The sequence below is a fragment of the Castanea sativa genome, chromosome 12 (genome assembly GCF_040712315.1).
Source record: "Castanea sativa cultivar Marrone di Chiusa Pesio chromosome 12, ASM4071231v1".
Lineage (NCBI taxonomy): Eukaryota > Viridiplantae > Streptophyta > Magnoliopsida > Fagales > Fagaceae > Castanea > Castanea sativa.
This window is the reverse complement of record NC_134024.1, coordinates 7,820,741-7,964,919: the sequence shown is the minus strand read 5'-3', so window position 1 is coordinate 7,964,919 and position 144,179 is coordinate 7,820,741. Positions and strand designations below refer to the sequence as shown.

The window sequence follows — 144,179 nt, the reverse complement described above, 5'->3', positions numbered from 1 at the left end:
AATCCCAATGCAAACATGGGTGATTTGGGATGAGAGAAACAAAATCAAGAAGAAGACATACCCTAGTAAGAAACGAAGAGACCGAATCGGTGTTGAAAGAAATCAGAAAAATAAGATGTATGTGTTTATGAGAGGTAGAGAAAATTGGGCGAGGGACTGAGCCACTAAGGGGCGTGTGTTTGTGAGAAGGAGAGAAAATTAAGTGAGGGGCGACTAGGGTTATAATTTTTGAGGGCGGCTGGATATAAGTTTATATATAAGATGCTAGGGTTTAAAAAAAAAATTTAATCTCAAAATGGAGAAGCGAAGGCTCAAACCTGTGAACAAGTGGTTGGGCACGTGTGACATTCCACTAAGCTACTCACTCTAATTTGTTCTAAACACACACACACACACACACACACACACATATATATATATATATATATCGGTTGGTTTGGTTGGTTTCGGGGTGAAAAAATCTAGCACCAAAACCAAAATGTTTCAATTTCAAGTAATTCAAATCGAAACCGAACTGAAATATTGTACTCGGTTAAGCCAGTTTCATTCAATTTTTTCAGTTTATAGGTTTTTTGCACACCTCTAATTAATTATGTTGTTGACATTTATCAATCACAGCCATCTATATCTATATAATTGGTGAAATTGATTCTCAAAAATAAAAATAAAAATAATAACTAGTGAAGTTCGGGTAGGTATAAAAGCAATCCGAAGTCAGCAAACTAAGTCCTAGCTTTAATCACTAGGACTCAATGAACTATGTTGAAAAATAAATCCATGACATAAAAAGGCACCACCTTGGCTTAAATTTGTCAAGTTGTAATAAATAAATTAAGTTGTTGAAATGTCAAAAGGACCAAATTGTTGTAAAATTTTATGAGCGAAACTCTAATACATTTTCCTGTATATTTTACACGAAAGGTCAACACTAGTACTTCATTTATTTTCTCTCTATTTACAAAAAAGCACAATGCAGTTAGAACCTCATTTCACTCTCCCTCCCTGAGAAAAATCTCTCATGCACCAGGCGCATGAGGCCTGCCTTTCACAAACAAGTGGACTCCACACGTGTGAGTCCCACCTGTTTGTAAAAGGCTAGTCTCATGCGCTTGGCGCATGAGATACCAACTCCCTTCCCAGGGTGGTTGTTTCTAAAAAAAAATTATCATAAAAATTGAGAATGATGTCAAACATTGACCATTTTTTTCTATTTAAACTTATTATATTATAGAATGATATTCTCTTAAAATTTAAATATTTTTATAATGAAAAAATAATTAAGACTGTAGAATGGTCAAAGGGCCTGAGTAACATTCATAAATAAGTTTGGTGAATAAAAGATTTCCCAAACTTTTGGTTGCGTATTATGATTGGAATATAATGTTTGGGTTTGCAAAGGGCCGGCCAAGGCATAGGCCTAAGGCCCCACCACAAAGAGTTTCTATCCCCAAGCCCTAGGATTAGAGGCCTTAAGAGTATCTCCAACAGATTCTCTAAATTTTTGTACTGTTTGGAGAATGAACAATGACATTTAAGTTTTACCTACCCACTTTTTCAAAAAAATCCCAAATTTTACAAAAAAATAAATATTTTTAAATAGTTATGTTTTTTTTATGAGCGACGGTAAAAATACAACAAATTTACTACATGCTTATAAATTGGCATGTCATCAATCACAAAAATTAATTCAAATACAAACATTCATTAATTAAGTTGTTAACGTTTATCAATCACAATCATCGTTTCATCATATTGTGAATATTTTGTAATACCTTTAGCATTTTCACTTTTCATTTCTTACAAGGTTTCTAAAATACAAGACCAATAGAAACCTAACCCAAGTGAAACCTTAAAATGTTTTCACAAAAAAATGCTACAAATGTGTTACATCATCAATGCTGATCAATCTCTCGTAATAGTTTGAAAATTTAATTTTTGTAAACCAATCTTCTACAAAGTTATACACCAAATAATATCTATCTCTCTCTTAAAAAGCAAGATATAAAATTAAAATTTGATTACACTTTACTTAACTAGCATTGACATATATTCAAGATAAATTAATTTTTTTAATAGAATATATTTTAATTTCTTTTTGTTAAAATTTTTACTTCAACTATAATATTCAATTCTATATATGAAATTAACTTTAGTTTAGTTAGTATAGCATCAAATTTATGAATATATCAAATTAATCTTGATTTTTCATTCTCAAAAGTAAATTAATCTTGGTTGTTTTAGTATTAAATAATTTTATTTAATCAATATTTACACATAAAGTGTTACACATAAATTTTTAACAGGTTGTAACATTGATCAATATTCATCGCAAGTAGCTCCCCTTATTGAATCTAAAGGCCTGTTTGCTTGAAATGGTGAAAAAGTGAGAGGATAGAAAAGTGGAAGAGTAAAAAAGACTTAGTTTTCCCTTATATGCGTTTAGTTTGAGGGATGAAAAATAATTTTGTTTGGTTGAGGAGAAAAGTACTAGGATAGAAAATGTAGTTTTTACACTTATGCTCTTATTACATGATATGTAAGAAAAAAAAATTGAGAAATATACACACACAAGGGAGATGAAAAGAGGATAAATAATATAAAAATTAATACATCATACCAATAGGCTGAGTTTGGATAGGGAGTCTGCGTCTGGCGTTCGCGTTTGAGATTTTTTTTTTTTCCTTCCTGCGCACATGTTCCAACAGAGACAGCATGTACTGTTCACCACTGTGCGTGAACAGTAACCACACAGTGGTGCACTGTTCATGTACTTTTCAGATTTTTTAAAATTAAAAATGGGACCCACAATACTATTCACACATTTAAAAATTATTTTGCTACAATGTTTTCAATTTTCAATTTTCAGCTGTATCCAAACGGACCCATAAACTTATATTATTTTTCTTTATCCGTGTGTGTGTGTGTGTGTGTGTGTATTGTAAGGAGCAGGTCTTGGATCCTGAGCCCAAAAAGTAATAGGGTTAGGGCCTAGAGAGCCTAACACAATGAATTTGTAAAGAGTGGGCTTATAGACTGGGCTTCAATGGATTGAACAATGCTCACAGTGGATTAAAGATAGTAAGAAATTAAAGAAAATTAAGTTGTGTACAAAGAAAATCCCTTCTCGGCAAAGTCTGAGGAGAGTAGTTCTTGAATATATTTCTTTAGACTTGGTTACAATTTCAGTTCTTGGTTGCTACAGTATCTGTTTCCACCATTTTCAGATGATCCCCTTCCCTAAAGGATCTCTTACATTATATAGCCTCTTTCAGTTGATCTTGGTCTTCCACTTATTGATCGTGCAGGACACTATTTGAGTGCTTGTCTCATCAGACGCCCTTCCCATATCTTTTGTGAGTTACAGCAACAAAAATAGCATTGTTCAGGGGTCTTCTCCACATAAATGCTGCCAGAAGGTTTGGTGGGGTGCATTAAATGTGGTGGTAGCTATCATCCCTCCAGTCATGTAAAGGCTAACCTCCATCTCTGAAGTTCTTCCTTTACAATAAGGCCTCCTCTGGTGATGTACCATCAACGTGACTAGAGCTCGCCTCCCTGGCTTTGCCGTCCGAGGATATGGCCTTCTCAAAACTGCACCGACCTCCTCGGCATTAGGTATGACACGTGGCACTATTATCATATTAAATTTTTGTATCCCATATATATATATATATATATATATATATATATATATATATATATATTGCTTGGTGGAAACAAAAAAAAATAAATAAATAAAATAAAAAAAAGCCAAAACGTACAAAGCTATGCAAAGGCAGAGTGCAGAGAAGATTCAAACCCAAAGCAAAGGATAGTCAGATATGTGTGGTGAAGTAGCTGGAGGGTGGGAACAAAAAAAAAAAAAAAACATGTTCACCGACATATTGAGTAATTCTCTCTCAAAGCAAGCTAATTTTGTATTTATCTAGCATCCCATTCAAGATTAATTTTTGGTGAGGCCGAATAGAAAATGCCAAGACCTCACCAAAAATTGGCCATCTTTTCTCTCTACCAAACAACACCATATTTTATTTTCTCTCTTTTCTTTTCTCTTTTCTATTGTTCCTGTTCTACCTCCAACCAAACGTAGCTTAAGTCAAACAGACCTTTCATTAATAAATAATAATAATAAATTTATAAAAAAAAAAAAAAAAGCCTTGTGAAGTCCCACCGAAGCAGCCCATGGTTGACACCTGAATAAAAGTACCTTCCGCAAATTTCATGGCTAAATTCATGAATTTTCTCCCTGTAGCCTCTTAAGAAATAAGGTTAGAGAAAAAAATAAGTTGGTGTAGAAATCTAGGAGATTGAGAATCTTGCTAGACCACAGATATGGATATCTCCCATAGAATAGTTATACCAACTTTTCTGTTGCTTGTGCTATTCACCGTAGACCTTGGAGAAAGCCAAAATGGGTGTCCCGAATTACGGTGTGGAGAAGATGGCCCAGACATCCGATTTCCTTTCCGACTCAAAGACAGGCAGCCAGACCAGCACTGTGGTTATCCTGGTTTTGATCTCTACTGCTCTGATAAAAACCATACCGTGCTCGAGCTAACAACTTCAGTAAAAGCCTTTGTCAAACACATTGATTACGAATCTCAGTTAATTAATATAATTGACTCAGATAATTGCTTTCCACGGAAAATCCGGGAACTCAATTTAACTTCCTCGCCTTTCCAATTCCACGATGATTTTCTTGTTGACTATACCTTTTTCAATTGTACGCCACCAGAAACAGATAGAGTATATTATGATCCGATCCATTGTCTTAGTAGCCGTCGCCACCAAGTCTATGCTTTTAAATCGGATCTTGACATCGACAGCCTGCCTATAGTATCATGTACAAAGATGTATAGAGTTCCATCATTTCCATCATCAATAATATGGGAAACTCCTCCTCGTCTTGAATTGACATGGTCTGAACCGAAGTGCGGACACTGTGAAGCGAAAGGCGAGAAATGTATATTCAAGAGTAATACCAAAATATTCGAAACTGAGTGCTTCGACCCCAACAAAGACAAAGGTATTGTATTTTTTCTACCCAATTTCCACTTCCATAATCACACAAGTTCTTCACGTTTCAAGCCAACGTGTATTGATTTTATCACGCTAAATTCTCTGCAACGGTAATTTCCTGTAACCAGTCATGAAATGTTATTTTCCCAACCAAAAGAACATTATTTTAGAGCTATGCTTGTAAGTTGTGTCTGTATCCATCCTTGCAGAGTTATTTTTCCTTCCAACCAAAAGAACATTATTTTAGAAGTCTGGCTTGTCTCACATGGAAAATTATCTGCCTAGTGATGAATGATAAACCTCACCATAAATTTTAATTAGTAGAACTCACTATTATATGATAGGAGAGAGTATAAACTGTACTTTAATGATTTTTTTTTTTTTTTTTTTGAAACTGAACATTCATTTCATTCAAAGATAAAAACGCTACAACCAATACAGAGCCCAGGAAAAAGACAGACCTGCAAGGAAGAGTAAGACAGACCATAAACTAATTCCCTTAGCTGAAACTATCTATACCAAGAAGATTAGCTACAATCTCTGGTGTTGTACCAGTCCAGCTCTTCAATTCCCCGACTCTCTTGGCCTGTTGAGCAATTTCATGGGCTATCTTGTTGCCATTCCTATTTATGTGTCTAGCATCCGCCATCTGGAATTTGGACATTTCATGGATGATGCCTGAAATGATGTGGCCAGTCATTCCCTTACACTCTTTGTCTTTTACTGCTTGGACAGTTTGCAGAGAATCTCTTTCCAATATAACATTTTTCAAGCCCAGTTCAAGAGCTAGGATAACACATTTTTCCATGGCTAAAGCTTCTGTTTCCTCTACTGCAAACTTCCCAGATAGGGGCATGCTGACAGCTGCTACAATCTGACTCTCCCAATCCCAAATAACAACACCTACTCCAGAATGACCATCCTCAGCAGGGATTACTTGTGTCTCGAAAGAACTTGAATAGGATGGTAGTTGGACCAAACCTTGCACTGTCAACTTAAAAATTAACTAAAAAGATTAACGTAAGTGTGGTAATTGATTAATTGACTTGCTTAACACATTAGACTCTTAATTTAGGTTGATTTGACCTCTTTCGATTAATGAAAGTTCACTAGTTGCTTTTTTTCTTTTTCTCTTTTAAAGCTTAAACTGAACACAAAGTTTGAATGAAATATTACCTTGCTAATAAGAGTAATAGTTCAATGTTTTCAAAGCACAATGATACTTCTTTATCTCACATAATAACTAATCTTGGTAATTAAATTTATGATGCAAGCTACTATTTATGTGAAAGAAGACACTACAAAGAAGTAATTTCTTTTTTCTTTTATCATTTTTTTTAGGGAGTATCACATTGATGTACTTTGAGAGTACCTAGTCATTTTTTAGCTAATAGTAATAAAATTTTACACACAATCATCTTTTGTTTTCTTGTAAATGTAATTGAAAGGTACTCATGCCAAATTATTTTACAGGTAGATCAAGAAAAATAGTGACTAGTGGTGAGTTGTCTGTTGCCCATTTGTAAGTTATACGATAAATATTTTTAGTTTCTTTACTCACGAATGTTTGGTATGCAGTTTCCACCTTGGGGTCATTTCTTTTGGCACTTATGGTCTGTGCATTCTATCATGTGTATCGCTATGACAAAGTAGAAAAAGAAAATCAAGCAAGGATTGAAAAGTTTTTGGAAGATTACAGAGCTTTAAAGCCTACAAGGTGCTCATATGCCGATGTTAAAAGGATTACAAATCAATTTATAGAGAAGTTAGGTCAAGGAGCCTATGGAACAGTGTTCAAAGGAAAGATTTCCAATGAAATCCATGTTGCTGTGAAGATCCTAAACAGTTCCAAGGGAAATGGGGAAGAATTCATAAATGAAGTGGGAACAATGGGTAGAATCCACCATGTTAATGTAGTTCGCTTAGTTGGTTTTTGTGCTGATGGATTTAGACGAGCTCTAGTTTATGAGTTCTTACCAAATGATTCACTAGAGAAGCTCATTTCATCAGTAAATTCTAAACGTTTCCTTGGTTGGGACAAGTTGCAAGACATTGCTCTTGGCATAGCAAAAGGAATGGAATATCTTCACCAAGGGTGTGACCAACGAATTCTCCATTTTGATATTAAACCTCATAATATTTTGCTAGACCAAAATTTTAATCCAAAAATTTCTGATTTTGGTCTAGCCAAGTTGTGTGCAAAGGATCAAAGTGTAGTGTCCATGACCACAGCTAGGGGGACAATAGGTTACATTGCACCTAAAGTGTTCTCTAGGAACTTTGGGAACGTGTCATACAAATCAGATGTTTATAGTTTTGGAATATTGTTGCTTGAAATGGTCGGAGGGAGAAAAAATGTTGACGTGACTATGGAGAACACTAGCCAAATATGTTTCCCACAATGGATATACAATTTTTTAGAGCAAAAGGAAGATCTACGGGTCTATGTTGAGGATAATGGAGATGCTAAAATTGCAAAGAAACTAGCAATTGTGGGACTCTGGTGCATACAATGGCACCCAGTGGATCGTCCTTCTATGAAAGTTGTGATTCAAATGTTGGAGGGAGAAGGAGATATACTAACCATGCCTCCAAATCCCTTTGCCTCTACAGGCCCTACAATAGTCAATGCAAGTATGCTTGTAAGGCGTCTAAACCAAGAGTTAGAAGTCATCCCAGAATCAGAGTAAGTATTTAAACTAGGAGTCCTTAACGTTGATAAAAGTTGCAATCATGTTGTACTCAAGAATTAAAATTATTTATCTTGTGGTCAAAATTATTAAAATTATAAAAGTCCGGACTTCAAGTTTTTATATCAAATATGAGCAATGTGATGCTTATAAATAAAAAAAATTTTAAAAAAATATATTTATTAAATTTTTACATTTTTCACAATGTTTTTAATATAAAGCTTCATTTCATTATTTTAGAGAGCTTTTAAGGGTATTTTAGTCAAATTGGAGCCCTATATGAAATGGTATAAATTTAAGATTTGTTTAAAAAAAAAAATTTTGGGCAAATTTTTTTTTTTTTTAAACTTAATTTGTGCTTAACATTATATGTTTCCTAGTCGCAGTAGGACTTCCTTAGTACTTTCCAATATAAATTAGTGGTTATACCCTTAAAGGCATTCATACTATTAGAAATAAAAAATTTCAAACGGTGTTCATCATATCTTTACAATGGATACTAGTATTATGCCCATGCGATGCACGGCTTAATCAAGAATCATGTGTAAACTAAAGAAAATAAGAAAAAAAAATAATTTATTTTAAATTAAATAATAAAATATATTTAAGTGGAAATCTCAATTTAATAGTTGAGAATTATAAACAACCCAAATTACTAAACATTAAGAATTTACATAAGAACTAAATTTTTGTATTTGAAAGCGGGAGAGGAGGTACCAAATTTCAACCTATCAAAACAAAATGTGTAAATATAAACTTCAAGAAATGTTTTTTGAGAATATCTAAGAGTTAAGACCCTAAAAATAAGTTTGCATCAATGATTGAAAATAGCTTCATTAGCGTTGAGATGTGATGAAAATTAAAAAGTGTAATACTTTTTGCGAGGTCCTGCATATCCCTCTTAGGCTGTTTTTGTGAACAACAATCTATATTATAAGTAAATTATTCATTTGGAATATAGGTTATAACTTCAAGGTGTTTAAAAATTTAGTGAATCATACCATATTTTTACCAATATTCTTTTTTAACCATACACCTTCAATAAGTCTCATTTTAGCAATTATTTTCTTATTTATATTCCGGTGTATATTTCAATTGACCCAAACTTTCTAAGCCAACTACATTTTTATTCCTCTTGAGAATCCTTTGTTGTGATCATATCCCAATAAATTATAGTGATGAGGATCTAATTGATTAAGTTCCAACAATTCAAGCTTATATAGTAACTCAGCTTTTCAAAGTTTCCTTCAAACTCTGTAGCTTCAAAGAGTTCCAATATAGTTACTTGTAGTATAAAAAATATGATGCATTTATGAACAGAATGAAACAAAAAAGGGAAAAAAGAAAAGAAAAAAAGATAGAGTTAAATAACCTTGGAGAGGAAAATAGAACTTGGAGCTTTCATTGTAGGCATCCTTAAAGTATCCACACAATTTGGTCTGGTACAGTACACTTTGGTGCTCCATTTCAGCTTTCATTGCTAACTCATTTCCTATCGAATTAGGATGTTGATAAACCTAGCATGCATTTGGGAAGCAATGAAAAATTAAAATTATTTCACTATTCAGCTTATTTTTACCACTATTCATGGGCCCCACTGCACTTTTTGATACTTTTCATAAACCCTACTGTACTATTTCAACTAACTTTTACCTTTATCTATAGTACTTTCAGTAATAAGTTTTCAGTTTCAGCAAAATAAGCGATATTCAAACAGAACAAAACCATCCAACTAAAACTATACACTTAAGAATACAAAAAATATAACCTTCATCACAGATTCACAGAGAGAGCATAGTCCGAATGAGAAGTTTAAGGGACATGGAGCAAAAATATTTATAATTTAATTTTTTTTTCCCGATTGATTTTATTCCCTTTGATCTAATCGCAAGTTTTAGATATACTTGAAGGTAAGCAAAAATTGTAGCAAGTTTTTAAATAGACACAAAAATTGTTCTTATCAACTTTTCCTCTACTAATCTTTGGATAAATACAAAAATTTAATTTTTCTTGTCAACTTTCCTCTATTTATTTTTGGATAGACACAAAAGCTTAATGTTGATATTAACATTTTCTTCCTTCACTTTATGAATAATTGTGACATGGTGGGAAAGTTTAATTATTAAGAGTTTGAGACAAAGAGTTTAATTAAAACTGATTTTACTTTTTTGATGATAGGACATCTGGACATGTACTCAGTTCTCACTTCTTGAGAGATTTTTTTGGATAGACCCAAGAGAACAATTTTTTTTTAATATAAAAAAGAATGGTTGTACATTAAAAGAAAGAAAATTTATTCAAATTACACTCTTTTATTATATTAAAGATAATTTGCTTGAAAATAAACTTTATTAGCTTTTTTTTTTTTTACGTGTAGTAATTAAAAAATAAGGATTAGATGGACCTAAACCTATACTTTTAAGATAAGGATTAGATGAAATTAATTTGGATGTTAATCAAATTAAGATTTTTATTAACTTAGAAATTATAACAGAAGAAGAAGATAAGAGCAAAAAAAATTATATCTATTTTTTTATAGATCTAAAAAAAATTTCAATTTTTACATGTAGTAACATAATTTTTTTTTAAATTTCAAAAAAATATATATAATTTTAAAAAAATATATGGATTACATGGAAATTTTTTACGTAGGATTATATGAAGAGTTTGTATTGTAATCAAATTAATATTTTTTATCAACTTAGAAATTATAGGAGAAAATAACACACACACATATATATATATATAAATCTAAAAAACTTTCTGCAACTTGGTGAAACCACTTGGCACAACCGTGACGTCTAAGTCTAACTTTTATTATATAGTATATGATATCAGAGAACTTTTCCCTCATCCATGATATTTGCTTGTAACCAAATTAAATTCTTAATATATTTTATTTGATGTAAATTGAGTTAAATTATGTTATAAAGAGCTTGAAGAATTACTATCGGTAAACACCCGCTCAAGCCACGCCCATGTCACCTTCACATAGTACCACATCATTCTAATTTTTACACAATCTTTAAAGTGTTGGTTCTATTTTTAATATTTTATAGTCTATTTTTGCATATTTTGTGTCTAAATGGTTCAAATTAATATTTCTCAATCTATTCATGTTACATTAGATAGTAGCAGCTATCCAAGTACAATGTCCAATTGCAATATTTGGATTTCAGAGAAGATAAAAGGTACATGGGAAAGAAGAATTATTTATAGTTTACCAAGATTACTAAATATACAAAAACAACCTACACAATCTGGCATCTCATTCTCACTAATAACCAAAGAAAAAAAAATACCACCAACGGTAGAATATTTATTACCCGGTAGCAAGCACGTTTTGACCACTTTGTCATGTTCAATCTATTTCATACCAGCTCATTTTTCTTTTCTCAATTTGTTTTACCCGGTAGCTAGCCGAAATTATCATAATTTTATTAATGAAACTTTCTTATCTTTTTCCAAAGCCCTAAACTTGATATGAACCGAATTTGAAGATGAATTTTTTGATTATTTGAAAAGCTGTTTTTGTATGATAAAGTGCACTGTATTATTCCACTAAAAATGGGCTAGAAGTCTCACCAACATTACAATGGACAAGTGTGGTATCCATGCACCTTCATATAAGTCAACAAGAACAAAGTTTGGGTGTTGGAATATAAGGCCAATGGACTAAGCCCATTTTCCTACATTTTTTGTATTACAAATATTATACATGTACTTCACAACTTTTTTTTTTTTTAAGGAACTTGTACTGCTCACTTTGTTTACCTATATATATAAAGTAAATCATTGTAATCTATTCTTTAAAGTTTAATACATAGTTTTTCACTTTTTTAAACTTTAACCACTCTAAATTAGTTTGTAACTAATGGCTACAATTTCCATTAAAAAAAATAACATAACTACATACAAATTTGACTATGACGTTTACAAGTACACATATTAATAAATAAATAAATAAAACTTGGATTTAGATAAATTAGATAACAAATAAAAACCATATTTAAAGTTGACCAATTTTATTTTAAGACCAATTTAACGCTCTGTTTGTTTTGCTGGAAAACTTTCTGTAAAGATAGTTTTCCACATTTTCCAGTGTTTGGTAGTACAAAGAAAAACTGGTCAAATGAAAACTATCTTTAGTCAATGGAAAATCCTAATAAAAATAAAGCTTGTTTTGTATAGGTTGTTTTCCAAAAAAAAAATTTTGGAAAACAATCTCTCTCTCACAGTACACTCTCTCACTCTTTCTCTCTTCCCTTTTCTTTTTCTTTCCTCACACCCTCACAATCGCTAACTCTGGTTTCTCCTCTTCCATAGATCTCTCTCCCTCACTCTCTCTCTATATTTCTCTTCCCCTTTATAACAAAGTTCTTTGAGTAGATTTTTTTTCCCTCATTGCTCAATAATTATTTCATTCTTCTCTACCAACTTGCAAAAGAGAACATATTTGCAACGGTAACTATTTCATTTCTCTCTACCAAAATCTCAATTCTTTACTTTGAATTTCAAACTTGATTTTATTTTTTCTCTAAGAAATTTTTGGTTTAATGGATTCCAGGTAGAAGTTTTTTTTGCACATAAAAGTGCTAAAAAAAATAAAAATATAAAAAAGAAGAAAGAATGAATGAATGAAGTAAAAGACAAAATTTTTAACACAGTGCCTATATGGCTCTAAATTGCTTTTACATAGGATAATATTTTTCGTTGATAGATATATTATGCAAATACTATGCAGTGATGTTATATTATGTAGATGCATTATATGAATACATAATTTTGAGTAATATTAAAGATTTGTGGTTGACCATAGTAGACAATTAATATACCAGCAAAAATAGTAGAAAATTAAAAGTTATTGTTATTTATACTTATTAAAGACGTATTCCCTTATCAATTTTATGTATATAGACAAATGGTTGATATATATATATATATATATATATATATGTATGTATGTATGTATGTATGGATATTTCTGTTTATATATATGAGAAAGATGAGTGGTAGAGATCATAAAAATTTGACAACTAATTTTGATTGTATCTATTGTCAAAATTTTAGTATGAAAACCAAATTCATTCTTGGTTTTTTTTTTTATTATTTATATTGATTACATTAGTTGGTTTACATAATACACATGTTTTAAATTACACAAGAAATATAAAAAATAAAAATAAAAATTTGCATACCAAACACCGGAAAACATTCTCAAGCTCATTTTCAAGGTCGTTACCAAACACTAAAAAATGATATAGTTTTTCAGAAAATGCTCTTTGGAAAATGAACTATTTTCCAGAAAACGTTGATGCTGAAACAAACAGAGCGTAAATCAAAACTAAACAATTTATATGGTTTACCAAATAAACCACAAATTTGATGTTCAATATCTATTTGTGTTGGCCCTAACCAAGTACCATTTCTAGTCTTCTATTTTCTTTCCTATTCTATTCTTTTCTTTTCTTTTCTTTTTTGTCTCAAGAAAAAGCTTTATAGAAAATTAACAAAACAAAGTAATACAAAAAATAAAAAACCAAAAGCACCCTTAACCTTACAAGGAATAGCTTTGGATTCAGACGGACAAAGCTTCCCCCAAACATTTTCAGAGGAACATCTTTTAACTAATGAGGTTTGTAAAACCAATCCACCTATATTATTTGAACAAATTAATCATAGGACTCATCAAATAGATCATATACTAAAAATACACAAGAATGATTTTATCAGTTGCCTCATGGTAAGTTAGAGAAATATTTGTCCAAACTAGTTTGGAGAAACTTTTATCCATTTAAAAAGCCATTAGAGTTACAAGGAAGAGTCATTGCAATTACAGCTAGGGGCGTTCACCAAACCGCACCAAAACCGCCCGTAAAATGGCATAACTGCACTGCATCACAAGTATCAATGCATTGCATCACACCACACCACACCGCATGGTGCAATACAATTTGCGGTTTTATAATAAGAAACCACACAAACCGCACCACACCCTCTCTATATATTAATATATTTATTTTTTTAGTATTAAATATATTATTAATAGTTTAATAACCCTAGGTTTTTAATATATATATATATATAGTTTAATAATCCTAGCAAATGTTGATTAGGAAAGCCAACCCAAAATAAAAAAAAACTAGCTCAATAGTTTAAACATTGGCCCAAAACAAAGGGAATAATCAGTTTTGAGCTCAGCAAAAAAAACCCAAAATTTGAAAAATATACTGATTTCAAACCACATTTTATACACTGCACCACACATATAACCGGAAAAATGAGATGCGGTACAATTATGGTTTTAGCTAAACCCTTAACCACACTACATATGTGACTGCAAAAATAAGATGTGGTGTAGTCATGGATTTGGCTAAATCGCATTGCAAAGTGCAATGCTAAAAGTGGCCCAAAACCGTACCGTACCACAAACACTCCTAATTACAGCTATGCCAACGAACTGTACAATTATTGATTTCCTTCGAGGGGATCTGGCATGGCCATTGCATGTTGTTTCTAGTCTTCTTACTATGGAATTGAGTTTTATACAAATCAGTATTAGGAGTAGATACGATAAGGTGTTAAAAGAATTCCAACCCCCATGAGCCATAGTGCTAGTCATTCGAGAGGCAACCAAATTAAAAACTATGATTGCAGTATGGAAAGCATTGAGAGCACTTAAAATAATAAGTATTTCAAAGCTATTACTCCAAAATTCGGAGTATATATAATACTTCATCAACACTTTACTTGAATATTGAAATATGAACTTTTCCGGGCACATATTCATCATGGTCATGCATATGAACTTTGGTCTTGATCCACTTGTTTGTCACCAAATCAAATCCAGATAGATTTTCAAAGTGAAAGTCGTACTAATACAACTTCTTGTCTACAGCAACAGATTGTCCCTTTGGCCAAAGGATTAGTCCTTCATTGGTTTTAAACTTGTTTACTCTCCAACTTTTGGTATCCACATCAAATATTTGGAGATCACAAGGATAACCGTTAACATGTTCCCAGTATGCAATACTTGGTCTAGGACCCTCCATAGCTGCTGAGAATAAATCACGATTCTGAGAACTGGGATGGTTTGGGGGTTCAGGTAGTGACTCCCATGTATTTAAGGTAGGTTAATTTGTAAGCCATAGCCCAAGGTTTGTTTTCTTCGTGACCACCCAAGCAATAATGCCTGCCACACAGAAGGAAGGCTTGTGGTTCCAGTACACTATTAGGCATTTGAGGAAGGTCCTATTTAGATTCATTCGGTGGCAAACCACTAAGGTTAACACGAACCACTTCATTGTTGTGGGCATCAATATGGTATAAAGTTTTGGAACTCAAAAATCAAAATAGAACGGGACCTTTATGAAGCTGCATTGGCTGTGGGTTTGAGTTTTACAGTTCCCAGGAACATGAAAATTAATGTTAGTGTATAAAATTCTGTTGCCATCTTGAATTTTGTATGTTGATGTATAAAATCAACATTCATACTTTATCCTTCTCACCCCAAAACAAAAAAACCGACATTCATACTTTCTCATGAATTTGAGTTAATCCAACTTGAAAATTATTTTTTGGAACTTGAGTCTGAATCTTGCCAACACTAAAAACTAATTTATATTTAGGCATGACAATAAATAACAACCATCAAAAAATGCACTATAAATTCAATCGTATTTATAAAAATAATTACCTTTCCAAACTTTATGCACTATAGACTAAAAATCAGACGAACATCAGGCGGAATTTTTTGTTTAACAATTTTTTAAGCTACATTTCAATTAACTATTTTTTATTTTGCTCGAACAAAATTCTGTAGACTTGCACAGTGACAGCCTCCATTTGACTTCATCCTTGATTACACCAAATGGAATTGAAAACAATTGCATTGACACCAAATGGAATTGAAAACAATTGCATTGGAACTGGTCATTACAAATAAACTTTTGTAGAAATCATAACCAAAATTGTTATGGAATTAGCAACGCCTACAATATATGACACTCTTCCATGTAAATCAACCAACTGACATATCACCTTGTTGCATTTAAAATTGAGCTGATTCACTTGATTGAATTGATGAGCAAGTTGGATTTAAGTTGACTCCTACGTCCCCTAGTGATGATAGGAAAGGTTTAGAAGGCATTTGTAAGCATTCAACTTCTCCTACAAGCATTTCTACAACTTTGTTCATTGAACAACAATCACTAGGCTTCATTTGTATGCACCATAATGCGACTATCATCATCTTATTAACTGTTTTCTTCTCCTCCTCTCTGCCATTATTATATCATTTCCTTTGCTAACGTGTTCATAGACCCAAGTTGGGAAGTAAATTTGGCTTGAATGATCTACTAATGCATTAAAGTTCTTTCTTCTGCTTGTCATTTCCAACAATAACATGACAAAACTATAAACATCAGCTTTATAGGAGATGCCTCCAATGTTTTTATAGAATAGCTCTAGAGCGATATAACCTAGTGTTCCTCTTGCAGCAATCAAAGACACTATACTATCATTTGCAAAATAAAGCTTCGCAAGCCCACAATTAGAAACTTTTAGGGTGAAGTTCTCATCAAGAAGAATGTTATGGGGCTTGATATTGAAATGCAGAATTTGCATGCCACATCCTCGATGTAGATATTCAATCTCACAAGCCACTACAAGAGAAATCTCGTATATTTTCTCAATACTTAAGGGGATTCTTCCTTCTATTGAAAAAATGTATTTGTCAAGAGAACCATTAGGCATGAATTCATATATAAGGGCACACTTTGGTCTCTTGGCACAAAAGCTAATGAGTTGTACCACATTCATGTGGTGAATCCTTCCAATTGTTGCAACTTCACTAAAAAAATCTTGCCCATTAGCTTTGGACTTATCAAACATCTTAATAGCTACAAGACAGCCACTTTGAAACTTCCTTTTATATACAGAGCCATAGCCTCCTTCTCCCAACTTGTCCTTAAAACCTTTGGTCATCTTCCTAATTTCTAAGTAAGAATACCTAATTGGCTTTGCAGAAATTCTTCAACGGCGTCATCTGTTGATAAATGCCTCCTATGCCACTTATATATCAAAAGGGCAACCACCCATGGAGTCCCCAAGACCATTTTTGCCATAATGTATAACAACACTGTACAGGGACATCACCGAAAAACAATGAGGAAAAAAATTTCTTGTTACACTATTTTCAGCTATTTTAACTTTTAGTTGAAAATATGGCTGAACTACAAAACCAAGTGCCTTCCTTTTTTTGAGAACAACCAAGTGGCTTCCTAATCCAAGTAATTAAGCACAATATATGCTGTTTCCATTTAAATGTCACTAAAATTTAATTACATCTTGTTTTCATGGTAAAATATTTTAGAGCACAATCTTAAGGAATGATCTGCTTAAAAAAAGTTGAAGAATATCAAAGGAGATTAAGGTTCTTACTGATGTTTAGTAGTAAGTACAAATGATAATATCCTGCAACCAAAAAGAAAAGTTGAAATTACATTTTGCTAATTAAAGATAAATTACTAATTAGGGAAACAAGTGACCCGAAAAACTTGAAAACTAGGCATAATAAGAAACCTCTTAGTTGTTAACAGCGGCAATCAGGGGCCCAAGACCCAACAACATCGACCCACACCCACCCACATCAAGAAAGCCAGACCCACAACAAATTAATTAACTTGTGCCAACAAAACCTAGACCAGTCCAAATTTTGTGTAGATCTTAAGAAATTCGATTATCTTACTTTTCATTCATTCATCTACTAGTGTCATCTTCACATCAGGCCCAATTACTCAATGCAATTCTATGTCATTTTTAATTCTGTATTATCTTTACCCCTTCAAACAACTTTTTTGAGATAGAAAACTCACCTATGCGGGAATGATATACATATGGGCGCTCAAGATACCGCCTTTCTGCATTTCACAAAGAAGAGAATAATTATAACATCAGCATTTGGAGCTTTACAATTAATTTTGTCATTATACAAAAACTACAACAAATATATATTAGCATGTCTATAGTACATTGGAATGGATGGAGAATGCGACAAAAAGCTATCTTCTAATTAAAAATTTCAATAATTTATACTTTTCATTTACTCAAACCAGAACAATTGAGATCAGCCAATTGTCCAAGTACAGGGTTATTCCTTTACTTGTGTCATCATAGTAATATTTCATTTTGAGATAGAAACCTCACCTATTAAAAGGTAATATAGACTTATAATCCATCCTGCAGCTTTGACAAAGAAAAGAATAACATCAGTACTGTTTTGAACTTTAAAATTAATTTAGTCATTATGCTGAAATACCCTAGCATGTCTTTTACATTGGAATGGATGTGGTATGCATCCACAGGACCACAAGCTTTCTTCTTCAGAAATTAGATAATTTTTACTTTCATTTCCTCAAGCCTAATAAAAGATTGTGATCATCCAATTGCCCAAATAAATAAGTTATTCCTCACGTACAATTACTCATTCAATTCCATATCATAGTCAATTCTATATATATTATCCTTCAAAGTTCAAACTACTTTTTTGAGATAGAAACCTCACCCAAGAAGAAAATACATAGTTTTTCACCCAATCCTGCATTTATAACAAAGAAAAGAATAACATCAGCATTTGGAACCTTGAAATTAAATCTATTAAATTTCAATAAAATCACCAAGAAGTTTCTTCTTATAGCTAGAAGTTCGATATTGCAAGAGGAAGATAATGGTCAACATGTAAGGTATTTAATTAGAGAATGGAAAGTGTTATGCCCTTTCTCGCTATATTTACCCACCAATCTTACCACTGTAGCATTGGACAAGGTTCAAGTTATCAGAGTAGCAACCACGCCCTCTTCTGCATTGACTTTCACAAAAGAAATTGGACCCATGAAAGCTCAAAACCATATACCAATTTATTGTGGACTTCTGTACAGGAAATATCTGGATTATCACTTCCTGGCCACAATGTCATAACCATCTGCTATAATTTGCACGAGTCCTCCACATCCTTAGCTCTTATTGTACCAATTGTAACATATTTATACCTCTTGGAATGAGAAATTGAAGAGTTGGAAGAATACTCTCCATTGTCATTGCAAGTAGAAGTATCCAAATAAAATGGAGTATTCACTGGTTTTTCATAGCTCAAGAAAACCTCAATCCGTGCATTGTAGTTTTGCCAGTCATAGTCATACAACAGAGAACTCCATTGAGAACTGAAATTATATCGATATAAAGAATAACTCAGTGTGGAAAAGTAATTGTCCTTCTGTATACCTGAGTCCACCACCCAGATTGTGTAGTTATTGTAATTGATTTCCTGTACATAGTATTTTCCTTCAAATAAGTATAACACTGTTCGATTGTTCTCACAAGACAGTTCATACCTTAGGTCACCACAGGCTTCTGGATCGCTCGTCAATCCAAATGGATTGCTTATGTTCTGGATATTGCCACAGGAAGAGGGGCACACTGATGAATATTATTCTCAGTACTGCAAGTTTTATGGACAAATACAAGAACAATAATGGCCGTGAGTCCTGCAGTGAAAGATAATTCTCTCACCATTATGAGAGTGAAAATTTTCATCTGGTACAACTAGCACAGTGGTTTGTTGACAAAGATGACTTGCTTTTCAGGTCTTTCAGAGTATCATCAATAAAATAGTAGTAAAATAAAATCGAGGAAAGTGATTAAAGAAAAAAATATATAGAGTTTTCTCGTTTTCACATAGAGAAACCAAAAATATGTAGAGTTTTCTCATTTCACAGAGTTTTCAGGTCTTTAGATTCTATTCTGTCTTGTTTGTTTAGTAAGTTCTACTACATTCCTTTCATCAAAAAAAAAAAAAAGTTCAACTACATTTCTTGTTAGGCATGAGAGATAAATAGGATGTGGACTCCAATGCCATGTTTTGAGTATTATACCCCCAAGAAATGAAAGACACTTTTTTTTTAATCACTGAAAATCAAATGGTAAACATATTCAACCATGTTTCCACTATGACCTGCATCAGATAGCCATGAGAGTTGAAACAACAGATAGAGCTTTAACAAAAAATAAAAAATAAAAATATTCATCCCACTGTGTATTGAAAAGAAAAAAAGAGAAATGTTAATCACTGGCATCCAATAACTGTGGTCCTTGTAGAAGCAATAAACGAGCTTTGACCAAAAAAAAAAACCTTTTTTGAATTTAATATCCTAATGAGGGTCCCTCCATAATTGATGGTCATGAGGCTACCAGCAATTTTGTAACCAAATTCTTCTCCTTCTTTTTCTTTAACTTCCTGATAAAAGACTTAGAATGAGTTTTTCATTCAGCTCCATTATGCAAGATGAATAATTTTTTTCTTTATGTCAGATGTGAACTAAATTACAAAAACAAAATAAAATAAAATATATTTCTGCCCATAACATCTATGTCAACTTTTCTCTTTAATTGCATTCACGCTCATCTTGTATCGATTGAGTATAGATTATAATTGTATAGCAGTATCTGAAAACATATTTGGGGTACCCTAAAGTGCTCCCATTATTTATAAATATACAAGCCAAAATTGTGAAAATCTAAAAATATACTCACCCAATTGATGTGGATATATGAAAGCATTCTAAATTGGTTCCTAATTTATATTTTTTACTTTTCTAAGTAATATGGAGAATGGAAAATATAGATGAGGATCTTATAACTTTGTGTAAAACCTCAAGTCCACTACATAAGGAGTCCATAGTTAGTCCTCTACATTTTTTTTCTCTCACTCTTTCTTTTTTTATAGAAATTCAAATTATCTTCTCCATTATGGTGCAGGCTTTCAGCCTGGCTGAGCCTTTTGTAACTCCTATGGGCCCGATCTCACCTCCCCACCCTCTTTTATGCAGGTCCCCCTAGGTTCCTTCTCTTTCTTCAATACATTTTATCCCTACTTAGCCCCAAAAAAAAAATTTGTTGATGGACATAGAGTCAAGACAATCTATAGGTACTTTAGACTAGTGGTAATCTATGTGGGTTATTGAGTTATAGTAAAGTTTTTGTCATTGAATAAAAGATTCAGGATTCAAATCCTGCCTTACTTTAAAAACCAATTAGTATCTTAACCTTATGATAAAATGCAATCAAATTGCATCTAAAATAAAGGAACTAGTCGTAATCTATATTCTCATTATGGAGTGTGTCCCGACCTGCATTCACAATAAAAAATCAAATGCATGCATGTAAAGTAAAGGTGATATGTACAAATTTAGAAAATTTTCAATGGAAACCAAATCAAGAAAATTACATTATTGTTGACTTATCAATATTTTTTTCAGAATTCTTGAGAAGCATAAATATGTATACAAAATTAGCTTACAACCTTTGTGGTGGGTTCTTTTTTCCCCATCAATCATAATTTTAATAATTTGTAAAATTTATTGTCTATAATATTGCTATTTAGAAAAATATAGATTCTAGTACTAAAGCAAAATATTCACTCATATGACTCAACATTTGTGGCCAGAACATTCACTCATTTCTCCTATCACTAACCCAAAATTTTACTTCTATTGAAACTACCAGTAATCTCCACAAGAACACGTACCTTCTCTAAAATGATGGAAACGAATTGAATCTCTTAGAATTATCTCTCTCTTTTCTACTCTCGACAAGAACTTCATCATTGTATGACAATCTTGACAAACTCTCAAGTTCTTCATCACCCTCACTGGTGCTGATGCTGGCAGATTGATAATCCCATAAGTCACAGCTAACTTTTCACTGTGGTAGTTCATCACTGTGCTGGCATTGAGTTTTGGTTCAGAGATACTAGAAATAGGCCTCTCTTCTATATAACCTAATTTCTCTATCGTCTTCATCATCTCTTCTAAGCGTGCATATATCACTTGACTCATTGGGTGAGATTGATCACCCACCACAAAGCAATGAACCTCGTTCCCTACCTCGATCCAACTTAGACCAGGTTCCTTCTTAACTCCACGATCTTTCATCAATTCCCTAATTTTTGTCGCAGGTAAATTTATCCCGGCATCATTGTAGATGTTGTAAAGAAGCACATAAGATGCAGATCCCTGAGGTTCAAGCTCAATTACTCTCTCTGCAACACGTTTTTCTGTGACAGTGTCCTTCTAAACCCTGCAAGTGCTCAATAAGGCTCGCCACATCACCGGATCTTCCTCAAAGCCTGAGTTCAGAATGAAATTTTCAGCATCAGCTGACTTTCCTGCACAACCCAGGAGATCAACAATGCAGGCACAGTGCCTTACATTAACTGCCATGCAGTAATCTTTCTTCATGCTTTCAAAGAATCTGCCATGGACAAGGATAGTGAAATGACAGTTATACAAGTTAAAAACCAAATGTGCACACAACAATTTACAATTTTCTTCTCCAAAAAAAAAAAAAAAAAAACAGCTTATAAATTTCAAAGATTAATTAATTAAGTTCTGCTTTAGATCAAGTTCCAAGGAGAGGGGGGGGGGGGGGGGGGGGGGGGGGTTGGAAGCAATTAATTCACAATATCCCAAATAAACTTCATATTCTATCTAAAATATTATTGACGTTGAATAATAAATTGATAAAAAGGAGTACATCTGCATTTTCTTCTCCCTAGTATACAATTTACCCTTAGTGCACCAATCAAATTCAATTCACAACTTATTAAAATTACTTTCTTCATCAAGTCCTAGTTTCAGAAAACAACTCACTGCAAAATAAATAAATAAAATCTGAGGATGAAGGATACCATCCCCACCCCCCCTCTTCCCAAAAAAAAAAAATCAAAAGAAAAAAAATCACACATTTATGAAATGTAAAAAGGCTTTATTAACATACCGGAGTCCTTCTTTAACAAGACCTCCATGACTACAGGCCGTTAAAACTCCACATAATGTGGTTGGGTGCAATTCCATAACCCTTCATCAACTCAAAAAGACTCAATGCTTTTCTTGCACACCCATGTTGCGCATTGCTACTGATCATCACGGACCAGGACACCACATCTGGATTTTCCATCTCTTCAAAGGTCAGATGAGAAGAATCAATGTCTCCAGACTTTGCATACATGCAAATTTGTGAATTTTGAATCATAGTAAATTTGCCAATGCCAATTTTTATTGCATATCCCTGAATCTGCTGTCCACATCTTGGGGATGCCAAATTAGAACAAGCACCCAACATACTTGATATTATGAACTCATCAGGTTTCATTCCAAATGAGAGAAGTTCATAGAACAAAGCCAAGGCACTTCCAAAATGCCCATTTTGAACATAACCTGAGATGATGGATGTCCATGAGACAATATCTAGCTTAGGAGTTACAGCAAAACATTTAGCCCCATCCTCAACTGAACCAGACAAAAAGTACAAATCAGTAAGTGCACTTCCAATGAACTCATCCGACTGTAGGTTCCTCTTGCAAATTTGAGCATGAATTTGCTTTCCATAATCAAATGCTTCAACAGCATTACAAGCTTTAAGCATGCTAGAGAACGTAAACTTTGAGGGTTTCATTCCTTTCTTTTGCATCTTAGAGAAAAGATCAAAAGCTTCATTTGCATATTCATCACTAATGGTCTTACCATGGAGGAATCCAGAGATCGTGGCATTATAGATGAAGACGCTTTGGTCAGACATCAGTTTGAAAATTTGGATTGCATCAACCAAATCCCCAGTCTTTGCATACATATCAAGTAATGCAGTTGCAACCACATCATCCAAATCCAATCAAAGTTTGACTGAGAAGGCATGTAGTGCGTTCCCATGTTGATTTGAATCCTTATAATTTGTACCACATGCCTTCAGTACACTTCCCAGTGCATAAGTATTCAACTTCAATCCTGATCGGTGCATTTTTCCAACAAGTTTCACCATTTCCTCATTGGCGCCAATTCTAACATAACCAGCAATCAAGGAATTCCAAGAAACTCCAAGTCATTAGAACACTCAAACAAAAGTGCCGCCCTATTGACCTGACCACATTTTGAGTACATATCAATAAGTGAATTGGTTAAAAAAACTTTATCACCCAACCCACTAACAATAACCAAACCATGAATCAGCTTACCCAACAGAAGATCCCCAGTTTGACCACACAGATTTAAAGCACCAGCAAAGGTGAACTTATCAAGTTTCAAACCAACAACTCTTGCTTCATTAAACACCTCCATGGCCTTAACAAAAAGACCCATCTGGGAATAACCAGAAAGTAGAGAATTATGAAATAACATTGTGCTTTGGCATTCTATCAAACATCTGACGAGCGCTATTTATCTCACCACATTTGCAATACATAAGGAGAAGATTGTTTAGCAAAAACAGGCATGATCTGAAAGCAGTTTTAATCATGTGGCCATGAGCAGCCTTGCCATAAATAAGAGACCCAGATTTGGTAGAGAACTGGACCAGTTTTGTATAAGCTACAGAGTCCAATGAAAATTTTTGACGACAAGGTTGAGCATGTTGTGGCGGGTTATGTAATGGTATAGTTGGTGGTAATATGGTGGAGGGGATTCTAGGTTGAATGAGCCCAGGAAAGTCGGTGGTGTGGGGGAGAAAGTTTGGTTTTGTGGGTTTTGTTTTTTGGAGAAACATGTTTTTATCTCCCTTGTTCCCAAATGGAGTTGGAATCCTCGTCTATTTAACAAAGGAGGCCTTTCAAAAGCAGATGAGTAGCATCCTCTCTAAGTTTGCTTTGAATTGTACATGGGTTAATTTCTTATCCTTCTCATACTACAAAATAGTAAAACAAAAGAGATACATATCAGGGAGATAAAAATGGAGTACAAAACCAATAATAAAAGGTGCAGAGCTGTCATATTAACCAAGCAAGTAGATGACCATCTCCAATGAACTGGGAAAATTGCAATATAGTTTTGAGCATGTTTTGCGGAAGATTCAAACATCTTTTCATAATGTTGATCGTGCATGTTTGCATTGACATCAGCAATTATAAGTGTATAACATTGGAAAATGTGAAACTTACCAATTTTGATATATAGTTGAAAATTGTTCGAAAAAAAAAAAATAAAAAAGGTAGAATTCAAATACTAACACTTCAAATCAAACTCACAGATAGATGGTGTGTTTGCCTGATCGTGACAAATAATGCACACAGTCAAAGATGCTATCAGTCATATAGCTTTACAGGTGATCTGTGACTAAACAACCCAAAATTTGAGAGCTTTCACAATATTATTGTTATAACATATAATTAACTCCAGCTTTCCTCCTTTGAAATTTAGTAATTGCCCTCGATGAAAATAAATTCACAGTAGTCACTTAGCAAAATAAATAACTCTCAATACTGAATGATAGATTGAATGGTTTTTTTTTTACAAGTAAACAATTTTGTATCGGTAATTACGCACGTACCCTGGTGGTTCTTGAACTTACGATTTGACCTCCCACCTCAATTTTACAAGGGAAAAATATGTCATTTGAACTAGAGCTCATCAGCTTTAGATAATTGGTGTTTACAGGAAAGTAAAAAAGAGCGTGAAAAGTATGTTCTTTCATTAGAGGACCCAAAGTAATTTAACACATAAAAAGCTTATTTAATAGAACTAGAATTTACATAAAATTATCTACAATAGTAAAGGCACAAAAACTATCAGCAATGTACTCCAAGACTTTGACGAGTGAAACAGAAGCAAATGAATGATAAATAAGAAAGTCAATATTTAAACACAAAATAGCAACCACTCTAGGTAGTACAATAACTTGACCTATAAAAGCATCAATGTGCATTACTCTAAAATCTATCGCAGCTGTAGCATTTTGGTGATATAGCATCTCATAATAATTTATATATTAAAAAAATCATAATATGAAATATCCATCAAACTTTTAGGGAGAAAAAATCTATATATTACCTTTGATGCTCTTTCCCAACCCCCCCCCCCCCCCCCCCCAAATTCCAAAAGTAGGACGAATTGCAAGCTTGGTTGATTCATGTTACCTGTGACTTTGGGTCTTCCCAACTGATTTAAAAAACAGAAAAGGAAAAATAATAAATAAGTTGAAAAGCCAAAGAAACAGCATATAATCCTAGACGGCAATCAAAACTGCCTCAACAGCCAGTCAATAGCCCCAGGGGCGAAGCCATGTACATGGGTGGGGGGCCATGCCCCCCCACCCCCAAATTTTTAAATTTTCCTATATATATATATATATATATATATATATATATATATATATAACCCATTGCATAGGAAAGTTTTACAAAAGATAAATATTATATTATGGCAAATCACAATTTACTCACCTGTGGTTTGGTCAAAATTTAAGTTGTCTATCAATGATCTGAAATTTAACACTTTACCCATCTGAGAAGTTTTAAAGTAAAAGTGGCAGTAAATTACGTAGTCACGTGGCGCAATGAAGATTGATTAACAAAAAGTCAAACGTTTCACTTTTATATTACACTAGTCGCTAACCCAGCCATGCGATGCACAAGAAAGTTCTTAGAAAAGCTAAATTTTATTTTATCAAATTAAATGGTTTTTTTGTCAATTCAACAAGAAAATGAATGTCACTATTAATGGTGATTTCAGAAAGATCTTATTAAAAGCCAATACAATAATTTAATCTGTGTCCAAAAGACTAAATAATGTTTTCAGATGGTTGAGAGAAAATTAATTAAGATAAATGAACCTTTTCGCTATGGATTTTAAGGAATAAGCTACATAAATGGTTAACTACAGCACTAACATTCAAAGGAATACAAATAATTCATTAGAATGAAAAGGATCTGAGCTCAAACATCACCAGCAACCAAATAAATGAAATCTTCACTCAGTATTAACAGTAAAATTCTCATTAATCTAGTGCAATATAGAATAAATGTAGATTTTATAGAAATATAGTATAATTAATCACAATATTTGGTACTGATGATGCCGAAGAAAACACTAATAAGCTGCGAACACTCTCCAGATTGAAGCAACACCTGCAAAGAGAAAATAGAAGACCGAACAGAGAACACCGGTGTGGTGCCGGCCAAAAACCCTCCGACGATCAAGTTAGAGTCTTTTAAACAACCCTAGAGTGCCAGAGTTAAGATAACTATGCGTACCTTTGGGTCATGAGGGTTTTGGGGTATATATAATGGTATGGAGCCGAAATAAACGCCTTGGTGAAGAAGTACTTTCCTTTTAGAATAGTAGTTTGTGGATGTTTGCATATTGTATAGAGCCATTTTCCTTATAGGAATCTTCTTGACTAAGGTCGAACGTGTAGCACAAAAACTTTCCTTATATTCACATATGTAGAAGTCATGATAGGCTAAGAATGAAGGTTGGATTACTTCTTCAGCTTTTACCTGCTAAGGTCGTCAGCCCTCGTGTGCCTCCTACACTGTCGTCAGCCTATGTACGTCTCCAAAAAGGCCGTCAGCTAAGGACCTTCACTATCAAGGTCGTCAGCCTTGACTTCGTCAACTTGATACTTCGGCCTAACGCCGCCACGTAAGGGGTGTGGCCTCGAATGCCAGAAGAAGGCGTCCTAATGACAATGGCTGACGGGTTCTATATTCCTGTCAGCCTTCTTAATGTATTGGCAACTTGTAAAAAACGTCACTATCAACTGCCCCCCACTCCATTACCCCGTCATCTGTGGGTGACGGGTCATGGAGTTGTCGTTATTGGGGAAATGGTTCTTGCATGGTGATTCGCGCCATCTTCATTAAATGGTGGGACACATGGCGTAGACTGATTGGCTTCGTGTCTGGACGGGTGTGTCGCTTCGTCTTTCGCGCCTCCTCTCTCCTATATGTACTTCATTTTTTACCTTTTTTCCACTTTTTACATCCTGTTCATTTCGAGAGAAAGAATACGTCACTGCTGATCTTATCACACCGTCAATCATACAGCTGTCAGCTTCTTGAAACCGTCCTCCTACTCATAAGTTCTCCTCACTTTACCTTTTACTTTTTCTAGTAATGCCCTTTAGTGAAGTCGTCTGCCTAGGATCTTAGAATAAAAAACCCATCGTTTGTAGTTAGTCAGATGTCTAGGGGGACGCCGAGTGATCAATCATCGATCCGCGACGAAGCGGGTTACGACGAAGTTTTCCAATCAGGCCATGAGCCCGCAGAAGGCCTATCCTGGTCGTCAGAAAGAGAATCATCAACTCCTTCTGACGGGGAAGTAGGAAGTTCTAGAGGAAGTGAGGTGAGTGGCGACGGTGGCGAAGAAAGGGTAGACGATGGAGAGCAGAGGATTAATGAAAAGGGGAGTATCAGTGACGGGGGTGAGAGTGACGGCGACGAGGAAACCTTAGAGAGTACCTCGAGAACCTCTGGTGATGATCGTCCCTTCATCTTACCCTCAGAATGGTCCATCAACAAGTTTCTCCCGACGATGTCGGAGAATGTTTTCAAGAGTTTGCGGTCCTGCTACCAAATACCAGACGACATTCCCATCCATCTTCTTGAGGAAGGTGAGAGGTGTTACTTGGGACGAACCGCAGACGTCGGCATGTATGATGCCATGTTCGCGGCCGGGCTAAGGCTACCGCTGATGGCGTTGCATCGTCAGTTAGCTAATTTCCTTGGGATATCCGTTAGCCAGATTGCCCCCAACGCCTGGCGAACCTTTATTGGTGCCGAGATCTTGTGGGGTCGTCTGAGTGGTGGGAACCGTCAGCTAACCTTGGACGAGTTCTTTTGGTGTTATCGCCCTCAACACATTTCCTCGTCAAAAGGAGTGTATCACTTTGCAATGAGGGACAAGGAGTTGAAATTGGTGTCAGACATGCCCGATTCCAATAGGAAGTGGAAAGGCAGATACTTCTTTGTAGAAGGAACAAATTGGGTATGCCGTCAGGAGGAATGGGAGTCAATGCCCAACGGTTTTGATAACACATGGGCACATGTTAGAAATTCAGGTTAATCCTGTCAACCTTCTCACTTTGTCTACCTACTTGGTATTCTAACCCGTCACCTTTCATTGCAGCTAACAATCATCCACGCATTACCGCAGAACAAGAGGATTTTATTCGTCGAGTGACGGCCATTCCTTTGGATGAGAGAAAGTGTCAGGACTTAATCACATTAGATACTCTTCATTTATATTGTGGTGGTCCCGAACTGACGGAGGAAGCTTGCAAATTAAACGCTTATTCCCGTCGTCGTGAGTATCCTTTAACTTCTTGTCTTTATCTTGACACTGTCTCTTTCTAACCTTTATTTTTTGCAGAAATGGAGTCAGCTAAGCAAAGGGTTTGAGCTGCCGCTGCGGCTAAGAAAAAACAGCAAGAGAAGGCTAGGGGCGAGTCGACCCCACCGTCTGCCCCAAAGCCCGTCGGGAGGGCTGTGGCCAAGAAGAAACCCGACGGCAGGGATGACCGTCCAGGGAAGAAGGTTGCCCCAACTCCCGGGGACAAGTCTTCCCGAAGGCCGTCACCTCCCAGGTCCGTCCACGGGGCAGGTAAGGGGCCAATGACCTTGTCAGGCCCTATCTCCCAAGGATCTGTACGCCGCTTGCTGACCCATAAAGACTATGCTGTAGAGGTGACGGAGTCCATCTTGAAAGATGAAGAAATGGACCCTTGTGCTGAGCAGGCTACTGACGAGATAAGGGCATCAGGCCTTTTCGACCTTACCAGGGTAAGCCTCGCTCTCTACTTTGGTGCCCAACCAATCTTTACATCCTGACGTTGTTTTGTCCTTTTTCATGTAGGCTATGGTTCGCATGAAGGCTCTGTCAGACAGGTGCTCTACTAAGGAAGGGGTGATTACCCGTCTGCACGAGCGCGTCAAGTACTTGGCTGACGGTCAAGCGCAGTACAAGGATGCGAACCGTATTTTGGGCACGGAGCTGAAGGATTTTAAGGAGAAACTGACGGAGGAAACCCGCCGATGGGAGCTGGAAGAGGAAGCCAAGTTGACGGCGGAAAAGGAGCTGAGGTCCATCCTAGTCCAGGTGGAGACGGCTAGGAACGATGCTGTGACGGAGTTTAAGGATTCGTCATCCTTCATTTACGCTTGTGCTGCCTACTATGGTAACGGGTTCGAGGACTGCTTGAAACAAGTAAAATCCGTCTATCCTGACTTGGATTTATCAAGGATTTCTATGGATGAGTCCATCCCGTCAACCCCTGCAGGCGACGCCGTCAATGAGGAAGCTGACGACAATAGTCAGAGGGACAACAACGTCGTTCTAGCTCAGCCAGCCGCGGATCGGTCCGTCACTCTGACTCCAGCAAACCCTCACAATGACGATCCAAATGCCGTCAGCCCTTCTATCTCCTGCGCCCAGCCTTCTACTGCCGAAGACGACGGAAGACCCTAAGGCCCCCCTATTTCATGAGCTTAAAATATATATATATATATATATTTTTTTTTTAAGGAAAAGTGTAGACGAACTGTAGTACTTGACGCCCGTTTTTCTGGGCTTTTTTAAAGACATTGCTTGTGTTAATCTTAATATGTCATTTTATGCTTCAAGTATGTGTGTGTGTGTGTGTGTGTGTTTTTTTTTTTTTTTTTTTACATACTCTAAGTTAGAATCATATGCTCGTGCCTACTATGGTAACAGGTTCGAGGACTGCTTGAAACAAGTAAAATCCGTCTATCCTGACTTGGATTTATCAAGGATTTCTATGGATGAGTCCATCCCGTCAACCCCTGCAGGCGACGCCGTCAATGAGGAAGCTGACGACAATAGTCAGAGGGACAACAACGTCGTTCTAGCTCAGCCAGCCGCGGATCGGTCCGTCACTCTGACTCCAGCAAACCCTCACAATGACGATCCAAATGTCGTCAGCCCTTCTATCTCCTGCGCCCAGCCTTTTACTGCCGAAGACGACGGAAGACCCTAAGGCCCCCCTATTTCATGAGCTTAAAATTTTTTTTTTTTTTTTTTTTAAGGAAAAGTGTAGACGAACTGTAGTACTTAACGCCCGTTTTTCTGGGCTTTTGTAAAGACATCGCTTGTGTTAATCTTAATATGTCATTTTATGCTTCAAGTATGTGTGTTTTTTATTTTTTTATATATTCTCTAAGTTAGAATCATATGCTCGTGATGAGCTCGTCAGCTTATAGGTGACGGGGTTTTTCTCAATTTTTCAATTCAAAAATGTTGAACTGGTGACGGCGTTAGCTTCTTTTTAGTTGAAACTTTGAGTTGTTTTTATCATTCCGTCAGTTTCATGGGCGACGTCATTGGATCAAACTTAGTTGTATGCCTGTCAATTTCTTAATGGCGTCAGCTTTTTAGTTGATTTAGTTCGATGTATCTATTTTGCCATACACCCATCATTTTTATGAACAATACCGTCGGCTTAGTTAACTTATTTTAAGATGATTGCGGTATATCCGCCACTTTGAATATAACACCGTCACTTAGTTGCATCATAACAAGGTGACGGGTTTAACAAAGAGAACAAATCAGCACTTTGTTGCTCTTGTACCTCTTATGCACTGAGTAATGAGGCCCTCTACTTAGCAATGAGGTCGTCCACCTTGTTGGCTAAGGAATAGGGTCGTCCACCTTGTGGATTTTAGGTGTAAGGTCGTCCACTTTGTGGACTTTATTCATGGGGTCGTCCACTTTGTGGACTTTATTCATGGGGCCGTCCACTTTGTGGACTTAGCCATGGGGTCGTCCACTTTGTGGACTTTATTCATGGGGCCGTCCACTTTGTGGACTTAGCCATGGGATCGTCCACTTTGTGGGCTTGGAAGTAGGTCGTCCACTTTGTGGACTTGGCCATAAGACCTTCCACTTCGTGGATTTAGTAGTAGGTTGTCCACTTTGTGGACTTATCCATGGGGCCGTCCACTTTGTGGATTTAGCCATAAGGGCGTCCACTCTTGTGGACTTAGTAGTAGGTCGTCCACTTTATGGACTTGGCATTTCTTTGAAAAACATAACAAGTTCACTAGTCGTTTCTGAATAAACCTCCTCTTATTAGAACGAATGCATAAGTAAAACTTTGTCCGAAAAAGAAAAGATAAACTTTCAGCCCCTGAGGCTTAAATTATATTGTAGATAGGAATAAACTAGGACAAACAATTGAAGAACATAAACTGGCAATGAGGAGTAGTGTTCTGCTTTGCCATCTTTTACTGGTAGTACTTTTTGAGATGCTCGGCATTCCATGGGTGTCGTAGCTTCTGCCCGTCAAGCGTTTCCAGGTGATAGGTGCCCTTTCTTAGCCATGATGTAATCTTGTAGGGTCCTTCCCAGTTCAGGCCAAGCTTTCCTTGTGCAGGATCTCTGGCAGCGCCCATTACTTTCCTTAAAACGAGGTCTCCGACCTTGAAGTCTCGGTGCTTGACTCGGGAGTTGTAGTGTTTGGCTACGAGGTCCTGGTACCGTGCAAGTCTCTGTTCAGCCGCCGCCCTTACTTCGTCAACTAGATCCAATTGTAGACGTAGCTCTTGATCATTTCTTCCCTTGTCATAATTGTCCACCCTATAGCTCGTGAGTCCTATCTCGGCTGGAATGACCGCTTCATTTTCGTATGTTAGTTGGAAATGGGTTTCTCCTGTAGGGGTTCGTACTGTCGTTCTGTATGCCCATAATACGCTGGGTAGCACCTCAGGCCATATGCCCTTTGCCCCCTCGAGCCGAGTCTTGATGATTCGAAGCAAAGATTGGTTGGTGACTTCAACTTGTCCGTTTGCTTGAGGATGGGCTGGGGAGGAATAATGGTTCTTGATTCCTAACTTTGAACAGAAGGCTCGGAAGAAGTCGTTGTCAAATTGTTTACCGTTGTCCGAAATTAAAACTCTTGGATTTCCGTACCTGCAAACAATGTTTTTCCATACGAAACCCCTTATATTCTTTTCAGTGATTGTGGCTAAGGCTTCAGCTTCAACCCATTTGGTGAAGTAATCGATGCCAACGACGAGGAACTTCAGTTGCCTTGCTGCCATTAGGAATGGTCCCATGATGTCTAACCCCCACTAGGCGAACGGCCATGGGGCGGTTATGGGGGTCAATTCTTCCGCCGGCCGCCAAATGATGTTTCTGAACCTTTGACATTTGTCGCAAGCTCTCACGTAAACCTAGGCGTCACTTTGCATTGTCGGCCAGTAGTATCCGGCCCGAATTAACTTATGTACCAATGACCGTGATCCGGAGTGGTTGCCGCATATTCCTTTGTGTACTTCTCTCATAACATAGTCTGCCTCTTCGGGGCCTACACATCTTAAGTACGGTCGAGAGAAGCCCCTTTTGTAGAGGACGTCCTTTATCAAGACAAACCGCGCTGACCGGGCCTTCAGCTTCCTGGCAGCCTCCTTCTCATCAGGCAGCGTGCCATCTTTTAGGTAGGAGACCAAAGGGATGGTCCAATTGTTTACGGAACCAATTTCCTGTATGTTGACAATGTCTATTAATGGTGAGGGCTGAGTAAAAGAAAGTACCCCATCAATGGTGATCATAGACTCTGCAGATGCGGCTTTGGAAAGACGGTTGGCGTGTTCGTTTTCTCCTCTTGGAATTTGGACTATTTTGGCCTGCAGCCCATCTATCCTCTTTTTCGCTTGCTCCCAGTACTTCTTCATTTTCTCGCCCTTGCACTCATACTCGCCGTTTATCTGGCTTGTAACGACCTGGGAGTCGCAGTGAACAACTACGTTTACGGCCTCTACAACTTGGGCAAGGTCTAAACCTGCTATCAGGGCTTCATACTCGGCTTCATTATTAGTTGTAGGAAAATTGAGGCGAATCATACATTTGAGTTCATCGCCTTTCGGGGATTTAAGTACGACCCCAACCCCTCCGACCTTCTTGTTGGACGACCCGTCCTTGAAAACGATCCATTGGGGATTTCTTTTCTCTTTGCCTTCCATGCTGGTGAATTTCGCAATGAAGTCGGCAACCACTTGCCCCTTTATGGTGGTGCGGGGGCGCTATTGTATGTCAAATTCGCTTAATTCTATTGACCACAATGCCATTCGTCCGGTGGCTGCAAGGTTGCCCATTGCTCATCGCAAAGGTTTGTCAATTAGGACGACTATCGTATGGGCTTGGAAATATGGCTTGAGTTTGCGGGCCGCCGTGACCAAAGCGAAGGCAAGTTTTTCCATGGGGGGGTATCTCTCTTCTGCACTGTGCAGTGCCTTGCTCGCATAGTACACGAGCCGTTGAATCTTGTTGTCTTCTCTGATTAGGGCCGCACTGACAGCTGCGGGGGAAACGGCCAGATAGAGAAATAGTTCTTCTCCTAGTTGTGAGGGGCTTAGTAACGGTGGTGAAGAGAGATAGACCTTTAGATCTTCGAACGCTTGTTGACATCGGCCGTCCATTCAAAGGATTTTTTCAATGTTCGGAAGAAAGGTAGGCATCTGTCTGCCGCCTTCGACACGAATCTACTAAGCGCGGTGACCCTACCATTGAGGCTTTGTATTTCCTTCATATTTTTAGGAGGGGCCATCCCCATGATGGCCTAAATCTTGTCCGGGTTGGCCTCGATACCTCTTTGGGATACCATGTACCCTAAGAACTTTCCCGCCGTTACTCCAAAGGCACACTTGCTTGGATTGAACTTCATGTTGTAGGAGCAAAGAGTGTCAAATGTTTCCTTGAGATCCTCCAAATGAGCTTCTTCCCTTTGACTTTTGACGAGCATGTCATCGACATATACTTGGACGTTTCTTCCAATCTGCCGTGTAAACATCTTATTCATGAGCCTCTGATAGGTTGCACTAGCGTTTTTTAGGCCAAAGGGCATGACCTTGTAGCAAAAAAGGCCTTGGCTGGTCAAGAACGAGGTCTTCTCTTGATCGGCTTCGTCCATCCAGATTTGGTTATACCCAGAAAATGCATCTATGAAGCTCAGAAGCTGATGTTTGGCCGTAGAATCCACCAGGATGTCGACTCGCGGGAGGGGGTAGCTATCCTTGGGGCATGCTTTGTTCAAGTCCGTGAAGTCAACGCACATCCTCCATTTTCCGTTGTTCTTTTTGACCATCACGACATTTGCTAACCAATCAGGGTAGTACACTTCCCTGATAAATCCCGCCTCTTGTAGTTTGCGGACTTCTTCTGCTACTGCTTGATCACTTTCTTGGGCAAAGGTTCTTTTCTTCTGTCGAACGGGCGGGAAAGATGGCGACACGTTCAACCTATGCACCATGACTGATGGGTCGATTCCTGGCATGTCTTCGTGGCTCCATGCGAACACGTCCCTGTTTTCTTTCAAGAAGGTCGCAAGTTCTTGACGTACCGTCAGGCTGGCTAGGGTGCCGATTTTGGTCGCTCGCTTCGGGCGGGCTTCGTCGAGAAGCACGTCTTCGAGCCTCTCGGCAGGTTCTGTCGCCACCCGACGTTCCTCTATATTCATTGCCTGGATGTGATTGTCCATCTCCATCATGGCCACATAACATTCGCATGTGGATACTTGATTTCCTCTCAATTCTCCAATTCCATGATCAGTAGGGAACTTTATCATCAAATGGTATGTCGATGTCACGGATTTCCATGAGTTGAGGGTTGGTCGTCCTATGATGGCATTGGAAGCCGACGAACAATCGACTACTAGGAATGTTACGTTCCGAGTGACCTGTTGTAGGTAGTCTCCAATGGTTACTGCCAAAGTAACAATGCCAAGTGGAAGTACCCTTGCTCCTCCAAAGCCAACGAGCGGGGCGTTAGTCGGAATTAGTCGTTCTCTTCCAATTCCCATCTGTTAGAAAGCGGGATAGTAAAGGATGTCTGCCGAACTACCGTTGTCTATAAGGACTCGGTGTATGTTGTAGTCTCCTGCTTGTATGGTGACAACCAGAGCGTCGTCATGGGGATGATGAAGGCCCTAGGCGTCTCCTTCTGAAAATTCGATGGTGGGATTGTCAATCCGCGACCTTTCAAGTGCGGGACTTGTCATCTGGACATTCTGAACCGTTCTGAGGTATGTCTTTCGGGCTTTCTTGGATGACCCAACGGTTATGGTTCCTCCTACAATCATCCTTATATCTCCTACAGGTTGCCTGGGCGATCATTGTCTCGTCGAGGGGCTTGATTTTGCGGCGGGTCTGCCCTCTCCTTGTTGACGAACCTCTGCAGCCTTCCTCGCCTAATAAGAGCCTCTATTTGCTGTTTCAAGTCGTAGCAATCGGCGGTGTCATGGCCATGATCTTGATGAAAACGGCAGTATTTGTCCCTTGGTCTCCTGTTGGGATCTCCCTTCAGCTTGCCAGGAAAGGCCAAAGTTTCCTCATCTTTAATCTACATTAGTACCTGGTCGATGGGCGCGTTTAGGGGAGTGAAGTTCATGAATCTTCCTGTAGGCGGTTTGGGTCGTCGATCATCCCGCCGTTCTTTTGTTCTAGCCATTTTTCGTCCCCTGTCCAGTTGTGCATCTTCCTGCCTCTCCCTCTTTCTGGGCTTGTCCTCTCGAGCCAATAACTCGTCTTCCGCGTTTATATACTTCGTCGCCCTGTAAAACACGTCGAACATAGTCTTTGGGTCATTCTTGTACAAAGAAAACAGGAACTTACCCTTCTGTAGCCCGTTGGTGAACGCTGCCACAAGTATCTTGTCATCGGCCTCATCTATCGAGAGGGATTCCTTGTTGAATCGGTCTAAGTATGATCTTAAGGTCTCGTCCTCTCGCTGCTTGATGTTCAACAGACACGCAGTAGATTTCTTATGCCGGTAACTCCCGATAAAGTGTGATACAAACTGTGCGCCTAAATCCTTAAAAGTGCTGATGGAGTTAGGCGTCAGTCGGCTGTACCAGTCCCTCGCAGGTCCTTCCAACGTAGTGAGGAAATCCCTACACATGATTTCGTCCAACACTCCCTGAAGATGCATTAAGGTCCTGAAAGATTCCAAGTGATCCAAAGGGTCCTTGGATCCGTCATAGTTCTCGATGTGTGGCATGCAAAACTTTGGAAGAAGAGGGTATGAATTCACGAGTGCTGTGAAGGGCGAATCTGTTCTATGGACTAGGTCGTCCAAGTCGCTTGAGATTCGTCCCCTCAGGGCGCTCATCATCACGTCCATACGTTCCCTCATCTACTGCATCTCAGCTGCGATATGAGGTGGTAATGTGTCCGAGACAGACGGCGGGTTGGTCTCCTGCCGCTCTGGTCTAGTCGGGGCATTGCTACCCTCAGGCCCTACCGCATTCCTCCCCTCCGAGCTAGCACCTTCCTGTTCCTCCTCTGGTGCACTTTGGTGCGCGTTCCTTTGTCGTAGTTGCTCTTCTAAATCATGATTCTGTTTGGTGAGGCGCTCGACTGCCGCCGCGAGCGTTTGGACTTGCCTCTCTAGCGCCGTGGCATGCGGTTCTTCGCCTTGATTGTTGGTTGTTGCCATTGATCTGGTGAGTACCATGCAACTTTTTGTCTTAGGAATAGAGCAAAAGCTAAATAGTCTTCGCTATGCTTTCGTCATTTCCCACAGACGGCGCCAACTGATGATGCCGAAGAAAACACCAGTAAGCTGCGAACACTCTCCAGATCGAAGCAACACCTGCGAAGAGAAAATAGAAGACCGAACAGAAAGCACCGGTGTGATGCCGGCCAAAAACCCTCCGACGATCAAGTTAGAGTCTTTTAAACAACCCTAGAGTGCCAGAGTTGAGATAACTATGCGTACCTTTGGGTCATGAGGGTTTTGGGGTATATATAGTGGTATGGAGCCGAAATAAATGCCTTGGTGAAGAAGTACTTTCCTTTTAGAAGAGTAGTTTGTGGATCTTTGCATATCATATAGAGCCATTTTCCTTATAGGAATCTTCTTGACTAAGGTCGAACGTGTAGCGCAAGAATTTTCCTTATATTCACGTATGTAGAAGTCATGATAGGCTAAGAATGAAGGTTGGATTACTTCTTCAGCTTTTACCTGCTAAGGTCGTCAGCCCTCGTGTGCCTCCTACACTGTCGTCAGCCTATGTACGTCTCCAAAAAGGTCGTCAGCTAAGGACCTTCACTATCAAGGTCGTCAGCCTTGACTTCGTCAGCTTGATACTTCGGCCTAACGCCGCCACGTAAGGGGTGTGGCCTCGAACGCCAGAAGAAGGCGTCCTAATGACAACGGCTGACGGGTTCTATATTCCCAACAGCCTTCTTAATGTACTGGCAACTTGTAAAAAACGTCACTATCAGGTACTATCCCAATAATTAATCACAATATTAATTTAAAAAAAAAAATTAGCAAATAATTTAATCACAATATTTACACTAACAAAAAAAATATTCCCAATATGTTGTAATAACATTAATCACAATATTTAGTACTAAATATTCCCAATAATTAATCATAATATTTTTTTAAAACTAGAAAATAATCACAATATACTAACAAATAAATTAATCACAATATTTACACTAACAAAAATATATATATTCTTAATATGCTGAATTTTTTTAAGGAAAAAACCTAGCAAATAATCACAATATTAACTAACAAAAAATATTCCCAATATTGTAAAAACATAATACAATAAATATATAGCATAACTGAACTAAATATATATATATCATTCCCTGTGAGAGAGTGTTGTTGAGGTGAGTGTTTTGTGAGAGGGTGTGAGAGTTAAGGAAAGTTGTGAAGTTGTGACTGGGTGAATAGAGGGTATGAGAGTTGAAGAGAGGGTGTGAGAGTTGAAGATACTGAGTGAGACAGATAAGGGGGAAAAAATGTCTCAGCTGGGACCCACATGCCACACGTGGAGGGGTGGTGGCCATTCATAAAAATCGAGTTCATTAGACTTGATTTTCATTAAAGAGAAATTGAGTCTAATGGACTCAAGTTGTATATCCACATGGCCAAAAAAGAGTGAAACAGTGTGACTGGTGGGACCTCCTATAAATCGAGTCTAATGTACTCGGTTTCCATGTAGCAAACTCGAGTCCAAAAGACTTGATTTCAGTGACCAGAAACCGAGTCCATTAGACTTGATTTGCATGCCTACGTGGACAATTTGTCCACCTCAGCTACTAGCGCAATAGGAAAATCAAGTATTATGTACTCAATTTATAAGCCCAAAATCGAGGCTCACAAAATAGTTTAGTTTTTATAGTTATTTTCAAAAAAAAAAAAATCCGTTGTAGCATAAATCTCACCATTTCAATGTAATGGTTGTTGATCTTTTATTGATCAAAGTTTGGCAGATTATTCATAAAATAATAAAAAAGAGCCCTTAACATTTACCATTATTCCTGCATGTTATCCATATGCCATCTCCAATTCCAGCATAACATGGATTTGTTTACCTGGCATTAAATTAGAGTGCCACCTCATTGAACCAAAACCAAAATGAAAAAAATAGAAAAGAAAAACTAAATTTACGACCCCTGCCCCATAAAAAGTGGGATAGATGCATGACTCAAATCATCTTTATAGGTGCACGGCTAGACAAGGCAGTGGCACAATAGTAGGGGCAAAGTGATAGAGAATAGAGGAGATTAATGGGAAGTGAGGGTATGTATTTGAGGGTATATTCAGTATTTTGAACCCGTAATAAGTGAAATAAGAGAATGTGATATTAGTTTAAATTTGCGTTTTGAAAAAAGTTGCCCGATTCTATGAATTGATAACACGCTTTTTTAGCGTTTGGTAAAAACGCATTTCCTTACAAATCGCCTAGCCAAACAACTCATTGATTTGGCCTTTATATATATATATATACAGGCTTATTTGCTGATTTGTCACTTTTTTTTTTTTTTTTTAAGCATGATTTGTCATTGTTTTAAAGAAGTGTTTGTGTTTTTTTTTTTTTTTCCTGTAACTATTGTCCAAGAGACATAACTGAACACCAATGGTACTAAGATTTTTTTTTTTTTTTTTTGAAAATGGTACTAAGAATATTAAAAGCTTTTACATAAAAAAACCAAACAAAAAAGTTATAATAGATCGGTGTTTTTAAATGTAAACATAGCAGCCACATAGTACACTGAAAAGTAGTCAACAAAAATTAAACATTTCGCTTTTATATTATACTAGTCGCTAAACCGTGCGATGCACGGGAATAACTACTAGATGAGTTTTAAAGGGGGAAAAAAAGAAAAAAAGAAAAGAAAAAGAGCTTCTTCTTTTTTTTTTAGTTAGAGTAATAAGCAAAAATGCATGAAATTTTTTTTAAAATAATATTAAAAGAAATAGCAAAAAGTGTTATTAGTTAAGTAAAAGTTTTATTAGTTAAGTAAAAAAAAAACATTGTTTTATTTATTAGTTTTTTGTGGGAAAGAATAAGAAAAATGTTGCGTCTTCAGTTTAGTTTGTGTTCTATATATAGGTATATACAATATACAAGGGCAGTGCCACGTAGCCCCTTGGGTGGGGGGGGGGGGTGCTGTTGCCCCTGCAAAAAAAAAAAATCACTAGTGTATATAGAAAATTTAATTGGGCCCTCCCAATGATGAACATCCGCCCCCTCCCCCATATCTCTTCCAATCTCCCAAGTTTGCTTTAGTTTTAGTCCTCTTTTGTACTCTAATAAAACAAAACCTAGCCCACCTTACATTTAAATACCCAAAAGTCCAAACACTTCACAACAAAATTTCACTTTATGAACCTATTCTCAATCTCAAAAAACCTATGGAAACCCTTTCTCTCTTATTCTTTTTTATTTTTTCTCTTCTATGGTACACTACCACTGGTACCACTACCAGCCCCACTACAGTAAAACAGAACAAAACCCTCAACAGTTAGCCCTCCTCAATCCTCACGCTCCCAAAAAAAAAAAAAAACTGGCCCTATTTTTTCTTCTTGCTTTCTAAAATAAATCACTCAGCATATTTCATTGTTAAATTTCAAGATTTGGAACTTAGTGACTGGTGAGTTTTCTTCTCTTTCTTCAACACTACACCTTCATCTCTTTTTAGTGTCTTTCTTCTTCTTCTTTTTTCTCAACTATCTACACCTAAATATTCACATGCTCTTTAATTTTTCATAAATTTTTGGAGAAATATATGATAGAAGGCATGGAGAGGTTGTTTGTGATGAGTCTTGTACGAAAGATCTATAGTTGTAGGCATTGCCACATGGTCCACACCCAGCTTTGCACTTTATGAAGACAAAGTTTCTAAGATAAAATTGTTTTGATTTATTACCTATTTTTGATTAGTTAGATATCATGTGGCTATGGGTGTTGTTAAATTGTTTGGTTTATGTTGTGTACTTGTGTGTTTAATTTTTGTTTTTGTTTCACGGGTTATTATTAATTAAAGTCATATTAAAAAAAATAAAGCACAGGAAAATTTTAATAATAGGAATGATGATGGGTTGACTGTTTAAATTATAGTAGAAATTTTGTTTTTTCTTGAGTATGAATAACATCCATATAATTAAGTAAACTTTTCTAATTAAGATTTTATTTTTTAAGTTCTTTTTATGTTAATTTTTTAGTCATATTCTTAAAGCTAAAAGAATTATGAGCAAACGAAAAACAATTGATGCATTCTTTAAGAAAAAAGATGTTAGTAATTCAGAATTTAGGACTCTTGTGACTGTAGAAACAAATGTTGATACTTCAATGGTTGATGAACATCCCTCCAAATGTTCAAGAATTCAATCTGAAGAGATAAATCGTGATCTAGGATCACGTACACTAATATGTGAATTTCCTATCAACAAACAAGATGAAATCCGACGAGCTTATCTCAATGAAGGTCCATATCAACCTAAAAATATAGAATATCCATACAACAATGATAATCATCGTCATCGATTTCAAGGTTCATGGATTGAATCACATAGTGATTCATTGGAATACTCACCTTCAATGGATGCGATATATTGTCTATCTTGCTTCCTTTTTGGTAAGAAACCAATAGATCGTCCCAGATCAGATGCATTCATTTCAACAGGTTTTAAATATTGGAAAAAATGTGAATGATGGAATGAATTGTCCTTTAATTCGTCATGTAGGGAAAGATCCAAACTCCCCACATAAAATTGCTATGAAATGTTGCAAGGATCTGAAGAATTATTCATGACATATTGACAAGCTAAGTGAGAAACAAACGTTAAAAGAAATAGAAAATAATCGGTTGTGGCTCAAAACCTCAATAGAGTGTGCTCGATGGCTAGCATTCCAAGCTTGTGCTTTTAGAGGTCATGATAAAAGCCTTGATTCAAAAAATAGAGGTAATTTTATTGAATTGATAAAATTCATATCAACTTTCAATGACAAAATAGCCAGTATTGTCTTGGAAAATGCTCTACGAAATGCCAAATATACATCACTCACAATTCAAAAGGAGATTTTGCATATTCTTGCTAATAAAGTGCGAAATGCTATTCGTGAAGAAATTGGGGGGTGCAAAATTTTGCATTCTCGTTGATGAAGCCTGGGATGAGTCGAAGAGAGAGCAAATGGCTATTATTTTGAGGTTTAATGATAAAAATGGTTTCATATTGTGCATGTTAGAGATAATACTGCATTGACCCTAAAGAATGATATATATGCTGTCCTTTTTTGTTACAACCTCCACATTGAGAATATTCGAGGTCAAAAGTATGATGGAGCTAGTAATATGCATGGTGAATGGAATGGATTACAAGCTCTATTTCTTAAAGAATTTCCATATACTTATTGTGTACATTGCATGGCTCATAGGTTGCAATTGGCTTTAGTTACAGCATCTAGAGAAGTAAAATTTGTTCATCAATTCTTGATCATTTGACTAATATTATCAATATTGTCGTTGGTTTTTGTAAGCGTAATGATGAATTGCAATATGCTCAAGGGGAACAAATTGAGAATATGATTGATTTGAATGAAATTGAGACTGGAAGAGCAACAAACCATATTGGTACTTTGCAACGAGCTGGAGATACACGTTGGGGATCTCATTTTCAATCTATTTGTAGTTTGATAAAAATGTTTGATGCAACTTGCAAAGTTATCAATACTATCTTTGAGGAAGGGGCTAATTATAAACAAAGTGGTGATGCCGAGTGAGTTTATCAGGTATTAACATCATTTGAATTTGTTTTAATTTTGCATATGATGAAAGAGATTATGAGAATTATTAATATTCTTTGCCAAGCTTTGCAACAACATTCTTAGGATCTTTTAAATGCCATGCATTTAGTTTCAACTACAAAATCACTTATTCAAAAGTTGAGAGATGATGGATGGGAGCCTTTACTTGCTAGTGTTACATCATTTTGTGGACAACATGAAATTGATATTCCTGATTTAAATGCTCATTGACAACAATAGAACATCATTTAAGAATTGACATATTTACAGTTACAATAGACTTTCAATTGCAATAATTGAATAGTAGATTTTGTGAGCTAACAACAGATCTTCTCACTCTTAGTTCAGCATTAAATCCTAAGGATGCTTTTAGATCATTCAAAATTGGTGATATTTGCAATTTGGTTAAAAATTATTATCCTCAAGATTTCACTGAGCAGGAAATTTGTCTTTTGAAGCGTCAATTGCAACATTATGAGTTTGATGTGACAAAGCATCCAGATTTTTAGAACTTGGGTACAATATTTGAGCTATGTAGGAGATTAGAAATTTCAGGGAAGTTTAAATTCTATCATTTAATTGATCGACTGATTCATCTTGTGTTGACTCTTCCAGTTTCTATAGCAACTACAGACGAGCTTTTTCAGTTATAAAACTATTAAAAACAAGACTTCGCAATAGAATGGAGGATGAACTTTAGCAGAAAATATGATAGTTTATATAAAAAAGAAAATTGCTGGGAATTTCACCATGGAAATGATTATGGATGAATTTTATTCCATAAAAAATCTTCGTCAAGCATGATTTTGATGTGAAATTTTTTTTTTTTGTGTGGATATTTTTGTATATTTCTATAGTGAACTAGACAGTTTTTGTATGTTCATTAATGTTTAAGATATATCAAAATTGAAATTTTGTATAATAGACTTATGAATTATATTTTTTATATCAATACTTCAAATCGACCCCCCATGTAAAAATTTCTGGCTACACCCCTAACAAGATAGGTTGTAATACATATACCAAAATGTGCATATTGAAATATCATAACCCTTCAAAATTGGATATACCAAAAGATGTCTATTGAAATGTGATAACCCTTCATATTAGATATACCAAAAAGTATTGATTGAAAGTCATAATCATTCATATTGGATATATATAAAGGTGCCTATTAAATGAAAATGTTCTTATCAACCGAAAAGGTGCCTATTGAACAAAAATGTGTCTATCGATTAAAAAGGTGTCTATTGATCAAAAAAGAGCTTATTGAATGAAAATGTTCCTATTGAAAGGTTACACCCCTAACAAGATAGGTTGTAATATATATACCAAAATATGCATATTGGAAGGTCATAACCCTTCAAAATTGGATATACCAAAAGATGTTTATTGAAATGTGATAGCCCTTCATATTAGATATACCAAAAATTATTGATTGAAATATCATAATCCTTCATATTGGATATATATAAAGGTGCCTATTAAATGAAAATGTGCTTATTAACCAAAAAGGTGCTTATCGAACAAAAATGTGTCTATTGATTAAAAAGGTGTCTATTGTTCAAAAAAGTGCTTATTGAATGAAAATGTTCCTATTGACCAAAAAGTTGTATATTGAATGAAAAGATGTCTATTGAAGGGTTATAAACATTTGGGTATAAATAGTGGTTCATATTCATTTGGTAACTTCTTCTCAACTTCTTCTCTTTCATCTTTCTTTAAACGCTTTATTGATACTTTTCTTCTCAAATTTCTAATTCTCTTCCCTACGTCTTATTGATGTTTTTCTTCTCAATGACAGTTTTTTTTTTTAACATATACATCTTATATAAATATCTTATTCCTGCCAATTTTCAACTTCCTGTATCTTCTAATGATCTAATCTTAAAAGAACTTTTTATTTTTACTCTCATTTATTGTCCTCCGCGCATTCACTATTATTCTAATTTTAATTTTTTTTTCTTTGTTTTAGTTTATAACTTTCACGTATTTCTTCTTCTTTTGTCTTAGTATATTTCATTTTACTTCTATCTTCTAATTAAAATAGAAGTCTTACCCTCTTTCAATGCTGCACATTTCTCAAAAGTAAATTTTTATGCTGCACTTCTTTTACAGAGGAGTCTAGTTTCAACTTGCACATGAAAAAGATAGAAAAACATTAGGGATAATTACAGATTACTCACCTTTGGTTTAACCCGAATTTAACTTACTCGTCCGTGGTTTCATTTTTGACACTTTACCCACCCGTGCTTCATTTTGTTTATACTCCGTAACCCACCTCTAATTTTTCCGTTACTCTAACAAGTTTCATCAAAAAATCAAACAAGAAATCAAATCAAACACTCCTCTCCCACACACTCTCTCACGCTTGCTCACCCACCTGAGATCTTAGATGCTACAATGGCACCCACTTGATTTATTAATCCGAGAATCATCTGGGTTTTCATCATGCAAGGAAACCGAGGAAGAAGGAGACCTACAGATTCTGGGTTTTGAGCGTTACCAACCTATTCATGTTTGGGAACACTTTCGGTTTGTAATCCGTTTGTGTTTCTCTCTATTGGGTGGGCTTCAGATCAGCGTGGGGTCATGGTGCTATGGATGGACCTGTGTTCGTGGGGCCGTGTGTAGCAACTCGCCATGGGTCTTGGGATTGATGGATAGAAAAGCGGCGGAGATAGGAGCATAGTGTTGGACAAAGACGGAGGCAAGATCAACTATGACAAGCTCATCGATAAGTTTGGCCATCATTATTGATTATTGATTTTGAGGTGTTAATGTGGATATTTCTTTGTTGGGTTTGTTTTAAATTGAGATATAGAGAGGGGCTATTTTAATGCAATGGCTATTACCCAATGTTTTAGCTTGTTGTTTCGTGGAGATACTGTTTTAAGATAATTTGTGCTCTTTTTTCCTGTGCTATAGTATTGGTAAAAGATGAATTTTTAGCATTGTTCTGTTGAGAAAAAAGATAATGTGACTTGAATAAATTAGCGATTTTGAATCTTGGGTAATATGAGGCCAAGATGTTAAATATTGTAATGTAACAAGTCTGTTTGTAAATACTAAAATTAATATAATTCTGATATGTGTTTTCATTCTTATGGAAAGTATATAACTACAATTTCATGCAATGCTGGTGTTCAAATCAATATATTTGTATAAGAAAAATAAAAAGCTATGTGTAAAAAAAACTAATGGGGCAATACAGTTTCTTCTTTTTTGTTTATTTGATTTAGGGATTGGGCTTCTTTTGGTTGTTGGGGTTTGAAAAATGGGATTTGAGGCATGGTTACTAATGGATCCGTGGGTTTGGATGTGTGTGGGTGTGTTGATGTTTGTATTTTGACTTGGGTTTTGGGGTTGTATTTTGATAGATCTGTGGTTTGTACTTTGATGGTATTGCTTGATTTGATTTGTATTGGTTTTCTAGGTGTATGTTCTTCATGTTTGTGAATTATGAGAAACTAATACCATATTTTAATCTTGTTTTTCTTTTTTTTTGTTTTTTTCCCCTTGTTTTGGGAGGAGAGAGACATAAAATGGGTGTAAAAAAACTTATTTACCTCCCTTTTTTAACAGAGGTGGGTAAGAGAGACTAAACGGAAGTAACATCAGGTGGGTAAAGTGTCAAAAATGAAACTACGGATGGGTAAGTTAAATTCAGGCTAAACCACAGGTGGGTAATCTGTAATTATCCCAAAACAGAGAGAGAGAGAGAGAGAGAGAGAGAGAGAGAGAGAGAGAGAGAGAGAGAGAGAGAGAGAGAGAGAGAGAAAGGCAGGGAGAAAGTAAAGAAGAAGATGCAGTGCAGAGCATGCCAATGGATGCTGGTGAAAATGAAAAGGAAGAGGCAACGTGAAAGCAAAGAAAAAAAGAAGAAAAAAAAAGAAGAAGAGAGAGACCAAAAATCTAAAATCATCATAGACACCATTAGACCAGTCTAACCAAAATAACCAAATCTAAATTTGTCTATTTAAAATGCTTATATTAGTTTTGATTGTGGGGTGTTGACCTAAACAGGAATACTTTCTTGACAGTAGTAGTGCCCTCAGATTTCTCACTCTTTTTTTTCTCTCCTTAGGCCTTAATTATGTATTATTCTCTACGAACAATTTTTTGTTGTAATATATATATATATATATATATATATATATATATATATATATATATATATATATCTTATGCAGTTACTAAAACTGAACCAATAAAATGAAAAGGTACAACAGTTTTGGTGTTTTTAAAAGTAGACGTGGCATAAATTTATATAGCCAAATGGGGCAATGAGGAATGGTTGACAAAAAGTCAAATGTTTTGGCTATTAGTTATTATATAGATATTATATATATATATATATATATATAATTATTTTAATGTTTTCAAATTTCATTCTACAAAAATAAGAGTTCCCAAATATTTGAATTAGTCCAATAATGCTCTTAAAAAAAATAATTTGTCTAACAGTTATAGACACAACTTTTTTTTCACAATTTTATTTTTTGTTGTGAAATTGCTCTTATATTTGTTAAATATTTGATTAAATTTGACACCAAACGTGTTTGGATCTATCTTTTTCAACCTGTTATGTGGCAATTAATAAGTCATTGATTCATTAAAAAAATCTTGTCACTAAAACTACACATGAAATGTCTCTTTAGTTGCCACATAATGGGTTAGAACAAGATAGTTTCAAATATGTTTGGAGCATAACTTATTCCTCAAGTTGCAGAAAGAAGAATTCATAATCTGCAAGGCTTGACCGATCGAGAATCGTATTTTGTAGAATTTTAATCAAGCCCAAAGCCCGCGAAAACATTTAGGGTTTGTGTTCAACACAACTAGGTATAAAAGGAAAACCCTAAATACGTTTTAGAAGTTCTAAAGAGGACTTGTGAGTTGTCCCTGTGAGATTTGTAAGGTTTTGTAACCTTCTAACTCAACAAACATCTACTGGAAGGAAGATCCATATAAAAGGACCGGTGGAGATAAGTAGTTGCATACAAATCAACAACTGCTGATGATCTAAAATTTTGAGTGGGATCTCAGAGTCATAAATGTAGGTGTTCGTGTTTAACAAATTTAGATAGAAGAGTTCGTGGATTCGGAGTTGCATGTGATCACGTAAGTAAGTACTACAAGAGGTTGCATTTGATCTAGGGAAAATTTATTGTAAGCACTTTCATTCTATTTAGTGAATTTTTTGCCTTGATGATAGTTTAGGTTAAATCCTCCCAAGGTTTTTTACCTTGAAACTAGATTATTTTATTAATTTTCCTGAGTTATTATATTGCTTGCCTTTTTTACTTTTCCGCACTAAATGATATGATTGTCCTAGATCCTAATAATAAACCTAAGTATCAAATTGGTTAGTTAATTGGTTAAACAATCTGAGTATACAGGAGTCTAAACGAACTAACAAATAATGTGCTTCTACTTTATGATGTTTTTGAAAACACCTAGTGAATAATACTAACCCAAAACAATAATTCTAATGTTGGTTTATATTTAAAAAAAATCATATTTTATTTTCACAAAAATTTTATCATGGTTTTAAAAACCGGACCGAAGCAAAACCGGATTTGCTTCCAGTTTTCATCGATTTTAGGCATTTTTCCAAATCGGACCAGTGACCAGTTCAACTGATCGGACCGGCCAATTCGGTCCGATTTTTAAAACATAGAATTATATTGAGCAAATGATATTGCGGCCAAAATAGGCATTTGCCCCTTTTGCCAAAACTTTCCAACAAAATGCTTTATGTCTGAAACTATAAGGTCACAATTTACATCCAAACCCACAATGAGATGGGGATAGGCCCAAAGCCCAATACAATGAAATTTATAGAGAGTGAGCTTAAAATCTAGGTTTTAGTGATGTTAGATAACTAAGATGATGGGGTCGATCACAACCTTACACACAAAGAACTGTTTATATGAAAGAATTTTATCCTCGAACACAAGCCGAGGATGATTTGTATTAACTTTTTCAAAGATAGATTACAACTAAGGATGGTGATGTATACAGTATTTTCACTCTGTTTTTCGTTTCTTTCTTCTGAGCGTCTTCCTCTTCCTTTTATATCATTTCCCACCCATGGATAAGGTTACTGATTTAAATACTTGTTCCATCCACCTCCCCTGAAGTCTTTGGAGGCAGCTGTAAGGCTCAACCCTGTTGCTCAGGCATTACTTCCCCATTAATGCAGCCAGAGAAGTAGTTGCAGAGCATTCAATGCGAGGGCGGTATTAACAGCTTTATCTTAAATACTCCACCACCCCTCTTCTTATCTTCCACGTATACCATGCTTACCCTTACCTATAGGATCTTCTAGAATATTGTTTGTGGACGTTAACCAACCCTTCTCCTACCTCGACTTTGCATAGCCTCGGACATATTCTTCCTCGAACCACCTTCTTAGATATCCTTGATCGGATATCACTTCTTTACCTATTAGTATTGCTTCGTGAGTTGACATTCTTATATCCTCGGACCATTCAGTGTCCTCGAATTAGGCTTTTAGCCCAACAAATACTCTTGGGCCAACCCAATACATGTTCATGGGTCCATTGACCCTACAGAAACTATTTAGAGAAATGCCCCTGTTTTGAAACTCAATTTTCTAAAAATCAAGTTTCAATTCAAAACTCGATTTTTGGACAATAAAGTTATAGCGAAATGAGACTTATAAAAAAAAATAAATAAATAAAAAAAATTCTAGAACTCAAGTTCCACAATTTTTTTTTTAATTTGAAACTCAATTTTTAGAAAATCGAGTTTCAAAACAGGGGCATTTTCCTAAATAGTTTCAGACATGGGGCATTTGGCCATGATATTGCGCTATAAAATCATCATCACCATGGCACTCCCAAAGTATATATAGGTAATCTTTAGATACAGATGAAGTAGCTAGCGTCTGCGTTTTACTTCTTTCTTTCTTTTTCGTGCTGCACACGTTTCAGCTTTAAGGGACAAAGTGATTGTGCACGCACTATTCACTTACTGTTTATGTACTTTTTAGCTACTTTTTCATTAAAAATAAGTCTCACGGCACTATTCACATATTTAAAAATTATTTTACTATAGTATTTTCAGTTTTCATCTGTATCCAAACGAACTCATAATCAATTGTTTTGACTTTAGTTCTCACCCACGTTTCTCAGGAATTTCAGTTAAAGCCGCAATCCTTTACTACATTTGCATTTAGCATTGACTTTTCCTTGGTCAAATTTCTTACTTAGAAAGGTTTATTCATAATGGAAAAACGTTTGTAGCATTTCTAGGTTGCCACTTTTTTTGTTGAAAGAGAATTTCCTTCCATTTTCACCAACCCAATTGCTGTTTGGCAGCTCTTAGGATATTTCCTTATTGGATAATTGAGTGCTTTAATAATATTTTTTTAATTCTATAGGATAGTAAAGAAGGATCTATTTGGACCTAAACAATGTTTAATTTAACAATAAGGATCAAGATCATTCATATAAGTTATTTCCATCTTGAACTTCTTTTTATTACAAAAGAAATTATATCATGTTATCAATCCATTAATAATATCACTAACATAATGATTGAATAAGAGATTTGGAGTTCAATCCTCACCTACAAAAAAAAAAAATCAATTGGTGCTTTATTTTGATGATAAAGAGTAAAAAACATAAAAATAGACATCATAGGTTGAAACTTTATAAAAAAAAAATCAAAATAAAATCTCGCAAACCACATTGATCCAATTACCAAAAGGAGGCAAAGAATCCCAAAGGTCTTTCAAACCAAACTTCATATTTAGAGTCATTCAAAAATATTCCCAAATTATGATATATTATTGGTTGAACTCCACCCAGAAATTATGTTATGTTATAAATCCACCAATAATATCACTAAAATAATGGTTCAAATCAAAAGAAAATCTCGCAAACTAGGTTGAACCCATTTCCAATAGGAGGTAAGAATTCCAAAGGTATTTCCAACCAAACTTCATCTCTAGAACCATTCAAAAATATTCCCTAAGTAGGAGAAATTATTAGGTCGAACTTCATCCGGAAGACCTAATAATATCTCTTAAAAGAGCTTAGCTCTATGTTTTGAATCTTTAACCTACCCAATCTTGAAAAATGTCAATTTGGCCATTTTGCACAATTCCTTTATCACTACTCTCCTTTCCTTCTTTGGGGTAAGTGCTCACTACCTTCCTCTCCAGTCTTCCCTCTATGGCTATAAATACCAATGAACTCTTCATCTTGTCAATGCCAACATCTATTTTTTCACCATCTCCTTTATAGTATCACCCTATAATTTCACCCCTTGAGTTGCAACTAGCGCTCTAGTAGAAGATGGGTGGTTCCACTTTTTCATTGAGCCTCATCTTGATGCTAACTGCTTCCATGTTTGCTACTAATATGGCCAACAAAGATTGGCATTTTGGCTTTAACTATACCAATTGGTCTTTCAAAGGAGGCCCTCCCCAAAGCCAAAATGATACACCAGGACCTAGAAAGATTGTTGTAGGTGGCTCAAAGAACTGGCAATTAAACTTTAACTACACCGATTGGGCTCTCAAAAATGGCCCCTTTTACCTAAATGATACTCTAGGTGAGTTGCCATTCCTTGTTTATTACTTCTGTTTGTCAAAGTGTCGTCTAGGTTTTATCATCAACTTATGTTATTTTAGTAAGTGTCCTAAAGACATCAATTAAGAAATACTAATAAATAATCATATGTGAGTTGTGAGTCTTTCAACAAAAAAAATACTTTGTTGATAATGTGTTGATTTGCATGATCAATGCAAGTTCACTATGATTGTTTGTACTCTTTTTTATAGTAGGTGTGTAAAATTTATCTTTAAAAAGGGAGGGGGGGCTAAAACACAAAATACATTCCTGAAGTTTGAAGGATTTTGAATTTTACATCCTAAAATTTTAAAATTTAGATTTTTTTTTCCTCAAAAGTTATATTTCATTTGCATTAGCAGTTTTTCTATCCATATTTTCTATTAAATGCCACTTAAACTTGCCATGTGCGTTTAATTCTTTAAATTAAATGACGTTGCATCATTTTTATGATGCCATGTCATTTGCATTATGTCACATGGCATCGTTTTATCAAACGAACAAACACAAATGGCAAGCTTATGTGGCATTTAACGGAAATATGGACACATAGACATTGTTGATGTAAACGGAATTTAATTTTAGGGGGTAAAATTTTAAATTTTAAAACTTTAAGCTATAAAATTCAAAACCCTCCAAAATTCAGGGGTGTATTTTAAATTTTAACCAATATAATATAAACATTATTTAATGGAGAATGAAATATATTTTAACTTGTGTACTTAAATCACTCCTTAATAGAAGACACACACACACACATACATACATATATATATATATATATAAATAATTTTTTATATGATGACAATATGGTGGTTGCAGTGTTCAAGTATGATCCACCAACAAACGACAGCATAATTCCTCACAGTGTATACTTGCTACCAAACCTTGGGAGCTTCTCAACGTGCGATTTGAGAAGGGCAACAATGGTGGCCAATGTAACTCAAGGAGGGGGTGAGGGATTTGAATTTGTGCTGAAAAAGTGGCAACCCTACTATTTTGCATGTGGTGAGCGGGATGGCTATCATTGCAATGCTGGGCAGATGAAGTTCTTTGTCATGCCACTGTTTCATCAATGGCATTGATGAAGAAGGAGTTAAGGAAGTTGTATTGCTGCATTCTATACCTAGCTAGCTAGGGGTTTCTTCCCCATATTTACATTCCAAAGTTGTTGCGAGCAAGATTTGTTTTTCGATTATTACCTTAAGATCATATGCAATGAGTGCTAAATAAATCTATGAGATGAGAGAATAAGTGCTCTATATGCTGATAGTCTAGCATTTATGCAATGCTTTGATGTAATATTGACTTCATATAGAAAAGCTTTTGAATTTTTTTGCAATTGGAAGGACTGACCGTGTTTGGAGATTAAATTCAATAAGAATTCAGTGTAATTGCTCTATTTATGCTCTGCAATAAAACTGTGCCACATAATATTTTTTCAAATAAAAGAATAGAGACTAATACATATACGAACACAGTCTCTAAACATTTATTCAACCAATATAATTTTAATATTAAAAACAAGATCACTACTTTAACATTGTCTAAAGACTGAACTGAAGAAACACCAGAGCAAGAAATCTATCAAAGATGTCGATGGAAACTGGAAGAAAGAGCCGCTCAAAAAGCCGCCATCAACTGAGAACTCTCCATATATGCTGATTTGATTCACACCCAAAATTAGAGATGAAAATAATGCCACCGGTGGCCAGGCCGGCTGTGACAGACCTTGTTAGTTATGGTTGTTATTAAGTCGGTTATACCAGTTGGAGTAGTTATAGCAGGTAGAGTTGGTTTCAAGTCCGTTAAAAGCGGTTAAACGGATTCAATTGGTGTAATTCTCGCGAACTTCTCCTATGATTCAACTAGTGCATGTTAGAGTTACTCTTTGTCAGGACTGGCTCCATATCAAATGAATAAATATATTTAATATTCATCAAACATATAACTTGATGAATTAATATTATAGAGTTTTAAATATTTTGGTTCAAAGCATTAAATTTAACAAAGATAAATGATTTTTTTCTATATATATATATATATATATATATATATATATTATAAAAAATAAAAATAAAAAGAGATTTATTTTATTTTGAAAAAGACAATGATCTATTTTTAACTTTGATTTTGGTATTGAGAGAGAGATAAAGATTGTTTGGTGTGTGATCAGAGGTTAGGTGGTTGATATTGACAATTTAGCAAGCAAGTTTTTAAAAATTTAAGTTTCAAGTTGTTAAAGGGAATTAATTGTCATTGTTGATGTAGTACATTTACAATTTTATTTTTGCCAAACATCTTAAGGTTTTCAACTAGGTTGGTTTCTATTGGCATATATAATATTTTGGAGGCCTTCATATGTGGGAAAAAAGTAAACAACTTTTTTTTTAAAATCAAATTGCTATAATGATTTTTTAGAACTTTTTTCAATTCAGTCTTCAAATGATGCCTAGTTTTTTTTTTTTTTTATCTTTTCTTATATTTGCATTATATTTGTAGAATAGGTTTTAATGAGATGGTTATTGTGGGTATTAATCACTTTTTTTAATTATTGTTATTTGAAAGAAATTGATATGGTGTTATTATTATTATTATTATTATTTGGTTGGTGTAAATAGAATCCTTTACATCAAGGAGAATTGCCCCTCTACCTCCCCAAAATTCCCTTAACATAGGAGGGAAGATTAGTTCGCCTAAGTGATAAGTATAAATAATTAAATATTATTTTAAAAAATAAAAACAAACCAACAGATAACATACATTGATACAATTTTTTTAGAAAACTCACGGCACTTTCGTTTTTACAACAATTAAAAATCTATTATCTAGAATCTAATTTTTCTGAACTTGTTGATTTCTTAATGACAGATAGAATTTGCTCTGTAAAAGTTGCTTGGAGTCTGAGAATATTAGGCTTATTTGTGAGATTTTTGTTGATATATCGGTTGTTAGTATTTTTTTTACAATTTAATTGCATGTTGCTCTAACTATTGCTAATACTATAAAAGAGGTCATTGCTTGGTCAAAAGAATGTTCATCTTTTCTCTTTTACATTGTACAACATAATTTTGAATAAATAAAGTCTATATTATCATTTCTACTATAAAAAAACAATTATCTCATATAATGGCATTTTTTAAAGTTAAAATCAATTCATCTCTCTCACTACACTATAACTCAAAATAGTAGGTCCAATATTTTGAAACTTAAAATAACTACTACTACAACAACAACAACAACAACAACAACAAAAAACACTAAATCCTTGTTGCTATTATCCCTCCCTTAGTCTTTGTTTCCTCAATTTTTTGACTCTTTTACAGTTTTACACACTAAGTTTTTGCTATAAACTCAAATTTTAAATAGTAATTAGAAGAATAAAGAAAGAAATTTGGATTTTATATATTTTTACAAGCAACCAAGTTAGTGAAACGCTTTTAGATTGATATGTCTTTTCAATTTATTTTGAGTGAAAAATTTAAGTAATCAAATAGGAAATCAATAGATGAATGATTGTTTTATCACATATATCAAGAAATATAAGAAATCATGAAACAATTTCAAAATATGAAAAGTCGTCAAGGACAACTAAATAAATTAACCTAGGTATAAAAATAAATTATAGTTTACATTTTTATGGCAATTATATTATTATATAGTTGTTTATTTATTTATTTTAATGTCAATTAGTATTTCAAAATAATTTTGTTTCAAATCTTGTTTTTTTTTTTTTAAATTTTGTCCTCTCTAACCTCAAATCCCATCTCTGTCATCATGAATACTTGTACATATGCTTATATAGCACATGGTTTCTAGGTAATTAATAAGGGCATGTTTGGTAGGCCAATTTAAACTCATATTTTCACATTTTAAACAATATTACACATATTTTCACACACTTTTTCACCTACACGTATTTTAAAAAATTACAAAAATCTTATCTCAAACTACTCTACCAAACACCCCCTAAATATCTTAATAGGTGGCTTTTGCCTAATTAGATTTAGTTACTTTTAATGGGTTTCAATTAGCTCAACTAATAAAGTTTATGATGGTTGAATAAGAAATTTGAGGTTTTCAATTCATACTTACCCCAAAAACCAACTAATGTCTTGGTTTGATAATAGGAAGTTATTATAAAAAACAGACCTCATAGGTTAAAACTCTTTCTTTAAAAAATATATATATAGCTACTTCCTTGTTCATATAAATGGTTCTTATTTAATTTAGTTTATGAACGGTCACTGGGTGCTTTTTTTGACTCTTTGCAGCGATTTTGACCGCTGAAAAATGCCCATTTTCCTGTTGGCATGTTTATTTATGTCCGCATACTGCATTTCTGCATGAAATACGTGTTGAAAGAACCAAAGACTGAGGGAGATGAGATGCACGAGAAGAGTTGGGATATACGTGCATGTTCACATTAAGCAAGTAAAATGTGTTAGTATGATGGGAAAACTCATTACAAGCTAGCATACGATGATCACTTATTCCCTCTTCCATTAAAGTTAATGATTTCTTGGTTAATATATTAAGAGAATCTAGAATGAATTCAATCTGGAAGGAAAATATTACTATTTTCTTTATATAATATACACGAATGATGGCATGTGTATATATATATATATATATATATATATATATATATATATATATATATATATATATTGTGCAATTTAACCAACATTATCACATCACCCAGTTGAATCATACGGTAGTCTCTCATCAGCATGACGAAGATCTTAGTATCATTTTTTTTTTCACAATTTTTATACCCTTTTTTTCTATTTCAGTCAAATTTTGTCGATCAGTTCAAAGTGCAATAAATGTCTTTATTAATTTCCTGCATATAGTGGTTCAAAAAGACGTCTTTGAAATAAATAAAAGAAAGGACTATGGCCTTATTGCGTACTGGCAGAAAATTTAAGAGGAATTAATTAGGAACCAGTACCTGCAGTGTGTCTCACCTTCTCTTCATCACTAGCTAACCACTTAAGTAATGCTATCATCACTAGCTAACATCTGACTTCACCATCTCTTTACTTGTGTCTCACCTTCTAATTTCACCCTCTAGTCTCTTTCCTAAGCTGCAAACTCATACTATGGGTTTCACAGTTGCACAAGGACTCATGCTACTGCTGCTAATTGCTTCCACAATGGCAGTTAGCAAGGCCAACAAGGGTTGCAAATTTGGGAATCAGCCTTTCCATCGCCCCAATAATACACGAACTTCCAACAGGATCATCGTGGGTGATTCCTACCATTGGAACTTCGGCTTTAACTACACCGATTGGGCCATCAAACATGGCCCTTTCTACCTAAATGACACTCTAGGTGAGCTTACTTTGTATTGCTACTTGTTACGTATTTAAGTTCAAAATAGTCAATTCTAAGTTTGAACTTTGTCTCTACTCTATATAAGCATAAATTATCAATTTGGATCCTTAAGGAACATGAAAAATATGTGCATTTATTTTTTTTACTGAATTCAAATATGCATGAAATTAAAATAACTCTATATGTTGTTGATTGCAGTTTTCAAATATGATCCACCATCTCCAAACACATTTCCTCACAGTGTCTACTTGCTACCAAACCTCCGGAGCTTCACAAAATGTAACTTGAGAAAGGCCACGATGGTGGGAAATGTGACACAAGGCGGCGGGGAAGGCTTCGAGTTTGAGCTGAAAAGGCCACGGCAGCGTTACTACTTTGCCTGCGGTGAGCGCAATGGCTTTCATTGCGTGAATGGAACCATGAAGTTCTTTGTGAAGCCAATATTCCGCTAGTTTAGATAATTACTATACAATGTGCATGTCATGGGAAACATTACTTGCTGTTATCTCCGGTCCTTCTATGTCGTTTGTTGTGTTGTAGTAGATAATGTGTCCTTTACTTATTTTAATATTATTAAATTAAAGACTGTTTGTAATTTTGAATTAATATTAAGGGATTGACTGCTTATTTTATAATTTATGAGTTACATTCTAAATCAGGTGATTTTCTATCATTTATTTTTTCTTTTCCCGTCCTTACAGACAATGTTATGTGTTCTGAATAATTGAGATGATAGATAATAAATGTACCAGCTGTGACTGGGTATTGATGTTCCATAGGGGAGCCATTTTGCATCTTTGCTGTTTTTACTGTAATATTTACTATTGTATATTGAAGGTAGAGATATTATCTGTCCACAATATTTTCATAATATTTTTATAATAATTTCTAAATAGTAAGTTGTTACTGGTTATTATTGTTTGGGTAAAAAAGTAATCCTAATGTTAGGTTAAAATTTGAATCAATAACAATTAATTACCTATGATTTGTTTTTAAAATATTGTGGACATAACATCTCTCAAATATTGGAAACTTTTACAATTGGAAAGGTCTATGAGACTTAATGATCAATGTTGGTCTATGCACAAAATCATTACTTGAGTGTAACACATGTAAATAATATTGAATGTGATTTACATCTCAAATTTAGCTTATTTAATATTTGATGGTGATTGCCAGAAAAAATCTAAAAAATTGGTTTGAAGGTGAGCTAAGACCTCAGTGGACGGTGACCTGAGGAAAACAGAACATGATTCATGTTTCAGCGCAAAATGTCTTGTTTGGTTTAGTCATTCGAATTGTAAAGATTAAATTTCATAAAAAATTGAGTGTAACTTGTAAGTAAAGACTTTTGCATCCTCAAAATACTCACATTTTTTTCTCCAAATAAAAGAATAGAAAGTATCATATGATTTTACATGCATGTAAAATCATAACCCTATTAAATGCCTATTCACCATATAATTATTATATTCTGTATTAAAAAATATGCAAGAAGACCCATTGTCCGAGTTAGCTAGCTAGAGCCTAGATGGTACTGCGGTTAATTGGGAAGATAACATCTTGGCAAGATTTTAATTAAAGAGTTAATATAACATATAAGTTTAAGTCAATAGGTTTAGGCACAATTATGTTATATTAACCACATACTTTTATTATTAATATTCAATTCATTACTTAATAACTAACCAATCACTCACACGTAAAGATTCCAACAATGGCTCTATTTTCGTTTTCATTTTTCTTTGCCCAATTTTTTATCTCAATCCTTATTCCACTTGAAATATATGCTCATATTGAGGGTCAAAATAAGATAAATTGCCCACCAAAAACAAATCGTACATATTATATTAAAGTGAAACTTGAGAGAAAATTCAATAAAACATTCTAATTTCATGTTAAGTGCTTTTACATGTAGATTCATGAATCTCAACTTAAAAAATATATTAAAAAAAATTAATCATAATTTATTTTACTTCTACGTAAAACTTTGAATGTAAAACTAATCCAAATTTTGGTATTTGTTGTTACACACACTCTTGCACACAACCAAACACTTAAGCAAAATTTACATTGAAATTGTGACGATTTCAATGCAAATATTGTGTGTGTACAGTTGTGTATATTACACACACTCCCAAATTTCCTTACAAAAATATATTATCATTTCAAAAATAAATTTCGAATATAAATTTTATAGTGTTCAAAAAAATAGTTGTTCATATCTTATTTGAAAAATGAAAAAAATGAAAAAAATTTATTGTAGCACAATAACACAAATTTAGTAAGGTAAGATACAAACATAATTTTTTTTTTTTTCCTAAAAATAAAAGGAGCAAAGATAAACAATTTACATACTCTATCAAATATTATCCTTAGGTTTTTTTAAGAGCAGACAAAAATAAACAAATGATAATCAATGGTGTTCAACTTGGGTAAGAATTTCAATATGCATCTAATTATTATTTAAAAACTTTCATGTATATGCATGTGGGGATAAATGAGCCGAGTACGAGTATTGGGCCATGGGCCATGCCTGAGGATGTAAGAGAGCCTGAGGATGGTCGAACAGTAAGATAAGTGTGTGGGACAATGGGTCGAGGACAAGGACAAGTAATAACGAACAAATGGTGTCTTCCGAGGATCCAAACTTTCTTGGAAAGCATTGTGGAAGGTTGGAGCCCAGTCGCCTAGAGAATACCGTGCAAGAGGCTACCATACTTCTAAGAATAAAAGCTCAAAGAATTAAGTGATGCTAGAGATAAAGATAAAACAAATTTAAATAAATAGGTCTTATAAATAGACGTGTTACTAATCACAAGTAATTCAAATAGAAAAATGTTAAAAATACTATAAATTTTACTACATAATTTTTATTTATTTAATTATTTTTATACAAGATAAAAATTATACTTTAGCCTAATCTAAGTATATATATGTGCGAAACTCTTTTTTAGAGACTTAAATCTCGGTCATTGCCCCCCACACCCCTCAAGAACTTATACTTGTGGAGTGATCACTAAACCAAGGATGCGTGGTGGTCTCCATAACTTTTGTAATTTGATGTGACAATAAATATGATAAGTAGATTTCAACAAATTATTAAATGCATTTTTGAATGAATATTAGTGATTGGTGATATATCTTTATAATTCTCATGTTGTAAATTCAATAAAATTTCTAGTATTTTTGTAAGCCTCATGTCATTGATCACTTTCATTACAACACCAATTTGTAGTAAAATTTGTTATAACTTTAGCATTTTCTCAAAAACAAAATCATATTAAAAATTAAAAAGAATATATTTTAAAAAATTATTATACAAAATGCTAGTTAAATATTATTTAAGTGATAATATAAATGCCCCATTTGAAGATTTCGCCTTAAGCCTTCGAAACACTTGGGCTGGCCTTAAGAACTAGCTAGGGTAGTGTCTCCGAGAAAACTATGATGTTCTCAAGGATTAAAATGACATGAGACTCCCTCATTCACATTAATGTAAGATTTACCACGAATTTAATTAATAAAACAAGCTATTATGTGAAAAGAGAAAGTATCAGACTATCATTTATACTCCCAAAGTACTGAATGACTACTTGTGTCTCAAAAGGACTTTAATACGCTAATAGCTCTAGCTCATTCGTTGGAAGTTGGAATCAAACCTAAGGGTATCAACAAAAACTTGGTTTTTTTGGAAAATAACACTAAAACTCAAACGATTTTGTTAGTTAGCACACTTTTGAAACTATTTAGGAAACTAACATCTCGAGTGCAATAAACTCGATTTTGGAGTGCTAAAATCAAATCCATTGAACTCGATTTCATTTAAACTGAAATCGAGCCTTACAAACTCAATTTCTCAGTCTTGCCTTCTTCTGTTAGCAACACACTCTATCTCTCCCTCACTCAACACACTTCGTCTCTCCCTCACTCAAGAATCTCCCTCACTCAGATCACTCAACAAACCCAATGACTCAGATCACTCAAAAAACCGAATGAAACATCAAGAATCAAGAAACCCAAAGACCTAGAGAGAGAAACATCAAGAAACCCACCCAAAGATAAACATCAAACCCCGTAATCGTCGCCTGCCTTTGCCACCTGGGTTCAATCGTCGCTACCTTCACTGTCACCACCTCTAGTTTGTTTTCTGTCTTCATGGTTTGGGTTTTCTATTCTTCATGGGTTTCTGTCTTCGTTGTTTTAGGTTTCTTCATGGGTTTTGGGTTTCTTCATGGATTGAGTTTCTGGGTGTGAGTGACAGAGTGTAACGAAAAAGCATGGATGGAATCGAGTTCTACAAACTCGATTTATATGCCACGATTCTGAAATCGAGTTCAGTGAACTCGATTTAGCATTCCCAAAATCGAGTTTATTACACTCGAGATGTCAGTTTCCTAAATTGTTTTGAAAACATGCTAAAATTGTTTGAAAATTAATGTTATTATGAAGGAAAAAAATCCGCATAAAACTTATCTAAAATTATTAGATTTTTTTTAGAAGACTAAAAAGATTAGCTTAAGTGTGGTAATTGACTAATTGGGGGAAAACCATTTCTAAGAAATTTAGATCTATTAAAAGCTTAAACATGGATACAAGCTCTGAAATCTAAATGCAATATAACCCTGCTAATAGTGAAAAAAATCTACACAATTATCTTTTGTTTCAAATAGGTGTAATTAGAAGCTAATTATGTTAAAATCTTTTACAGGTAGATCAACAAAAATATTGACTCCTGGTGAGTTGTCCATTGACCATTTGTAAGATATACTATGTATATTTTTAGTTTTCTTGGCTCACAAATTAATGTTTAAAATGTAGTTTCCATCTTGGGGTCATTTCTTTTGCTACTAGTGGTCTATGCATTCTACCATGTCTATCGTTATGACATAACAGAAAAAGAAAATCAAGCAAGAATTGAAAAGTTTTTGGAGGATTACAAAGCTCTCAAGCCCACAAGGTACTCATATGCCGATATTAAAAGGATTACAAATCAATTAACAGAGAAGTTAGGTCAAGGAGCCTATGTAACAGTGTTCAAAGGAAAGCTTTCTAGTGAAATCCACGTTGCCGTGAAGATCTTGAACAGTTCCACGAGAGATGGGAAAGAATTCATAAATGAAGTGGGAACAATGGGTAAAATCCACCATGTTAATGTAGTTCGCTTGGTTGGCTATTGTGCTGATGGATTTAGAAGAGCTTTACTTTATGAGTTCTTACCAAATGATTCACTAGAGAAGTTCATTTCCCCAGTAGATTCTAACAGTTTTCTTGGTTGGGAAAAGCTACAAGACATTGCTCTAGGTGTAGCAAAAGGAATTGAATATCTTCACCAAGGATGTGATCAACGAATCCTCCATTTTGATATTAAACCTCATAATATTTTGCTAGACCAAGATTTCAATCCCAAAATTTCTGATTTCGGTCTAGCCAAGTTATGTGCAAAGGATCAGAGTGTAGTGTCCATGACTACAGCTAGGGGAACCATCGGTTACATTGCACCTGAAGTGTTCTCTAGGAACTTTGGGAAAGTGTCTTACAAATCAAATATTTATAGTTTTGGAATATTGTTGCTTGAAATGGTTGGAGGGAGAAAAAATGTTGATGTAAATTTGGAGACCGCCACTAGCAAAATATATTTCCCAGAATGGATCTACAATCTATTAGAGCAAAAGGAAGACCTACGAGTCTATGTTGAGGATAGTGGAGATGCTAAAATTGCAAAAAAGTTAGCAATTGTGGGACTTTGGTGCATCCAATGGAACCCAACAGATCGCCCTTCCATGAAAGGTGTGGTTCAAATGTTGGAGGGAAAAGGGGATAAGTTAATTATGCCTCCTAATCCCTTTGCCTCTACAAGCTCAACAAGAGTCAATGCAAGTATGCCTGCAAGGCGTCTAAACCAAGAGTTAGAAGTCATCCCAAAATTAGACTAAATACTTAAATGATAATATAGGTTGCAATTATGTTGTACTTGAGGATTGAAATTATTAATATTATGGTCATTGTAGGGACAGCTTTTTTATATCAAGTATAAGCAAGGTGATGTATCTTTTAATTTCTTGATGAGGTAGGGAAAAAATATAAGGTTTAAATTTTTATGTTTTATTTTTATAATTTTCATAATTTTTTAAAATAAGGCTTTATTCCTTATTTTGGAGAGTTTTTAAGAGTAGTCAAAATTGAGCCCTAATAGGGAATGGTATAAATTAAGATTTGTTTAATAATTTTTTTTGTTAGAATTTCTTATATTTGAGCCTAATTTTGTCTTAACAAATGAAGTTTCCTAGTCGCACTAGGACTTCCTCGGTGCTTTCCAATATAACTTAGGAGTAGTGCTATGAGTACTTCAAGTTTTACTTCATTAAGCTTATGAATTGATGTGTTACCAATCACAAAGAAACAATTCAAATATTCATTTACAATGTGGTTTAAGTCCATCAATCATATTCATTGATGTAGAGGGAAATGATGAAGGCAAACTAAATGGAACTTACTCAATTTCGTACTTAGCAAGTAGCCCTCATTGTAACTATCGAATTATCAACAACAAAAAAAATCTTAAATTTACAAAACCTAACCTTCTTCTTTTTTGTTATAAAATGATAGTTGGGGGTGGCGAGATTTAAACCCTGGATGTCTCTGTTAATAACACTAGGATGTGCTAGCTGAGTTACAAATCTCTTAGCAATCCAAGTCAGATAATACATAAATACTTAAGATTATACAATTCAAAGATGTTCACTAATCTTATCATCACCATAAAACAACCAAAAACAATAAACAAAAACTAGATGTGGAGCATCTAATGTTATCAATCTTGCCAACTACACATGTGCATGTAAAATATAAATCAATTTGGATTGCCTACAAAAGATAACTAATTATTTAAAGCTTTAAAAATATAACATAACATATTAGATAAAGAAAAATAAGTAAATAATTATGATGAATTGCACTTTAATCTACTTAATATTAGTTGTAGATCTAACAATGAAAATATTCATATTCATACTTGAGATTTGCACCTATTAGTGAATAATTTCTTCATATTTTGACTATTTTCATTTACATTTAAAAATACTAATATAACTTTAAGTTGTCTGGCAACCATTTGTAAGATATATATACTGCATATATTTTTAGTTTCTCAACTCACGAATTAATGCTTAACATGTAGTTTCCATCTTGGGGTCATTTCTTTTGGCATTAGGGGTCTATGCATTCTACCATGTTTATCACTATGACAAAACAAAAAAAGAAAATCAATCAAGGATTGAAAAGTTTTTGGAGGATTATAAAGCTCTCAAGCCCATAAGGTACTCATATTCTAATGTTAAAAGGATTACAAATCATTTAACAAAGAAGTTAGGTCAAGGAGCCTATGGAACAATGTTCAAAGGAAAGCTTTCTAGCAAAATCCATGTTGCTGTGAAGATCCTGAATAGTTCCAAGGGAGATGGGGAAGAATTCATAAATGAAGTGAAAACAATGTGTAGAATCCACCATGTTAATGTGGTTCGATTGGTTGGATTTTGCGCTGATGGATTTAGAAGAGCTTTAGTCTATAAGTTCTTACCAAATGATTCACTAGAGAAGTTCATTTCCCCAATAGATTCTAACAATTTCCTTGGTTGGGAAAAGCTACAAGACATTGCGCTTGGCATAGTAAAAGAAATTGAACATCTTCACCGTGGATATGATCAACAAATCCTCCATTTTGATATTAAACCTCATAATATTTCGCTAGACCAAACTTTCAATCCAAAATTTTTTTTTATTTTGGTTTAGCTATGTTGTGTGCATAGGATCAGAGTGTAGTGTCCATGACAACAGCCAGGGGACCATTGGTTACATTGCACCCAAAGTGTTCTCTAGGAACTTTGGGAAAGTGTCTTACTGCTTGCTCACTCCCAAGTGCAGGAGATCGTAGCAATATAATTCTTGGAGGACCGAGGTCGAACCACAAGGAGCAGGGTAAATTCAAAGACAATATAATTATTAAAAAAAAAAATTGGGTGAAGAAGAAAAGTACATTTGCTTGGTGATTGTTAACAAGAATATTAATAAAAGCCGATTTAAATCAATAATGTAAATACTAGGGCATCGGGGTGTTTCCCTATATCGATATGGGTTTCTTTGTGATCTAAGAAAAATATATATTTCATAATTGATTGTTCTTATACAATTAAAAATTTGATTCGGTTGAACTGAGACAATTCAAGAACGCATGATAACCTCAATTAATAATGCGGTTAGAAAAGTTTTCAGAAAAACTCATTCACTTTAAAACCTGATTTCTATTTGAAACTATTAGAAATTCATCTAAACAATAAGAAAAACATGATTGAACTTATTGAAAGTATGGAAGAACTAATACATCAAAAGAAATCTAATTGAACAATCAAATATGTCGTTGATAAAATCTTAGAAAGAATCACATTGAATATTCATACCGTATAGAAGAAACATAACCCCTAGCCCTAGCAAAGAGTTTAGGCTGCCATTAGAGAAAGGAAAATACAAGGTTTTCTCTACCCAAAATTCGTTCTCCCAGCCTCCCCTCCAAACCCTAACATAAAAGTGTCCAAAGAAAATAAAACTTTTACTATTCTAATTTTCGTCCAGGTTTACAGCGGTAACTTGTGAGTTAATTGTGGCCTTCAAAACTTGTGAATTTTGAAAAACTCAAAACTGGAAAGTTGTAGATAATTGAGTCACAGTTCCAACCCATCTAGCCTTGTTTAATTGAATTTTTAATGAGTGAGATACGCCCAAAATACTAATCAGTATTCAAATCAGATTTTTCCTTTTCAGATTCTGCCTCTTTGGTTACTTTCCTTATTTGAAGCTTCCAATCAGAGTAGACGATTCAAGCACTCCAGCCGCACCTCCTTAGACATTTAAGCATGGTCCTTTAGCTCCACTTAATTCTAGTTTGACCTCCATTCTCTCACAAATTCTTGTAAACTCATCTTTCTCACATGATTTCCTGAAAATATAAAATTACATACAATGAATGGCATCTTATTCAATAAATTATGTAAAGATAAATAATAGGGACTAACACAAATCATGGCTTAATTATACAACTTAAGCATAGTAATAAGGAGATAATGCCCACATAAATATATAACAAGTATACATTTTAAGGCGTTATCACTTACAAATCAGATATTTATAGTTTTGGAATATTGTTGCTTGAAATTGTTGGAGGGAGGAAAAATGTTAAGGTAAATGTGGAGACCACTAGCCAAATATATTTTCCAAAATGGATCTACAATCTATTAGAGAAAAATAAAGACCTACAAGTCTATGTTGAGGATAATGAAGATGCTAAAATTGAAAAAAAAAAAAAAAAAAAAAAAAAACTTAGCAATTGTGGAGCTTTGGTGCATCCAGTGGCACCCAATAGATCGCCCTTCCATGAAAGTTGTGGTTCAAATGTTGAAGGGAAGAAGATGAGTTAAGCATGCCTTCTAATCCCTTTGCCTCTACAAGCTTGACAAAGGACAATGCGAGCATGCCTGCACGGCATCTAAACCAAGAGTTAGAAGTCATCCCAAAATTAGACTAAATACTTAAATGATAATATAGGTTGCAATTATGTTGTACTTGAAATTATTAATATTATGGTCATTGTAGGGACAGTTTCTTTTAATATCAAGTATGAGCAAAATGATGCTTATAAAAAAGTATCTTTTAATTTCTTGTTGAGGTAGAAAAAAATATAAGGTTTAAATTTTTATGTTTATTAAGTTTATATTTTTTTTAATAATTTTCATAATTTTTTTTAAAGAAGGCTTCTTTATTTTGGAGAATTTTTGAGAGTAGTCTAAATTGAGCCCTTATATGGAATGGTATAAATTAAGATTTGTTTGAATTTTTTTTGGTGAATTTTCTTACTTTTTAGCCTAATTGTGTTCTTAACACAAATGAAGTTTCCTAGTCGTGCGTGCGGGCCTAGGACTTCCTCGGTGCTTTCCAATATAACTTAGGAGTAGTGCTTATGGTTACTTCAAGTTTTACTTCATTAAGCTTATGAATTGATGTGTTACCAATCACAAAGAAACAATTCAAATATTCATTTACAATGTGGTTTAAGTCCATCAATCATATTCATTGCCACATCAAATTAATTGCACATGTGATGTAGAGGGAAATGATGAAGGCAAACTAAATGGAACTTACTCAATTTCGTACTTATCAACAACCAAAAAATCTTAAACTTACACAACCTAATCTTTTTTTTCCTTTTTATAAAATGATAGTTGGGGATGGCGAGATTTAAACCCTGGATGTCTCTGTTAATAACACTAGGATGTGCTAGCTGAGTTACAAAGTTCTATTCAATCCAAGTCAAATAATACATAAATACTTAAGATTATACAGTTCAAAGTTGTTCACTGATCTTTATCATCATCATAAAATGACCTAAATAAATAAAAACACTAGATGTGAAGTATCTAATGTTATCAATCTCGTCAGCTACACATGGACATGTATAATTATAAATCAAGTTGGTTTACCTACAAAAGATAACTAATTATTTAAAGCTTTAAAAATAAAACATAACATATTAGATAAAGAAAAATAAGTAAATAATTATGATGAATTGCACTTTAATCTACTTAATATTAGTTGTAAATCTAACAATGAAAATATTCATATTCATATTTGAGAATTGCACCTTAAGTTAGTGAATAATTTCTTCAGTATTTTCATTTACAATATAAACTTTTAATATAACTTTTTTGTACACAATCAAATTCGGTCAATAAAGAACTAAAATTTTATAACTATGACTATTCTCTATAAGGCTTAATTATTACCTTCAAACCTATGGAACTAACTTCGAGTGCAAATCAAAGATAATATCGATACAAAATAAGAATTTTACCTCCAAATAAAAAAGAAACAAAAGAAAAAGGCCCCAAAAAAAAAGAAAAAGATTATTCATGTGTAATGTGTTAAAAAGGGGGTCGAAGGAAGGGAGCACGGTCACTAATTAGTGCAAATAAGTATTTGATCTGCAAGGTAAGTTGGAGTAAGTAAAAACAAAGATGTCGTTTCGGACCGAACATCTTTTGGGCCCAAGTTCTAGCCCAAGGATTTCCCCTGGGTCTGTTGGGCTTGGGTACCAAGAATCCCTTGAATGCATTGGGCCCGGCCTGAAGGGCCCCTTTTTACCCCTCCAGCATTGCTTTGTTCAATTGTTTGCCAATTGAAAGAATCTACTATTCCGTGTTTTTTTATAAGGTGTCCGCGGTGTTTGGTACACCTTTTCAAACAATAATTTTTAGCTTTTAAATAATATTATATGTATTTTTTTACACATTTTTTTACTCACAGGTATTTTCACATATCTTTTCAAACAACAAAACTCATATTTTTAAGTGTATGTACCAAACTAGATTAAACAGGGGCGCCAAAGCCAAAGTGTTAATCAGTGTGGTCACGTTACCACCTAACTTGAAAAAAAAAATTGAATATCTTAAAAAATTAAATTTTAAATTAATATGGGTCATTACCTTAAAAAAAAAATTGACCACCTTAAAAAAACTTGAACAACTTACATAATGATTTGAGCCCATTAAAAATAAAATTCAACATCTCCAAAATTTTGGTCATGTTAAATGTTGAACCTAATAATTGCGAGAAATACTATGTTTAAAACATTTCTACAGCACTTTCGTAACAAATCCTAAGTAGTAGGTCATTACTGGTAGACAAAAAAAAAAAATTTCAGTAGCAGGTTCAAATTAAAATCAGTAAAAACTTATCACCCAGGCTTTGTTGCGTAAGCGTTTCAAAAATGTTGTGAGCGTAGCATTTCTCAAAAATTGTCCAAACAAACAAATTAGCCTAAAATCCCAAATCAAACGTTTAATTGTGATTTTTTAAATTGTGTTTTCAAATAGCATATTTTAAAATCAATATTTTTTTATATAAAAAAATACACGTTTCAGATAGCTAGTCTGTTAGTGCTTGTTTTAGTCTTTAGCCAAATAATTTATTGAATTTATGTGATACATTTTTTTCAAAAGATAATACATTTTGTTTATATTGTTACTTATTTAGGCAATATATTAGCAATTAAATAGGAGATCAATAGTTCAATAATTGTTTGGTTGTATACATTGAAAAAGATGCAACTGATAGCACTGATAGTGAAGTTATCATATCATACAATCTCAGCCGCGTGTTTTTTTTTTTTGTGATGTTAATATATTCAAGTTCTTTTTTAATGACCACCCTAAAAAAAAGTGTGGCGCCGCGGCTGAGATTAAAACCTCTTTATTCAGGTTATGGAATTGGCCAATAAGCTCTATGATCTTGTCTTAGCAATTACTATTTAGGTTTAGGACTTTTTTTATAGTCTTTTAATTGAAACACATAGCTAATGATATGGATATTGTTGTAGATAGAAGGGGCACAATGATAATTCTCCATAACAGTTTCATGGACTTGGTGACAAGCATTATATATTTATAATGGCCCTGAGTTTTGTAAGGAAAGGCATTCTTCCTGCCCCACACACACACAGATCACATTCCAACAAGCTCAGTGCTAAAAAAAATAAAATAAAAAAATAAAAAAGAAGAAGAAGAAGAAGAAGAAAACGTATAGGAGAAATGGAATGCATCTAATGTAGAGCAGAGGAAACCAGGGTGGTCGATACCGTACCGGTACCGGCCGTACCGGTCAGTGCACCAGTACCGGTACACTTCTATTTTGTACCGGAAAAAATACCGGCCGTACCGGTCGCGTACCGGCCATACCGGCCAATTTCGGCCAATACCGGGCGTACCGGCCGGTACAGAAAAAAAACCTTTTTTTTTTTTTTTAGTTTTGTAATTTTTGAATTTTTGTAAGGACATAATAATAACTTATTTACACTAACTTATTAGTATTATTTGTTTTTTTAGTATGCAATGAACAACTAAGCTTTCTATTTTTTATATTGTGTTTTTTTTTTCCTTTTAATTAATACTAAAGTTTAAAATTATGAATAATTTTTTCTGAATTGAGGTAATATTTTATGATAAACTTTTATATTTACTATAATATAAGTGAAATATTATATGCTTATAACTATGGTTCTAGAGATTTTAGTGTGTGTATATAATATATATATATATATATATATATATATATAAAATAGCGGTAAACCCGAAACGGTACACCGGTATTGACCGGTATCCGAAATATATCGTACCGGTGGCCAAACCGGTACAGCCTCCGGTACGGTATTGACTTCCTTGGAGGAAACACTTGGCCCATCAAATTCCTTGAAATAAACTTTTAATGCATCTCAAACTGGATTAAATTGGTTATCCAACCAAAAGATAGCCTGAGAAATCCAAAACAAAGAGGCGACGTATATCAACGTATTCATAGCAATATGTTGTGGCACTAATTGGATGATAAGGAAAAAAGATGTTGAGACAACAATTAATATAGAGGAGAAATAATGGACCTTATAAAATTGAAACTTTCTCTTACTCATCTTTACTTTACAAATCTCCTCCTAACCTACTAATCCATGTGGTCATGACTCACGAGTCGAGTAAAACCCAACTTAATTTCTAACAAAATCAAAATTAATTTACGATACAGAGGCCTTGATAAAAGAATGTTTGGGAAAAGTCGTCAATGCACCTCATAATCACATCAAGACTTGCATGGATACCTTAAGTAATATAAGTGTAATAAAAAAAAATTGTAAGATTCAATTATAAAATAAGAAGGGATCATTCAATCTGAAATTAAAGTTGCCACCCTAATGTTTAGAAATTATTATTATTATTTGAGCTTTAGCAATTTGGAAACTATTGCCGGGAAATATCCTGAAAATGTGTTGATTGGTCCGAACATTATTGGATTTACAGATACCATTAGAATTTAGTTTATGCTCAAATCAAATGACGTGACCATTCAAGAAATAATGGCTCAAACAAGAGAAGAAAAGTAAAATACAATTTGTAAAAAACATTTGTATAGAGCCTAAAATCTAAGGTGTGTATAAGCTCTTGCGTGGAACACTATGACTTCGCCTGAAGCCACTGTTAGATCAAGGGAGGAAGACGATGAACTGCAGCGCAGTACCAAAAAAGTTAAGGAGAATCATAATATTGATAACAGGTCAAACAACACATCTCCGCGGGCTAGTGCTAGACGGGAATCTTACAAAGAGAGACTCACTAGAGAGGTGCCTGGAGCTTATGAACAGGCATTTAGGTTTGAACAGGATATGCATACAGAAGTCGAATCTGACGATGAAAGCTCGGATATTGCAGCGGGGATAGCAGCAGTTAATCTCTCTGGGGCTAGGAAATCTACCATTAGAGCTTTATGGTCTAATGCTCTTATTATCAAAGTGATAGGTAAGACTGTTGGTTACCAATTTCTATCTTCACGTATTAGCTACATGTGGAAGCCCAATGGTAGACTGGATTGTGTTGACCTTGAGAAAGATTTTTTCCTAGTTCGTTTTTCACTGAAAGAGGATTATGAAAGAGTGTTGAGGGAAGGCCCTTGGTTTGTAGGAGGGCACTATCTTTCCATCAGAAAATGGGAGCCAAATTTCAAGCCAGCTTCAGCTAATGTATCTTCAGTGGCTGTTTGGATGCGACTTCCACAACTGCCGATAGAATACTACGAACCTTCAGTGCTTCGTGACCTTGGCCAAGCCATAGGTCCTGTTCTAAGGATTGATACTCACACAGCATCTGAAACTAGAGGGAGATTTGCTAGGATTTGTGTTCAAGTCAATTTAGACAACCCTCTCATTAAGCTTATCCGGGTCGGTGGTATTGAGCAGCCAGTACAATATGAGGGGATTAATGCCCTTTGTTTCTCCTACAGTCGTGTGGGGCATAAGGTTGATGGTTGTCCGTACATGGCGAGAGCTACATGCAGAGATGGTGAAGACAAGGTGGTGGAGGAGAGTCCAACGGTCAAAGACCCTTCTGCCCCTACTGAAGAGGCCTATGGGCCATGGGTAATTGTTTCACGAAAGAAGCAAGTGACAAGAAAAGGGTCGAAAGACCCAGCCCATCCTTCCCAAATCGATACTTCTCAACAGTTGAATGTACGGGCCCAAAGCCCTTTTGGAAGCCCACCGAATCCCAAGATTGATGCAAAAGGATTCTCGGATGGGGATGGAAAGCAACAGATCAAGCAGCAGGCAGAGGTTAGTGCGATTGTTGCAGATCGCACTACCAAAAAGCTTGTTAAGGAAAAGAAAAGCTGGGTTCCTACTAACCTTTCGGTCAAACAGCGAACCCGTGCTCCTAGAGCCACTCAAAGCACCCAGGCGTCAGCGGAGATGAAGGCAAGCCGGTCCTCTCATTCATGGGAAAGGAAAGATACGAAATCAGATTTTGATTTCAAAATCACAACTCCTAATGCTTTGGTCTTTACAGCGGGTAGCTCCAGTAATCCGAACCTATGCATACCTGTAGATGAGGATAGTAGTGCTCGCAAAGATCAGGAATTAATGGTGGGTGATGAAGTGATGAACTCTGATGATATTGATTCAGTTTCGGTCCAAAACCCAGTACACGGCTACTCTAACGCACCCCTTATTGTAAAGGAGACTGTTGAGGACCCGGTGGCTGCAGCTTCGTTGAAGATCACCAACACTGTCCTTAGAAAAATTGATCCCAAGCTCAGACCTTCTAAGGCTGGAGGCAATGGAAAGTCCGCAGCTTGTACTGATCAAGATGTGGGTTTAGTTAATCAAGAGGCTATCCCTGATGTCTGCCCGATGACAAGTCAACATGAGGAGTTGATCCTTATGCAGGTTGACGATGGAGGTACTTCCCCTACCTCTGTCTGACTTGTGTTTCTCTCCTTTCCCTTTATTTTAGTTATGAATATTGTAATATGGAATTGTCGGGGAGCTTTAAGCCCCTCCTTTCATAGTTTTGTTCATAATTTAGTTCAGATGCATTCCCCTGCTATTTTGATCATAACGGAAACTAAGGTTAGTGGCCAGAGAGCCAAAGATATCACTAATTGGCTTAATTTTGATGGGGCGATTCATGCCAATAACATTGGTTTTACTGGCGGTTTATGGGTTCTTTGGGACTCAACTCAAGTGGTTATCTCTGAGCTAGCATCATCTGAGCAAGAGATACATGCTATGGTTCAAGACCTCTCCTCCAAATCCTCCTGGCTGTTGTCTGCTATTTATGCAAGTCCCAGATACGCAGAAAGACGGCTATTGTGGGATAATTTGTCTCAGGCTGCTGAGCTTCATTCTCTTCCTTGGATTATTGCTGGAGATTTCAATGAAGTGCTTACCAGAGAAGATAAATATGGGGGTAGACCTATTAACATCTCTAGAGCAATCAAGTTTCAAGATTGCCTAAATAATTGCCGGATGTTTGATATGGGTTTCTCTGGTCCTCGCTTCACTTGGTCTAATCGGCAACCCCTTACCCACCTCATCCAAGAAAGAATTGATAGGGTTTTTGCAAATACTGATTGGAATGTGCTCTATCCAGAAGCCAGTGTCCGTCATTTGGAGCGTTCCCATTCTGATCATTGCCCCATTGTCCTTTCTTTGCATCATGACCAGGGGACCCCCTTTCCCAAGCCTTTCCGGTTCCAACCAATGTGGTTATCCCACTCCTCCTTTCCGGACCTGGTTAGGAAGGCTTGGGCAGGGCCTTCCAATTTACCCAGTGCAATCACCTCTTTTACTACCCGTGCCAAAAGCTGGAATAGGGAGACCTTTGGCAATATTTTCCATAGAAAGCGTAGAATTTGTGCAAGACTAAAGGGAGTGCAGTCAGCATTAGGAAGCAATCCTAACAATTTCCTTATTAATCTGGAAAAGTCCCTTTTAGAGGAATTATCTTCTGTTGCTTCCTTGGAAGCAGATTATTGGAGTATGAAATCTAGAATCTCTTGGGTTATAGATGGAGACAGGAATACGGCGTTCTTTCACAACTCCACGTTGATCCGCCGCAAGAGAAATCGTATTTCTAGCTTGAAAGATCGTATGGGTAATTGGCTGAATGGGGCTCCTGAGATTGCTGACTTTATTAGACAAGGTTTTCTTGAGTTATTTACTACCTCTCAATGCTTTGCCCATAGGCAAGTTTGGCAGCCCCCCTTTTGGAAGTGTACACTTCAAGCTGATGACGTTTCTAAGTTGGAACTTCCAGTCTCTGATGCTGAAATTTTTGCTGCTCTTCAATCTCTCAAACCTTATAAAGCTCCCGGTCCTGATGGGCTGCATGCTGGATTTTTCCAGCGCTTTTGGAGGGTTGTGGGTAATTCAGTGAAGGATGAAATCAAGAATGTGTTCAACACAGGAACAGTGCCTGAGTATCTTAATAGAACATTGATTACTCTTATTCCCAAATGCAGCTGTCCTGAGTCTCTAAATAATTATCGTCCCATCGGGTTGTGTAACACAGTGTATAAAATCATAACCAAGCTGATTGTGGGTCGCATCCGTCCGTTATTGGACAACCTTATATCTCCTCTTCAATCGGCTTTTGTTCCTAAGAGGAAAGGTATTGATAATGCTATTATTGTCCAGGAGTTGGTGCATTCTATGTCCAATAAGAAAGGCCGACATGGTTTAATGGCAATAAAAATTGATTTAGAGAAAGCCTATGACCGCCTTGAGTGGAGTTTCATTAGAGACACCTTAGCTCTCTACAAGTTTCCTAGTCACCTTATTTCTCTCATTATGAGTTGTGTCTCCTCCTCATCCATCTCAATTTTGTTCAATGGTGGGGCTTTGGATCCTTTCCAACCTTCAAGAGGAATAGGGCAAGGCGACCCTCTCTCTCCTTACCTTTTCATTTTGTGTATGGAGGTTCTAGGAGCTCTTATTTCAGAAAAATGTGAGGACAAGCTTTGGGACCCTATTCCAGCTTCCAGAGGTGGTTTGGCCTTTTCTCACCTATTTTTTGCGGACGACCTGGTTCTCTTTGCAAAGGCTGATGTTAAAAATTGTCAAGCTGTGAGGGATGTTTTAGACACCTTTTGCGGGTTATCTGGTCAAAAGGTTAGTGCAGATAAATCCCGTGTGTTTTTCTCTCCAAATCTGCCTCAACATCATAGAGAGGAGTTGTGCAACATTTTAGAGTTTCGGTCCACCCCTTCCTTGGGGAAATACCTTGGCATTCCTATAAAACATACGGCGATTCCTCAAGATTTTGGTTCTGTTATAGAGCGTGTTCAAGGCCGTCTTGCGGGGTGGAAAACTCATCTTCTTTCCTTTGCAGGGAGACTTGTGTTGACCAAAGCTACTCTTTCCACTATCCCTTATTATGTTATGCAAAGTGCTGCCCTCCCTGCTAAGGTAACTCAAACAGTGGATAGACTTTGTCGTAACTTTATTTGGGGCACGACGGAAACCAAAAAGAAACTTCACCGATCGACTGGAAGAAGATCACCAAACCCAAAGTTAATGGGGGTCTCGGCCTTCAATCAGCCAAGGAAAGGAACTCAGCTCTGCTTGCCAAGCTTAATTGGCGGTTTCATCAAGAAAAAGACTCCCTTTGGGCTAGAGTGCTCTCCCAAAAATATATCACTCGAAGGAGGCGTTCTCCTAATACTTCTAGATCTTGTTCATCCACTTGGGCAGCAATCATGAGAGGGGAGGCTATTTTTAACAGGGGTATAAAATGGATAGCGGGTTATGATAGTATGTTATGCTTTTGGCATGATAAATGGTTGAGTGATGGTACAGTTAGAAGCCTTATTAAAGGCCCTTTGCAGAGAAATTAGGAGACCTTACTTTTAAGAGATGTAGTGCACCACAGTTCCTGGAACTTGGATGTTATTTCATTCAATTTTCCTTATTCCCTAAGGCAGAAAATTAAGGCTACTCCTATTCCTATGTCAGCAGCAGGTGTTGATCACATTTCTTGGTGCTCTTCACCTGATGGGGAGTTTGATATAAAGGAGGCTTACAAGCTGGCTTGTGTTGTTCATGATCCCTATTTGTTTGAGCCTTTTATGGGGAATTGGGTGTGGAAATCTATTACTCTGCCCAAGATCAAGTGTTTCCTTTGGCAGTGCATACATAATAGTCTTCCCGCTAGAGAAGTTCTTGGATCGAGGAGGCTGGCTATTCCCACTTCTTGCCCTCTGTGTAACGGGGACGTTGAATCAATAATCCACATTTTGCGTGATTGCCCTCTTGCCAAAGAATTCTGGGATTCTTTTCCTTTACCGTGCCACACCGACCTCTTTTATGGTTCTAGTTTAACAGATTGGCTTCGATTAAATTGTACTAAGTATCACTCTTCAGTATCTGGTATATCTTGGAGCATCTTCTTTCCTTTTGGAATGTGGGGCCTCCGGCTCGTACGCAACAATGTCATCTTTAGAGATTCAGGCCCCCAAAAATCTTTAAAGGTGGAAACTATAGCCAAAGCCGCCGAATTTGCCTTCCTCGGCTTGAATGATAAACTTCAACGCAACTTATCTATCATCCAAGTGCGGTGGCATTCCCCCCGACGGTTGGTATAAGTTAAATTCAGATGGTTCTTCATTGGGCAACCCTGGTAAGGCTGGTGGAGGTGGAATCATTCGCAACTCCTGTGGAGAATGGGTTAGTGGCTATGCTAGAGCAATTGGGTGTACTACAAGTGTGGCGGCGGAGTTATGGGCTCTTAGGGATGGGATTAATCTCTGCATTGATTTAAACTTGGAGAATGTCATATTTGAACTTGATGCTAAACTTGTGGTGGATCTGCTTTTGAAAGATGAGAGTAGTCCGAATGGTAATGAAGTTATCATGGCTGACTATAAGGAAGGTTTGAAGAGGATTCCAAGGGTCAAAATTCAGCACTGCTTTAGGGAAGCTAATAAATGCGCCGACGCGCTTGCTAGAAGAGGCACGGTTAGTCCTCATGATTTTGTTGTTTTTCAATTTCCTCCAGCTGATGTGGCCTTGCTGGCTAGTCTTGATGCAGCTGGTACATTGTATGAGCGTCTTTGCTCTGATGTTTCTCTTAGTTAGTTTTGCTTAATGTTATTGCCTGATTACCACAAAAAAAAAAAAAAAATTTGTATAGAGCCTAGAATTAAAAGGGAAAAATAATATATCCCAAAGTATCATGAAATATCCACTGGTAGTAATCATTGGAGAGAATTCCGACAAATGGGGCACGTAGCATTCAAGCTAAGCCATTCATCAATGCATTCAATGTGAAAACAATGCTGGCATTTAGGTATGGACTTTAGAGTCTCCTTAGCCTGGTACTCAGACAAACATATTGGGCAAGTGTTGTCATTGGGCTTGGGTAGGCACCAGCTCTCACCAAGAACTATTTTTGGGTATGACTCTATTGTGGGCCCATCAAGGCCCACCATAATTTTGGGCGGTGGAGCAATTGTAGGATTGAATTCTGGGATTTCAATGTGTCTTCTAGCATTGTAGGACTCGACCTTGCCAAAGAGAAAACATAGTAGCCCTAGCAAGCATAGACTTCCTGGTACTCCAACACCTATGACAATGGCGTAGCGTGCGCTCCTTGGAAATCCTAAACATACCACATTAATCTTTATTAAGGCATCAAGTTATACTTTAAATATCAACTAAACTACAACCCATTCGCATTCACAAAAATATTGAACAATAATGATAATAAAAAAAAAAAAGGAAAATTCATTTCATATTTATTAACTTTACAATAAATATATAGCAACACATTAACTTAAAATTCATTGAGATAATTGTAAAATTGTGCTACATTACTTTTTGTAAAATACTATAAAAATTATCAATTTTGTCATAAAAAGTGTACAAAATTAACACATTGGTTTCTAAAACCCATATAATAAAATTTGTATAATCCCTATAACTTTTCTTTTCCATCATAAAACAATCAATTTTCTTCTCAAAAAAAAAAAAAAAACAATCAATTTGTTGTCAAAATTTCTATTCACACAACTGTTGAGCACCCAACGGCCCAACCCCCAATATGAAGCAAATGCAAACCCACCCAACCTCGGGCAAAAAGCATTGCTTCAAAGGCAACTGAATGGACTAGGTTGAAGAAAATATAAAAAATTACAATCAAGCAAAGCCCAATATCAGGTTTGAAAGTGCAGGCCGAATCACCTAGCCCCACATACCAAGATCATTAAAACAAAACTTACCAATTATCAGTGCATCTGAGTCAATTTAGGTTGGCTAGACTTGATTAAAGAAGCAAAAATAACTCATAGAGTGCGTTTTGGGACCCAATTCTAGACCTGACTCAAGACCTGAGAATTCGTTGCCAAAATCATGCCAATTATACAAGCCCATAAAAATCAAACCCCTAATAGAAATATAATGATGCTTATAAGCTTGGACCAGTAGTGATTGTTTGTGTCTTTATGTGAATGTGCATAAATGGGTAGTGGCTTATAGGGTATTTCAATATAAAATTAGGTCAATTGTGATATCCTGGATTTTATGGACAAGTTGAGGTTTAACAATAATTCAAAAATTCGAGAAATTAAAGCCAACAATTACAATTTGAATCTTAAAAGAAAGACAATGCAGTTAATAAATTTATGTGTTTTTTCTTTTTAAGTCTTGTAAATTTTTATTTTTGAAGTAATTGATGTTGATTATTAAGTTTTCATTACAAGTACACAAAGAATTTCAAAATAAGTTTCAACTTGAATTTAAATAAGTTACATAACAAATCAAAATAAGTTTAAAATTGACCAATTTTATTTCAAGACCAATTTATATAGATCAAATCTCAGCCATTTATATTGTTTGCCAAACAAACCTTATCTTGATGTCCACGTTATATTTGCCTTGACCCTAACCAAGTGCTACTTCTAGTCTCTCTCTCTTTCTTGCTTTCTTTTTTTTTTCTTTCTTTTTTTGGCCTCAAGAAAAAGCTTTAAAAGAAAAATTAACAAAACAAAGCAGTACCCAAAAGCATCCTTAACCTTCCAAGGGGCACCTCTAAATTCAAATCAACAAAATTTTCCTCCAAACTCATTTGGAGAAATTTTCTTTAATTCATTACGTAACGATTATTTAACTAAGTTATATAACTTTTTAATAAATCATGTAACTAAAAATACGTGTAGATAATTTTCTCAATCATCACGTAACAAGTTGAATAAATTTTCCATCAAACCAGTTTTAAAGTAAACGTTTCCCATTAAAAAATTACTAGAATTACAAGGAAGAGTCATTTGCTAAGTTATCAGCATTATCGATGCAAATACAACTATGCCGGCCAACATAGTGTAAAATTATTATGAATAGGGAAAGATCTCAAATATCTATTAATAATTAGTTGATTTCTTGAGAGGGGTCTAGAAGACTAGAATGACTATTCTTAGTCTTCTTACTATGGACTTTTTTTTTTTTTTTTCTGGAAATAAAAAAAGGGGTGCAACACGAGGAGAAGGTACGATAAGGCGTTGGAAAAATTCCAAATCCCATAACCCATAGTGCTGGGTATTCGAAAGTGAACCAAATAAAAGGCTATGATTGCAGTGTGGAAACCGTTGAGAGAACTTAAAATAAGTAGTAATTCACAGCTTCGTCAACACTTATCTTGAAACTTACCAATTCACTAGCTTTATTTAAAAACCAAAATGTTGACCACATGCAATGTAGGTACCACAAAATTGGCTTAAGGTAAGTCACATTTTATATAAATTAACTCCACAATCATTCATTCATCCTCTTTTATTATCGACTAATATTATTCTTTTAAGTATTAAGTATTATTGTTAACAAAAATTAAGTGACACATGCAGCAGACGTCGACATTTTAAAATGATAAAATCGGATTAAAAATGACAGATTAAGCTTATTATAACAATTATATCATCTGTACATCCATTAGCGATTTAATTTATAAACTAATTAGTTTCGAATCAGTTTAGATCCATGAAATCTGTCTTAATCTGAATATTTTCATATAACTACTAATTAGTTAGAGAAATATATTTGGGTTTTTTTTTTTTTTTTTTTGAGAAAAAGTATACTTGGTTCTATCACTCGGTGAGCTGGTGAGACCATACATTTTTTTTTATAGCAAAGTTTCGCCTAATTGACAAGTGCATAATATTATTACCAATTAGCTCAACTGGTAAAGTCTCTGATAGTTTTTTTTTTTTTTTTTGAGAAAAGTCTCTGATAGTTGAATAAGAGATTTGGAGTTCAATCCCTAATTACACCAAAAACTGATTGGTGTCTTGGTCTGATGACAAATAGCTATCAACAAAAGCGGACGTCATCGATTGAAACTCTCTCAAAAAAAAATTTATTACATTTTTTTTTTTGTAGGCATAATATTATGGACAAAGTTTAACTACAAAATTGGTTATACCCTTATACTACAACCTTACTTAATATCTTTTTATTGGAGATGAATTTTGACAAATCCATCATTGGATTACATCTAATTCTTATATCCTCTATGCTTACAAAATTTCAAGAAAATTAAAGATCAATAGCTATGTCATCAATAAATTGTTTAAATTGCAAGTTTTTTACTTTAAAATTATGCATAAGATATAAACTTATAGATTATATAGTAAATAATATCCGATTGACATAAAATTTGACATGTGTATTAATTAAGAGTATAATAAACATGTAATTCAACGGTTAGATTTTTAAAATATATAATAATATTTATTTTATTAAATAAGATTGTAGCTGTGGGGGAAAACTGATTAAAATATGCATTTGGGCCTTGGGCCTGATTTAGTGGAGTAAGCATGTTCAAGTAGAGCCTTTGAGGCCCGCAAGCCAGTTCATGCTGCAAGGGTTGGAGGAGTTGTCCGAGGAGGAGTATCTCCTCGGATGGGTCAAGTAAGAGTCATAGGACATGTCAGGGTGTTTGGAGAGAGAATTTCGGAAGATCTGTTAAGTAAAGGCGTGATCCACGCAGTTATTGGAAGGAAGAACGTATAAAAAATATCAGTGGGAAAAGGCTACTACCTCCGCATTAAAGACCATGCACCTACCTCCCTGGCCGCATTAATGGAGAAATGACCTCTGAACAGTAATGTTCAGCCTTCCAGCTAGTGTTTGAAGATTTCAAGAAGATGCTGGATGGGACAAGTATCTAATTGGAAGGTCTGTGTTACATGTGAAAGAAGAAAGGAAGAATAAGATGGATATAAGAGAACAAGAGTGGTATGAAAAGAGGGAGGAGGAAGAGGAAGGAGGAGAGAGATAGGGTTGAATACACGAACTGCAATTGTAATATTTTTCTTAAAGAAAGAAAGGCAATACAAGTGGTCCTCGACTTACGTCCGAGGAGAGTTTCTTTGCTATTTTCATCTATTGAATAGGTGGATAACGGCAATCCAGCCTGTTTTTCTCTTTATCCAATATCCATAACCTAGGTTTCAAGCTCATACTCTATAAATTCTATTGTATAAGGCTCTTTAAGCCTGAGTCCATCTAGTGATTGGATCGGGTACAAATTGTACACTTACAGTTGCCTTAAATGACAATCAATTGTAACTAAACTTTGTCCTAATATTATTCCTTATCTAAAAAAAAAGTGCATGATATTTACGGAGTATTAATTATCTATAATATATCCTCTTTCAAGATCAAAAATCACTTGCTTTTGGATATAAGAATAGCTAATATGTAATCCTTGTCCAAGCAATAAATTAACCCTTTGATTATCTGAAAAGCCTTAGTATGCTAACGGTCTAAATTAAACTAATTTAAATTTTGAATATTTTCTCTAAAAAATTAAATTAAATTGCTAAAATAACAAACATAATAGAACATTTGGATTTCCTCAACCAAAAAAAAAAAAAAAAATAGAACATTTGGAGGACCAAGTAGAAACTTACCAGACTGATGAGGATGAGGAACATTAGAGCACACAATTTCATGGCTTGAATTGGTCTTGAACCCACACTGCCCTCCTCGTGACTCACACTTTCCACAACCAGAAGGTTCATCCCAAGTTAGCAGAAGATCATCATTAAGGTCTGAGGATAATATTTGCTCATCAAATGGCCACTGAACTGGAACCGAAACATTTGTAATGAACTTGCAAGTTGATAACAAAATCACATCAAAAACTCTTCTAGACGAGGTAGCAAATATTGTGTGATTTGAATCGCTAAGACAAATAATAGGTGTTAATTGATCTTTCAAAAAACCAGAGGAGCAATTAAAGAATGAAAATTCTTGATGATATACACCCTTAAAGGGAGAACCCGAGAGATTAAGTGAAAAAAGCTGTTTAGGGAGGCAATTATTTGGATCATTGATCCATATTTGCTGTGTGGTATAGTTTATTCCTTGGACGATGAATTGTCCTGAATAAGGCAGGTTCAGAAGTATTGTTTGGGTTGCATTATTGCAGGATAAATCAAAACCTGGATAGCCACATGATTCCAGCTGACGGCTTTGTATCCGGAACGGAAAGCGAATTCCGGGGCTGTTGGAGCTGCAAACGGAGTTTTTGCATAACTCTGTGCTGGTTGCAAGGTATGAGAAGGAGAAGAAGAAGAAGAGGAGGAGGATGGAGGAAGTGACTTTGAGAATGTTCATTTGGTGTTTAGGATATTTTGATGTTTGAATGCATAGCTATATTCTACTCTACACAAGCAATACAAATAAATACTAAATTATATCTCACTGTTTTACTAAAAAGTCTACAGTCATAAATATTTTAATACCATGCTAAATTAAGGGTTGTTTGGTAGGGTAGTTTAAGCAATATTTTTTAGTTTTTAAACAACATTACACGTATTTTCACACACTTTCTTATCCACACGTATTTTCAAAAAATACAAATAACATTACTAAAACAAAGTTACCAACCTGCTCCTAAAGTTTTAGAAAACAAAAGGTCAAACTAAAAACATAAGGCCATAACGAGCATAGTTCCACTCGAGGTCATTTTGGGCCATGTACAATAAAATTGAAGTACACATGTTACATGGTTTTTTGATTCTAAGAGTCCGTTTGGATAGAACCTATTTTGCTGAAACTGAAAACTGAAAACTAAAAACACTGTAGCAAAATAATTTTTAAATGTATGAATAGTACTGTGGGACCCATTTTTAATGAAAAAGTTGCTGAAAAATGAAATTTGTGGGACTCATGAACAGTGCATTTGTGCACTGTTCATGGCTGAATAGTCAAACCTTGCGGCTGGGTTTAAAAAAAAAAAAAAAAAAAAAAAGAAAGCAAAACGCGACGTGGAAACGCAGAAGTTGTATCCAAACTCCACCTAAATCTGAAGAAACAATAAGTGTTTGGAGAAAAAAAAAAAAGTCTTTGGTAACGTTGTTCTAGTCACGTTGTTTGTAATTTTTAAAAATACGTATGGGTAAAAAAGTGTGTGAAAAATGAAAATACGTATAATATTGTTTAAAAACTAAAAAATGTTACTTAAAATGCCATATCAAACGGCCCATTTGCTTGTTTCATTTGTTGATGATGCTACATAATAAAAGTGATATCAATTGTAAACAACAGAATACTAATACTGAAATCATAATTTACCATTTTAACATGTAGAGAAAATTTTAATCTGAATCCCAGTTCTTCTAGTAAGCATAAGTAAAAAAATGCTACTAAACTATAAGGTTCTTGACATGTCTTACATTACTACCAAAAAATCTACCTATCTGATTGAGAACTTCGACTTCCATAGGGCCAATTTGCTATGTAATCAAATGACTTAAAAGTTTGAAGTTGGAGTAGAGCACTTGACCAACGTAAATCCTACGCTAACGAGTTTTCCGCAATGTTTACCAGACTTATGCAGAGCTAGCCCACCAAAATTAAGAAGGGAGGAAAAATGAAAAGCTAATACTATCATTTATAAAGAGCTTGATTGACTATTTTAGAGTGAGACCAGTTCATAAGATTTTGTAGGTGGTCACCTCATGTGGAAAATGAAAAGTATAATTTCATTACAATAAAACAAAGTTGGGCCTTTGTCTTTGATATAAAGTTCTAAAGCATTCACAATTGAAATTTGCACCAAATACTTAAGGAGATTTTTTTTTTTTTTTGATGAAACATATTTAAGGAGATTAGGGCATATGATAGCTGCTAAAGGTACCTGGTCTTTCATAATTGTATAAATGGGATTGATCCGCTGATTGATAACGACCTGATGACAATATTTATTAAGATTTAAGACTAACACTGGCGGCTTGACTTATATGTGAGGGTGGTCCAAGTGTCACTTGTCATAAAAATAAAATTATACATGCAAAAAAAAATTATATAAATAATCATTTTAAATTAATATGTTTTGTGACAACTCGGCTTGAAAAAAATGTACATGTATATATACATACTTAGAAAATATATATTATATATTAAATTCACTTATTTTGACCACTTTAATAAAAATGTTGAACATTTTTTTTTGAGAAATCATAAGAATTTGAGTTCAATAAATATAAAAATATACATCCACAACATTTTTACAATAATTTCACAATAAATCTTATTTGGTAAGCTGTTACTAATTTTAATTCGGGTTCAATATTGACATGTTTTACCCACCAATAACAGGCTAACAACTTGTTGCATAAGATTTGTTATGAAATTGTTGTGGTCACTTTATTATTCTCGTATTAGCATTTTCAATTTGCACTCTATCTTTTATTAGTTTTTTTTTTTTCTTATTCTCTTTGTTAATACAAAAAAAATTGTAATGTTTCATGTATTTGCGTGTTTTTTTTATAGCATTGATATATTCAAATTTTTTTCTTTATTAAATTTTGTATAATTTAAGTTTTTTTAATAATTACCCTAAAAAGAATTCCTAGAGCCGCCGTTGAAGACTAATGCAAACAATTCAAATTGGCGTGACCAACTGTAAAATCACTCTTATAATCACATAGAGACTTGCATGGATACCTTAAATAATATAAGAGTAATAAAAAAAATTGTAAAATTCAATTATAAAATAAGAAAGGATCATTCAATCTGAAATTAAAGCTGCCACCCTAATGTTTAGAAATTATTATTATTATTATTATTATTATTATTATTATTATTATTATTTGAGCTTTAGCAATTTGGAAACTATTGCCTGGAAATATCCTGAAAATGTGTTGATTGGTGCAAACATTATTGGATTTACAGATACCATTAGAATTTAGTTTATGCTCAAATCAAATGGCCTGACCATTCAAGAAATAATGGCTCAAACAAAATCAAATGACGTGACCATTCAAGAAATAATGACCCAAACAAGAGAAGAAAAGTAAAAAACAATTTGTAAAAAACATTTGTATAGAGCCTAGAATTGAAAGGGAAAAACAATTTATCCCAATGTATCATGAAATATCCACTACTGGTGGTAATCATTGGGGAGAATTCCGACAAATGGGGCACGTAGCATTCAAGCTAAGCCATTCATCAATGCATTCAATGTGAAAACAATGCTGGCATTTAGGTATGGACTTTAGAGTCTCCTTAGCCTGGTACTCAGACAAACATATTGGACAAGTGTTGTCATTGGGCTTGGGCAGGCACCAGCTCTCACCAAGAACTATTTTTGGGTATGACTCTATTGTAGGCCCATCAAGGCCCACCATGATTTTGGGCGGTGGAGCAATTGTAGGATTGAATTCTGGGATTTCAATGTGTCTTCCAGCATAGTAGGACTCGACCTTGCCAAAGACAAAACACAGTAGCCCTAGCAAGCACAGACTTCCTGGTACTCCAACACCTATGACAATGGCGTAGCGTGCGCTCCTTGGAAATCCTAAACATACCACATTAATCTTTATTAAGGCATCAAGTTATACTTTAAATATCAACTAAACTACAACCCATTCGCATTCACAAAAATATTGAACAATAATGATAAAATAAAATAAAAAAAAGGATAATTCATTTCATATTTATTAACTTTACTATAAATATATAGCTACACATTAACTTAAAATTCATTGAAATAATTGTAAAATTGTGCTACATTACTTTTTGTAAAATACTATAAAAATTATCAATTTTGTCATAAAAAGTGTACAAAAATTAACACATTGGTTTATAAAACCCATATAATAAAATTTGAATAATCCCAATAACAATTTAAACTTTTCTTTTCCATCATAAAAAAATCAATTTTCTTCTCAAAAAAAAAATCAATTTGTTGTCAAAATTTGTATTCACACAACTGTTGAGCACCCAACGGCCCAACCCCCAATATGAAGCAAATGCAAACCCACCCAACCTCGGGCAAAAAGCATTGCTTCAAAGACAACTGAATGGACCAGTTGAACAAAATTAAAAAAAAATGGTCCGGTTAATATGTGCCCTTATGACCCACATTAAACCATCTATTTACGGTAAAATTTTCTCAAAAATTGAAAAAATTGTCAATTTTTTCAATTTTCGAGAAATTATTTTTCAAGAATGAATAATTATTGTGTGCTTAAGAGCACACATTAACAAAATCCTTTAAAAAATTACAATCAAGCAGAGCCCAATATCAGGTTTGAAAGTGCAGGCCGAATCACCTAGCCCCACATACCAAGATCGTTAAAACAAAACTTACCAATTATCAGTGCATCTGAGTCAATTTAGGTTGGCTAGACTTGATTAAAGAAGCAAAAAGAACTCAGAGTGTGCGTTTTGGGACCCAATTCTAGACCTGACTCAAGAACTGAGAATTCGTTGCCTAAATCATGCCAATTATATACAAGCCCATAAAAATCAAACCCCTAATAGAAATATAATGATGCTTATAAGCTTGGACCAGTAGTTATTGTTTGTGTCTTTATGTGAATGTGTAAATGGGCAGTGGTTTATAGGGTATTTCAATATAAAATTAGGTCAATTGTGATATCCTGGATTTTATGGACAAGTTGAGGGTTAACAATAATTCAAAAATTCGAGAAATTAAAGCCAACAATTACAATTTGAATCTTAAAAAAAAAAAAAAAAGACAATGCAGTTAATAAATTTATGTGTATCCTTCTTTTTTAGTCTCGTAAATTTTGATTTTTGAGGTAATCGATGTTGATTATTAAGTTTTCATTACACTTAACACATAAAAATCAAAAGAAGTTTCAACTTGAATTTAGATAAATTAAATAACAAATCAAAACAAGTTTAAAATTGACCAATTTTAATTCAAAATAAGTTTCAACTTGAATTTTGATAAATTACATAACAAATCAAAATAAGTTTAAAATTGACCAATTTTATTTCAAGACCAATTTATATAGACCAAATCTAAACCATTTATATGGTTTACCATACAAACCTTAACTTGATGTCCATATTTATATTTGTCTTGGCCCTAACCAAGTGCTATTTCTAGTTTTCCTTAAAAAAAAAAAAAAATTTAAAAAGTGCTATTTCTAGTCTCTTTTTTTATTTTTCTATTATTGGCGTCAAGAAAAAGCTTTAAAAGAAAATTAACAAAACAGAGCTGTACCCAAAAGCATCCTTAGCCTTACAAGGAGCAACTCTAAGTTCAAATCAACAAAATTTTTCTCCAAACCCTTTTGGAGAAATTTTCTTCAACTCATTACATAACAATTATTTAAATAAGTCATATAACTATTTAAATAAGTCATATAAATTTTTAATAAATCATGTAACTAAAAATATGTACAGATGATTTTCTCAATCATCACGTAACAAGTTGAATGAATTTTCTTTCAAGCCAGTTTTGAAGTAAACGTTAAAAAATGACTAGAATTACAAGAAGAGTCATTTGCTAAGTTATCAAACATTATCCATGCAATTACAACTATGCCGGCAAACACAGTGTAAAGTTCTTATGAACAGGGAAAGATCCCAAATATCTATCAATAATTAGTTGATTTCTCGAGAGGGATCTAGAAGACTAGAATGGCTATTCTTAGTCTTCTTACTATGGACTTTTCTTTTCTTTTTCTTTTTTAAATAAAGAAAGGGGGTGCAACACGAGGAAAAATTTCGATGAGGCGTTGAAAAAATTCTTAATCCCATAAGCCATAGTGCTGGGTATTCGAAAGTGAACCAAATTAAAGGCTATGATTGCAGTGTGGAAAGCGTTGAGAGAACTTAAAATAAGTAGTAATTCACAGCTTTTATTGCTCCAAAATTTTGGAGTATAATACTTCGTCAACACTTATCTTGAAACTTACCAATTCACTAGCTTTATTTAAAAACCAAAATGTTGACCACATGCAATGTAGGTACCAAAAAATTGGCTTAAGATAAGTCACATTTTATATAAATTAACTCCACAATCATTTATTCATCTTCTTTTATTATCGATTAATATTATTCTTTAAGTATTAAGTATTATTATTAACAAAAACTAAGTGACACATGCAGCAGGACGTAGACCTTTTAAAATGATAAAATCGGATTTAAAATGACAGATTTAATTTATATCAACTGTAAATCCATTAGCGATTTAATTTATAAACTAATTAGTTTCATATCAGTTTAGATCCATGAAATCTGTCTTAATCTGAATATTTTCATATAACTACTTGTAGGGAATAAAAGGACCCAAGCAGGCATTTGGGCCTTTGGATTCTCGCAAGGAAGGCCGATCTGTCCTTAAGTTAAGAACTTGTTAGTACTGCAAATCAGCCCATACGCCGAGGGTCCGAGGACACATCCGAGGGTGAGTTTCTCCTCAGACAGATCCAAGAGAACTCGGAGATTCACTACGAAGGTAAAGACAGAATTCCGGAAAGACTGTTGGTTAAGAGGGGGAAGCCCTGAACCTTCTAGATACACCGGTGTTAGAAAAATATCATGAGCAAAGACTGCCACCTCCACATTAAAGGTTCTGCACCTACCTCTATGGCCGCATTAAATGGGGAAGTGACCCCTGAACAGTAAAACTGAAACTTCTGGTTAATATTCACAGGCATTAAGAGAAGAAATATCTAGGAGAGGGAATTTGAGCAACACGTGGATAAAGCACTAAAAGAAGAAGTATTTAAGGGGGGTGAAGACCAAAGAAAAGGGGATCGGTCAATTGTAAAGAAAGAAATTAAGAATTGTAACATTTAAGAGAGAAAGAGAAATAATACAGAAGTGGTCATCGGCTTACGTCCGAGGAGGTCCATTTGCAATTATCATCCATTATTTACAAGTGTTTGCACATCTTAGCCTGTTATCAAGTTCTCAGCACCTCTAACCTAGATTTCAAGCCCACACTCTACAAATTTTATTGTTTAAGGCTCATTGGGCCTGAGCCCATAATTGTCTTTGGGTCCAGGTGCAATTGTGCACTTACACTACTAATTAGTTAGAGAAGTATATTTGGGTTTTTTTTTTTTTTTGAGAAAAAGTATACTTGGTTCTATCACTTGGTGAGCTGGTGAGACCATACATTTAATTTATAGCAAAGTTTCGCTAATTGACAAGTGCATAATATTGTTACATTTTTTTTTGTAGTCATAATATTATGAACAAAGTTTAACTATAAAATTGGTTATAGCCTTATACTACAACCTTACTTAATATCTTTTTATTGGAAATGAATTCTAACAAATCCACCATTGAATTACAACTAATTCTTATATCCTCCATTCTTACAAAATTTCAAAAAAATTAAAGGTCAATAGATGTGTCATCAACAAATTATTTAAATTACAAGTTTTTGTAATTTAAAATTATGCATAAGATATAAACTTATAAATTATATAGTAAATAATATCCGATTGACATAAAATTTGATATATATATTAAGAACATAAAAACATGCAATTTAACAGTTAAATTTTCAAAATATATAAATATATAATAATGTTTATTTTATTGAATAAGGGTGTAGTTTTAAATTACAACTAATTGTAACTAAACTTTGTCCTAATATTATTACTTATCTAAAAAAAAAGTGCATGATATTTAGGAAGTATTAATTATCTATAATATATCCTCTTTCAAGATCAAATATCACTTGCTTTTGGATATAAGATACAGCTAATATGTAATCCTTGTCCAAGTAATAAATTAACCCTTTGATTTTCTGAAAAGCCTTAGTATGCTAACGATCTAAATTAAACTAATTTAAATGGTGACTATTTTCTCTAAAAAATTAAATTAAATTGCTAAAATAACAAACATAATAGAACATTTGGATTTCCTCAACAACAACAACAACAAAAAAAAAAAAAAAATAGAACATTTGGTAGACCAAGTAGAAACTTACCAGACTTATGAGGAACATTAGAGCACACAATTTCATGGCTTGAATTGGTCTTGAACCCACACTGCCCTCCTCGCGACTCACACTTTCCACAACCAGAAGGTTCATCCCAAGTTAGCAGAAGATCATCATTAAGGTCTGAGGATAATATTTGCTCATCAAATGGCCACTGAACTGGAACCGAAACATTTGTAATGAACTTGCAAGTTGATAACAAATGCACATCAAAAACTCTTCTAGACGAGGTAGCAAGTATTGTGTGATTTGAATCGCTAAGACAAATAATAGGTGTTAATTGATCTTTCAAAAAACCAGAGGAGCAATTAAAGAATGAAAATTCTTGATGATATACACCCTTAAAGGGAGAACCCGAGAGATTAAGTGAAAAAAGCTGTTTAGGGAGGCAATTATTTGGATCATTGATCCATATTTGCTGTGTGGTATAGTTTATTCCTTGGACGATGAATTGTCCTGAATAAGGCAGGTTCAGAAGTATTTTTTGGGTTGCATTATTGCAGGATAAATCAAAACCTGGATAGCCACATGATTCCAGCTGACGGCTTTGTATCCGGAACGGAAAGCGAATTCCGGGGCTGTTGGAGCTGCAAACGGAGTTTTTGCATAACTCTGTGCTGGTTGCAAGGTATGAGAAGGAGAAGAAGAAGAAGAGGAGGAGGATGGAGGAAGTGACTTTGAGAATGTTCATTTGGTGTTTAGGATATTTTGATGATTGAATGCATAGCTATATTCTACTCTACACAAGCAATACAAATAAATACTAAATTATATCTCACTGTTTTACTAAAAATTCTACAGTCATAAATATTTTAATACCATGCTAAATTAAGGGTTGTTTGGTAGGATAGTTTAAGCAATATTTTTTAGTTTTTAAACAACATTACACAAATTTTCACACACTTTTTTATCCACACGTATTTTCAAAAAATACAAATAACATTACTAAAACAAAGTTACCAACCAGCTCCTAAAGTTTTAGAAAACAAAAGGTCAAACTAAAAACATAAGGCCATAACGAGCATGGTTCCACTCGAGGTCATTTTGGGCCATGTACAATAAAATTGAATTACACATGTTACATGGTCTTTTGATTCTAAATATGAAGAAACAATAAGTATTTGGAGAAAAAAAAAAGTCTTTGGTAACGTTGTTCTAGTCATGTTGTTTGTAATTTTTGAAAATATGTATGGGTGAAAAAGTGTATGAAAAATGAAAATACGTATAATATTATTTAAAAACTAAAAAATGTTACTTAAAATGCCATATCAAACGGCCCATTTGCTCGTTTCATTTGTTGATGATGCTACATAATAAAAGTGATATCAATTGTAAACAACAGAATACTAATACTGAAATCATAATTTATCATTTTAACATGTAGAGAAAATTTTAATCTGAATCCCAGTTCTTCTAGTAAACATAAGTAAAAAAATGCTACTAAACTATAAGGTTCTTGACATGTCTTACATTACTACCAAAAAATCTACCTATCTGATTGAGAACTTCGACTTCCATAGGGCCAATTTGCTATGTAATCAAATGACTTAAAAGTTTGAAGTGGGAGTAGAGCACTTGACCAACGTAAATCATACGGTAACGAGTTTTCGGCGATGTTTACAAGACTTATGCAGAGCTAGCCCACCAAAATTAAGAAGGGAGGAAAAATGAAAAGCTAATGCTATCATTCATAAAGAGCTTGATTGACTATTTTAGAGTGAGACCAGTTCATAAGATTTTGTAGGTGGTCACCTCATGTGGAAAATGAAAAGTATAATTTCATTACAATAAAACAAAGTTGGGCCTTTGTCTTTGATATAAAGTTCTAAAGCATTCACAATTGAAATTTGCACCAAATACTTAAGGAGATTTTTTTTTTTTTGATGAAACATACTTAAGGAGATTAGGGCATATGATAGCTGCTAAAGGTACCTGGTCTTTCATAATTGTATAAATGGGATTGATCCGCTGATTGATAACGACCTGATGACAATATTTATTAAGATTTAAGACTAACACTGGCGGCTTGACTTATATGTGAGGGTGGTCCAAGTGTCACTTGTCATAAAAATAAAATTATACATGCAAAAAAAAATTATATAAATAATCATTTTAAATTAATATGTTTTGTGACAACTCGGCTTGAAAAAAATGTACATGTATATACATACTTAGAAAATATATATTATATATTAAATTCACTTATTTTGACCACTTTAATAAAAATGTTGAACACTTTTTTTTTGAGAAATCATAAGAATTTGAGTTCAATAAATATAAAAATATACATCCACAACATTTTCACAATAATTTCACAATAAATCTTATTTGGTAAGCTGTTACTAATTTTAATTCGGGTTCAATATTGACATGTTTTACCCACCAATAACAGGCTAACAACTTGTTGCATAAGATTTGTTATGAAATTGTTGTGGTCACTTTATTATTCTCGTATTAGCATTTTCAATTTGCACTCTATCTTTTATTAGTTTTTTTTTTCTTATTCTCTTTGTTAATACAAAAAAAAATTGTAATGGTTCATGTATTTGCGTGTTTTTTTTATGGCATTGATATATTCAAATTTTTTTTCTTTATTAAATTTTGTATAATTTAAGTTTTTTTAATAATCACCCTAAAAAGAATTCCTAGAGCCGCGGTCGAAGACTAATGCAAACAATTCAAATTGGCGTGACCAACTGTAAAATCACTCTTATAATCACATAGAGACTTGCATGGATACCTTAAATAATATAAGTGTAATAAAAAAAATTGTAAAATTCAATTATAAAATAAGAAAGGATCATTCGATCTGAAATTAAAGCTGCCACCCTAATGTTTAGAAATTATTATTATTATTATTATTTGAGCTTTAGCAATTTGGAAACTATTGCCTGGAAATATCCTGAAAATGTGTTGATTGGTGCAAATATTATTGGATTTACAGATACCATTAGAATTTAGTTTATGCTCAAATCAAATGGCGTGACCATTCAAGAAATAATGGCTCAAACAAAATCAAATGACGTGACCATTCAAGAAATAATGGCTTAAACAAGAGAAGAAAAGTAAAAAACAATTTGTAAAAAACATTTGTATAGAGCCTAGAATTGAAAGGGAAAAACAATTTATCCCAATGTATCATGAAATATCCACTACTGGTGGTAATCATTGGGGAGAATTCCGACAAATGGGGCACGTAGCATTCAAGCTAAGCCATTCATCAATGCATTCAGTGTGGAAGCAATGCTAGCATTTAGGTATGGTCTTTAGAGTCGCCTTAGGCCAGCACTCGGACAAGCATATTGGGCAAGTGTTGTCATTGGGCTTGGGCGAGCTCCAGCTCTCACCAAGAACTATTTTTGGGTATGACTCTATTGTAGGCCCATCAAGGCCCACCATGATTTTGGGCGGCGGAGCAATTGTAGGATTGAATTCTGGGATTTCAATGTGTCTTCTAGCATAGTAGGACTCGACCTTGCCAAAGACAAAACACAGTAGCCCTAGCAAGCACAGACTTCCTGGTACTCCAACACCAATGACAATGGCGTAGCGTGCGCTCCTTGGAAATCCTAAACATACCACATTAATCTTTATTAAGGCATCAAGTTATACTTTAAATATCAACTAAACTACAACCCATTCGCATTCACAAAAATATTGAACAATAATGATAAATAAAAAAAAAAGGAAAATTCATTTCATATTTATTAACTTTACTATAAATATATAGCTACACATTAACTTAAAATTCATTGAAATAATTGTAAAATTGTGCTACATTACTTTTTGTAAAATACTATAAAAATTATCAATTTTGTCATAAAAAGTGTACAAAAGTTAACACATTGGTTTATAAAACCCATATAATAAAATTTGAATAATCCCAATAACAATTTAAACTTTTCTTTTCCATCATAAAAAAATCAATTTTCTTCTCAAAAAAAAAAATCAATTTGTTGTCAAAATTTGTATTCACACAACTGTTGAGCACCCAACGGCCCAATCCCCAATATGAAGCAAATGCAAACCCACCCAACCTCGGGCAAAAAGCATTGCTTCAAAGACAACTGAATGGACCAGTTGAACAAAATTAAAAAAAATGGTCCGGTTAATATGTGCCCTTAAAGCACACATTAAACCATCTATTTATAGTAAAATTTTCTCGAAAATTGAAAAAATTGTCAATACTTTTCAATTTCCGAGAAATTATTTTCCAAGAATGAATAATTATTGTGTGCTTAAGAGCACACATTAACAAAATCCTTAAAAAAATTACAATCAAGCAGAGCCCAATATCAGGTTTGAAAGTGCAGGCCGAATCACCTAGCCCCACATACCAAGATCATTAAAACAAAACTTACCAATTATCAGTGCATCTGAGTCAATTTAGGTTGGCTAGACTTGATTAAAGAAGCAAAAAGAACTCATAGAGTGCGTTTTGGGACCCAATTCTAGACCTGACTCAAGACCTGAGAATTCGTTGCCTAAATCATGCCAATTATATACAAGCCCATAAAAATCAAACCCCTAATAGAAATATAATGATGCTTATAAGCTTGGACCAGTAGTGATTGTTTGTGTCTTTATGTGAATGTGTAAATGGGTAGTGGTTTATAGGGTATTTCAATATAAAATTAGGTCAATTGTGATATCCTGGATTTTATGGACAAGTTGAGGGTTAACAATAATTCAAAAATTCGAGAAATTAAAGCCAACAATTACAATTTGAATCTAAAAAAAAAAAGACAATGCAGTTAATAAATTTATGTGTATCCTTCTTTTTTAGTCTCGTAAATTTTGATTTTTGAGGTAATCGATGTTGATTATTAAGTTTTCATTACACTTACACATAAAAATCAAAAGAAGTTTCAACTTGAATTTAGATAAATTAAATAACAAATCAAAACAAGTTTAAAATTGACCAATTTTAATTCAAAATAAGTTTCAACTTGAATTTTGATAAATTACATAACAAATCAAAATAAGTTTAAAATTGACCAATTTTATTTCAAGACCAATTTATATAGCCCAGATCTAAACCATTTATATGGTTTACCAAACAAACCTTAACTTGATGTCCATATTTATATTTGTCTTGGCCCTAACCAAGTGCTATTTCTAGTTTTCCTTTAAAAAAAAAAGTGCTATTTCTAGTCTCTTTTTTTCTTTTTCTATTTTTGGCGTCAAGAAAAAGCTTTAAAAGAAAATTAACAAAACAGAGCTGTACCCAAAAGCATCCTTAGCCTTACAAGGAGCAACTCTAAGTTCAAATCAACAAAAATTTTCTCCAAACCCTTTTGGAGAAATTTTCTTCAACTCATTACATAACAATTATTTAAATAAGTTATATAACTATTTAAATAAGTCATATAAATTTTTAATAAATCATGTAACTAAAAATATGTACAGATGATTTTCTCAATCATCACGTAACAAGTTGAATGAATTTTCTTTCAAGCCAGTTTTGAAGTAAACGTTAAAAAATGACTAGAATTACAAGGAAGAGTCATTTGCTAAGTTATCAAACATTATCCATGCAATTACAACTATGCCGGCAAACACAGTGTAAAGTTCTTATGGGGAAAGATCCCAAATATCTATCAATAATTAGTTGATTTCTCGAGAGGGATCTAGAAGACTAGAATGGCTATTCTTAGTCTTCTTACTATGGACTTTTCTTTTCTTTTCTTTTTTTAAATATAGAAAGGGGTGCAACACGAGGAAAAATTACGATGAGGCGTTGAAAAAATTCTTAATCCCATAAGCCATAGTGCTGGGTATTCGAAAGTGAACCAAATTAAAGGCTATGATTGCAGTGTGGAAAGCGTTGAGAGAACTTAAAATAAGTAGTAATTCACAGCTTTCATTGCTCCAAAATTTTGGAGTATAATACTTCGTCAACACTTATCTTGAAACTTACCAATTCACTAGCTTTATTTAAAAACCAAAATGTTGACCACATGCAATGTAGGTGCCACAAAATTGGCTTAAGATAAGTCACATTTTATATAAATTAACTCCACAATCATTTATTCATCTTCTTTTATTATCGATTAATATTATTCTTTAAGTATTAAGTATTATTATTAACAAAAACTAAGTGACACATGCAGCAGGACGTAGACCTTTTAAAATGATAAAATCGGATTTAAAATGACAGATTTAATTTATATCAACTGTAAATCCATTAGCGATTTAATTTATAAACTAATTAGTTTCATATCAGTTTAGATCCATGAAATATGTCTTAATCTGAATATTTTCATATAACTACTAATTAGTTAGAGAAGTATATTTGGGGTTTTTTTTTTTTTGTTGAGAAAAAGTATACTTGGTTCTATCACTTAGTGAGCTGGTGAGACCATACATTTAATTTATAGCAAAGTTTCGCTAATTGACAAGTGCATAATATTATTACATTTTTTTTTTTTTTTTGTAGTCATAATATTATGAACAAAATTTAACTATAAAATTGGTTATAATCTTATACTACAACCTTACTTAATATCTTTTTATTAGAGATGAATTCTGACAAATCCACCATTGAATTACAACTAATTCTTATATCCTGCATTGTGGGGACACAATTTTCAAACCAAGCCCAAAATGTAAGGGATCTTGGCCCAGTGAACCCAGTACAATAAATTTGTAGAGAGTGGGTCAAAGAGCTAGGCTTTAGTGCGTGGATAGCAATTAGTATGGTTTTGGATGATGAGCCAATATGAATTGTACCCGGTTTGTGCAAGAAAGTTTGTCCTCGGTACAATCCGAGGAGCTCTGTTCTAGCATATATTGGATGACCACGGTTGACAGTTGTTGAGGTTGCTACAGTGCTTTCTCTTCTCCTTTTTTCCGTCCCGTCTCTCTGGGATCTCTACCCTTATTTATATTACATCTCCCCCTTCATCCTTACCCTACATGTGGACAACATGTGGACAATTGATGGTTTATGCTGATATTTGTCCCATCATCCCCCTCTAAAAGTCTTCTGGGGTGGCTGTAAGGCTGCCATAATACTGTTCAGAGGTCACTTCCTCATTAATGCGGTGATAGCAGCTTTCCCTTAGATATTTTTGAGTCCTTATCCCTCTTGTACGTTCATGATACTCGTTGCTATCATTAGAACTTCTTGGAAGGTCATCCTTGATCATTAGGATTTATACTAGATTTACATTTTTAGCTTTGTCCGAGGAGATAGTACTCCTCGGACTAGGACCACCCATGCTTCTCGGCCAAACCCACATGCTCGCGGCCAAAACCACATGCTCTCGGCCAAATCCCAAAATCCATGACCCCACAATAGCCCCTCAAAACTCCGATTTTCTCCTCGCATCCGAGGAGAAAAGTGGGGTTTTGAATTCTTAAGAGTCGATTCTGCTTTGATCCTTTGATTTACACCTGTGGGAGTGTCGTTTCAGGCACCCCATATTTATACTGTGAATTGCTCCTTTCAGAGCTACCAATCTGAGGATTTGGTTATAATCTTGGGCCTGTCTTGACACTTAGTGAGAAACAAATAGATGTTGTGGAATGATAATTCCCCAAAGTATGTGGTCCGAGGACCGAGACATGATCAAGTTTATAGTTTAAATACCTTGAAGAGAGATGTCATGAAGTGTTAACTTTCTCTCATCATCTGGTCCGAGGACCGAGGCATGATCGAGTTATAGTTTAAACACTTTGAAGAGAGAATGTCATGAAGTGTTAACTTTCTCACATCATCTGGTCCGAGGACCGAGGCATGATTGAGTTATAGTTTAAACACTTTGAAGAGAGAATGTCATGAAGTGTTAACTTTCTCACATCATCTGGTCCGAGGACCGAGGCATGATCGAGTTATAGTTTAAACACTTTGAAGAGAGAATGTCATGAAGTGTTAACTTTCTCACATCATCTGGTCCGAGGACCGAGGCATGATCGAGTTATAGTTTAAACACTTTGAAGAGAGAATGTCATGAAGTGTTAACTTTCTCCAAAGCAGGAGGTCCGAGGACCCAGCATAGCTAAGGTTTTGTTTAACCACTTCAAAAGATGCCAGTGTGTGTTAATTTCCCCAAAGCAGGAGGTCCGAGGACCAGGCATAGCTAAGGTTCTGTTTAACCACTTCAAAAGATGTCAGTGTGTGTTAATTTCCCCAAAGCAGGAGGTCCGAGGACCCGGCATAGCTAAGGTTCTGTTTAACCACTTCAAAAGATGCCAATGTGTGTTAATTTCCCCAAAGCAGGAGGTCCGAGGACCCTGCATAGCTAAGGTTCTGTTTAACCACTTCAAAAGATGCCAGTGTGTGTTAATTTCCCCAAAGCAGGAGGTCCGAGGACCCGGCATAGCTAAGGTTCTGTTTAACCACTTCAAAAGATGCCAGTGTGTGTTAATTTCCCCAAAGCAGGAGGTCCGAGGACCCGGCATAGCTAAGGTTCTGTTTAACCACTTCAAAAGATGCCATGTGTGTTAATTTCCCCAAAGCAGGAGGTCCGAGGACCCGGCATAGCTAAGGTTCTGTTTAACCACTTCAAAAGATGCCAGTGTGTGTTAATTTCCCCAAAGCAGGAGGTCCGAGGACCCGGCATAGCTAAGGTTCTGTTTAACCACTTCAATAGATTTAGAAGATATCAATATATATACCTTCAAGGACTAGCCCCGTCTCAAAGCCCCATTGAATTGCTCATATGTTGTTGCCACTTCCTCTAATGGAGGTTCAGCGAACTCGGCCACCAAATTCGCGAGGACCTGGCCCCTGACAGAGGTACGAGGCATGTACTTGATGTCAAAAGCCCCCAAAACTGTGCCCCATTTAGCCATCCTCCCCATATAATCCACACTTTGTCGTATAGACCTGAGCGGAAGCTAAGTTAGGACAACAATCGTGTGTGCCCTACGTAGTGACTTGCTCACATAGTAAACTGGCCACCATAATGGCTTTCCCCAATGACTTTTGCTGATGGGGGCCTGAGCCCACCATATTTAACCGTTGCACTCACTATTACACAAGCTCTTCCCACAGACGGCGCCAATTGTGGGGACACAATTTTCAGACCAAGCCCAAAATGTAAGGGATCTTGGCCCAGTGAACCCAGTACAATAAATTTGTAGAGAGTGGGTCAAAGAGCTAGGTTTTAGTGCGTGGATAGCAATTAGTATGGTTTTGGATGATGAGCCAATATGAATTGTACCCGGTTTGTGCAAGAAAGTTTGTCCTTGGCACAATCCGAGGAGCTCTGTTCTAGCATATATTGGATGACCACGGTTACGTGTTGTTGAGGTTGCTACGTGCTTTCTCTTCTCCTTTTTTTCCGTCCCGTCTCTCTGGGATCTCTACCCTTATTTATATTACATCTCCCCCTTCATCCTTACCCTACATGTGGACTACATGTGGACGGTTGATGGTTTATGCCGATATTTGTCCCATCATCCCCCTCTAAAAGTCTTCCTGGGTGGTAAGGCCGCCATAATACTGTTCGTAGGTCACTTTCTCATTAATGCGGTGATAGCAGCTTTCCCTTAGATATTTTTGAGTCCTTATCCCTCTTGTACGTTCATGATACTCGTTGCTATCATTAGAACTTCTTGGAAGGTCATCCTTGATCATTAGGATTTATACTAGATTTACATTTTTAGCTTTGTCCGAGGAGATAGTACTCCTCGGACTAGGACCACCCATGCTCCTCGGCCAAACCCACATGCTCTCGGCCAAAACCACATGCTCTCGGCCAAATCCCAAAATCCATAACCCCACATCCATGCTTACAAAATTTCAAGAAAATTAAAGGTCAATAACTGTGTCATCAAAAAATTATTTAAATTACAAGTTTTTGTAGTTTAAAATTATGCATAAGATATAAACTTATAAATTATATAATAAATAATATCCGATTGACATAAAATTTGACATGTATATTAAGAGCATAAAAAACTTGCAATTCAATCATTAAATTTTCAAAATATATAAACATATAATAATGTTTATTTTATTGAATAAGGGTGTAGTCTTAAATTACAACTAATTGTAACTAAACTTTGTCCTAATATTATTACTTATCTAAAAAAAAAGTGCATGATATTTACGAAGTATTAATTATCTATCCTTGTCCAAGTAATAAATTAACCCTTTGATTTTCTGAAAAGCCTTAGTATGCTAACGATCTAAATTAAACTAATTTAAATGGTGACTATTTTCTCTAAAAAATTAAATTAAATTGCTAAAATAACAAACATAATAGAACATTTGGATTTCCTCAACAAAAAAAATAGAACATTTGGTAGACCAAGTAGAAACTTACCAGACTTATGAGGAACATTAGAGCACACAATTTCATGGCTTGAATTGGTCTTGAACCCACACTGCCCTCCTCGCGACTCACACTTTCCACAACCAGAAGGTTCATCCCAAGTTAGCAGAAGATCATCATTAAGGTCTGAGGATAATATTTGCTCATCAAATGGCCACTGAACTGGAACCGAAACATTTGTAATGAACTTGCAAGTTGATAACAAATGCACATCAAAAACTCTTCTAGACGAGGTAGCAAATATTGTGTGATTTGAATCGCTAAGACAAATAATAGGTGTTAATTGATCTTTCAAAAAACCAGAGGAGCAATTAAAGAATGAAAATTCTTGATGATATACACCCTTAAAGGGAGAACCCGAGAGATTAAGTGAAAAAAGCTGTTTAGGGAGGCAATTATTTGGATCATTGATCCATATTTGCTGTGTGGTATAGTTTATTCCTTGGACGATGAATTGTCCTGAATAAGGCAGGTTCAGAAGTATTGTTTGGGTTGCATTATTGCAGGATAAATCAAAACCTGGATAGCCACATGATTCCGGCTGACGGCTTTGTATCCGGAACGGAAAGCGAATTCCGGGGCTGTTGGAGCTGCAAACGGAGTTTTTGCATAACTCTGTGCTGGTTGCAAGGTATGAGAAGGTGAAGAAGAAGAAGAAGAGGAGGATGGAGGAAGTGACTCTGAGAATGTTCATTTGGTGTTTAGGATATTTTGATGTTTGGATGCATAACTATATTCTACTCTACACAAGCAATACAAATAAATACTAAATTATATTTCACTGTTTTACTAAAAAATCTACGGGTCATCACTCATCAATATTTTAATACCATGCTAAATTTATGGGTCGTTTGGTAAGATAGTTTAAGCAATATTTTTTTATTTTTAAATAATATTATAAGTATTTTTACACACTTTTTTACCCATGCATATTTTTAAAAAATACAAAATAATGTTACCAAACAACCCGTAAAGGTCTAGAAAGCAAAAAGGCAAACTAAAATCAGAATGCCATAATGAGCATGGTTCCACTCGAGGTCATGCTGGGCCATGTACAATAAAATTGAAGTACACATGTTACATGGTCTTTTGATTCTAAATCTAAAGAAACAGTAGGTGTATGGAGAAAAAAACTGAAAATTATTGCTGAAAATTAAAAACTGAAAATACTGTAGTAAAATAATTTTAAAATGTGTGAATAGTACCGAGACCCATTTTTAATGAAAAAATGACTGAAAAGTGAAATTTGTGGGTCTATAAACAGTGTATGAATGCACTGTTCATGGAAGACTTGGTCAAAAACTGCGGCTGGGAAGAAAAGAAAAAAAAAAAAAAAAAAAGGCTGAAAACGCGAAATGGCAAACGCAAAACGTAGACGCCGAATCCAAACACATTCTAAAGACCAGGTATGAAAGACCATCTTAATAAATATTGTCATCAGGTCGTTATCAATCAGCGCATCAATCCCATTTATGCAATTATGAAAGACCAGGTACCTTTAGCAGCTATCATATGCCCTAATCTCCTTAAGTATGTGGTGCAAATTTCAAATGTGAATGCTTTAGAACTTTATATCAAAGACCCAACTTTGTTTTATTGTAATGAAATTATACTTTTCATTTTCCACATGGGATGACCACCTATAAGACTAACACTCGCGGCTCTACTTATATGTGAGGGTGGTTCAAGGGTCACTTGTCATAAAAAAAAAAATTATACATGAAAAAAAAATTATATAAATAATCGTTTTAAATTAATATGTTTTGTGAGAACTCGGCTTTAAAAAAATTGTATATATATACACTTAGAAAATATATATTATATATTAAATTAACTTATTTTGACCATCTTAATAAAAATGTTAAACACCTTTTCTTGAGAATCATAAGAATTTAAGTTCAATAAATATAAAAAATAATGCTACATCCACAACATTTTCATAATAAATCTTATTTGGTAAGCTGTTACTAATTTTAATTCAGGTTCAATATTGACATGTTTTACCCACCAATAACAAGCTGACAACTTGTTGTGCAAGATTCGTTATGAAATTGTTGTGGTCACTTTATTATTCTCGTATCAGCATTTTCAATTTGCACTTTATCTTTTATTAGTTTTTTTTTTCTTATTCTCTTCTTTAGTACAATTTTTTTTTTAATATTTCATGTATTTGCATGTTTTTTTTTTTTGTGGTATTGATATATTCAAATTTTTTCTTTATTAAATTTTGTATAATTTAAGCTTTTTATTAATCACCCTAAAAAGAATTCCTAGAGCTGCCATTGAAGACTAATGCAAACAATTCAAATTGGCGTGGCCAACATGGCAAAGAATGATATCTTCTATTCGTTATGGTCTTAAAAACTTTTTTTTTTCCATGTGTAATAAAAGCTTGGACTCTTTCTTTTTTCTCTCTTTATCAAGCCACTCTGCCGGTCTGCCCCCAGCAAGTACAACAGCAACACATGGTTATTGAACTCCGGTCTGCCCCCAGCAAGTACAACAGCAACACATGGTTATTGAACTCCGAGTGAAATTGCTTCTTCTTTGGTTCTTTTTGTTGAAAAATGATCATTGCATTTAAAAGAGATCTATTTAATGATTTAGATTAAGTGTACGTTTGCTATAACTTATTTGATTATTTGATATGTAGTCTAGAAAAGATGGAAAAGACTTAAAACACACCCATACTATGATGGTCCAAGTGAATTGTTCAAAGTTTGTCTAAAAATTCTTGGCACTTAATTGTCTAAAAATTCTTGGGCATTCAATTCGAACTGTGAAATCAAAGAAAATGTGAAGGATTTAACTCGAACCACAACTCAATTGCTAGTTCTGTGTGGAACGTGTTGAACCAAATATTTGTTTGCATCAACAAGTCCCATGTACATTCCTCTACTGTTCCGCGCTTCTTTTCTTTTCTTTTTTGCTTCCTTGATTGAGTTTATGCTCTTTCTGTCAATCTTTCGTTTCAAGGCTTGATCAATCTAGACTCTAGAGACAACTTTTACTACAAACCTTGGTGTAACTGATTGTGAGTGATGAAGAAAAATCAATACGTATATGTAAAAGAAATAGGCCGCTATTCAGAATCTAACACATTCAAGTTATGACAAAAATTATGGTTTTAGAAAAACTTATTTATACCTAGATATAAGACAACCATAGAGTGCCAACATATTATTCAAGTCGTGTGAGACACGTTAATACCAGGTTTGGTAGGACCATCTAGCTTGGGGTGAAAAGTGACTTGCACTTGGGATTCCACATTTTTCATTCAGGAAAAATATAATAATAATAATAATAATAAATAAATAAAGACTTTGCTCCTTTAAACGATTCTGTTATACACACACACACATATATATATATATAAAGGCTGTCTTTTCCAGTTTCCTCCACTATTTTTTCTTTTTTTTTATACCTTGTTTTCCACCACTAATAATCCTTGTGACCAAATTAATTGATTTGTATTTAGTTTCTAAAAATTTTCGGTGGTGGTCTTGACTCTTGACCCCGAAAAGAAAATGGTGGTTTCAAAATTGTGAATTCTAAGAGGACTTTCTTTCCTCCTTTTTTTTCTTTTTATTTTTTGGATGCGTTGGTGGCTTCCCACCTACAAATGAACAAAGCAGAGCCAAGAAATCTCGGTACATTTATTGATGAGAAAGGTTTCCAATCCAAGGGTAGAGAACCAAAGAAAATTAACTTAGTCCGTTGATTAGAGGTGGAAAAGAGAGAGGAAAAATAAAGCTTTAGAAACATTATAAAAATAAAAAGGTAATTTTTAACTTAGTCCAAAGATTTTTTTTTTTTTTTTTTTTTTTACAATTTAGTCTCTCATATATTAAGAAAAAAAAAGTGTCAACTTGGCTATTCTGTTCAAATCTATTAGCAAATAATTGTCATTTATACAAATTTTAAAAAAAATTAATGTCGTTTAAACATTATGCTTTTATTATAAAAAAAATTAACTAAAAACATTAATGAGATGTGGCATTTAATATATCTTCTTATTAAGATAAAATAATCATATTGACTCATTTTAACAAATTAAGGAACTAAATTGACAAAAATTAAACCTTAAAATTCTAAACCCAAATCCACAAATTCTCCTAATTAATAACCCCTCATTCCATCGTATCAAAGTCAAAATCCTACCTAATCCTACTACAATTCTTTGCTGAAATCTTCTCCAGCCAATCATTTGACAAAAAAATTCGCCAATGATAATGGTAACTAATGGAGAATTATAGTCCCAATTTAAGACTTTTTCTCAAGACTACAACCAGTTGTGTGAGAAGTTGAAACCAAAGGAAGTAAAAACTTGAAGAATTATCCGCAACAAAAGGAACTTTGGAATCTTCTTTTTGAGAAATGATATGTCCACAACATTTTTACAACATTTTTACAACAAATCCGTAGCAGGATGTTACTGGTTGTTATTGTTGGGGCAAAAAAGTAATCTTAGTGTTAGGTTCAAATTTGAACCAATAACAACTAACCACCTATGATTTGTTATAAAAATGTTGTGTACGTAGCACCTCTCCTTTTTTTTTTGATAAGCTGCAATGTATTATAGAATAAAACAAGAGGAAGGTGGATAATCTGCCTTACAAAGAGCCAACAGGGCAGGGGTAGGTTATCCAACAAAAAAACAAAAGCCAAATGGGAAAGCAAAGAGAATCTAGCTATTTGATGTGCAACACCATTACAGATCCTACTAATCCAAACAAACGAGCAAGAAATAAAACCTTCAGCCAGAGCAAAAGTATTAAGAAGTTGAGTCCAAATGCACCAGGGGTAGGCCTAGCTGGACGAATTGATAGCATCGAGACAAATCTTAGCATCCCCTTCAAATATAACCTTACTCCATTTCTCCACTTTAGCAAGTTGAACAGCCCATAGCAGCGCTACAGTCTTAGCTTGGAGTGGAGTTGTCTTCTTAATCAGCCTTGCCCAAACTTTGATAGGCACTCCACGGTGATCACAAGCCACCACAGCAATAGCAGCTTGCGTATCAGAAACGACTGCATCTATATTGAGCTTGATACAATCAGGGGGTGGAGGGGACCACGCTTGGACCGGTGTAGGAAGAACATGAGTTACAGGTGGGGCTATGATTATGGAGAATTCAAAGCACCTAGACATGACCAGCCTGCAAGAAGAGGAGACATCCCAGCTGCAATTTTGATGCAGTACACGGTTCCTTGCCAACCAAATCTCTTCAATTGTAAATGCCACACGCATCAACACTTGGCACTTGTCAGCAGCTTCACAAGGGAAGTTTGGGGGGTTCAAACAAAACTTGACAATATCTTCAGCTTGGGAAATAGCTAGGCTCTCAGTCCTAAGACCCCAACAAACAGCAAACCAAAAGGATCTGGTGGCAGGGCAGTTGAAGAATAGATGGCTTGAGGATTCAATGCAGTCCTTACAAAAGAGGCAATAGGCATCACCTACTTGGAGGCGGTTGAGAAGGTTTTCTCTTGTGGGAAGAGAGTTGACCCCAATCCTCCAGATAAGCATTTTTAGTCTTTCGGGCAGGTTCAAATTCCATAGTTTTTTCCAAGAAATTCCACAAGTGGGTAAGGGGGCTATGTGAGAGCGGGAAGAGTGGTAGGCTGATTTTACTGAGAAGTTACCTTTTGGGTCAGGTGTCCATATGAGTTTGTCAGGGGAAGGACTAGTTAGGATAGGGGTGGAAAGGATTGCTTGTGCTGAGGGTGGGTTGAACAACTCTTTGACTAAATTATGCTTCCAACAGTGAAGGTTAGGGTCAATCAAGTGGCTTACAAGGATAGGTAGTTGGATAAATGCCTCTTCTTTGGGGGTTGGAATGAATCCTTCTATCCATGGAACCTAAGGATCTGTCCAGACGTCAATGGAGGACCCATCACCTAAAGAAAACACGCACCTTTAATAATAATTTTCTTTGCCTACTCAATAGCCTTCCAAATGGATGAAGCTCGCTTAGGTGGCTCGGAATGCAACCAGTCCTTTGAAACTCTGTATTTTGACCTCAATATATTCATGCATAAGCTATCTCGTTTGGAGGCAACCATCCATGCGAGCTTGGCAAGAAGTGCATTATTAATGTCCTTCGCTTTTTTGAATCCAAGACCACCCTAACTCTTTGGGTAGTAGAGTTTGTCCTAAGATCTCCAAGATAGAAAATGGCCCTCTGATTTCTTTGGATTCCACCAGAATCTCCTCGAAAGGGAGTCGAGGTTTTCGCACACTTTTTTAGGGATATTGAAAGTAGACATGCTGCAATTTGGGATGGATTGAGCAATCGAGCAAATTAGAGTCCTTCTTCCAGCCCATGAAAGGCATTTGGTCCTCCATCTTGTAAGCTTGGCTTCAAGCTTGGATTGGAGGTAAGAGAAATCCTTGGCAGGTGCTCAGGACTAGAGGAGCGGTGCGCCCAAGTATGTTGTATCTTTTTTGAGGGACCTCATATGGAGAATACTCTTCAAGGTTCTTCGTGTATTATTATGAGTGTGCTTAGAGAAAAGGATGCCCGACTTCTCCCTATTTACTTGTTGGCCGGACCAAAGACAATACTTATTTAGAATGTGGTTGAATGTTGCTACATCTTTTTTAGAGGCTTTGGAAAATAGAATGATGTCATCTACATACATCACATGTATGATTGTGGGCCCACTTCTACTAATTCTGATTCCACATATATTTTTTGCCTCAGCTCCTTGTCCAACATCCTAAATAGCATTTCTTGCCCCAAAATAAAAAGGTAAGGGGAGAAAGGGTCCCCTTGCCTTAGACCTCTGCTCGGTTTGAAGCTCTCAGATTTACCACCATCTACAAGGATTTCAAATGAAACCGAGGAAATACAATTAAGGATCCAATTTGCGAACACATCATTAAAATCGAGATGGAGAAGAACAGCGTGAATGAAGTCCCAACTGACCCTATCGTAAGCCTTTTGGAGATCAAGTTTAATAGCCATCAGACCTGGCTTAGTTTTTCAGGACTTTAAACTGTGAAGAATTTCTTGAACAATGACTTGATTCTCAGCAATCCATCTATTAGGGATGAAGGCAGACTGCACTGGAGAAATTATTTTGTCAAGATGAGGTCTGAGCTTTGCCACCAAGAGCTTGGATATGATTTTATACACTACATTGCAAAGGCTTATAGGCCTGAAATGATTTATAGTAGTGAGGTTAGTAATTTTGGGAATAAGGACAATGAGTGAGCAATTTACCTCCCTAGGCATGGTTCCTCTGTTGAAGAAGGATGTAACAGCATTAATGACGGTGTCGCCAACGATGGACCAGAACTTCTTATAGAAAATGGCAAGAAAATCGTCTGGACTTGGGGCTTTAAGGGCATGCATACTAAAGAGGGTGCTTCTGATTTCATCATGAGATGGAATTCTATAGAGTTCAGCATTTTCATCCTCTGTGATGCATGGTAGGGCGAGATGTTCAAAATGAGGTGGAAAATCAACTTCATTCTGCTAAAATAGCTCCTTGAAATGGTCGAGGAACGTTTTCCTTATAGAATTGCCCTCAGTAATCCATGAGCCATTTCCGTCGCGTATAGCATCAATACTGTTCCTTTTCCTTCCAACAATTGTGGAAAAATGGAAAATTTTGGAATTTTTGTCCCCTAATTTCAGCCATAGCTCCCTTGATTTTTGGCGCCATAGGGCTTCACTCCGGAGAAGCCATTCTGCTAACTTGGCTTGAAGGGCTGCTTCTAGCTCCCCAGATTGATTTGAGGGAGGCTGCCTTTGTATGTCTTTGATGCGTTGCATAAGAGAGTTGATCCTGTCCTGACATCTTCCGAACACTTCCTTATGCCACTTCTTAAGCGCATCTCTAGTGGCAGCCTGCTTTTTACACAGTTTAATGAAATCAGAGCCGATGGGTTCATCATTCCATGCACTGTCAATGACCGAGGTACACCGTTCGTCCCTTAGCCAAGCAACCTCAAATCTGAAAGGTCGATGAGCAAAGCCAGCTTGGGGGCTCGTGTCAAGAACAATAGGAGTATGATCAGACCCAATGGTGCCAAGATGGGATAAAGTGGCTTTCGGATATACAAGCCTCCATAAGATGTTGGCAATACCTCGGTCCAGTCTTCTTTTAATTGTAGCATTTACCTTTCGCCCGAGTGTATTTGCCACCAGAGAATCCTAAGTCAATTGCACCGACCTCGAACATCAAGTCCTTGAGATAATTGGTGGAGGAGCTACCTTTTTTACCACCTTTGGCTTCATTTTCATTGAGCACAAAGTTGAAATCCCCAAAGCACATCCAGGGTCCTTGATGGGAATCAAGTAAAGCCAATAGATTTTCTCATGCTTTCTTCTTTTTTGATGGATACGGTGGACCATAGAATCCAACCAAGAGCCATTCACAAGCAAGGTCACTAATCTTAACAGCAATAAGATTTTTATTGTATTCCACCTCCTTCACAGACATTCCATCTTTCCACAACATACAGAGCCCTCCTGCTTTACCTTTTTCTTCAACAACAAACATATGATCAAACTTGATGGAATTTCTAACAAAATCCATTCTACTAGCACTGGCTTTAGTTTCAGACAAGAAAATTAAATCGGGCCTAGCCCCTTTTATTTGAGCCTTAAAGGCTCGAACTGTCAAGGCGTGGCATATGCCCCGACAGTTCCATCCGATTAGCTTCATAGGGACGGTCGGGGCATGATAAGGCTCGCCTCCTCAGCTGACAAATAAGTTGAAGTAGTGTTTTCATTGTTGTGTGAACAGATTCCAGATAGATTGTGATAGAAAGACTTATCATTGTGAGCTCCATCCTCTGTTTTCTGACTTTCTTTGAAAATGAAGTACTCCAAGCTTGACTATGGAATGAGAGCTACAGTCTCAAGGTCGAAATAGATTAGCTCTGGTCCCCTGGCAGAAATCTTGAACCTTTTGGCAAACAACTCAAGCTCTTTTTCCGTTACTTTCCTCTTTAGTGGGTTTGATGGTAGCAGTACATCATTTGGTGTAGGTAGATGTGGAGGTTGGAGCCCTTTGCTTGGTACAGAGGAGGTAGAGCATGGAGATATGAAGGCTGTGGTGGATTGTGGAATTAAGGATTCAGTATATATGTTTAAGGCTTGTGGATTGATTGGGCTATAATTGTGGACAGCGCTAGAATTATGGTCCAAAGAGGGGTCTGTAGGCTCCTCTATGTGCTTCAAGCCCACTTGCACCGGGGTTAGGCAAAACATTTTACGAAGTCCACATGTTGTTGATTTTTTGGTATGCCCAATTTGGACTTAGCCTTAGTGCAAAATGCGCGGTGATGGACCATTGTCTCCAGAGGAGATTCCAGCTCGGCTTGGAAGGACATTACAGGGGTCATACCTACTGGTGTAGTGGAGGTGAGACTGTCGTGGGCATGCCATGTGTTTTGTGAGGGTAATGGGCTGGTACAAAGGTCCTGTTGCAGGTTGTACGATTCTGGTGGTGCACTCTCAGGTGTACCAACTCGCACAGAGCTGCTACTGTTCTCCGGCGATCGACCCAATGAATCTACGGTCACATTGGTGGTGTCGATAGGCTGCTCGAAAATCCCAAATGGAAATTTTTCATACCCAAGTCTGAGCCATGGTCCGGCAGCTTTAAACTTGACACCATTTGGATTACAGAGCTGGAACAAAGAACCTGTGCACAACCTTTCCTCATGCCCGACACATTTGCACTTGTAGCACACATCAGCGAGCTTTTCATATTTTAGTCCAATCCAAGCATTAGTGTTGTTAGGATGAGGAAGGAAGAGACCTGGGATTAAGGATTTTCCCATAGGGATGTCGACACGGATTTTGACAAATTTTTTCCACACGCCGCCTAGTTCACCGACTAGATCTATTTCTATAACTTCTCCTAGCCTTGACCTTATCTTCCTTAGGTTCTCCTCATTATTCCACAAGGCGGGGTAGGCCATGAACTTGGACCCAAAAAGTTGATGATGAAAAATCTACTTCTTGCCAGGTGATTTCTGGGTTCCAAGTTTTGAGTATGAGGTGGCCTCCCTTGCAGGACCAAGGCCGTCTGTGAAATGCTCTATGGACATCTACTTCATGGTTAAAAGAGAACATGAAAATGTCCTTATCCATGCGCTTCACCTCCAAAGGTTAGACTGGGTTCCATGCTTTATTGACTACATCCCTGACATAGGCGAGGCCAATATCTTTGTTGGAGATAAGTTTGGCAAGGAGTATAAGGTTTGGAGAGATGGCAGGGCCTTGGATTGGAGAGAGCTCTATTCTGGCTTCTTTGCATGATACTCTTTCAATGCAACAAATGAGGTCCGAGACCTCTATGCTGGAATAGGGCGTAAGGATGGATATATTCGCAGTAAGGTTGAAAGAGGAAGACGACATAATGGGATGTAAAGAGGGAGGAGGAGTGGATGGAGGGGCGGATAGAATAGGTAGCCTGGTTGCGAGGTTAGGGGAAAGGTGAGGGTGAGAGTACTAGTGGGAGTACGGAGAGGGAAAAAAAAAAATTTAATAGTAGCCCCCAACATTAGCAATTTGTAGGAACTTTGGAATCTTGGAAAGGCATCTATAGTTCTTAGCAAAATTCTTGCTAAAACCACCGTATAACAATACCACAAATCCTTCAAATCAAATCTAATTTTTGCCCCTATACTTCCCTTAAGTTTAATACCTTTTCTCCCATTAATTCCTATGGACCAAGCATTGCTAGATTCCCCACATCAAACAAAATTCGACATTATGTTCACACATCAAGATGCTAGTTTTATGGAAGAAAATCACCTTTTTTATTCATCATTGGTCTGGTATCAACTCTCAAGGGGAGCCTAGATTGGCTAATCTATAGAATATCTTAAAACTTAAGTATAGCATTTATTGCTGCTACATTCTTATTGAGCCACATATCAGCGTAGCATTTCGGTCTAATTCAGTTGATGCAATTCACTTCAGTCTATTTTAATCAACTTCGGTCCATTTAAGTACATGCAGTCAACTTCAGTCCAGTTTGATCCACTTTGGGAGGAAAGGTTTATGTAGAATGAAGAACCACTTCATTGACAATTATGTCATCTTCTCACCGTAATGTTGGTAAATTCTTAATAAAATTACATTTTTCTTATGTTATTAAAATTTACTTTTTTTTCTAATATAACTAATGGATTTACTTATATATGCTTTCTTGTTAACCTATTCAAAATACTCATCTACTATTTTCATATTTCACTTAACAAAAAAACAAGTTGTCAAATTTTTATGCGCATCATGTAGGTCTGCAACTAGTGTTAAACTAGAAATTAGTGATTTTTATGGGGAGGGCTATCTAGAGGTGTTCTTTGATTAATTGCGTAAAATAGAAAGTTTTTTCAAATGGCATAACTTATAAATGAAGAGAGAAAACCCTTTTTTTTTTGTGGAGTCTAAACCCAAAGTGACAAGTAGATTATGGTGGGAAAAGGTGTTAGTTGGCAAAAGCAAAAGCAGATAAAACTATTCACATATTATTTCAAGCTCAATACAGATGGTTCAGTTCAAGGTAACCCAAGAAAAGCCAGTGCAGGTGGTCTAATCAGAAACTGCAAATGTACCTAAATAGAGGGGTTCTCTAGAAAGATCGGCACTATCCATTTAGCAGAATTGTGAGGCCTTTGGGATGGCCTTATCCTTGTAAGAAATCTTAATATCAAGAAGCTGTATATTGAGTTATGTTCTGTGTGATAATTTTCTGGAAAATTTCAATTTGAAGGTAAAATAGACATGGAAAACGTTTTCCGGGTGGGGAGGGTTTATTTTCCGGTCAATGGGTTTGATTTTCCGTTTGACCAAAATTTTCGGTGTTGCCAAACACCCGCAAATGCCGAAAACATTTTCCGGAATTACTTTACCGTCGAAACAAACACACCCTTAGATGCAAAATCAGTTACCAAAATTCTCTGTTCTCTTGACGCTCTAGCAGTTTAAACCATCCATGTAATGCATTGATCTCTAATTGCAGGTTGCTTCTTCAACCTTATGAGGAAACACACATTCATCATACCTACTGCGAAGAAAATCATTGCACAGACCTTTTGGCTAAGGAATGATGCTCCATTAGTGATGGTCTTTTATTGTATTCGCATCCCCCCCCCCCCCCCCCTTATTTTGTACCCTTGACTTTGTCCTTCTTAGTTAAGTAAATAAAAGAGTCGTTAAACACCACATCCCGCTTTTCTATTTAATTCACGACTCTCCCTTTTATTTTAGGGTTTTGCGAGCAGTTGCAGTACCACAATAATTTTGATGGCCAACCAGTGATGTAACATCTCTTATTTATGCATTCCCATCATCGTGATTGTATTTACATCATTACCACCTTTCCAGATCAAGTAATTGCGAAACAAAACAAATAGAACAACTCTTTACAAAATGAAAAATAAGCTCTACTCCTCCATACACATTTCACCCTCTATACCATGATGGGGCATTTTGTGGCTCACTCTAAGTGAGTACTCAATTTTTACTAAAAGAAAGAATCAACGAGTAATCAAAACTGCACCAGGTGATGAAATAATTTTTAGTGAATCAGCTTCTTTTTTATTTTACAAGAGTATCACGAGACTGCTTCCACAGGTGATCCTAAAAGTTGTGACTAGTTCAGTGTAAAAGCCACAGATGCCATGGAGCTATGCCAACTTATGACTTGATATCTCATAAGCTCTATTCCAGATAGATTTTAAGATGTTTCTCAAAAAATAAATAAAAGATAGATTTTAAGATAAAAATGCTAAAACTATTGCATTTCTCTGGAACTCCTGAATCTTTTATGAAATGAAATCTAGGTTCATCCAAATAAAGTCATGTTAAATTTGATTTATTCACCAAAAGTTGCAAATTTCTGCCACAATCAGTTCTTCCATTTCACCTTATTCTAGGGGGCACCCTTTTAAGTTATTCGTGCATTTTATGGTGGATTGTCTATTATTTCAAGATTCAAGTGTGTGCAAGGTAAAGGTTGAGTTCATGCGTTCAATCAGGGCAACAATAAAATAAATAAATTAAAATCATTGGTCATAGCACTTTGTGGAAAACTTAAGCTGGTACACTGTAGACAAACGGCAATTTAAGGATATTACTGAATGACATAAACAGAGGGATTCACCAAGTAATGCCAAATGAAAAGGCAGACATGAATTTCCAGTAGGTTAAGTCCAACAATATGAGGAAAAATCCATGCATGGCAATTTAGAGAGAGAGATCAAAACATCACAGTGACAAATGCATAACCTCAATTCTCAAGCATGGACACAAACCTGAAGGAGATATAGCAGACTGGATTGCTGTTTTTTGATCTGAACAAGCCAGTTGCAGTTGCAGATCAAAGATAAATCCTCACATTCTTTGTGGTTCCTACAAAAACCGTCAGTAACATCACAGACAACAACAGCAGATTATGAGCTCTCCTCATGACACAGAACGGAACCACATGAGATCCATTTTCACTTCTTAGTTAAACAGCCATCCTCTAAAACAAAATGGCACTAATACCATTCTATGCTAAAAGATTATACAACAGAACACAATCATGTGATTCCTGGAAACTTTAATGTAACAGCATAACAGTTATCACAATTTTCAAAATATCAAGTATTCTTCCAGACAGTCAAAACTCTCAGTTGATACCCCAAAGGAAGTAGCATATATACTTCCCGCTCTATAGTTCAAAAATAATTTTCCAATGATCTTTGGACCAATTGGCATAACCTACATAAATAAAATTGGAGGATAAGACCATAGGTTCAATCCTATATGGCTAGATGGCCTTGTAAATACCCATAAAATGATTCCAAAAGGTAGTTTAAAAAAATAATTAAAATTTTTTTTTTTAAAAAGCTCTGATATAAAACAAACAGAAACCAAATACTGCTAAATGGCCTTGTAAATATTTGAGAATTTAACCAAGATAATTCTAATTTTTAATGGACAGCAAAGGAAATGTACGCAACCAGATATTAGAAATGGATTATATAAGAATAAGAAATGTATTCAGATATCTGTTGTTCTGTAATCCATAATCAACCAGCTACTGCAACCTAAGCCTTTTTCACTCTTAAATAAAAATTAGATTTATGAGAGCTAGCAAGCATTCTATCTTCTCATTATAACAAAGATTCAAAATGCTTGACATTATAATTAATTCCTATCTACTGCTTAAAAATTAGAATGCCAGCGAAGTGAATAGATATATGCAATTCTAGCATCAAGAGAATAAAATAGAGTATTCACATTATGTTTTCAGATGTTTGACAAGCGTACAATTCACACATCCTCTGCACTGTTTTTTGAAATCAAAACCCACTTATCTATCAAAAAATGCCTGACAAACTCTAATGCAAGCCAAAATATGACACATAACCTCCCAAAGCACTGCTTACTCTCACATTGATAGGACATTAGACACCTTGACCTAGTGTACGCTCCAATCAAACCAGACGAAATCCATTCTTGTAACCACCACACTTTTCATCTTGTCTCCACTTTTTTTTTTTTTCAGGCTTTGATAGCCTGGCCTTCTCAAAAATTACTCTGAGTTAACATTAAGGTCAAAATACTTTCAGACATTTTCTCAGACACCCCAGTCACAAATTATCAAACATATATAAATCAACAGACAGACAGAAATAAAAATAACATAAGCAAATCATCAAAAAAATGTAAAATAACAACCAAAGATCCAAAACCCAAATAACAGTATCGATCAATGTACCCGGTTGTTGTTCTCAGCACCAATGACACGCTTGAGACATTCCAAACGCGATCGCTGTCCTATGCGTGTGTTGTGTGTATGTGAGAATTTGAAACGGCATTAAGTTTAAGTTCTTTGTTGTACTAACATCTTATCTAATGCTTACACAGTCCATTTTTCCGTGGCAAAAGATAGAACTTGCAAAAGTCCATTTTGATGATATGTTCTTCTCTCCATCCGCCGCCTTCTTGGGAAGTTTTTCGCTACCAGGAATAATCTAATAATAGGCCCAGTTCCCAGTTGCCACCAAAGATAAACAGCTATGATTATGGTTATAGTTCATCCATATTCCAAAAAATTTAGCTAATCTACCATTCACTACACTCCAATGATGCCCTCAATTCAGCAATTCCCTAGTCCCAACACCGAAAGCAATAAATGGGAATCGGTGAAAAACCCATGTGCCCATATATTTGTATCCAGAGAGAAAACAAGCAATAGCATAAAACACAAATTTATTTGCTCTTAATTTATTCCTTCTCATCAAATATTACACACTAAAAAAAAAAAAAATTGAACAGAGAGAGAGAGAGCATTACAATTTAATTCAAAAAAACGAAGATAAGTTTTAATTAAGAGTGTAATTATTCAGAAATCAGAGCAGCGACCTTTTTGCTCCCAATCGCCATAACGGGTGGGCTCGGGTCCGCGGGGCCCACCCACTTCGCCGGTGGCTTTATTGACAAAATTGCCATTTTCATCTACATATTGAGCATCATCATCGTCATCTTCTTCTTCTTCTTCTTTATTTTTGGTTTCTAGGTCTTCTTTGATAGACTCTTGCTTATTATTCTGAAGAGGGATTTCTTGGTGTGGAGTCGCGGAGGACATGAATCGGGTCACTACTGAGCGAATCAGCGGTTCGGGTCGGGTCGTAGTAGCAGCTTGAAAGAGCAGCTTGGGAGTGGAGGTGAGAGTTGATGAAAATAAACGACGGCTCGCCATTTGTGAAACGTTTCGTTTCCTTCTTTGCCTCTGCAAAATATAAATAATCACACAAACAAACAAACAAACAAACCCTGAAAAATGAAAATCACTCTAAAAATGTCAGGAATTGTTGAGGTTATTAGTATGTGAACGATGTCGTTTTGTCTTCTACTATTCAAATTTGAACTCTTTATTTTATTTTTTTGGGCTACTCTTATGTGTGGGCTTCTTTGTTTTGTTGGGTAATAGATCTGGGCTTTTTTTGTGGTCAAATGAAGATAGGACCAGCCGGCCCAAGTTTAAAACTTCATCATGAAAATAAAATTTAAAAAAACAAATTATAAATTGAGTATTCTAAATGACAGATTGTTTTGATTATAATCAAGGCCCATTAGTAAGATTACATTTTACCTACCAATAGCAAGCTATTAATAAAATTTGTTGTAAAAATGTTGTGAACGTAATATTACTCGTGTAAAATACATTAGAAAAATATAGCAAGATTAGTTTGTTTCAATTTTACAAGACCTCTAGGATGATATTTATGTTTAAGACTAATAATAATATGTTATAGATAGTAAGATTCATTTCATTCAAAAGACAAAAAGGAAAGAAGTTTTATTTTTTATTTTTTTTGCTGAAAATAAGCAAATCAAATTTAAAAGGATTTTTTTCCAATAAGAAAAATAATAAGGACTAAAGAAGCATTGTATTTTGTGTTCTTACAATTATAATAACAAAAACTAAAGTTCACATGTTATTAATACCAATATCAACACTTTAATTTTGATCACAATAAAAATTTAGGCATTATATTATGTATTGTATTGTTCTTAGAAGTGAAAGAGATGGATTTAAATTACAAATGGTAATGAATGTGTTTGATATTGCATCAACATCATAATATATCGACAACATTTTCACAACAAATCCTAAATGGCAGATTGTTACTAGTTATTATTGTTAAATTACAAATGATAATGAATGTATTTGATATTGCATCAACATCATAATATATCGACAATATTTTCACAATATTTTTACAACAAATCCTAAGTGGCAGATTGTTACTGGTTGTTATTATTGGGGCAAAAAAGTAATTTTAGTGTTAGGTTCAAATTTAAACCAATAGCAACTAATCACCTATAATTTGTTGTGAAAATATTGTAAAAATATTATGAATGTAGCATCTCTCTCGTAATAAATAAATTTGTAATTAATATTTTTGTTTTGTATTTATAAGTCAACATATCATACAAGGATTTTGTAGTAAAATTTGTAACACAAATTGAGATCTGTTTTTTTTTTTTTTAACAAATAAAAATTTATAATAGGTACCCTTAACTCAAACTTGTTTTTTTTTTATTCTTAAGTACATGGACCAAATGGACCGAATTAAACCAAAGTGGACCAGGAGTTTTCCCAAGTATTAGGTGCAGGGCGAAGATTAACAGGTTCAAGATTCTCGAATTGTGTAAAACACGCAAAAAAGGAAAAAAGACAACCAAAACTCGTTATTCCAAAATCCATACACAGCACAGAAAGATATTACAAGATAAAAGGAGGACACAGAGGAAAGAAGGGGTAAAGTGGAAGAAGGCGATAATGGGTGCAGAAGGGCATTTATTGAAGAGAATTCCACGCATTAAATTCCCACAGAGACACCCAACTTCCTCAGCTTCTTCAGGTCTCTCTCTCTTTCTATTTTCTTATCAATCTGTTCTTTTTTTTTTCTCGTCTTTCCTTTGCTTCTTTTCTTGTTATTTTTATTGTCAGTTTCATCTGTTGCTATGACTTCCTTTTGCATATAAAAAGTGCTCAATGATTCTTACACGTCTATATTTACATGACACAGTTTAAGAAAGAAATAAGGGGGTCAAAAAAGTTCGGGTCAATTTTTTATTCAAAATGCTTTATACTATGGTAGCTTCATGTTTTGTGCATCTCTATTATGTTGTTTTGTCAAATTAAATACTGGGTCACTCTTGTTTTTTTATTTCAAACTTTTTGTGTGATTAGTAATTCAGATTTGCTAATTATGTCCAATTTAAGTGTCCTTGTCATTTAGATGAATGAGCTGTATGCTACCAAGACTGAACAGATGAGGAACGAGGATGTCTTTGAGCTATTGTTATAAGAAAAGCAACAATGGCATATGGTTTTGTTCGAAATGTTATACTAGATTGGTTGATGTGATTGTATTTATTATGCCTTGTTTGATTCTAGTGGAACATTACAAGAGCAAGGGAAGGCCAGAAAGGGCAGGGTTTTAGAAGAGAAAAAATGGAGGAACACAAATAATGTCAGAGGATTTTGCTGCCAATCCCAAAAAAAACGTATGATTCATGGAGGATGTGGTCGAGTTAAACACGGTATGAGAAGTTAGAGGTGGAAGTAATTGGCACAATTTAAAGGAAAGTAGGCTTCAATGGTTCTCTTGTGAGCAAAATGTGAAGCTGGGATTTTGGAATATGGGATTAGAGGATACAGGATATGTGATGCCTTATTAAACTGGCCATTAGTGAGTAGTGTGAAGCTTTGATTATATAACATGGATGTTGCTGAGGCAATTATAAACGGAGTGGCAAACCCAAGAGGGTTGTGAAAATAGAAATACAATTGGCTTTACAGAAGTTATGATGTTATTTTTTGATGATATTAATATCTAGAAGAAGAAAAAAGGAAGCCAATGATAGAGCATATGATGGAGCAGAAAAGGAAATATTGGTGATACTTATTAAAGCAATGAGCCTTTTCACTTTTAAGTTCATCTTGTAAGGTGTTGTTCAAGTTTTATCCTATGACTGCTAGGAAGTATATAGGTTAAGATGTCTGTCCAAAGCCTAGGAAACTGTTGATTATGACTTTCACTGGTTCTGAAACCTTAGATTTATTCTTTTTCTTTTCCTTTTTATTTTTAATGAAGAAGTACTACAAGTGCTGTATACGAGAGAGAAATTAATGAAGTGTCCTAGAACTACTGGAAACACACCAATGGGCACCCAAGTCCACCAGAGGTATACAATAGAGAAATAAAAATGCAAGAGGTTGAATTATCAAAAGAATGAATAAATGCAAGAGGTTGATAAAATCAAAAAGAGGAAGATTAGATAATGCCATCACATTTAATCCATGTACCACTTGTAGGCTGACAAGAATGTGGCATCTGGTCTTAGCTAATGAGGAATGTATGTTGACATTATAATGGAGCAGAGAAGGTTTTGTAGCTGATCCCAAGTAAAGGACGAGGCTTTTCTTTTTCTCATGAAATAGTGTAGTGACTATGTAATATCCCAGCACATACTGCTGTTAAGTTAGCTCTATCTTCTGATGTTTCCTTTTGTTTTAGCCCAAACCTCCTGCCTCCGCCCTTAAGGCTTGCTTGTATGGCAGATTGTTCACCTTTCTTAGTTTTTTTTTTATATGAATAAAATTGCAGATTATCAAAAAAAGAAAGGGAAAAAAATTAGTAATGCTTCTTTTTAGATTGTATCATATGACTGTTTGTGGGACCACAAATCCATGAAGATGTCTCTACTGAAATCCAGGTACTTGTAATACTGGTCTGGTCATTAAACCCCTGGTTTTTCAATTCAAGCAATCTGAAATACATCATTGTTCAAGAATGTCATTTTATATGATGAGTGGCAGTAGTTTTTCGTAGTCTGTTGCTCAGTGCTTTGCCTTTCTTCTGTATGCCCATTTAACATTGTTATGCTTAACATTGTAAACATGGGCTCCTTCAATGATTGTACAAGCAATATCCCTCCTCCTATCTACATTGTGAATCTGATATTTTGAAAATATTTTTCAGACACCCAAGTCACAAAATTTGCACTACCAAGAAATGGTTTCAAGCTGGCTTCAATAATTTTGATATACCCAATGGACCTCTCAAGGGAATGAATGGCTTCATCAGTGAAGCACATATAACAAATTAGATAATGAGATGCTCTTGGTTGAGCAAGCAACTCTATGTTTAACTGTGAGCTTAATGAAGCGACATAAAACTTTTTTTTGTTTTTGATAAGTAAGCTGTTTTTTTCCCCTTGAAAATTTTCTAATTTTAACTGGTACCTGCTAGTAATCCTAAGGAGGAAACACCTTTGGTCAAAAAATTTGTCCATTGATGTATTCTTTGGTATAACTCTGCGTTGACACCCCAAGAGAGTCACTCAACTTAAATGCATGTAAGGCGTATCCTCCAACCAACCTTTTTGGCAACTGTTGTAGAAGCATTGTTGCATTTACTTTTATTGATCTTTAGTACAGATATGCATTATAGCTTTTCTTGTTTGTTTATAAGTGTGCACCTACAAAAATATTTATTTTAGAGTGCCATACTTTTCAATGTATAGGTTCTGCATCTCTAGCTCAACATGCGTCAACAAATAAGGACACTTATAAGTCAGATGTTCCAGCAGCACCCATAAACACTGCTGTGGGAGGGAAAGCTACTCTTCAGCCAAAACGCACACCAGTCTCAAACAAGGAGATAGAGGCTATACTGGTAAAATAGATATTCTGTAGAATTATCAAAATTCAAATATTTGGAGTTGGGATAGATCAGAACTGAACCCAACTTCTAAACCTCAAAATGTGCAATAAGGGTGTTTTCCACACAGAGAGCTAGGTTGCTAGGTAACTTACCATCTTTTGTGGCAAAATGCCTGCCTAGTAATTGAGCCTTGGAAAGATAAGATTTCCCTGAAATTGTTTGCTGGAAAACTCCTTTATTACTACTTGATTTTATGTAATGCATTCATTACCGGAATTCATCACTCTGGTAGCAATTAAGGATGTAAAAAGATCTGTGTAGCATATCAAGCCCCACCAGTAACTTTTCAACTAGTAACTGATGTATTGTTATGTTCCTTCTCACTTTTTTCCAGTTGGGTGGATGCGACTGATCTGGCCAAGAATTATTACCATGCAAATGCAATGTCATCAAGAGTATTAATGTACTGTTTTCTATCATTTTGCTAATAATCAAGCTCTTTAAATACTCTTTTATTGTATATGTAAGAGAGTTGGAATGTAAAGGAGTTCTGAGGGCAGGATAAATAGACCTTGCTTTGATCTCACAAAAGTAACAGATATATATGATTTCCCAGGAAATAATGTGGTTATTTATTCAATGTTTCATATAAAAAAAAGGCACTGACTATGATACTTTCGTTGCCTTTTCTTTTTCTTTTTATGATTTCAGTCCCTGTATTTCTTTGCCTCTTGTTTAGGAACTATTCACGTCTGTTAGATTGTGAATATCAGGCACTGGGCTTCTGATTGTCAACCAATATAATTTGTCATCCACCTAAGCGATGCATCAGGTGTTCAAGTCTAGGAATTGAAGGTAAGAATGTCTACCAACCACCTCTCTCAAACTCCATCTCCGTTTTGTTACGAGTACGATCATTTTTTAGCTGGAGGTCCTTTTATTAGACTCCTCCCATGTCCAACAGCAGCCAGTCATTCAAGATTTTCCTGGGCTTATCAATGCATCTGGGTGCATGTGAGTGAAAAATCTAACTTGAACTCAAACATCTAGGCCTGTTTGGTTGTTGAGCATATAAAATCTCAAGATTATTGTCATTGTTCGGATATTCTATTTCTATTGTCAAAACATGGTCACTGTTTGGATATTCTATTGTTTAAATTTCTATCATATAAATATCTTTGAAATAATTTTGTAGTTTCTTATCTGGAAGGGAAGCTATAGAATTCATAATTTGACAACTATGGATATATTTTTAAACAACAAACAAAACAAGCACAACCGTTAATAAATGTATCTTTGGGTGAAATATAAGAATAAGATATTTTTTTTCTAAAATATAATCTATGTGGTTACTTTTGCAATGAAAAGTTGAACATGTGTGAAATTAATATTTCACAAAAACAAGATATATGAACATCAACATTTTCTTTTTAAAAGATTAAAGCTATAGTTCTTGTGTTTTGTGTGATTTATGATATTTATTGGAAATGTGTTATGTGTGAATTATGATATTTATTGGAAATGCGACTGTCAGAAATCTATAAATAAACAACCAATTTCTTATGAATTTGAAGAACATAATGATTTTCATCCAGAAATCAAAACAAATAACCAAAAAAATCAAACAAGGAAGAGGACTAAAAAATTGGAATAAATATCAAAATGATGTAAAAGAAGCACCATTTCCTATTCCTACTTAATAAGCACCATAAATAGTTCCTATCAAGTACAAATCAGAAGGAATTAGCAAAATTTCATTAGTTTTATCCCACAAACTAGTTGCTCTGGCAGTCTAATTGGACAGAATGGTTTCACCTTCTCTCTTTTAACTAAAGGAGGCAATGAACTAGAAAATAAACAAGGACATGGTAGGCTCAATTCTAGAGTAATCCAAGATCTTGCTTCCTCTTTTTTTGAAAATTTTCTTTCATTCAATTCCTTGGCAATGTAATAAGATGGCACAGATGTTAGCTGCATATGCTAAGGATATTAAGGACCTCTGCATTTGGTTAAGGATGAATTATCTGGAACATGTACAAGTCTATCCCTTTTCACTCAAAAACAGTTAGCGAATCAATGTGACAATATAGGCTTTCCAAATTTCCAGTGTGTTGGGGTTTGGGAGTCTTAAGCAAATGACCCACAGATATGACAAGGGGAGTTTTCTTTCCCTTCATCAATTCATTGACCTATTTGAATTCTTAATGAGGAAAAGATGCCCTACACAACCTTTAATAAATTCTACAAATACATCGCTCAATTCTTGCAAAAACATATTAATAAACACAATTCGTATCGCAAGACCAACAAAGATTGTAATGAACTTATTGAAATCAATAGCTCTCATAAATATTATTAATGGACTTTATGAGAGCTATTCATTTCAAATTTGTTGACAGATGTGCACAAATGGAGATCCAGGCAACTCAAAACTTCAATCAACATAGCATTAAAAAAATTTTAAATTTCCCATACGCAATTCTTTAATCAATAATTTAGAAGCAAAACTGTACATTTTATTCCTTAATAAGGACCAAATTTAAAGAACCTATAAACATTATTAATACTTAAATTAAACCCAAAATCCTAAAATCTATGTCCAGCCACTTTGAAGCTATTTCTTACTTCTGCAAAATCCTTTGCCGCTACCCAAGGAAATCCACTTTTTCCTCCCACTCCAATTTTTGAATTTATACTTTTTCTATATCTTCTTTCATTTGAATACTGTATGGGAAAGAATAATTGAGGTCTCCTATGTCATTACAGTGTGTTTGCTGCTATCTTGGTGCCTCTTGTTAAGGTCATGGTGCCTCTTGATAAGGTCTTCCTTGATCACAGGGCTGACTTCAAGGTCTTTTTCCTCCCTTGTAAGATATTTATCAACCTGTGCAGCAGCTTGCCGGCCTTCAGAGATTGCCCATACTACCAGAGACTGGCCACGCCGACAATCACCTGCAGCAAAGACCCCATCTACGTTGGTTGAGAAACGGCCATAGTCTGCCTTGATGTTTGATCGATTGTCTTGCTCCAAACCCAACTTCTCTGCTGCTGTCTGTATAAGCACAAAGCAGAACATCAATGAGCAACTCTCTTTTACAAACCAGGTAAACTCACAGTTTTAAACCTCAGCCCCAAGATAACTTGGAACAAGATTTCGTTAGTTAAAAAAAAGTTAATTAGGCCATTTGTTTTCTTTCAGACTTTGCTCTAGGGAGAAACTCAACTTGGTCACCAGTTTCATTCTAATGATGAATTATAAGGTAATAGCAAAATGAAGAAAACTAACCGACTCAGGGCCAAGGAATCCCATGGCTAGTAGAACAAGGTCAGCCTTAATGATCTCCTCAGAGCCCTCAACTTCCTTGCGCTGAAACTTCCCACTAGCATCCTTCTCCCATTGGAGACGTACAATTTCAAGTCCTTTGACAACCCCATTCTCATCTCCAATAAATCGCTTGGTCAATACCTCATAAGATCTTGGGTCTTTTCCAAACTTGGTTGCAGCTTCCTGATGCCCATAGTCCACCCGGAATATGCGAGGCCACTGCAATCCCAAAATTAAAGAAACTAGTTACATAAGCATCTAAACATATATTTGACAAAGCTCACATTCTGCATACCTTTTTCTTTGAAAGTAGCAACCAAATATTTCAACATAAATTCATATTATTCACAATAAGTTATCAATCTCATGCAAATTTTGTCAACTTTGGAGCAAACAAATGTGCAGATAAAGGAATTTGTTGTACAAATGATAACGCTGAAACAATGACTTTTAGTTATCAAATTTGGTTGATGGTCCCTTCAGTATTTATATGCTTATGTAACTAAAGGAAAAAGCTTGACATTGACATGCATCATAAAGGAAATAGTGGGGTAAAGAAAGTTAAACCTGTGGCCAAGGGTTGCCTGGGGCCCTAGTTTGTGGTGGCTGAGGGAGAACCTCTAGATTTACAATGCTACTACATCCATGCCGGATAGATGTCCCTATGCAATCCGTGCCTGTGTCACCTCCACCAATGACCACTACATTCTTTCCCTTTGCAGAGATGTAGTTACCATCCTGGAGGTTGCTATCAAGCAAGCTTTTAGTGTTTGCATGTAGAAACTCCATAGCAAAATGGACTCCTGATAGCTCCCGTCCTGGTACAGGAAGGTCCCTGCACCAAATATAGCCAGCAATATTGAACATGCACTGATAATGACTAAGTGCAGATAATCGAGTTTCTAGTGGTAAATAGGAACTGAAGACAAATCATTAATGTAATCAATCCACCTACTACAACTTACCTTGGTTTTGTGGCTCCTACTGCCAAAACAACAGAATCATTCTCCTCTCGGAGCCGATCAAGAGAATACAAGGGATCAGTTCCAACATTAGCATTAACCACAAAATTGACACCTTCTTGAGCCATAAGGTTCACCCGCCGTTGAACTACATCCACTTTGTCAGCCTTCATGTTTGGAACACCATACATCATAAGTCCTCCAATTCTGTCAGCACGCTCATACACAGTCACTGTATGTCCCATTCTGTTTAGCTGATCAGCAGCAGCCAAGCCAGCTGGTCCACTTCCAACAACTGCAACTCTTTTTCTGCATATATACACATTAATTATATTCATGAAAATAATTCCAAATCTCTCCAGTAAAGGAGAAGAAAAAAAAAAACCCTCCTCATTGCAAAGAAGAAAAACTTGACAGAAAATACAAAATCATGATCATATATTCTAAGAATAAAAGGCATACCCAGTTCTCTTCAGGGGAGGCCGTGGTACCATCCATCCCTCCTCAAAGGCCTTGTCTATAATGGCACATTCAATGCTCTTGATAGATACAGGATTCTCAATAATGCCCAGGACACAAGAACCTTCACAAGGAGCAGGGCACACTCGGCCAGTAAACTCTGGGAAGTTATTTGTCTCAAGGAGACGATCTAATGCCTCACGCCACCTATTTTGGTACACTAGCTCGTTAAATTCAGGTATTTTGTTTCCTAGAGGACATCCAGAATTCTCCTGCAAAATTTAAAAGTAAAGATTTAAATGAGGAAAAGTGCATATGAAAGTTCAAACCTAGATGAAAATATATAGTTACATACAATTTACGAAAAATGGGAAAATGAGAGAGTAATTCTTACCTGATGGCAGAAAGGAGTACCGCAGTCCATGCAGCGGGCTGACTGAGTGTTTAAAAGTGGGCCAGGTTCTGATTCCTCCATAACCTCCTTCCAGTCATTCATCCGAACCTTAGGATCCCTGTAATGAACACCCTCACGCTCATATGATACAAACCCTCGATGTTTGACTGCATTGGTAACCTGAGTAGGCCTCCTCAATGGTTCAGCCTCTTCTAGCTTCTGCAAATATCACCACTAACATCAGACCCTCATATAAATTATACACACTATACAGGTGAACTAGAAAACTAAGCCTACCAAATGCATAAGCAAGGAGAAACCTCCTTTAGAAGTGAGGTGGTTTTGAAGACTAAAACTTTCCAGTCAAGAAATCAATATGAACAGCTACAGACTCAGCACCATTGCTGAGTTGGAAAGTTATTGATGATTCTCATCTGGACCCACCACCGATACCACTTTATTATCCACCGTTAACAACTTGCCACATTGGTAGTTGTGAAATATGTTGTGGATTTTGATTTTATGAACCAGCTAGCTATAAAATTTCTCGTGTTTGAGAGAGAGAAAGAGAGGACCAATATTCAGAGTTAAACGTAATGACTAATTACCATCAGAAGAGAATTACCTGATTGGATGTTCCATTTAAAGATGCAGATGCTAACTTCTTAAGCTCTTCAAAAGCATCTTTTTTCAATAATTCTCCCTCATCTTGTTCATCAGCTTCTTCAGAAGCATGTTCAACAGCATCCTTGGAGGCTTCCTCTGCTTTCACGTTTGCAAGAACCCGTTTATACTCCCTAGGGAAAACTTTAATGAATTTAGGCAGAAGATTCTCAAAGTTAACAAGTATTTCTTTGGCAAGCTGGCTGTTTGTGTGACGCTGATGTTGCTGTATCATCATTCTAAGAGTCATGATATCCTCTTCTTGTTCAACTTTATCAAGATCTACAAGCTCAGTATTGCATCGAGATTGGAATTTTCCATCCACATCAAGAACATATGCAATACCACCACTCATACCTGCAGCAAAATTTCTGCCAGTTTTTCCAAGTACAACAACAGTCCCACCAGTCATGTACTCACATCCATGATCACCAACACCTTCAACAACAGCCTTAGCCCCAGAATTACGAACACAAAATCTTTCTGCTGCCATCCCATTGAAATACGCCTCCCCACTTGTTGCCCCATAGAGAGCCACATTACCTATTACAATGTTTTCTTTTGGATCAAACTTGCTTTCCCTTGGAGGATAAACTACAATCTTGCCACCAGATAACCCTTTACCAACATAGTCATTGCTGTCACCTTCAAGCTCCAGCGTTATTCCAGGGCAGAGGAATGCTCCAAGGCTCTGACCTGCACTTCCAGTGAATTTGATATGGATGGTATCTGCAGGAAGCCCTGCCATTTGATAGCGTTTAGTCACTTCATGACTAAGCATTGTTCCAACAGCACGGTTCACATTGTAGATTGGTGTTTCAATGTACACAGGAAGACTCTTTTCTAATGCAGCTGTAGACAGTGAAATAAGCTCTTGGTCCAGTGCCAAATCCAAGCCATGATCCTGTTTCTGGACACAGTACTGTGCAGCTTCAGGTCGAAGTTCAGCAGCAGGTCTAAGTACTAAAGAGAGATCAATATTGTCCAGCTTCTCATTGTTCTTAGTCACTTGTTTATCCACTTCAAGCATATCTGAACGGCCAACCATCTCTCTTACAGTTCGAAGTCCAAGTTGTGACATAATTTCCCTCATTTCCTCTGCTACCATGAAGAAAAAGTTAATAACATGTTCCGGTTCTCCAGCAAACTTCTCTCGAAGTACTGGATCTTGGGTAGCAATGCCCACAGGGCAGGTATTCTTGTGGCACTTTCGCATCATGATGCAGCCAAGAGTAATGAGAGGTGCTGTGCTGAAGCCAAATTCTTCTGCACCAAGAAGTGCAGCTATAACCACATCTCTTCCAGTTTTAAGTTGGCCATCTGTCTGGAGAACTGTTCGACCACGAAGGTCATTAGCAACCAATGTCTGGTGAGTTTCGGCCAAGCCAAGTTCCCATGGGAGCCCAGCATTCTTGATTCCAGTCCATCTAGAAGCCCCTGTTCCTCCATCATGACCTGAGATCAGAACGTGGTCAGCATGCCCCTTCACCACTCCACTAGCAACTACTCCCACGCCAGCTTCAGATACCAACTTCACACTAATTCGAGCCGCAGGGTTGGAGTTCTACAAATCAAAGGAAATACATCAGATGGCCTACAACTCCATTAATCAATTAAAAGTACACAAATTTCAACCCCCATTTTCCTGAAAAAGATTCAGTTTACATCTAGACTCATTGTTTATTTCTACCCAATAGCAAAACCAATAGTCTAACAAATGGAAGGGGGCTGAACAAAAGAATACAAATAAGCAGCTTATAAGGTCTTGCAGTGGCAGAAGGGGGATACAATGAAGTAAATTTACCAACGAAACAGGTATAGGAACAGCATGTACACAAACCTTAAGATCATGAATTAATTGGGCAAGATCTTCAATTGAATAAATGTCATGATGTGGAGGAGGACTTATAAGTCCCACCCCAGCAGTAGAATTTCTGGTGACCGCAATTTCTCCTACAACTTTGTGTCCAGGAAGCTCACCTCCTTCACCAGGCTTGGCCCCCTGAGCAATGGCAAAGATCGAAGTTAGAACAACATCAATTACAGAGAATAAACAAACTCAGTTCTTATTTAACCTCACCAAATGCCAAATGTAGGTATCAAAAAAAGATGCAAAGGCACCCAGAGGTGCTTTGCAGACACAGCATCATCTGCCATGAACACAGATCCATAAACAAGAGGAACATCCGTTCCAATAGGAATATAGGGGCCAAATAGGAATGTATGAACATCAAAAGACATAAACTGAAGTTCAAATGTATAACATCAAACAGGTACCTGAGCCATTTTTATCTGTAATTCATCAGCATTAGTAAGGTAATAACTCGAAACTCCAAATCTCCCACTTGCAACCTGCTTAATTGCACTCCTTTTTGGGTTCCTTGAGCCATCTGGAAGAGGCTCCATGCGAGATGGTTGCTCACCTCCCTCACCTTCAGCGAAATTCAAATGAAGAATTAGTGATTTGAAAATATCATTAGTCCTTTTCTCCTAAAATAAAATAAAAAAATTCATGTGTAAGAAATTACACATAAAAAGCTTTAAAAAAAAGCTCATTACATAAGCAATGCAAAAATGATCAGTTCCAACGCCTGATTCAATCGTCACCAAACTCCCACATATGAATGTTATAGTATTTAGCTGATCCTTGACCAAACACTAAGTACTCTAGTTAAACGTGGGGACGTTATAAAGGTAGTAAAAAGCAAACCTGTATTCGACTTTCCTCCAATCTTATTCATAGCAATAGCCAATGTTGTGTGCGCCTCCAATGATATTGATCCATAACTCATGGCCCCAGTACAGAAACGTTTGACAATTTCACTGGCAGGTTCCACTTCATCCAAAGGAACTTTTTCCTCTGCCTCTTTAAATTTCAAGAGCCCCCGCAAATTGCAGCCTTTATTCAACTCATGAATAAGCTTGGAATATTCTTTGTAGGCAGCAACACTGTTAGTTCGGGCAGCCTCTTGCAGCTTTGAAATGGCAAGGGGATCATTCAAGTGAAGTTCACCACCTTTCCTCCAATGATAATTCCCTGGGTTTGGCAGTGCAACAGCTTCCGCACTTCCAGGAGGGAAAGCTCGAGAAGGAAATGCCAACTCATGCAGATGAAGTGCATCACGAGCAAGCATCTCAAAAGTTGCACCCTCAACTCTACTTGGGGTTCCTGCAAAGCACCTCTCGATCACTTCTGACGAAAGACCCAGAGCTTCAAAAATCTGAGCACCCTTATAAGATGCCAAAGTTGATATCCCCATCTTGGCAAGAACCTTCATCATTCCATAGTTGCTTGCTTTGAAGTACCTCTTTACTAGTTCTTCCTTGGAGTGAAACTCACCACTTGCTTTCGGTGGGATCTTTCCATCAACCTGCAATCTCCAAACAGCTTCTATAGCCAAGTATGGGCATATACCATCTGCACCAAATCCTACCAGTGTACAGAAATGGTGTACTTCACGTGGCTCAGCAGTTTCAACTATCAACCCAACTTGAGTGCGCTCAAGCTTTTTAACTAGATGTTGATGTACAGCACCAACAGCCAAGAGGGAGCTTACAGCAACTCGCTTAGGTGAGAAAGCTACAAATTCAACAAGGACAAATAAATCAGTCAGAAAGCCATGGTTTTCCATCAAGTATCTGTCAAATGCAATTAGATGTAACTCAGCTCAACTCAAATCAACTACAAATGCTTAATTTATTGGATGAAATTAAATGTACTAAAAAAGGAGAGAATGTTATACCTCTGTCAGAAAGCACAAGTAATGTATAACCCTCCTTAATTGCATCTTGTGCTTCAGCACATATCCGATCCAGTGTCTCCTCCAGTCCCTTGCTACCTCGGTCCTTGGAATAAGTTATGTCTAGAACTTTGCTTCGCCAACCTCTATAATTCATCTTTTTTATTGCTTCTGTTTCTTTGATAGATAAAAGAGGACCTTTTAAAGAAAGACGATGACATTGTTCTTCAGTGGTCTCTGTCAGGTCACCTTCTGGACCAATCATGCATTCCATGGAGGTGACTATCTTCTCCCGAATAGGATCAATTGGAGGATTTGTTACTTGGGCAAACATTTGCTTGAAGTACTCAAAAGTGAGCTTCTCTCTGTTAGACATTACAGCCAAGGGAGTATCATTTCCCATAGAACCAAGGGCTTCTACACCATCTTTTGCCATGGGTAGCAACAACATTTCCAAAGCTTCAACAGTGTAACTACATAGGGATGCAACAATTAGTAAATCATTCCTGTCAAGTGTAAAATTCAAGAAAGCAATAGCATTTGCAGGACAGAGATTTACATACCCAAAAGCTTTTAATGGAGCCAATAAACCATGAATGCCCATGTTTCCCATGTTGTCGTCATTGCTAGACGCCTAAAGTAAGAAAATACATTAACCAAAATGAGAATTTCTCACAATAGAAAATTAAAGAGAACAGTATTCTCATACTTACAGGAATCACTCCCGCAATAAGAGGAAGGGCCCTTTCAGATTCATGAACAGAGTCAACTATATCCTTGAGTTCAATTTTTTGCCTTTTAAGCCACTCGCCATAAGGCCTTTGCAGTGAGTATTGCTGCTTCAAGGCATCATCATCAACAACAATATGCTTCTCAAAATCCACTAAAAGCATCATGCCAGGGTTTAGCCTGCCTTTCCTACTCACATCTTCAGGTGGAATGTCTACTACACCAACTTCACTGGCCATGATAACTCGTCCACTGTGGGTGACGTAGAAACGCCCAGGTCGCAGCCCGTTGCGGTCCAAAGTTGCTCCCAGATAGCGGCCATCAGTAACTGCAAATGATTTCACATATATAGCGGAAAAATTAGATAATATCTATTATAAAGTTTTGGAGAGTGTGCAAAAATTGCTAGAATTATTACATGATATAAGAGCTGGGCCATCCCATGGCTCCATCAGAGCTGAGAAATATTCATACAGTGCCTTTCGATCAGAGTCCATATTCTTGTCATTTTGCCATGCTTCAGGAATCATCATCATAATTGCTTCAGGAAGACTTCTACCAGCTCGAACCAGAAGCTCAAGGACGCCATCAAAAGCTCCTATGGACAGAAAAAAAAAGTCATATAAAGGCACATCATAATACGATAAGATCATAAACAGAAATTATAATGCATCTAACCATTTAACCTTAATAACCTTCAAGCAAGAACTTATATATGCATGCATATATACAAGATATCAAGCTAAAAAGTTCACCTGAATCAGATGAACTGGCATCAACAATTGGTAGAAGCATCTTTAACTCATTAGTTGAGAGACCAAGCTCCTTACACTTTAATAGACCCTCACGGGCCTTCATCCTGAGTAAAACGTAAAATGTGTCAGTCCATCCACTATTCTGGAACCCCAGAGAGAGAGAAATCAGCTTTGACAGGACCATATGCTGTAAATCAGCCAGCTATGGCCTATGTGTTTTTCACAGTTTCCCTCGTTTTAGTAATTTTGCGAATTAACAGAATGCACACACAGTGGTTGGCAAGGTTTTAGAGACAGATTTAGACTATGGTTATTATCTCATAAACAAATTCAAGTTCTTTCCCAAGTGGATTTTTAAAGATTCCTTTATTTATTCCTTGCAGTCAACGATGAGCTTACAGACCGTAATTCTGGAGTATCCTCCAGATATCATATGCCTGTTCAAGAAGTCATTAACTGAGCAGCGTCAATGAGAACTGTATCTTATGAAGCATCATTTAACACTTGCATTTATTTCAACTCTCATAAAGCGCATTCAGATAAAAAGTGGCCTTTCTGATTGATCTTCCCCAGCATATATTATAAGCAACCAATCAAAGGACAAGCACATTTCACAACATGACTAAAATTTGAATTACAAGTTTACCCAATGACAATAATGGCAAAACATCAGTAGGAAATGTTCTTGTGAGATGACATCACAATTATTAACTTCAGCCATGAACAAGCATTCTTGACAGGAAATAAAGGAACCGTGTCTAAATCAAGGTGCTTTGCTATTGTATCAATCACAAACTGATTTAACAAGACATGCATAGTTTTATGTTCAGAAGGATCTTTATTAGTTATACGGTACATCATTCAATCCCACCATTCACTAAGAACATAACCAAAACCCTTTTGCTCAACAACATACCAGTTTACATTGCCTCTAAGAGTGTTAATTTCTCCATTGTGGCCCAAGACACGCATAGGTTGAGCACGATCCCAGCTAGGAAATGTATTTGTTGAGAATCGAGAGTGGATCTGCACCAACAATCAAAAGAACCAAGATTGTCATGGGCAATCCAATCTACCATATTCAGAGTATAATAAGTAGATGTGGAAACAGCATTGATGAAATTTTTTTTGGCACTAATGCAATGCCATTATAAATCTTGGAAAACCTAAGCTAGTTTGATCAACACAATTTCTTTCCCACCACTCGATTGAAAAATCTCATCCTCAATAACTGATCACAAAGAGCACTGCACCTAGTTTCTCTGCAAACATGATTATCTTGATAATGAAGCTTTCTTACCAACTCACCCAAAGCATCTAATCCAGCATCCAAATTCAAACAGTAATCAAGGGAGTGGAAGAACTTAAGAGATCATTCAAACCTCAATGCCTCAGAAGTCATTCCTCAACCTTGCACTTCTTCAGTTACCAGTTGTTCCCATGCTGTTTGTTGGAGTATGAGGTTAGTGTAGAGAGAAGAAAAGTGAATGGATAAAATATTTACCAGGGCCATGTAGCTCGTAAACCTTTCATTGCCAATATCTGCGTAATAATAATCCTTCAACTGAATTGGCTTTAACTGACCTTTGTAAACAACAGTCCTGCACAAATCAGGTAAAGAAATGAACAATGTTATTGCAAGTAGGCAAAGAAACTAGATGATATACTACCTAGTGATTTGGCTTTCCAAAAAGCTCACCTTGAGGAAAGTGAACAGATATAGAAGTCCTTGGCACCCCCATATTCAAGGTTTAAAGCAGCTCTTAAAGAAATCATTGAAACCCTTCTCAGTATGTACATCTGTGGAGAAAGCAATGAAAACAAGCATTAACTACAGGAGAATGCTATCAAATTTGTTCCCACATTAACTATAAAAAATAAATTGATGTACAAATAATCAAACCCTTTGTTTCCTTTGTGTCCAAAAAATTCAGGTTGGTTTGAATCATCAAATCATGCAACATTTTTCTTTTACCAACTCAATTCTCAAAATGAGTTCCTAATTGAATACATATGCTTTGCTCCAAAAAACTGACAATTGGGAAAACATAACTATAAATGTGATTAAGAAAAAAAAACTTCTCCTAACAATACTGCTGCATAAGAATCATGCCTTCCACCTTGAACCTCTATAACTAACTTGTAGGGTATCAGAAAAAGAAATGTACCTGCTGCTCCAAATCAACTTGTGACTGAGGAGCTGGGGTAAGGAACACTTGCTCAACCACAGGCTCTGTCTGCAAGGCAGACTGGCCCAGATCTGTGTTATCTGTTGGCACACGTCGCCACCCAAGAACAGTATGCCCAAGAGACTCCGCAACCTTCAAAAAAAGATTTTCATAAATATTCCCGCCAGAAAGATAAAATCATTAGAAGAAGCAGATGAGAAAGTAAAGAAAGCAAATTGGACATAGTGAAACATAAGCAGGTATGTCGTAAAAACCACTTTCAATAAAGAACATGAAATCCACTGAAGAGACCACCTAAATAGGAAAGAAGTTATATTCATAGGACCACAGTCCATCTGGCTAATATACATTGTAAGTAATATAGACATGGGCATGGGGAAGGGTCAATCTCCTCCAATAATGACAGGCGTCAGAAGACCACCTACACATCGATGTCATGTTTCACGTTGAATCATAATGGGATTTCCAAATTCCAGCAATCAACAAAAAACAGCTGGGAAATCTGTTTTCAAACCAAATAAGTGCCATGCAAATAAGGAAATATTACTGCACTAGTACAAAGAGTGGTCCGTTCAAATTGAACAACTAAATTGGAAGTGTTACAGGATCAGTTACAGGATCAAACAAATGTAGTTTGAGATAGCAACAACAAAGTAACTGACAGTGTATGTATGACACGTAGCAATTAAACTGTATGATTGGTGAAAATGGATAAGGCAACCCCTTGAAGGCAAACATTAAACCTCGAATCAAAATTACCTTTGTAAATACTTTTTTGCTTTCATCCCTTCGAGTGTCAGATGAGGGCATAAAGAACATGCCAACAGCATATTCACCTGGTGATGGGAGCTCAAACCCAAGATCCTTAGCAGCCTAAACAAAAAACCAACCAAACATCAATGAAATCAAATCTTACCCAACAACAACAAAAAAAAAAATCCCAAATTCAACTAACATAGATCAATATGCCTAATTGCTAATCATAAAAATAAAAATAAAAAAACCAGAGGCTCTTGAACAAGAACAAATTTTTAGTATTTTCAAAAAATATTGAAACTTTTTTCCGTGGAAAATGTCTCCAGAACAGGGACCACTAGAAACAAACAAGTAAAAAAAAATTTTAATACTTAAATTTAATACAATACCACACTGAGAAGGAAAAAAAAAAAAAAAAAAAACTTTTTTTTTTCGCTAAAATCAGTCAAAATAAACAGAAACCAACAAATAGAAATTGCAGAGTAGGTGAAAAATAAAATTAATCCTAAATAGAATCCAAATAACTTTTTTTTTTTTTTAATTTTTATATACAGTACCTCCTTGTAGAATTGGTGAGGAAGAGCGACAAGAATCCCAGCCCCATCACCGGTATTGGCTTCACAGCCACAAGCACCTCTATGTGCCATACGTACCAACATTTCCAAAGCATCAGTTACCTACAAAAACCATTAAAAACCCATTAAAGCTATAAAGTCTTTAACACACACACACACACACACACACACACACACACCCACCCACAAATCCAACAACCCCCAATCAAAAACACCAACACCGACTTCAGCAACAAAACAAACACGCACGCCCACAAATCACATAGCTTAAATTCACATGCACAAAATCAAAATATCTCACACATGCATGCAAATACACATGCACACATACATACATACATACATACATACATACATACCGTTTTGCGGCTACTCTCGCCGGATAACTCTGCGACGAACCCGACCCCGCACGAGTCCTTATCAAACGACGGGTCGTATAACCCGAGGGGCTTTTCGGGCACAGAAGACAATGCGGAGCGGACTTTTCCGACCCTGAGCTTCGGTGTCCGGCCGGGTCCATCCGACTGCCAAAAATGGAGCCTCCCCGACCCGGAAGCTCTCAATCGGGTCCCCAAAAACTTCTTGTCTAATACATTCACCGACGACGACTTCTTCGCCGCCGCCGCCGCCGAGCACCGAGTACTGAACCGGGTTATCGGGGCGGCATTGAGTTTCGGTTTCGGTTGGTTCGAGGACTTGTTAAGCGATAGCAGAGGAGAGGAAGAACCGGTTCGGAGGTGGAAAATCGAACCCGAACTCGCTAACATTTTCGGGAATTATCGAAAATCCAATTTTAGCTAGATTCGCGATTCTTTTATATACTTAAAAAAATTTGAGCTCTTTTAGGAGCCTAAATCGGATCTAAGTTTTTTAGTCCAAATAAGATTGAAATACAAGATCAAGATAAACTCAAATCTGAGCCAAGAAACAAAGAGAAATTTCGAAATAGAGAGATAGAGACTTTCACTATTTTTTTTCTCTCTGTTCCTTTTTTTTATTTTTATAATAATATATTTACGATAAGATTCACAGATCTAAACGGTTCGGCTTCGTTCTCCGCCAAATCAAATGACTTTTTTTCGCAGAGAAAAATCCGTTTGATTCAGACACAAATACAGGTAGTTTATTAGAATTTAAAATAATAATAATAACAATAATTTTCACACACTATTTTCAGAGAGAATTTCCTAGTCACGTGCAGCGAGAGATATATGGTTGCTGAGGTTCGAATCAGGAATAGCCAGCCTGAACTAACCAACCAAACGCCGACTTTCCCGGGAAACGAACAACACAATAAGAAAGAGAGAGAGAGAGAGAGACTAAGCGAGAGAAACCGAGAAAAGCACAGAGAGCAAGAAAGAGAGAGAGATTTTGGGTTCACAGGCCTAGCTGTGATTTTATAGAGAAAAGAGAACATAGAAAAAGATGTATTCAGGGGCATGCGGGGATCACCCGCCACAAATTATTTTACAATATTATTACAGCAAGTTGCTGACACGTCAAATTAAAGTCATACTATTATCTTAAACTATTTTATAAAATTTTTATATGTTTAGTTTTTAATTGGCCAGTCACTTTTCTATTTTTATATTTTTATTATTACTCTCTAAAACGATTGAATAAGAAATTTAGAGTTCAATTACTACCTACGTTAAATACGAATTGATACTTTAATGCGATAATAAAGAATTATCATCGGAACAAACGCATTACTATATGCAAAAACTTGGAAAAATAGGTGTGATTTTAATTTTAGCTTTTTTCTCTTTTACAGGTTTTACCAGTACGAGACGTGACAGATTGGAATTTGGCTTTGTGACACGTGTGAGTTGGCCTATGCGGCACGCGACAGCCGCTCATGGTGGGTCCCAATTTCGGGCTTCGGTTCGTGGAATAAGAGTAGACTACTAGACTCAATAGATATATATGGGAGTTTTGGACGTACACGTTTTTTTTTTTACCCTAATTTAATAAATATGGACGAATAAAAATTGTTAAGTACAATGCGATGGCTTTTTTTTTTTTCCCCAGATGTTTCAAACCGACTCGCCATAAAGATTTAGATAAGTAGGAGTAAATTCTCAACAACAAAAAAAAAGATAAGTAGGAGTAAATTTTAGTTGTTTCTTATCCATAATAAAAATAAAAAAAACCATTTATTGAAAAACCTTCAAAAAAAAAACCTTTTATTGAAAAAAAAAAAACAGATAGCTGAAATTATTGCTGGTTGCCAAATTGTTTTAAATGACTCATTTGCCCTTTTTAATAATCAATCACATTTATTTTATATATTTACATAAAAATAGCATATTCATTTTTTTTTTGAGAAATAAAAAATAAAAATAAAAACAAAAAATAGCATATTCTGTTAGGATAGAATGCAAAATCTCTAATTTACATCCTTCAATTCTAATATGTCACATTCAGATACAGTCATCACCGTTGGCCGTTCCTTTTCATCCTTCACCATCATTTTTTTTCTCTCTCTCTACACAAAATATCTATATTAAATTTAAATTATTTATGAATCTTATTTTTTTAGTGTTAAAATCATATTAGTTGGTTACTCCTTCAATGCATTGAAAAGTTTATATTTTTGTTATAGAATTTAATCTCTCTAATATTTTATTTTATTTTAAAATATAACATTTATATGTCAATTGTCAATGACATTGATTATAAATATATTTATATATGGAAGTATATATACTAGCATTTATATATACTAGCTAGTATATGGAAGTATATATACTAACATTTATTAATATTATATATATATATATATATTAATACATAAATCTTAGAGAAAGTTTAATTATAATTTGAAATTAGAATCCAATTTTGCGCAATGTGTCTAAATTTATGTGGAGATCACATTATAATTATCCATTTAAGTTTTTTAATTTTTATGTCAACTGAGTTAATGAGTGAAATACTAAAAAACTAATATCAATGAACTATAAAATTTAAATAAAAAAAATTCACATATTCTCAATAGGAATCATCGCGCAACAAAGATCCCCCCACATTCTATCTTATTAAAATTTAGAAAAAAAAATGATCATAAATAATATTAAATTTGGGTAGTAATTTTAATATATGACTAATTACGTTTACTTTAAAAATAATAATTTGACTAATTATTTATATTTTATAATAAAAGTTGTGTTTAATTTTAAATGCATATATGCGTTTATATAGATTACATGCTAGTTAAGCATTAATTGTGATAGTTTTTGTACACTGGAAAGTCTATCATTGAATAATTTTTTTTTCTCTTTTATTTTTTGTCTAAACATATATTTTAATGATTATGTAATTTATTAATGGCATTGATTATATGTGTTTGTTTATGGAGCTATATATATAATATGATATATTAAGACAGTTTAATAAAATATGATTTTAAAAAAAAATTCTTTAATGTTTGTCTACATATTAGCTTAACAATTTTGGTAGTTATTAATAGTTAATTATGGTGGTTATTAATAGTCTTTTATTTTAATTATAACAAGATTTTAATGGATAGTTTAAATATAGAATATAATTAAATATTAAATAAATAAATAAATTTTGCAATTAATGTTTGCATTACTGCATTCTACAAGCAAATTCATCTATTTAATAAACAAACAAAAAAACCAAAATTAAGGCTAATAATTCAAAATCTACAAGGATATTCAATGGACAAGTCAGAAGACAGTTAAGATTACACTAGGGGTTATTTTGAAGGTTTTATCCTCTTTTTTTTTTTAGAAATGATATGTCCACAACATTTTTACAACAAATTCTAAGTGGCAGGATGTTACTGGTTATTATTGTTGAGGCAAAAAAGTAATCTTAGTGTTAGGTTCAAATTTGAACCAATAACAACTAACCACCTATGATTTGTTGTAAAAATGTTATGGACGTAGCACCTCTCTTTTTTTTTTTTTAGAGAGTTTCAACCTATGGCATCCGCTCCTGATTCCTGATGATAACTCTTTATCATCATCAAGATACCAATCAGTTTTTGGTATAGGCGAAACCCCAAATCCCTTATACAACCATAAAAAAACTTTATCAGCTGAGCTAACTAGAACCACGTTTTATCCTTATTTTGTCATCGCAAATATATGTAAGATAGCTACAATACAATATTTGGAAGGAAAATTTGTAACCATTCATAATAAGGTTTGTTCAACCCGAACAAATGTCTATTGGAACTTTTTTCCTCGAGTTCATTTTTATTAATTAGACCAAGTTTTTGATTTCGCTCAAGTCTTTAGTCTTGCACAATGAACAAAAATTTTAGTATTCAACTCATTCTACACCCTTACAAAGTAAAAAATCCCAAAACATTACAATAGTTTTTGTCATGAAATTAATCAATACTAAATTTCCTAATATTAGGGTTGCTTGAGGCACCTATATTTGAACAACCAAGATCAAACTAATCCCATATTTAATGGATTAATCAAACGGACCAGATATTTTACAGGACATAAAATGTAAGTAAGAAATTAATAAAAAGAATCAAAATGAAGAAAACATTTTAGATTTTGAAATACCAAATAAAAATGTTTTAAAATTGAGATACTTACCAAAATGCAATTTACCAAATATTTTTCTCATCCATCTTAGGTAATTATATCATTTTTAACAATAACTTCATTTTTTATGAATTTGTTTCTCACAAATACAATTATATTATTCTCAATCTCAATGATGTCATATCGTTTGAGAGCTAAAAGAAACTCTATAAACCAATCAAGAAAAAAAGAAGAAAAAAAAGAAGAAGCAAAGGTCAAGCAAGTAATATTGGAATAATTTTATTTTTATTTGCAATAAGAATAATAATGAAATGAAATTTCTTGTAATAAGCAAGGCATACATGCATGCACGCTATTCATAAAAATATCACTTTTATTTTTAGAGTCATGTTAACGAGTGCCCTAAGGCCATTGGTTAACAATCTATTTTAGGAAAGTTTTGACACTATTTTTATTATTATTTTTTTTTATACAAGATAGAATTCTACTCTAGCCTAATCTAAGTGTATATGTGTGTGAAGCTCTCTCCTAGAGACTTGAACATCGGCCTTTGCCCCCCTACACCCCACAAGCATTTATACTTATGGAGTGACCATCGCACCAAGGGTGTGCGGTGGTACATCATTTTTATCGGAAATGAAAAAAACTATCAAAACATTAATTACTTTTTTTTTCTTTTCCCATAAAAAACTTTCTTTAAAGGCATTCATTAGCATTTTCCTTACTTTTATAATAGTTTTTTTTTTTTTGAAAACATAATAGTTTATTGAATTGATACATTTTGTGTTCAAAAGTCTCCACTTTCAACAAACACAAAGAAAAAATGTTAGTCTTTTAAAATAACAAGAAACTTCATTCCTCGTTTTCACTCTCCATTAATTTGTTACCCCCTTGTTCTTTTCTTTTACCGCTATTAGCTCTATGTCCGTAATAAAAGAAAAAATATTTATTTTATAAATATAATTCTAATTATCATCATAATTAGTGAGATATTTAAAATTGTAATCTATACTATTTATAAGAGGATTTCCTATTTAAACTGGATTTTTGTGTGATTCAAAAATACTATCATTAATTAAGGGTAATTCTCTTAAAAATATGGTCATAAATGTAAAAAAAAAGTAACCAATATATGATATCTATTTATGCTTTCTACAACACCTACAACTACTATCATTTTGAATTTAAAGAAGAGAACTTCTTAAATTTAGATTTTTTTTCTGTTTTTTTTAAAACAAAAAACTAAAAGAACTCCTGAAATTTAGTCTTCTTTCCCTCGCTTTTATCTTATTTTTCCCACCCATTCTTTTATATACTATCACAACATCACTTTCAAACACACGTTAAAAAAAATTACACTTAAAAATATTTTAAAAAATATAAAGAAGAGTCTATGAGCATACGCAATACGCATGCATAGAGGCTAGTTATAATTATAAGAATACAACACGTATATTGAATCACTTGATTTAGAGATATAATGTAATGTGCAAGAATTATTAAAATAAATTTTTTTTTTAATAGTCTTGAAAATTTTGGTAATGGAAATTTAATTGGAAATTTAATTTGAATTCAAAACATAGATAATAGGGTTTTGCCTAAATTAAATTAAATTAACTTAATAATTAGTAGTAAGTTATATACAATTTTAGTTGGAGTTTAATTTCTTGAAATTTAGGTAATAGAATCTTAGTTAAATTAAATTATCCTACCAACTAATTAGATAGACTAATTTAATTATAACAATAAAAGTGGGTAGCCACTTTTCATGATGAGAAAATGGCCAATTAGCACAACCACAACTTATAAGATCCGACTTTTACTTCTTTGATTTTTTTTGTAATATAATTTTATTTTGAATATAATTTATAATCTTGAAACTTAGGTAATAGAGTTTTAGGTAAATTAAAATACTACAAAAATTAAAGAGCGAAGTTAAGAATTTAGGATTCAAATAATAATTCAATGGTAATAGCATTCTTCTGATGGCTTGTGTCTATTATTTGAATCTCGCATTCATCTCCATCTCCTTAAAAAAAAGTACAATCACTTTATTTTGAATTTTCGTCAAAATACCCTTATAAAAATCATAATTATTATTTATAAAAAAAATTTAAATAATCAGTGTAAAATAACACATTTAGAAAAAGAGTATTAATTAATCAGTATGAAAAGCTCAAAAAAAAAAAAAAAAACAGTATGAACTATGAAGTTCTTGAAAGTCAAGTCTTTGGTAGGAATTGACAATCTCGATAATTTGTTGAGGGTAGTTTGGTAAAGACAATGAGCGGTTAGGTGGGTAGTTGACCACGTAATGTGATGCTATAAATGACGAAATCTGTGTTATAGAAAATTAGAAATTATACAGTGGTATTTATTATTACGGCAGACGCGGCCAATAGTAAAAGTGATTAGGCTGCCAACGGATTTGTTACGCGGCCAACAGTATGTGTGTGAATTTTTTAATAATCATTTTGCCCAAATGAAATTTGTTTTTTGTAAAACATTTAAAAATTGATGAAACTACATTTTAACATATTGAATATTGATTCTTTCCAGCAGATTTTCTTTTTGATAAATTCCTTAGTTACAATGGGAAAATGATGATCAGTTGAAAACACCAAAGGTGATTTTTAAGTCTCGTTAACAGGTGCCTTTAGAATATTGTTAATGAATTATTTTGAAAATTTTGTTATTATTTCTTTCATGAAAAATATAAAAATTTATCAAAAAAGTTAATTAGTTTTTTTCATAAATAATTTATAAAAAAAATAATTCATAAACAAATGTCTTTAGCGGTTATGTTAATTTTCCTAGTGAGTAATTACTTATTTTTATTACTTTACAAAATTAACTAACGAAAATAATTTTGCAAAATTACTAAAAAGATGAAAACTTTGTCAATGAATTTGTCTACATTTTCTTGTTAAATTTTGTTTACCAATGCTCTTAGAGTATCGGTTAGCTTTTCCTAATAAGTAATTACTTCTTATTACTTTACCAAATTAACTAACAAAAATAATTTGGCAGGTAGAATCATCATCTACCACAAATGATACTACATTAACATAAGCTCCAATTGATTATTGCCATCCAAATTTATGTGGCTAGCAGCTATCGATGACATTTTATCACTTATCTAATAAAATAATTTGGCCAATAGAATCACCTTCTAACAGGAAAAATATTGCTTAATTACTAATTAGTAACAATAGATTAGGAATGCATTGAATTGGCCTCGGTTGGGCAAAGAAAACAAGTCAAATTACTAAAAAGATGAAAATTTTGTTCATAAATTTGTCTATATTTTCTTGTTAATTTTTGTTTCAAAGAAATCTTGTCTAAGTTTTTGACTTCCCAAAAGAGATAAAAGCAAATTAAAGAAGCAATATTGAGTTAAGGTACATAAAATAGGCATTGTGAAAGAAGGTTTTGTAGGTTTCTTTAGGATAATTATGTTACAGTTTTTGGCTATATGCGACAAGGGGAAAGCATCCCATTGGGAACGATCATGTGAAAGCTCAATGACATATCTCAAGATAGAGATGGGTCTTGTGTTTGTTTTTGTTTTTATTATTTTCTGTTTTGATTTGTTTTTGTTAGAGAAAGCTCTTGTTATTGAGTTGCAATTTCAAAGGGTATAGTTGTGCATTTAATTCTCTCTCTTTTTTTAGAGCTTAGCATTAATTCTTTATTTACAAATGCCAAGAAAAGTACTACAAATATAATAATTTTTATAGATTTTACTAACATGTGCCCTAGGATTCAGATCCTCTAGTGTACTAGAGTTATTAAATTTCTTTAATGATTTAATGGTTTAGATTCTGCCATGTCAGTATTTCATTAACAATCATCTTAATTGTTTTGTTTATAACATTATTTTATTATTTTAAGAATATTATTAATGAAATGCTGACATGGCAGAATCTAAACCATTAAATCATTAAAGAGTGGTTAGGATTTAATGAACTCTACTTGGTAGAGTACCTAGGAACTCTAGAGGATCTGAATCCTGTGCCCTAAGCAATTTTTTTAATTTTTTTTATCGAGAATTGAAATTTTTTTTAATTTTTCATAAAATGTTTCTAAAAAATGATGACTTAATGTGTACTCTAACGGGACCCAATTTTTATTATTGTTTACCTTTTATAGTAAAGTTTCTCTTTCTAAACTCTAAAGTTCTCTTGTTACCTATAGTGGTTGCTTTGTCTACAGTCATGGACTCATGGTACACCCTCTCTAGTGTAGATTGAGATGGGTTTAGGAACTTCTATTTATCATTTTCAGTTGAATCCTTTATTTTCTTCTAGTTTCTGGCCGGATGTATGATGTGTTTTATATATATAAAATGCCATATATCTTTTATCTAAATAATAAGAGAAAATTGGAGCATTCAATTCAATAGAATGGAATCTTATACCAAATCTTAAATTGGAACTTGAAATATTTTCAAACTACAATTGTGCTGTCACATCAATAAACAATATGGGAGATTATATTGTGTTGCAATTCCAGTTGCACTGATTAATTGATGAAAGCAAAATGTCATAGCCTGGTCATGTAGTTCAACATGACTGTTTAGCAAACCCCTAGACCAATAATTTGAATTCCTTCACCAAAATTATTTTTCATTCTTATCTATTTACAACTAAATAACTCTGCATAAATCATAAAATTCTAAAATATTTTTTATTGTCTCTTTACAATAAGAGGCAAACAATAAAAAAAAAAAAAAAGAATTAATGAAAATTGCAAGTTTAAAAAAAAAAAAATTGGATAGATTATGTAAATTATAAGTTAGTTTAAAAAGACAAAAGGAATTTTAATTAGTTAGTTTTAGCCATATGCAAATGCTCTAAATTTTATTTATCTAGAGAAATAATGCTGTAAGAAATTAGTCAATTATTTAACATAAATTATATATATCTCT

General features: G+C 35.0%; 12 protein-coding genes, 1 long non-coding RNA gene and 3 pseudogenes across 15 annotated transcripts; 7 read left to right on the top strand and 9 right to left on the bottom strand.

Moving 5' to 3' along the window:
* The first annotated feature begins 4,273 nt into the window (after window positions 1–4,273).
* On the top strand, window positions 4,274–7,722 carry LOC142619373 (rust resistance kinase Lr10-like). Its single transcript, XM_075792457.1, has 3 exons — window positions 4,274–5,026; window positions 6,493–6,519; window positions 6,598–7,722. The coding sequence occupies exons 1-3, from the start codon at window positions 4,333–4,335 to the stop codon at window positions 7,707–7,709; spliced, it is 1,833 nt and encodes a 610-aa protein (XP_075648572.1). The 5' UTR covers window positions 4,274–4,332; the 3' UTR covers window positions 7,710–7,722.
* Window positions 7,723–15,643: 7,921 nt separating this feature from the next.
* LOC142620119 (rust resistance kinase Lr10-like) lies at window positions 15,644–18,800 on the bottom strand (annotated as a pseudogene).
* LOC142619370 (pentatricopeptide repeat-containing protein At3g13880-like) lies at window positions 18,359–24,825 on the bottom strand (annotated as a pseudogene).
* A 6,948-nt stretch (window positions 24,826–31,773) lies between these two features.
* Window positions 31,774–32,589, bottom strand: LOC142620118 (uncharacterized). The gene is made up of 2 exons (XM_075793542.1): window positions 32,459–32,589; window positions 31,774–32,221 (listed from the first exon to the last, which is right to left on the bottom strand). The coding sequence occupies exons 1-2, from the start codon at window positions 32,587–32,589 to the stop codon at window positions 31,774–31,776; spliced, it is 579 nt and encodes a 192-aa protein (XP_075649657.1).
* Window positions 32,590–41,039: 8,450 nt separating this feature from the next.
* LOC142620117 (uncharacterized) lies at window positions 41,040–42,572 on the top strand. Its single transcript, XM_075793541.1, has 4 exons — window positions 41,040–41,475; window positions 41,807–41,927; window positions 42,039–42,207; window positions 42,330–42,572. Exons 1-4 carry the CDS (start codon window positions 41,040–41,042, stop codon window positions 42,570–42,572), a joined length of 969 nt encoding a protein of 322 aa, XP_075649656.1.
* A 13,544-nt stretch (window positions 42,573–56,116) lies between these two features.
* LOC142619375 (uncharacterized) lies at window positions 56,117–57,177 on the top strand. The gene is made up of 2 exons (XR_012841488.1): window positions 56,117–56,539; window positions 56,741–57,177. It is a non-coding gene; the product is annotated as an uncharacterized LOC142619375 (long non-coding RNA).
* Window positions 57,178–61,234: 4,057 nt separating this feature from the next.
* On the top strand, window positions 61,235–62,478 carry LOC142620116 (rust resistance kinase Lr10-like). Its single transcript, XM_075793540.1, has 2 exons — window positions 61,235–61,280; window positions 61,364–62,478. The coding sequence occupies exons 1-2, from the start codon at window positions 61,235–61,237 to the stop codon at window positions 62,476–62,478; spliced, it is 1,161 nt and encodes a 386-aa protein (XP_075649655.1).
* A 550-nt stretch (window positions 62,479–63,028) lies between these two features.
* Window positions 63,029–66,119, top strand: LOC142620115 (rust resistance kinase Lr10-like; annotated as a pseudogene).
* A 4,470-nt stretch (window positions 66,120–70,589) lies between these two features.
* LOC142620114 (uncharacterized) lies at window positions 70,590–76,541 on the top strand. Its single transcript, XM_075793538.1, has 4 exons — window positions 70,590–72,363; window positions 72,418–74,873; window positions 75,389–75,934; window positions 76,017–76,541. The coding sequence occupies exons 1-4, from the start codon at window positions 70,590–70,592 to the stop codon at window positions 76,539–76,541; spliced, it is 5,301 nt and encodes a 1,766-aa protein (XP_075649653.1).
* LOC142619374 (putative RING-H2 finger protein ATL21B) lies at window positions 76,043–82,110 on the bottom strand. Its single transcript, XM_075792458.1, has 2 exons — window positions 81,368–82,110; window positions 76,043–77,064 (listed from the first exon to the last, which is right to left on the bottom strand). Exons 1-2 carry the CDS (start codon window positions 82,074–82,076, stop codon window positions 76,661–76,663), a joined length of 1,113 nt encoding a protein of 370 aa, XP_075648573.1. The 5' UTR covers window positions 82,077–82,110; the 3' UTR covers window positions 76,043–76,660.
* Window positions 82,111–84,754: 2,644 nt separating this feature from the next.
* LOC142621278 (putative RING-H2 finger protein ATL21A) lies at window positions 84,755–90,376 on the bottom strand. Its single transcript, XM_075794600.1, has 2 exons — window positions 89,671–90,376; window positions 84,755–85,263 (listed from the first exon to the last, which is right to left on the bottom strand). Exons 1-2 carry the CDS (start codon window positions 90,371–90,373, stop codon window positions 84,860–84,862), a joined length of 1,107 nt encoding a protein of 368 aa, XP_075650715.1. The 5' UTR covers window positions 90,374–90,376; the 3' UTR covers window positions 84,755–84,859.
* A 2,552-nt stretch (window positions 90,377–92,928) lies between these two features.
* LOC142621370 (putative RING-H2 finger protein ATL21B) lies at window positions 92,929–100,696 on the bottom strand. Its single transcript, XM_075794688.1, has 2 exons — window positions 99,960–100,696; window positions 92,929–93,251 (listed from the first exon to the last, which is right to left on the bottom strand). Exons 1-2 carry the CDS (start codon window positions 100,660–100,662, stop codon window positions 92,929–92,931), a joined length of 1,026 nt encoding a protein of 341 aa, XP_075650803.1. The 5' UTR covers window positions 100,663–100,696.
* Window positions 100,697–104,777: 4,081 nt separating this feature from the next.
* Window positions 104,778–105,497, bottom strand: LOC142620113 (uncharacterized). The gene has a single exon (XM_075793537.1). The coding sequence runs from the start codon at window positions 105,495–105,497 to the stop codon at window positions 104,778–104,780; it is 720 nt and encodes a 239-aa protein (XP_075649652.1).
* Window positions 105,498–107,451: 1,954 nt separating this feature from the next.
* On the bottom strand, window positions 107,452–108,646 carry LOC142620111 (uncharacterized). The gene is made up of 2 exons (XM_075793536.1): window positions 108,344–108,646; window positions 107,452–108,132 (listed from the first exon to the last, which is right to left on the bottom strand). Exons 1-2 carry the CDS (start codon window positions 108,644–108,646, stop codon window positions 107,452–107,454), a joined length of 984 nt encoding a protein of 327 aa, XP_075649651.1.
* Window positions 108,647–117,144: 8,498 nt separating this feature from the next.
* Window positions 117,145–120,761, top strand: LOC142618569 (uncharacterized). The gene is made up of 3 exons (XM_075791514.1): window positions 117,145–117,359; window positions 120,031–120,182; window positions 120,565–120,761. Exons 1-3 carry the CDS (start codon window positions 117,278–117,280, stop codon window positions 120,580–120,582), a joined length of 252 nt encoding a protein of 83 aa, XP_075647629.1. The 5' UTR covers window positions 117,145–117,277; the 3' UTR covers window positions 120,583–120,761.
* Window positions 120,762–122,593: 1,832 nt separating this feature from the next.
* Window positions 122,594–136,096, bottom strand: LOC142619748 (glutamate synthase [NADH], amyloplastic). 3 transcript variants are annotated; one of them, XM_075793003.1, is made up of 22 exons: window positions 135,077–136,096; window positions 134,700–134,819; window positions 134,146–134,259; window positions 133,366–133,518; window positions 132,897–132,997; window positions 132,702–132,798; window positions 132,114–132,223; window positions 131,198–131,301; window positions 130,861–131,040; window positions 130,427–130,770; window positions 130,277–130,347; window positions 129,717–130,186; window positions 128,684–129,553; window positions 128,251–128,405; window positions 127,814–127,975; window positions 125,936–127,537; window positions 125,311–125,529; window positions 124,920–125,188; window positions 124,461–124,766; window positions 124,063–124,330; window positions 123,457–123,714; window positions 122,594–123,222 (listed from the first exon to the last, which is right to left on the bottom strand). In XM_075793003.1, exons 1-22 carry the CDS (start codon window positions 135,482–135,484, stop codon window positions 122,923–122,925), a joined length of 6,681 nt encoding a protein of 2,226 aa, XP_075649118.1. In that variant the 5' UTR covers window positions 135,485–136,096; the 3' UTR covers window positions 122,594–122,922. The 3 variants fall into 3 exon arrangements, with proteins under 3 accessions (XP_075649118.1, XP_075649120.1, XP_075649119.1); XM_075793005.1 differs by lacking the exons at window positions 132,702–132,798; window positions 132,897–132,997; window positions 133,366–133,518; ... (1 more) ...; window positions 134,700–134,819; window positions 135,077–136,096 and adding an exon at window positions 132,580–132,629; XM_075793004.1 differs by lacking the exons at window positions 132,702–132,798; window positions 132,897–132,997; window positions 133,366–133,518; ... (1 more) ...; window positions 134,700–134,819; window positions 135,077–136,096 and adding an exon at window positions 132,506–132,529.
* Window positions 136,097–144,179: the final 8,083 nt, after the last annotated feature.

Excerpts from the sequence above, each read along its gene's own strand:
- LOC142619373 (XM_075792457.1), top strand. The coding sequence starts at position 4,333 with ATGGATATCTCCCATAGAATAGTTATACCAACTTTTCTGTTGCTTGTG. Across the intron at positions 5,027-6,492 it reads CGACCCCAACAAAGACAAAG|GTAGATCAAGAAAAATAGTG; the intron begins GTATTGTATTTT and ends ATTATTTTACAG. Across the intron at positions 6,520-6,597 it reads AAGAAAAATAGTGACTAGTG|TTTCCACCTTGGGGTCATTT; the intron begins GTGAGTTGTCTG and ends TTTGGTATGCAG.
- LOC142620118 (XM_075793542.1), bottom strand. The coding sequence starts at position 32,589 with ATGGCAGCAAGGCAACTGAAGTTCCTCGTCGTTGGCATCGATTACTTC. Across the intron at positions 32,222-32,458 it reads TGGAAAAACATTGTTTGCAG|AACGACAGTACGAACCCCTA; the intron begins GTACGGAAATCC and ends ATGGGCATACAG.
- LOC142620117 (XM_075793541.1), top strand. The coding sequence starts at position 41,040 with ATGAGCAAACGAAAAACAATTGATGCATTCTTTAAGAAAAAAGATGTT. Across the intron at positions 41,928-42,038 it reads ATTCGTGAAGAAATTGGGGG|AGATAATACTGCATTGACCC; the intron begins GTGCAAAATTTT and ends TGTGCATGTTAG. Across the intron at positions 42,208-42,329 it reads AATTTCCATATACTTATTGT|CGTAATGATGAATTGCAATA; the intron begins GTACATTGCATG and ends GGTTTTTGTAAG.
- LOC142620116 (XM_075793540.1), top strand. The coding sequence starts at position 61,235 with ATGTTAAAATCTTTTACAGGTAGATCAACAAAAATATTGACTCCTG. Across the intron at positions 61,281-61,363 it reads AACAAAAATATTGACTCCTG|TTTCCATCTTGGGGTCATTT; the intron begins GTGAGTTGTCCA and ends TTTAAAATGTAG.
- LOC142620114 (XM_075793538.1), top strand. The coding sequence starts at position 70,590 with ATGACTTCGCCTGAAGCCACTGTTAGATCAAGGGAGGAAGACGATGAA. Across the intron at positions 72,364-72,417 it reads TATGCAGGTTGACGATGGAG|TTATGAATATTGTAATATGG; the intron begins GTACTTCCCCTA and ends CCTTTATTTTAG. Across the intron at positions 75,935-76,016 it reads GCCCCCAAAAATCTTTAAAG|TGCGGTGGCATTCCCCCCGA; the intron begins GTGGAAACTATA and ends CTATCATCCAAG.
- LOC142619374 (XM_075792458.1), bottom strand. The coding sequence starts at position 82,076 with ATGAACATTCTCAAAGTCACTTCCTCCATCCTCCTCCTCTTCTTCTTC. Across the intron at positions 77,065-81,367 it reads TCCTCATCCTCATCAGTCTG|GATTTCCAAGGAGCGCACGC; the intron begins GTAAGTTTCTAC and ends TGGTATGTTTAG.
- LOC142621278 (XM_075794600.1), bottom strand. The coding sequence starts at position 90,373 with ATGAACATTCTCAAAGTCACTTCCTCCATCCTCCTCCTCTTCTTCTTC. Across the intron at positions 85,264-89,670 it reads TAATGTTCCTCATAAGTCTG|GATTTCCAAGGAGCGCACGC; the intron begins GTAAGTTTCTAC and ends TGGTATGTTTAG.
- LOC142621370 (XM_075794688.1), bottom strand. The coding sequence starts at position 100,662 with ATGAACATTCTCAGAGTCACTTCCTCCATCCTCCTCTTCTTCTTCTTC. Across the intron at positions 93,252-99,959 it reads TAATGTTCCTCATAAGTCTG|GATTTCCAAGGAGCGCACGC; the intron begins GTAAGTTTCTAC and ends TGGTATGTTTAG.
- LOC142620113 (XM_075793537.1), bottom strand. The coding sequence starts at position 105,497 with ATGCTTATCTGGAGGATTGGGGTCAACTCTCTTCCCACAAGAGAAAAC.
- LOC142620111 (XM_075793536.1), bottom strand. The coding sequence starts at position 108,646 with ATGAAGCTAATCGGATGGAACTGTCGGGGCATATGCCACGCCTTGACA. Across the intron at positions 108,133-108,343 it reads TTGCTTGTGAATGGCTCTTG|GATTCTCTGGTGGCAAATAC; the intron begins GTTGGATTCTAT and ends CAATTGACTTAG.
- LOC142618569 (XM_075791514.1), top strand. The coding sequence starts at position 117,278 with ATGGGTGCAGAAGGGCATTTATTGAAGAGAATTCCACGCATTAAATTC. Across the intron at positions 117,360-120,030 it reads AACTTCCTCAGCTTCTTCAG|GTTCTGCATCTCTAGCTCAA; the intron begins GTCTCTCTCTCT and ends TTCAATGTATAG.
- LOC142619748 (XM_075793003.1), bottom strand. The coding sequence starts at position 135,484 with ATGTTAGCGAGTTCGGGTTCGATTTTCCACCTCCGAACCGGTTCTTCC. Across the intron at positions 129,554-129,716 it reads ACTTGTGCTTTCTGACAGAG|CTTTCTCACCTAAGCGAGTT; the intron begins GTATAACATTCT and ends TTGAATTTGTAG. Across the intron at positions 125,530-125,935 it reads TAAATGGAACATCCAATCAG|AAGCTAGAAGAGGCTGAACC; the intron begins GTAATTCTCTTC and ends TGATATTTGCAG.